The sequence below is a fragment of the Pan troglodytes genome, chromosome 11 (genome assembly GCF_028858775.2).
Source record: "Pan troglodytes isolate AG18354 chromosome 11, NHGRI_mPanTro3-v2.0_pri, whole genome shotgun sequence".
Lineage (NCBI taxonomy): Eukaryota > Metazoa > Chordata > Mammalia > Primates > Hominidae > Pan > Pan troglodytes.
The window spans coordinates 62149777-62293955 of NC_072409.2; the positions used below are offsets into that span (position 1 = coordinate 62149777).

General features: G+C 40.5%; 1 protein-coding gene and 1 pseudogene across 3 annotated transcripts; one reads left to right on the top strand and one right to left on the bottom strand.

Moving 5' to 3' along the window:
* Window positions 1–26364: 26364 nt before the first annotated feature.
* Window positions 26365–112650, bottom strand: CEMIP2 (cell migration inducing hyaluronidase 2). 3 transcript variants are annotated; one of them, XM_009456723.5, is made up of 24 exons: window positions 112549–112650; window positions 93034–93376; window positions 89186–89326; window positions 88002–88563; window positions 83043–83212; window positions 77762–77950; window positions 75287–75456; window positions 73651–73860; window positions 72994–73199; window positions 72791–72860; window positions 68572–68700; window positions 65415–65503; window positions 60949–61080; window positions 59518–59553; window positions 57943–58098; window positions 55087–55264; window positions 52257–52472; window positions 47595–47803; window positions 43637–43819; window positions 40997–41216; window positions 37520–37618; window positions 33106–33260; window positions 28756–28859; window positions 26365–28406 (listed from the first exon to the last, which is right to left on the bottom strand). In XM_009456723.5, exons 2-24 carry the CDS (start codon window positions 93362–93364, stop codon window positions 28210–28212), a joined length of 4152 nt encoding a protein of 1383 aa, XP_009454998.2. In that variant the 5' UTR covers window positions 93365–93376; window positions 112549–112650; the 3' UTR covers window positions 26365–28209. The 3 variants fall into 3 exon arrangements, with proteins under 3 accessions (XP_009454998.2, XP_001141007.2, XP_024201481.2); XM_001141007.7 differs by lacking the exon at window positions 112549–112650 and adding an exon at window positions 111534–112086; XM_024345713.3 differs by lacking the exon at window positions 112549–112650 and adding an exon at window positions 101639–101657.
* Window positions 112651–144068: 31418 nt separating this feature from the next.
* Window positions 144069–144179, top strand: part of LOC112204388 (glucosamine-6-phosphate isomerase 2-like) — a 3943-nt pseudogene continuing 3832 nt past the window's right edge.

Here is a 144179-nt window from a genome sequence, read left to right on the forward strand (position 1 = left end):
TAGAATTCAAAGTTTGCAGTTATTGTCTATCAGCACCTTGAAAATGTTAATCTGTTGTGATGCGGTGTCTGTTGCAGATGAGAAGTCTGTTGATCACCTAATGAGATCTGTTAGCAAGAATTCTGTCTTTCTGTCCTGTGTTTTTTTTTTTTTGTTCTTTTGTTTTGTTTTGTTTCAGACAGAGTCTCACTCTGTCGCCCAGGCTGGAGTGCAGTGGTGCAATCTAGGCTCACTGCAACCTCCATCTCCTGGGTTCAAGCAATTCTGGTGCCTCAGCCTCCCGAGTAGGTATGATATGTTTTGGCTATGTGTCCCCACCCAAATCTCACCTTGAATTGTAATAATCCCCATGTGTCAAGGGCAGGGCCAGGTGGAGATAATTGAATCTTGAAGGCGGTTTCCCCCATACTGTTCTCGTGGTAGTGAGTAAGTCTCATGAGATCTGACGGTTTTATAAATGGGAATTCCCCTGCACATGGTCTCTTGCCTGCTGCCATGTAAGACGTGACTTTGCTCCTCCTTTGCCTTCCACCATTATTCTGAGGCCTCTCCAGGCATGTGAAACTGTAAGTCCATTAAATCTTTTTTTCTTTATAAATTACCCAGTCTCAGGTATTTCTTTATCTGCAGTGTGAGAACAGACTAATGCAAGCTGTGATTACACCACACCCAGCTAATTTTTGTATTTTTAGTAGAGACAGGGTTTCACCATGTTGGCCAGGCTGGTATCAAACTCCTGGCCTCAAGTGATCTGGCTGCTTCAGACTCCCAAAGTGCTGTGATTACAAGTGTGAACCACTGCGCCCAACCTTCTCCTGTGGTTTTTAAAACTTTTGTCTTTACTCTTGTTCTGCAATTTTACCATCTTGTGTCTACATGTGCATTTATTTCTATTTATCCTTTTCATTATTCTTTGTGCATTTTTAATTGTAAGGATTTGTGAATTTCTTTGTGAAAAGTCTTCAGTTCTTTCTTTGAGTATTCTCTCATTATCCTTTTTTCCCTGTATGTATGTATGTATGTATGTTTGTAGAGATGAGGGTCTCACTATGTTGCCCAGACTGGTCCTGAACTTCTCAGCTCAAGTGATCCTCCTGACTTAATCTCCCAAAGTGTTGGGAATACAGGCATAAGCCACTGTGTCTAGCCTGAATTTCTAATACAATTGTTCAGAGCACTTTTTTCTTCAGCTGTGTCAGCCTAGAGTTGATCCAATCTATTGTGTGTGTGTTTTTTTTTTTTTAACTTTCCAGATTTTACATACATGTTATCCAGGTGGTTCTATATCATATGTAACTGTTCTTATGTCCTTTCTGCCTTTTTTTGTTTGGTTAATTCTTTTCCTTTTTTTTTTTTTTACAGTGGAGATGGGGCTCTCACTCTAATGCACAAGTTGGTCTTGAATTCCTGGGCTCAAGCAACCCTCCTTCCTCTGCCTCCCAAAATACTGGGATTACAGGTGTGAGTGACTACACCCGGTCCTTTTCCTTTTATTTACCACTCTGATGATCCTAAACTCGTGTGTTTAAAGCCTTCTTTATCTTATTCTATTATTTTATTATTTTCTTTTTATTTATTTATTTATTTACTTTTTGAGATGGAGTCTCTGTCACCCAGGCTGGAGTGCAGTGGTGCGATCTTGGCTCACTGCAACCTCTGCTTCCTGGGTTCAAGCAATTTTCCTGCCTCAGCCTCCAGAGTAGCTAGGATTACAGGCGCCTGCCACAACGCCCAGCTAATTTTAATATTTTTTTATTAGAGATGGGCTTCGCCATGTTGGCCAGGCTAGTCTTGAACTCCTGGCCACAAGTGATCCACCCACCTCAGCCTCCCAAAGTGCTGGGATTACAGGCATGAGCCACCGCACCCGGCCTTATTCTATTAATTATACGTAAAGTAAATTTGTCACAAATGTTGGCTTTCTCTCTTAGACTAGACTTCTTCATGTTTTGGACTGTGTACTTCAGCTCATCTTAGGTGAAATTTTTTTCTCTTTCATCCTTTCCAGCCAGTCTCCAGGTTTGGGGTTGTTTCTACCTGGCTGTTCAGAGCCCTCAACTTCTACTTCTAGTGGTGGCTCGCAACTACCTCTCTCCCCCACATGCTGTGTGGTATTGCAGGTATTGATGATCTCCCAAGGTGTGGGGCTTGCTTAAGATTTTGGTTGTGTGCTTATACAGTTTCTTTCTTTCCTGGTTACAAAACTTCACAGAAGTGATAGCCCTAAGGAGTTTTCCAGACTTGTTTCTTAACAAGGGGAGCTTCATTCAGTCCCCTAGTTTCAAGAAACTCCTGCTCCCTTTCAGACATAAAGCCCAGCAAGGCCCAGAACCAACCCCCAATTATAACTTTGTGGGTTTGTTGTGTTTCTGATACATGGAAATATTATTTATTATTGGTATACCAAATGCTTCTATTTTCTATTTTTATACTAAAGATGGCATTTCAAAGAATAAATTTATAATGCCTACTGAACTGTATTAGTCAGTTCTTGCACTGCTATAAATAAATACCCGAGACTGGGTAATTAATAAGGACAAGAGGTGTAATTGGCTCACAGTTCCACAGGCTGTACAGAAAGTGCAGTGGCATCTGTTCAGCTTCTTGGGAGGCCTCAGGAAACTTGCAATCATAGCAGAAGGTAAAATGAGAACAGCACTTCACATGGCTAGAAAAGAAGCAAGAGAGAGAAGGGGCACCTGCCACACACTTTTAAACAACCAGATCTCATGAGGACTCACTATGGGAATGACAGCACCAAGGGAGATGGTGTCAGACCATGAGAAACCACCCCCGTGATCCAATCACTTCCCACCAAGCCCCACCTCCAATACAGGGGATTACATTTCAACATGAGATTTGAACAGGGACACAGATCCAAACCATATCATTGACACACAGATTCTGACAAGAAATCTGCTTTGTTATGTTTTTAGGGCCCAGGAAGGTAAACAGAATGATGCAGACTTCCAGTTTCTGGTCTGACATGTAAGAAGCTTGGAAGTCATCCCTCTATCCTAGCAACAAGTAAAAAGCTGAACAAAATGAAAATCAGTAACTTTTCTTAGATCTGTCAGAGAAGTGAGGTCACATCAAACTGGTGCCCTCAAAGCTGGAGACAGACAGGTGGTTACAGAGAATAATAACTTACCAGAGCAGAACTCCATGAGCAGAAACCTCCACAGGAAAGGCTAGGAAAACCTAAGCTGTAACTGAAGAGTTGCTGAAGCCTTGGTGTGGACAGGTCTGAGGGTTAAAAACTCCAGAAGGGCCATTCACAGGGGCAACCTCATGCTTTTGTGAGTTCTCCACGATCTCTACCAGGTTCTCACAATGAAGGCTGGAGAGAAATCCACTGAGACTTCCTGCAGGGGGAGGGGGAAGGGAGCCATTTTAAAATATGCCAGAGCATTCTGTGCATCTTAACAAGGTCTGCTCTCAAGAGTAACTCTTTTAACAGTGCCTACCTTAATGGGTTATTTTAGAGCCTAACCGACAGGGAGTAAGGGAAAAACCCAGCTCCAGCCCCGTTAGCCGTCCTGTCCCACCCAAGGGGAAAAAGAGCACTGAGAAGCACTTATGAGGTTCACAGCCCAGCCCGGGGCACAGACTTCCTCTCTCCCAACACCTTATGCCACATTGCTAAAGGTCTATTTACTGGAATTACTTTCACCCAGTATGTCATGTCTAGCTTTTAAGAAAAGATTATAAGGCATACTAAAATTCAAAAGACACAATTTGAAGACACTGAGCAAACCTCAGAACCAGACTCAGATATGGCAGAGATGTTGGAATTATTAGATGGAGGTTTTTTTGTTTGTTTGTTTGTTTGTTTTAGACAAGGTCTCATTCTGTCTCCCAGGCTGGAGTGCAGTGACACAATCACAGCTCACTGCAGCCTCAATCTCCTGGCCTCAAGCAATCCTCCCACCTGAGCTTCCCAAGCAGCTGGCACTAGAAGTACATGCCACATGGCCAGCTATTTTTTTTATTTTTTGTAGAGACGGGGTCTCACTATGCTGCCCAGACTGGTCTTGAACTCTGGGCCTCAAGCAATCTCCCCGCCTCAGCCTCCTAGAATGCTGGGATTACAGGCATGAGCCACTGTGCCCAGCTCAGATCATGAATCTGAAACAACTATGACTATGTTAAGGACTTTAATTTAAAAAGTAGAAAACATGCAAAGACATATGGGTAAAGTAAGCAGAGAGATCATTACTCTGAGAATCAAAAAGAAGTGCTAGAGATCAAGATTACTGTAACAGAAATGAAGAATGCCTTTCATGGTCTCAATAGTAGACTAGACACGGCTAAGGAAAGAATCTCTGAGCTTGAGAATACCATAGTAGAAACTTCCAAATCTGAAGAGGAAAGAAAGAAAACACTGAAAAAACAGGAAAGAATATCCAAGAACTAAGGAACAACTTCAAAAGGTATAACATATGCATAACAGGAATAGCAGAAGCAGAATGATGTATAATAATCATGTTCACATATATAATCCATTTAATGTCAACTTCTAAGTTCTCCTGGAAGATAAGACAATTATCCTCACTGTAATTGTTTGTGAAATTTCTTCATAACTAGGTTATAAGCCTCACCAGAAAAGCAAGTTTGAAATCACACTTCATATGCAGCAGTGTAGAGACCATGTGGACTCTCATTTTAAAGTACTTTCAGTAAGGTCTAAACAAGTGGTTGCAAACTCTCAGCACACATGCCATGGTTGATCTAGGTAATTGTTTGCTGTATTCTATCCCACCATACTGTGGCAGTACCTCATGATCCTTCTCAATACAACACACTAGGTAGTCATTTCCAATTTTCTGGAGTTAGCCCACAAAATACATTCTGTTTACCAATATTTCCTAAGGTGTTTATGTGGCAACTTCCTTCTACAAAACATTAATTTCTGAAAAACAAAAAAGGATTAATAGGGTCCCATGAGTTTGAAAACGCTGAATCAAAATTACACACATTCTTCTTTTAACTGTGAGACTTCATAATATTCATGATGTGTGTATTTTCTAAACTTTCTAAACCAGGAAGGGGCAGCTTGTGAAACAAGCATGCCCTGGAGCATACTTGGACAATATTATTCTAGAAATATTCATGGATATATTGTTTACGGGAAACTAGAGGAGTTTGGGAAGGGTGCCTAATGTTTTTAGGTTAGTGCTATAGTACAGGGATTTTGCAGATTTTTCTCCACCCAGGCCAGATGCTAAGTATTTTAGACTTTGCAACCCATAAAGTCTCTTTCACAGCTACTCATCTCTGCTGTTGCAGCGCAAAAGCAGCCATAGTCAATCCTGGGTGTGGCTGTATTCCAATAAAATTTTGTTTACAAAAAGAGGAATGTGGGTTGTAGTTTGCCAACCCCTGCTACAAAGAATAATAATGATGCTTTGTTGAAAAACATTTTTATTCAACAAATACCGAGTAGCTACTGTGTGTTTTTTGGTTCCGTAAATATTGTTGGATGCATGAATACAGTAGTCACCTCTTACACATGGGTTATATATCCCAGGGCCCCCAGTGGGTGCCTGAAACCACGGAGAGGACTGGACCCTGTATATGCTGTTTTTTCCATCTAATAACCAAGATGTGACTAGCAGGTGGGTAGCATAGTAGGTGGTGTATATAGCATGAATACATTGCACAAAAGGATAAGTCCCGTCCCAGAGGGACAGCATGAGATTTCTTCACACTACTCAAAATGGCATGCAATTTAAAACTTATAAATTTTTTACTTCTGGAATTTTCCATTTAATATTGTCAGACCAAGGGTGACCATTGGTAACCGAAACCACAGAAAACAAAACAACAGATAGAGGGGGGGCTACTGCAGATGAAATCAGTGTGTCGGGGAGAGACCAAGGTGTTTAAGGCACAGACACTGTACAAAGTCCTAAACCTTTACAGTTGACATTTACTTATGGTTTTTTTGCTTGGCTTTTTGTAAAACTATTATTTTTGCATCACCATTCCACAGAGGAGGGAACTGAGACTCAGACTTCCTTTGGTGGCCATGCCAGAGGTGGCATCAAGGAATACAGGATGCATAGGCACACCACCAGTATAGCTTTTCTAAGTTACTGATGCTTTGTGTGTCAGCTTGACATTGCCCAAACTTATGGTGTGAGTCCTACAAATATTAAAACCACAATAAAAACATCACGAAAAAAACAACTAATTTGCTTTAGGTAATCCAACCCTGCAGTGTTTATGTGTTCCAGGATGGGATCCGTTCTTGAGTTGTTCAAAGAAACCGATTACATCTTTTTCCCACATCCAGTTCTCTAGTCCTCTGCTAAACTTAAAACCTGGCCAGTAGCAAGGAAAGATAAAGGCACCCTCTGTTTTTTTCAGTGTTTTGTTTTGAAACCCTGATGGAAAAGCTTTATTTAGATCTGGCTAGCCTTTATCCTGCAAAACTTCCCAAACAAAGGCTTCATGGCTTGGAGTTTTTCCAGGTCCTGTTGATTCCTGTAAATCAAGTTAACCCAAGGCAAGTTTGGGCTTTGTTCAAATCCCTACCACCCTCCACTTCCATGCCTGTTTCCCATGCCAGCTGTTTAGACTACAGCATTCTGATATCTGCAACCCACCGTTAGGTTAGGCTATGTTCTTGCCCAGCAAAAGAGAATCCCAAGATGACAAGTATTTAGCATCTGACAACTACAGAAGCAGGGAAAGGGAAGCGATTTATAATGAAAAGGAGATGGGTGCCCCCATGTTTACTTTCTCAAGCTCTGTTGCACCATCCCTTCTAATTGTAACCTTTTTGAATAAGTACTAGAAATTAGCCTGTTTCTAACAAAAGAAGCCATTGAAGCCCCCCTTACCCACCCCCCTGCACCCCTATAGCACAATATACTAAATTGCTGATGTGAAACAATTAGCATTGCGGCCAGACATAGGGCTCCAATTTAAAAAAGTGCTGTGTCCCTTGAAATTCCTCAGGCTTGGCTGCCTTGCTGGCCACAGAACCAGCCACCGGAATGTTTAATAGCCCAAATGCTCTCTGCCTAAACCATTTGTTTCTCTTCCTAGAATTCCTATGGAAATTTTCTTATGAAACAGATCTAAGAGTCAGTATGTACAAAGAGCTTCCTTTTGAACAATTGTCTTCCACTGCCCTATTCCCAGCCGGATCGGATGAAAGCAAAAAATGTTCTCAGATTCCACAGCAAAATTGGGCCTCATAAAGGCTTATAAGAGCTAAAAAAAAGTGGGAGCCATTCTTCAATTGGATCAAATGTCTGATCTAAATGAAAGCAAATTCCTAGGATTCCTCTTCAGCTGGCATCATTCAGTATAGCCAGTTCTCAAAGTATTGCTACAACATCCGCCAACAGGGATTGTCACCACTCATAAACATCTGTGGATTTAACTCACCCCAGAGCTCTGAATACTGGGAAATCCAGGCATTTGTTATTTCTGCAGAACAAACTAACCTTGACCCAATAAGGGACAAAAACAAGGCAAAGCAAAATTAAATGACAAGAGCTAGGTGTGACTGATGGAAGGCAGAATATAGAAACGGGGAGAGGATTTGTTCTTGGGAATGTGTAATATCCAGTAAAGAACACCTGACTGGCTTTAACAGCCATGTCTACTAAGCACAATTTTTTTACCTACTAAAAACTCTAGTTTGGTGGCTTATCCTGTGTTTGTTTTTTCCCTCCACATCAAAGAATAACACACTTGACCATGGCTTGTCACATGTGACTTGCATTAACTAGTCGTTCAATCTGTAAACATGACACTCTAGAACTAGGTGTTTTCTGAGATCCTCCGGCACTACAATTCTATCAAAGATTTTTATCTTTAGAGTTTCAGAAAACGGTATGGCATCTTTTCCCTTCCCTAAGATTAAGAAAAAGAATTCATAGAAATTAAAGCAGACACAGTTTCACCTATGAAGGAAAAATACATACCATTTTCTGATGGAGACACATACACCAGTTTGAGTTATTGGGGGCAAAATACACAAGACTTCATTTTTCCCCTTCCCACAGCACTGGCTTCTTGGTCATTTCACACGTCCTTCAGGGGATAACAAAGAATATAAGAAAAGTTAAGATTCAAATCAGTTTTCACACAGTATCTGTTAGGAATGCTAAAAATAAGCTAGGTAGCAAAGAGTAGTCATAATTAAGGTTGAAGTTTAACTGTGAATTTCAATTACTGTATTTCTATAAAATTTAATTTTTATATTTCAGCAATACTAAGACACATTTTTATTTTCACATTTAACATCTCTGAAATTGGAATGCAATTCTACATTCCAGGGAGTTGCATTTTACAATTCCTGTCATCGAGGCACCATCATGATGTAGTTGTCATTGCTGAGGTATGTACAGCATTGGTCACACCTGTTCATAGGAATGTCATCATCTCTATTGAATGATGTACAACCTGGTTGCTATGGTTTGAATGTCCCCTGCAAAACTCATCTTGAAACTTAATGTGGCATATTGAGAGGTGGGGCCTTTAAGAGGTGATTGGACCATGAGCCAGCATGTTAGCACACTCAGTCCCCTCACCATGTGATGCCCTGCACCGCCACACGACTCTTCAGAGTCCTCACCAGCAAGAAGGCCCTCACCAGATACGGCCCCTCAATCTTGGCCTTCCCAGCCTCCATAACCTTAAGAAATAAATTCCTTTTCTTTATAAACTACCCAGTTTCAGATATTCTGTTATAAGCAACAGAAAAGACACTAATATATCAGTACTACAGCATTGAATTTAACTATGATTTGACATTTAGATAAAAGATTTCAAGAAAGTAAAAAGACACAGAAAACAGAGCAGAGGGGTATAAATTTGACATAAGTGGAATAAACATTCTATTGTGTATATACAAAGACATAAAAACTGAGCAGAAAATATTCACTGTAGGAGAAGAATGACTATGCTTCCATATTTTCTTATAAAGGAATAACAAGTGCTTTACAGGAGCTAAAAAAGAAGATGTTCACAAGAATATGATGTTAGGGTTTGTTACTGAGGTGTGTGCAAAATGATTGCCTATCACAAGGCAAGGAAGGCAACTGGGGGCAGGACAAATTGCCACACCCCCTGGAAGAGCTGAGAGACATTTCAAAGCAGTAAGAGGTTGCTGTGATCAATTCATATAAAGTTGTTTTATTTTTTCTTCTCTTTCTTACTAATAGATAAAATAATGGTAAGATTTGCAATTGATGGAATCTTAGGGTTGATGGGCTGTATTTTCAGCATCATAACTAACTGAATATGAAGTAGACCTTGATAAGAGATTGAAATAATATGTGGTGTCGTACTCATGACTCATCTATGGAAAGTCATCCTCTTTGTGACCTCCAGCCCCTCAACCCCTCAGTCAGCAAGACCACTGACTGCTCTTCCCAGCTAACTTCACATCCATGGCCACTCAGCCCAGGCCCCCCTAATTAGTCCTTTCACCATGTTCTTACCAATACCTTGAAGACCGGTTTTTTCCCCCATGATTTTCTATCTTGGTTAATGACTTCTGCATGTATCTCGTTACCCAGTTTCAAAAAGTAAAACCTTCTGGTTCATAGTAGATGCTCAATAAACGCCTGTTTCTTTTATCATATGCCTCCTCCCCAGCTCACAAATCCCCTCTTCTGGGCCTAACCACACTCCGTGATTTCACAGAGCTCATATAACCAGCTTTCTCCAACACTCATTACATTCACACTAAAGGTTCCCTGTTTTCAAAAAACTTTGCTTCCACCCTGACTTTCTAGCAACTTGGTAGCAACTAGAAAAGATCATTTTTAGTTTGCTTTTTGCCACTTTATTCAAACTGCCTTTTCTGTAAATAAATCTCAGGGTAAAAAATATATATATAATGGAATTCTACCTGTTTTTGGTTTTAATTCTGCTGAATGTCTCAGCAACACTTGATACTATTTAAAACTTCCTCCTTCCTGAAATTTTCTCCTTTCTGACTTCTGAAATGCCATTTTTTCTTGGTTTTCTTCCAAAGTTTATGAAAACTTCTTGGGTTACCCTTTCTGGAATCTTTGCCTCTATTCAGCCCTCAAAAGTAAAGTGCTCCATTGCATATACATTTCCGTATTATCTCATTCCAAATCCATATTTCCAATTCCAGCCTGAGCTCCAAACAGCATTTCAAACCATCTCCTGGAAATCCTCATCTAGGTGACTTACAAAGATCTCTGTCAACTGTATCCCAAACTAAAATAAACTCCTCTATATTCTGACTGTTCTTATACACAAATACTCTGTTAAGAACACGATTATCTTCATACACCAAGTGAGAAACCTCAGCATCATCTTACACTCTTTCTTCTTCAACTCCAACGGTAAGTACCACCCAGTCTTGTTAAGTCAAATTCTGTGAGATCTATTGAATCAAATCCTTTTGATTTTTATTCATTTTTACAAATGTTTAGTGAACACCTTCTCTTGGGGATGGCTCTGTAAAGTGCCAGTGATGACCCTCTCCTCCTTCTAAGTTTGATTCTCAGAGATAGATCCATTCTTCAGATAGAAATTAGAGTATGTGCAACCCAAATGAGGCTCCATACACACAAATACACACATGCACATGCACATGGGTGCGCACACACACACACACACACACACACACATGCAAAAGCCCAAATTTGCAATCCATCTAAAAAGAGAGTCTGCAAAGCAAATATGTCCAGTCAACTACATGGGGAATTATGTGCTGTCTTGCAACCCTTGAGCCTAGAGAGCTTCTAGAAAACAGGCTCGGGATCATCAATCAGGTTTGCTTACATAATTAGCAATCAGGCTTGCTTACTTCGTGGAGGAGATCAGTAGAAGAACATATCCACCCCATAGATTAGCCTAAAACACAGCCTAGAAGAAAATTAGCTGCTATGAGCGAATTCCACAATATCACAAATCAGATAAATAATTCTTATTTTGTGAAAAAGGTGGAGTATAAAATGAAGAGAGAGAATGTAATTGGAAATGTTACCGTAATGCTATCTCACCTGATAAGTGGAGTGGAAGTCCTATATTCGTTTTCTGAGGCTGCTATAAAAAATTACAACTAGGCCAGGGCCAGTGGCTCACACTTGTAATCTCAGCACTTTGGGAGGCCAAAGTAAGAGTATACTCAAAGTAAGAGTATCCCTTGAGCCCAGAAGTTTGAGATCAGCCTGGGCAACATAGGGAGGCTCCAACTCTAAAAAAAAAAAAAACAAAAAAACAAAAAAAAACTACCAGCTTGGTGGCTTGATGACTTAAACAATAGAAATTTATTCTCTCATATTCTTAGGGGCCAGAACTTTAAAATCAAGATGTTTAGGGGGTTGGTTCCTTCGGGAGGCTCTAAGGGTGAATCCATTCCTTACCCCTCTCCTGGTTTCTGACGGCTGCTGGCAATTGTTGGTGCCCTTTGGCTTACAGTTGTATAACTCTATTCTCTGACTCTATCTTAACATGTCCCTGGCCCCTGTGTCTCCCTGTATGCTCTATGTCAAATCTCCTTCTCCTTTCTGTTAGAAGAACACTAGTCTTTGGATTTAGAATCTATCCTAAGTGTAGGATACTATCACTTCATGATATTTAAGTAATTATATCTACAAAGACCTTATTTCCAAATAAAATCACATTTATAGGTATCAGAAGTTAAAACTTGGACATATCTTTATCTTTTCGGGGACACTAAACAATCTACTACAAGTCCTTATGAAAGCATGAGCACAAGGATTCTCCCTCTACTTTTCTTTTATTCCAGGAACTGTACCAGGCACCAGAAACACAGAAATGAGTAAAATCAATGCAGTCTGTGTCCTCACACTCACTGTCCATTCTTCACTTTTCCTACTAATAATGCCTGAACAATTTAAATGGTCTCCTAATTTTTCTCCTGGTCTCAAGTCTAATTAGTGACAGATTTTAAAACATGCACATTAGTCAGAACAGGCAAGGTTCTGCTGCAACAAATAACCACTGTATTTCCATGTCTCTTTTTTTTTTTTTTTTTTTTTTTGAGACAGGGTCTTTTTCTGTCACCCAGGCTGGAGTGCAGTGGCACGATCATAGCTCACTGTAACCTCAAACTCCTGGGCTCAAGCAATCCTACCACCTCAGCCTGCCACACTCGGCTCATTTTTAAAATTTTTGATAGAGACAGAGTCTTGCTTTGTTGCCATGCTGGTCTCAAACTTCTGGATTCAGGCAATCCTCTTGCCTTGGCCTCCCAAAGTGCTGGGATTACAAGCATGAGCCACCACACCCAATCTTCTCAGTGTCATAAAGCAAAGAAGGCTTGTGTCTTCTTATTCATATCCCTGAAAGAATAGCTGAGTCTTCTCTATGTTTTTCTCATTCAAGGACCAAGTCTCATGCTTCCATAAAAGCTAAGGCAGAAAAATGAAAAATGACAAATCGAACAATGTCTCTTAAAGTTTCTACCCAGACATGGCACATGTCACTTGCACTCATTTCTCATTAGCATTGGTCCAAGTCATGTGACCTTGACTCACCTCAAAGGTATACAGAGAAGTATGTAGTCCTAATATAGGCTTAGAAGTGTGAAGAACTAGCAATATTCAGTGAATAGCTCTAATAATTACCACAATCATCCTAATGTTTCAATCTGCAATACACATGCCTTGCTTGCAGATTAAAGTATACACTCCTCGGCATGGCATTCCAGGCTTTATATAGAGATCCCAATCTCTATTTTCTGCTTCATTTCTGCCACTAATGCTCCAGCACTTTGACTACTCAAATTCCCTGCCATGCTGTGCCCTCTCTAGCCTCCAGGTGTTTGTTTACACTGTTCCCTCCACCGGGAACAACCTTTGTCCTTACTAATTTTCCAGGTTTCTTCTTAAAGGTCATTTCTTCTATGAAGCCTTTTCCTTAGGTAGAATTAATCCCTCCATCTGTTATCATATTTCATTTTTACATAACTCATTCCTTCACTAATTTATTTCCTCAAGAAGTAAACCACGTGCCAGGCACTGTGCTGCAATAAAGAAAACGGCATAGCCGTAGTCCTCCAAAGCTTTTTGCCTAGTAGGGGAGAAAAGAAATGTAACAGGCAATTAAAATACAGAATTTCACCTGCCACTTGAGGAGAAGGATGAGGTGCTATGGGAGCCCATTAGCCAAGAAAAGGCTTGGGGAGGAGAAAGATCCAGGTGAAGAAAAGCTTGTATAAAGGCCCATAGAGAAGAGAACTCATGATGAGTTTGGAGAACTGAAAATATGTGCTTAAATACAGGGGAAATGTATGGCACACACTGTAAAGTGAATTGAAGATGGCACCATGTCTTGAACTGGAGAACAAGACAGTCTCATTTACTACTTTCACAATTCATCAGAGTAATTGGTTCCTTATTTTGGCCTCTTTGATCTATCAGTTTCTGAGATCTGAGAGGGTATTTCTCTTTGTTGTTGTGTTGGTGGGCTTTGTTTTGTTTTGTTTTTCTGAGACATAGTCTTGCTCTGTCATTCAGGCTGGAGTACAGGGATGTATGATCACGGCTCACTGTAGCCTTGACCTCCCAGGCTCAAATGATCCTCCCACCTACCTCAGCCTTCTGAGCAGCTGGGACTACAGGCACGCGCCAACGCCCAGCTTGCTTTTTGTGTTTTTTCGTAAAGAAGGAGTTTTGCCATGTTGCCCAGGCGGCTCTTGAACTCCTAGGCTCAAGCGATCCTGCTGCCTTGGCTTCTCAAAGTGCTGGAATTATAGGTGTGAGCAACAGCACCCGGCCTTCCTCTTCATTTTGTAATGCTACCGCCTATTATTATGCATTGTCTTGTTTCTTTATACTTTTTTTTGCTGAATATTCTATTCATATTCTACTAATATCAGTATTAATTTTATCAACTTTTAAAAAATTAATAAACCATTTTCTCTTTTCATTTTTAATCATTCCATAACATTTTAAGATGTGTTTATAAACACCACATAATTATATTTTACTTTTTCATCCAGATTGTCCAATTCAATATTAGAAAAGTGAGTTTAACCTGTATCTACTTTGTATAATTATTAATATATTTACACTGGCCAGGTGCAGCAGTTCACTCCTGTAATCCCAGAACTTTGGGAGACCAAGATGGGTAGATCACATGTGACCAGCCTGGCCAACATGCCAAAACCCCATCCCTACTAAAAATACAAAAATCAGCCGGGCATGGTGGTGAGTGCCTGTAATCCCAGCTACTGTGTGTGTATATATATATATATATATATATATATATGTGTGTGTGTGTGTGTGTGTATATATATGTGTGTATATAGATATGTGTATATATATACACACACACACATGCGCTCACACCTTTACATTTTACCACCACTTTGATTTTTGCCACCTTTACATTTTACTTTTTGCCATTCTTTTTTTCTTTTTGCTATTTTATTAAACAGATCAATTTTATAGACTTCTTTCTTTTCACTTTCCAGTGTAGAAGTTATGCATTTTGTGTTTATTTTAGCATACATTCTCACATATATAATATGCTGACAAAGTGAAAGGTAATCAGTATTTCTTTTCTCTACGGAAAAAGACAAGGACCTTAGCAAACAGTAACTTCCTCCAAATTTCCTCTGCTTCAAGATTTCCAAGTTACTGTGGAATATTTTATTTCTAGCTTCTTTTGAAACACAAAACACAAAAACAACTGTTCTTGTTATTTTATGGAAAATACTTTTTGAAATTGTGTTCAACATTTTATTGCTTCCTTTGTTCATCATTGCTTCTTGTACTTTATCACTCCACCCTGCAATCATTTATCTTCTCACTGAACCCCAGGGCTTTAGCCCCAGTCAAATAGATACTTTAACCCTAGGGCTGGTTAAAGAACCACCCTCATATATGGGTATCTGGGGTCCCTGAGTTGTAACCCAGCACTTTGGAGCGTCCCTCTGGCTCTTCATCTACAGTGCCTATCCCCAAGAGCCAAGGAATCCAGGAGCCCAAGAGGACACCCCACCAGAGCAGGTACCTCTGGTCTTCCTCTGAACCATGTTTCAAAGATCCAGGACCCAGGAATTTCCTCTGAATGGCAAATGTTAAGGGCAGGCTTTCAGTGTAGCTTCCTGGTCCACACAGACCTTTACATCCTGCTCATTGATACTAGTTCCTCCCACATTTCCAAAAAGTACAAATTTTGCTTTATGTTGAGCCAGATTTGTGTGAGTTAATATAGAATCTAATAATTCTGTATGTCTCAAGAGGAAGGGTTGTTAGGAGGAGGGGAAAGTAGATTTTATATGTACAAAATCCACTGTCTTAATCTTAATTTTACATATAATTAAATGTATGATTTAAGTGAAATAAAATTAATTGAATTACATTGGTTAATTTTACAATTAAATTGATTGAATTAAAATTATTAAATTATACATCAAGAAAATCCTCTAACTGTGGCCCAAATCGTACTGTGGACCAGATAAGTCTATGATCTGGGGCAAATTACTTTATTTTTCTGAGCTCCAATTTCTCCTTTTAAGAAAGACACTGATGTGGATTGCACATAGTGACTTCCTTCCAAAGAATACAGCATGGAAAAGAGGGAGAGGGCAGAAAAGCAACTCTGCAGCTAAGAAACGTGGCAAATCCTACCTGCACCAGGTGATCAAGGTTAACATCAAAAGGGATAAGTCATGATAATAATATGTGCAGTTGATATAATGTGATGGGAATAGTACTTTATAGTCTTCCTCACTGAAACTCAGTCTAAAAATGAGAAAAATATCAGACAGCCTCTAATGAGGAACATTCTACAAAATAGCTGATCAGTACTCTTCAAAACTGTCAAAGTCATCAAAAAAAGGCAAAGTCTGAGAAATGGCTACAATGTAGAGGAGCCTAAAAAGATATGACCAATAAATTCAATGTAATATCCTTCATGGGACCCTAGAACAGATAAACAACATTTGTTAAAAACAGAAACTCGGAATAAAATATAAACTTTAATTATTATATCAGCATTAGTTAATTAAGTGTAACAAATGTACTATACTAATGTAAGATGTTAGGCTGGGCATGGTGGCTCACACCTGTAATCCCAGCACTTTGGGAGGCTGAGGCAGGTGGATCATGAAGTCAGGAGTTCAAGACCAGCCTGGCCAAGATGGTGAAATCCCCATCTCTGCTAAAAACACAAAAATTAGCCAGGCATGGTGGTGGACACCTGTAATCCCAGCTACCTGGGAGGCTGAGGCAGGAGAATTGCTTGAACCTGGGAGGCGGAGATTGCAGTGAGCAGAGATCACACCACTGCACTTTTGTTTAGACTTTGTCTAAAACAAAAAACAAAAAACTAATGTAAGATGTTAATAGGAGAAACTAGGTATAGGGTATATGGGAACTCCTTGTACTATCTTCATAATTTTTCTATGAATCTAAAGCTATTCTAAAATTAAAAGTCTATTCTTAAAAAATTTAAATGGGGAGATTCGATAAGATAATTTCTAGGAGAGTTTTTAGCCCCAACATTCTGAGATCTAAATGTAAAATAATGAATCTTCAAGTTTAGCAAGGAAAGAAAGAAAATCTCTTCTTAGAGGTAAGAAATTGGATCATGCAACCTCAAAAATAAGTGTATATCTATAAATATAATATTACCATTTCATATGAATTCATTTGTAACTTGTCTACCCAGCACTGTTTTCTGAACGTATCCATATTGATACACAGAGACATAATTCATTCATAGTTAACTGAAGTAGAGTAGTTCACTGTATTCTATAATGTGTTTATGCAGTCCCGCATGATGAACATTAATGTTCTTTCCAATTTTTCACCAATATAAACACAGCAATGAATTTGTCTAAACATGTTTGCTTGTATACATGAGCAAGAATTTCACAAGTGTATATATACAATTAGGGTAGCAAATATACAAAGCTTTTAGATACTGCCAATTTGACCTCCAAAGTATTTGTACCAACATACTTTCCAACCAACAATATATTCCACAGTTTCATTTTCTCTACATATTCACTAACCCTTTGAATGGTATTTCATTTTTTAATTTCATTTTCCCTGAATACTAATAGAGTTGCCATTCAGATTTCTATTCTATGAGTTGGATATGATTAACATTTGTCCATTTTTTTCCTGGCTTGCTTTTATTTTCCTCAGTCATTTATAGAACACATATATATTCTTGATAGTAATCCTTTACTGGTTATACTTGTTACAAATATCTTGTTCAAGTTTTTGGTGAGTCTCTTGACTTTGCTTATGGTATCTTTTGTCACACAAAAAATTCCATTGCACTCTGGTATCAAAGTTTGTGTTTCCCTAAAATTCCTATGTTGAAATCTAGTCACTAATGCCATGCTGTTAGGAGCTGGGGCCTTTGGAAGGTAAGGACAAAGCAACAAGACTCCATCTATGAACCAGGAAATGAGTCCCACCAGACATCAAATCTGCCAGCACCTTAATTTCAGACTTTCCAGTCTCCAGAACTGTGAGAAATAAATTTCTGTTGCTTGTTAGCTACCTAGTATACAGTAATTTTTATAATAGCCTGAATGGACTACAACAAAATTGGTACCAAGAAGTGGGGTGCTTTTATAACAAATACCTAAAAATGTTGAAGTAGCTCTTGGACCTGGCTGATAGAGGCTGGAAGTGAGATTCACGCTAGAAAAAGCCTATGTTGGCATGAATGGACCATAAAGGGTAATTCTGGTGAGGGCTCAGAAGAGCTGTAGAGAAAGGCTGAATCTTCTTAGAGAATACCTACATGATCATGAACAGAATGGTAAAGGCTATTCTGATAAGGTCTCAGATGGAGATGAGGAATATGCTATTGGAAACTGGAAGAAAGGTGATCCTTGTCATAAAGTGGCAAATAACTTGTCTGAATTATATTATTGGCCTAGTGTTTTTGTGGAAGGTAGAACTTATGAGTAATGAAATGGCATATTTGGCTGAATAAACTTCTAAACAAAGTGTTGAAGGTCTGGCTTAGATTCTCTTGAATGTTTATAGTAAAACGTGAGAAAGGGGAAATGAATTAAAGATGGATTTTTAATCAATAAGGAAGCAGGACTTAAAGATTTGGAAAATTCTCAGCCTGTGTATACTGTAAAAAGTGAGAAATGTGTTGGGAGCTAACACCAAGGGTGTGGCCAAATGACCCTTTGATAAGGAAATTAGTATGGATTGGCCAGGTGTTACTCATCAAGACAATAGAAGAATGACCCTGAAGGCATTTCAGATTGGGGCTGCCACTCACAGGCCCAAGTGCAAGGACCTGGGGGAGAGAATGATTTCAAAGGAGGGGTGATTGGCACCCCTGGGACCTTGGCACCCTCTGCCCAGCCCTGCCTCAAGGTTCTGCTTCCTGCACTTTGTCACCATGCTCCTCCACTGCCCCAGGTGTGGCTCTCGTGGCCCTGATTCAATGTGCACTACACCCAGCAGAGCTATAAGGGTCTGGCTCCCTCTACCTAAATTTCAAAGGATGACCTGGAGAGCCTGGAGCCCAGGCAGAAAGCAGCCATGAGGTGGGGCCACTGCAGGGAACCCACACTAGGGTAATTCCCAGTGGAGCCATGGGGGGCATGGCCACATTGAGACCAAAAGTTAGAGCCACTGGCATATGATTACATCTGGGGAGAGCTGCAGGTTCAAGACCCAGGCAAGGAGCCATCATGGAGATGGGGCCTGCTCAAAGCCCCATTAAGAGAACTGCCATGGGAATGGGGCTCCTCAAAGCCATGAGGGCAAGGCCATGTCCCAGTGGGTTCAGAAAGGGGAACTTCAACCCCGCTAGGACTGGCAGGAAGAGCCTCGAGTCAAAGATTATTTTCAAGCTTTAAGGTTTTGAATTGCTCAGGAACCATTACCCTCTTCTGCCCTTAAATAAGCATCCTAACTAGTGGAATGAGTCACAGAACCTGGAAATAGACGTGTGACAAAGATGGCATTACAAATGGAATGGAAATGTCTATCCTGTTCCTGTCCCACCATTGTGTTTGGAAGCACATAACATATTTGATTTCACAGGTTCACAGCTGGAGATAATTTGCCCCATGATGAGTCATACCTTCAGTCTCACCTATATCTGATTTGAATTATATTTAGATGATACTTTGGACTTAGATTTTAAAGTTGATGCTGGAATCAGTTAAAACTTTGGGGGCTATTGGGATGAATATACTTTCCATGTGAGATGGAGTTTATTTTGTTTCACGGTGTGAGGTAGGGATCTAATCACATTTTTTTCCATATGGAAAACCAATTTTTCTCACATTATTTATTGAATAATTTATCATTTACATGCTGATTTTTAATGCCATCTTTGTCACACATCATTTCCAGGTTCTCTGACTCATTCCACTAGTTAGGTTGAAGGGCAGATTTCTAGGTTTCAACCCAAGATTCTAATAAAATCCACCTAGAATGGAGTCCATGAATCTGCAATTTCCATAGTTCTGATACATATTGGCCATAAACCTCACTTTAAGAAACATAGTCCTTGGCTTTGGTAAACAAAAGAGAATGCCAGAGTCCAGGGAAGATGATATTCTTTAATACAGGGTAGCCTCCCCTTTATAACCTGTTCTTTTTCCAAGTGGTACCTGAAACCTTAACATCCACTATTCAACAGCCCATTTCAATGCAACTTGACTCACAGAAGTCTGACCATAGAGAGAAGCTAAGCCCTCATTCCTTCTAAACTTAGAAACTCATACTAAGCAGGTGGGTATATCTAAGTAGCTAACTTCCCCATGGTAATTAACAGATTTAACTTTTCCCTTGAAGCAGGAGTCTACCTACCACACACACCAGTGTAACATTATTTTTGTAGCCCTCAGCAAGATAATTACATTAGTACAACAAATGAACTCTCAGACTATGAGAGCAACACACACACACACATACACACAAAGTAACAAGGAGGGCAGAATTTGTTTAGAAAAATATTCTCTCACTAAGCACACTCAGAAATTCAATGAATAGATAGAGTCCACTGGCTCTGACCTGCTAGTGGAAGAGCAGAGATGGTAGGAAAACTGAAAGAAAACCAAGGTAGAGTCACTGTTCTTCCTCCTCATTCTTTACTTCCAATGTTACCATTCTTTAAGTCTAAAACTGGCTACCTTTATGCTTCATATTAGCCACTTGTCTTCTGTAAACAGATAAAGTTAGCACCAAATAAAAAGAGCCTCTTGTATTAGGTAGCAACAATAAAAATACTAAATTCTTAATTTAGAATCTGACTCTCCAAAATATCCAACACTTACACTTGTTATCGACTTTAAATCCAATTATTTTAGATAATATTACAGTAAATTATGACTGAAATCAACAAATTGACTCATTTCAAGGAATGTGAAACAACAGCCAGAAAATTTAGATTATCAATATAATCTATATAATAAAATATAATCAATAATTATATTGATTATAAAATATATTGATTATAAAATAAAATATAATCAATATAATAAAATCACACCTTCCCCTCACAAAAATAATTTTATGTTTGTAACTGACCCTCTTCCTGGGGTCAGTTCCTGGAAAAAACTGCACAGGAAGCCCCTAATCCTCATGATTCCTAATCCTGTTTATGTATCATCTATCCACTTGCATCTTTCCTTAACTTTTCTGGCATATGTTTTCAATATAGAGCTGCAACAAAGGAAAGCTATAATTAACAAATCTCTTCCTCTTAGCTATTAAAACAGGTGACTTACAGAAATGCAAGACATTACAAAAAGAAAGAATTTTCCAGTGCTCACAGAGCACAGCTTCCAGGAAGATGTTAGGATAAACATGCTTTCTTGTGGCCAGGACCCTGGGCCTGGAATCTGAGTAGATTATATGTTTCAGAGCCAGGTACTGTTTCTCATCAAGTATCTGTGTTCTGAGAACATTGCTTAAGCTGGAGGAAAATCACAGTATAATCCATGACCTTCCGGAAGGTAATCAGAAGGGATTCTACTCAAGTACAAATACTCATATCCTGTAGATGTACTGACTTCACTACCCAGTGACTCGTTCTCCAGGGTGTGAATTTTCCAGATCTGTAATTTCCTCTACACACAGACGAAATCAGTCTCATATGGAGGTCAATATGCTGCTGGAGGGCAAAAGTCCTCTAAAAGCCAACAAATCAGGTATGTCAACAAAAATTCCAGATACACATTACTTTTAGAACTATAAGGTGCTGTGGGCAGATATTTAAAATCACATTTTCTCCCAAGAGATAATTTGTTTTAGACATAAGGACTGACCTGATTTTGAAATACTTTAGCAAGGGCTGAGGATCCTGAGGGTTAGAAGAAAACATGTGAGCAGTAGTGGAGCATGAGTTACGAAAGAGTTCTGTGAATGTGGTCTTCCAGTATAACAAGGGCCACAGGAGTGGAACTTGGGCAGTTGGGAGGGGGCAGAGGTGTGACTAAGCAGAAATGGGGCACAGAAACACGGGAAGGTTTGTTGTCAAAGGCACTCATTTTCCAAGTCCTTCAAGTCAGCTCAGCTTCTTATATGAACCTTAGCTCTAAACCATTTCACTACATGTTAGCATTTTTTCCTACTTGATAGGAAGGAAAAGTGAAATTGTGTGTGGTTAAAAAACTGAGAGATAGTGGGCCGGGTGCAGTGGCTCACGCCTGTAATCCCAGCACTTTGAGAGGCCGAGGTGGGCAGATTACCTAAGGTCAGGAGTTCAAGACCAGCCTGGCCAACTAGAAACCCCGTCTCCAGTAAAAATACAAAAATTAGCCGGGCGTGTAGCACATACCTGTAATCCCAGCTACTCAGGAGGCTGAGGCAGAAGAGTTACTTGAGCCTGAGAGACAGAGGTTGCAGTGAGCCGAGATCGTGCCACTGCACTCCAGCCTAGCCGACAGAGCGAGACTCTGTCTCAAAAAAAAAAAAAAAAACCTGAGAGATAGTTAGAAATGAGATGCTTCTGGTCCCTGTTAGTTTATGGTACAGAGGGGTTAGAATAGACAAATTATTAACTGAACTAAAGTTTCCTCTCACAAGAATGAAGAGCTAAAAACTATACATACTAGCAGCAGAACAGGGTAAAGCCACATGTTTTCCACGTTTGTTTGTTTTCCACATTTCATAGCTCCAGTCTGTACACAGCTGATTTGTTGAGTTATGGTGCTAGGGCAACTAAGAGCATGAATGCAAACCCCATGATGTTCAAACCAAGTCAGTAAATGGGTATTGCCTGGCCTGAGGTCCCATTTTCTAGATACAAGTAACAGCACCAGAGTGTGTCGAAACTAGGGCAGGGTTTGCATCAGGTATCCTCAGTGGTTCCCGAAACTGGCATAATCTTAGAAGTTTGTTTTTTAAAAATCCAGATTCCCTAATCCTTAACCCTCAAGACAACAACAACAAAAACACTACGAAATTAGAATTCACAGGGGTCTAGAAATCTAATTTTTTAGAAAACAAACCATCAGGTGTTTCTGATGACCAGCCATGTTCAGGAGCCACAGCTGTTCTCATTTAATCCCCCCTGTAATTTCACAAAAGTTATGAATGGTTCCACTTTATAGATGAGAAACCTGAGGCTCAGGAGGAAGCTGCTCCTAGGACCACCGCTAAGTAGAGAGCCTTAGCGGAATCAAACCTAGATTGGTCAGCAAAACATCCATACCTACAGCAAGTAACTGTATCACACACTTTACCCTGACTCCACTTCACTTCCTCTAAGAACTATTTTACTTAAAAAACAACTGACTGCATGCACTCTTGAAGGAGGCAACAAGTTTTGTCATCTTTCTCTCCCATCAGAATTCTCTCATTCTCCTACCCATAGTGGGAGCTAAGGATGTTTCTTGCCTCCTAAGACTTGGAAGTCTTGCATTCTCCCACATCAGAAACCTACCTGACCCAGGCCCTTCTCCCTCAGGAACTGGATGTTGACAATCAACATGGGCTGATGGGAGAAGGTGAACCTCCCACACCCACCCTCTTCCCTGGCAAGGGTCAATCTCATTATCCACTACTCAGCCACCTCCTGCAGCCCTCCATAAAGTTCATGCATTAAAAGGTTTTTGCTTACAAAGCAAACTGCTTGTATGAAATGATCCATTCTACCTCACAAAAAATACATCTGAAATTATCAATCAGAGCTTCAATAAATGTAAAATTAGTAAAAAGGGTGGATACAGTTTCATCAAAAAGCAAAGAAACTTATGTTTTTGTTAGTCTGTGCAGCCTAATTGTGGCCAAATGTACATTTTCCTTCAAAATCCTTAAAATAATAAAACAAACTTGCAGAAAATAAAGAATGGCTGGGATTTCAGAGTAGGAATAACTGTAGCCAAAGGAATCATTGTAGTGGTATTTCAGGCATCATGGCGGGAGGACTTAATCACGGGCTCCAAACCTTTGCCCCAGTAACAGCCACATCCTCTGCCCAATATCAAATCTGCCCTAGTCAGAAAATGTTCTAGGGAAGACTGTGTAGATAGAATCATTAAGGTTAAAAAAAAATCAATTTTGTTCAGATGTGTTCTCTGTTGAAGGGAAAGAGGGAAAGGAAGAACAGCCTCACTACATGCTATGAGATGGTCAAACTTTAGTGTTCACAAGAAACATCTGGAGAGCTTGTTATAACATAATATTCCCAGCTTCACAACTCCTGGAAATGCCAGTTCTCCTGTCTGAGCTGGGGCTTGGGATCCTGCATTTTCATCAAGCACATCAGGCGATTCTGATGCAGGTTTTTTCCTTAAGTTGCTATTTAAAAAATTCCGACAATGTGGTAAGGTTCCAAGAACAGGACAATGAACGCCGGTCTACACTACACTGAGATCAAAGGTTGGTAAACTTTTTCAGTAAAGGGCCTAATAGTAAATATTTTTGGACTGACAGTCTCTGTAGCAACTACTCATTTCTACCCCTGCAGCAGGAATTGCCCACAGTTAATAAGTATACGAGAATGAGCTTGGCTGTGTTCCAATAAGATTTGATTTATGGACACTGAAATTTAAATGTCATAGAATTTTTACCACATAAAATATTACTCTTCTTTTTCTTTCTTTTGTTATATTTAAAAACATAAAAACGATTCCTAGCTCAGAATTGCAGGCAGAGGTTTGCCAACTCGGATTTTTCAATTGTGATCATGAAGCCAGCTTTTCTATGGATGAACTTTAAAACTTAATTTTTCATATTTAGACTAATTATTTTGTCCCTCTTAGGAAAATTACAAAAACACACCTATAAAGATGTTTTCTGGTCCACCCTTTGCTGTATTTTCAGATATAACATGTTCACAGCTTGCTATGGCTGATAATTTTGGATGTCCTGTGGGGCACAGTTCCTCATTTAGAAATCACAGTTCAGTCAGTCATTCTCTAAATTTACCACATAAAAATAAAAAGTGTGCGTGCCCTTATCCACAACACCAGGGCCTACTGAAGCATCCTTTTATTAGTTTTTTTCTCAAATTGAAGATAAATAAGGGAAAAACAAAAAAACCTTTTCTCTTCCAAATGACTCAAATGGTCTAGCAAGTCGTGAACAGCATTTTGCCATTTGTGAGCAAGGAACCAGGAATGGAGTTCCTTTATTTTTTTTCCCTCCGTGACCTTTTGTTGAAAACTAGCTTAAATAGTGTCTGCTCACATTTCCAGCCCACTGGGTTATAACCAAGTTAAGACTAACAGTAATGATACAAATCTGCTGCCCTATTAAAGGTCTTTACCTCCAGGGGAATTTCTCAGGTTATTAAACATTGTTTAATAAGTATCTGAAAACCAAATAAGAATTCCAGAAGTAAGCTCCAACTCTGCATGATGAAATTAACAAACATTGTCATCATTGAATCTATGTATTGTGTTTATCTACTAGGAACAACAGAAAAAAACACTTGAACTAACTAAGCTCATTCCTTCTTACTGAAATGCTTCTCAACCAGACACATCCAAACATGACCTCATCTCTTAAGGAATGAAAACGTACTGTAGTTATCTAAAGCACTCAAGCCTCAATCTGTCACTTCATTACCTTCCCCTCCTCAAGACAAAGTAACCCACTTTAATGGCATGAGGATGTGTTGTCTCTTGATGAAGTTAGAGAACAGAGGAGTCATAAATCCTCTCTTCCCATCCCCGAGTCTAAACATCAGCTTAGAGGCTGCTTTGCAGTCATAGTCCATGAGATGGTGCGTCTGCCTTTCATCTTCTTGCCAGCACTCTCTTCCAGCCTCTGAAGATAATATATGGCATGCTGACTCAGGTGGAGAGGCAGGAATCACAGCAAAGACTTAAATCCCAGTCTGTGGATACATGAGAGCCCTCTGTGTTTCTCGTCAGCTGGCTGATTTGTGGACGACCACATTTTTGGAGCTCAACCAACTGCCTCACCTGATGGAAAATGCTTACGAACTTATAAATCACCTTTGAATATATTTTCTTGGTAGAAATAGAACAGATTGCTAGCTGCCAATTCCCTGAAATGTATATATCAGTGTATAGAACCAATTTAATGATTTGAGAGGACTGAGGACTAAAAACTGTATTAAAAGCTTCTATTAAAAAGAGACAATAGAGAAATGCTTTGTTTAGGGCTGGGAGTTTTGTGAGTAACATAGGAAACGCAAATAAAAATAATAGGTAAATGCAATTTTGTTTTAGTCACAAAAAAATTACAGACTGGAGTTAAACAGTGGGCCTATTATATTAGTGCCGTGGTTCCGAAACCTGGCTGCATATTAGAATCATCCGGGGAGCTTTAAAAAAAATTCCAGTGCTCAGGCTGCACCCAACACCAATTAAATCTGAATCTGGGGGGAAGGGAGTAAAGTCCAGGCCTCTATATATTTTTTAAAGCTCCTCAGGTAATTCCAGTGTGCAGCCAAGATGGAGAAACTCTGCCTTGGAGAATACAGTCCCTGCCCTTCTGAAGCTTACTCTTACAATATTTACTTGGTGGATTCTGTCCACCAATTGTCTTCCTCAGTTCCATCAGTAACTTCTTTACAGCTGGAATCTGGAATTTTAAATTTATAGATAGAGATATAAATTCACATACAGGCCAGGCGCAGTGGCTCATGCCTGTAATGCCAGCACTTTGGGAGGCCGAAGCAGGAGTATCACTTGAGGTCAGGAGTTCAAGACCAGCCTGGCCAACACGGTGAAACCCCACTTCTACTAAAAATACAAAAATTAGCAGTGCATGGTGGCGGGTGCCTGTAATCCCAGCTACTTGGGAGGCTGAGGCAGGAGAATCACTTGAACCCGGGAGGTGGAGGTTGCAGCGAGCTGAGACTGCATCACCTCACTCCAGCCTGGGTGACAGAGCGAGACTCCATCTCAAAAAAAATAAAATAACAATAATAATAAAATAAATAATAAATAAATTCACATACACACATATATAAAATACATGCACACATATTTTTATTTAACTTAGGCCCTGATTATTAGTATATGAAACAGAAAAACCAAGTGCCTTGGTAATTTACATATCTTCTCCAAATCTTTAAAGAACCAAGCTCTAAAAAACACACATAAAGATATTTAAGTCATAAAACACACACACACACACACACACACTCACACTCAAACTTTAATGACCTTCAGGAACCATGATCCAATAATATATTTAATAGGTAAGATCTCATTCATCAATATACAAAAAAAAAAAAAAAAAAAAAACCAGAAAACAAAAAACTAACTTTGATTAAGACATGTGCCCTTAGTAAGGGCACTTATAGTTAGAAAGGTTTATCGGTAGCACTTTGAGGTAGCATATTTTGTAAAGTCACAGGGCTGCTCTGCAGTTTCTCCTGGATACAAAGGTAGAGGCCATCAGCCTTTGACCCTGGAAGAGGAAAGTGAAATTATCTGTACTCACTGCCAGTGTCAGCCTGAACACACTTTCTACCACCCACCCTTGGCCATCCCTCCTCTACACTTTATGCGTGGGGGGTTTAGAACAACATAAAGGCATTTTGCTGCTTCTTTCCTCTTGGTACAGCAGCATCCCAGGCTGTGGAGCCAGTTGCCTCTTGCCGCATGTGATTCACCAGCAGGAGATGCATGCACCCTGTGGAAAGGGAAGCTGGGCATCACAGCACGCTTTTTAATTGGCTTTAACATTTCATTAAGTAAGAGTGACTCATTCCTGTAAGGCTTTAAAGAGGTTCATTTCTGAGTATTCTCTCCACGATTCTGACCCTGGAAAGCGCTCCTTTTTTTCCTCCCTGGGTGTAATCATTTTGGGGTATCATTAAGCTTTCTGGGATTTTCCTGGCAGGAGGGTGAACAGAAAAGCTCTAAAAAATCCACACAAAACAGTAACAAAAAACCCAAGTGCAAGAGCAATACCAAGAACAGACTTCCTTTGTGCAAGTTAAAATGATACAAGTTTACGGTTCAGGAAAACAACCTACTTCTTAAAACAAAACAAAACAAAACAAAACAAAAAAGGAAATATTCAGTTGAGCTCTGCATTTTAAACACAAATATACAGTCAAAAGAGGCTAAGGATTAAAGCTGCAAAAATGGTCCCAACAGCCTCAGACTTTTGCTGCAGGAAAATTTTTTGCCCAATGGTCACAGATTAAGGGATATCTAATCCCCAAGAGCCCTTTTGTCCCAATATACTTCCTGTTTGAAAGTTTAACCCTTACAAGTAATTGATATATAAGTGAATAAAAATAGCACATGTCCAGGCAAAAAAGGGCATGAGCTGGGCCTGAGTTGCCACTTAAAACTGTCATTCAATATCATAGAAAATCCTCAAAGGCTGCCCAGAAACAGGGCCCCAGGCACTGCTGAACATGCCAGCCACCAAGTCAACCGCCATCCGACCCAACTGAGCATTAGACTTCAAGTATCCAAGGTGCTACAATAGCTGGTCCTCTAAAGACCTCAGGCTGACTCTCAGAAGCCCCCACTCCACCCCACCCCATTATACAAAAAGTAAAAGCATTGCTCATGGTCATTACAAAATACGGGGGTGGAAAGTGAGGAATAAGAGATCTGCTCTCTGAATACACCAGCCTTACAAATACAAACAACGTCTTTAACATTTTGTACAACTAGAAGGTGCATGAAGCTGGTATCCAAGCAATAATTTCAAACGCTTTCTTTTCTCCCCATTCTGTATCAAACTGGAAAATGGTTCCGTTGGGTTAACAGTGTCATTTTAAAATGCCATAAATTAAATAAGTTAGTTCACATTTTTTTTCCCCCAGCACTTAAGTTACAGTTAGTCTCTAATGTGCTTTTGAAGCTTGCTTTAGCAGTTCCAGGTCTCTTCTGTGGACAGTGGTGGCTCTGGGACAACCATATTCGTCCAGCTGCAAAGGTATGAATTGTTCAAGCACCCCAAGGCCCTGTCCAGCAGGACTGGTAAATAGCTTAGTCCATGATGGTTTAAAGTTTCCACTGAATCCCAAAAATATGGTACTCCCTAAAAAAAAAAAAAAGAAAGAAAAAGAAAAAAAATCAATTTTTATAGCTACATTCCAGCAAGAGAATATAGGAGGTGAGTCGGAGGTGAACAAAACAAAGGCAGCTATTAAAAAACTCTGCACTTCCTTACATCAGCAAATGAACTCTCACCACCCACCTTTTGCCCCAGATAACAAACCACATCCCAACACACTTCCTCTCACATTGTGCCCTTATTTAGAAATCATCTTAATCATACCCACTCCAGCAAACAAGCTCATGAAAATGGTCTGGTAGCTGAATTGCACCATAAAATTACCTATGTTGCTGGCCCTGTAAGAACTTCATGGAATAATACAAATACAAACCTTTGTCATAAAGATGAGCTGGTTTGGCTAATCCCAGAGGTACTAGTAAGTGTGAAATGTTCAACTGCTTTATTTCTCCTCTTGTGCTCAACAGAACAATGGACCTGTATGTGAAATTTAGAAAGTCAGAGCCAATTTCAATCCTTCAGCATGAGTATCTTACTACTGAGTATCTTTCTGAACTGACTGCTGAATAGAAATATTAGATGAAAGCAGAACTCCAAAAAGAAAAAAGCCTAGATGATTTTCCATCCAATTCCCACTCTTCCACCCCACCACCATGGGCTTCACACGTTGCTCTTACAAGGGGTAACGCATACAGAAACCAAATCATTTACGTAAGTTCACCTAGTGCAGGGCTTCCCAACCCCTGGGCCATGGATGGGTACCAGTAGATTAGGAACCAAGTTGCACAGCAGGAGGTGAGCAGGCGAGTGAAGCTTCATCTGTATTTACAGCCACCCCACAACACTTGCATTACAGCCTGAGCTCCGCCTCCTGTCAGGTCAGCTGTGGCATTCAACTCTCATAGGAGCAGAACCCTATTGGGAACTGCACATGTGAGGGATCTAGGTTGTGTGCTCCTGAGAATCTAATGCCTGATGATCTGTTGATCATCATCCCCAGATGGGACCATCTAGTTGCAGGAAAACAAGCTCAGGGCTCCCACTGACTTTACATTATGGTGAGCTGTGTAATTATTTCATTATATATTGCAATGTAATAATAATAGAAAAAAAGTGCACAGTAAATGTAATGTGCTTCAATCATCCTGAAACCATCCCCCTTCACCTCCGGTCCATGGAAAAATTATCTTCCATGAAACCAGTCCCTGATGTCAAAAAGGCTGGGGACTGCTGACCTAGTGGATGGTCTGGGGCACAGCTCTTTTAGGGAATAGTCTATTGTTGTTGTTGTTGTTTATAATTTGTATAAATTTGTGAGGCACAAGTGCAATTTCATTACATACATAGGATTGCATAGTGGTGAAGTCAGGGCACTTAGGGTATCCATCACCCAAATAATGTACACTGTGCCTATTCAGTAATTTCCTGTCATCCACCCCTCACCCTTCCTTCTCCATTGTCCATCAGGGAGTAAGTCTACTGTAACATGGGAGAATGGTTTTGTTTTGTTTCAAATACTCTATTTATTTAAGTTCTATTATCTATTTATTAAATAAATGGATAAACACAATTCTAAAAATAAATAAACGACTAAATGTGTTTTCCATGGTTTGAATTGCCATTTTTGTCACATAGTAAGCCAACATACATACTTGGACCTATCTGTGGATTCTCCGTTCTTCTCTGATCTTGCTCTTCTCTGCCAAAACTATGCTGGCCTATGGCTTCATGGTCCATTTTAATATTTGATAAAAACAAGCCCCTTGTATTACTGTAATTTGTTTATATTTTACTACTTTCTCATTTATTCTTCCAGATGAACTACAGTATCAACTGTCAAGTACAGTAGAAAAGTACCTTTTGGGACACTAATGGAAATGTGTCAAATTTATATTTTAACTAAGTAAATGTAATGCACTTGAATCATCCTGAAACCATCCCCCTCCACCTCCAGTCCACGGAAAAATTATCTTCCATGAAACTGGTCCATGAAATTAACATTTATTAATTTTCCATTCAGAAACAGAGTCTCTCCTTTTATTCAACTTCTGTTGCATATCCTTTAGCAATATATTTAATAATGTATTTATTTTCTCTGTGTGTGTGTGTGTGTGTGTGTGTGTGTGTACATACAAACTCACTCTTTCAAAAACTTTAATCAGAAATGTTCTTGGCCAGCCGGGTGCAGTGGTTCATGCCTTTAATTTCAGCACTTTGGGAGGCTGAGATGAGAGGATCATTTGAGCCCAGGAGTTCAAGACCAGCCTGGGAAACACAGCAAAACTCCATCTCCACAAAAAATTAGAAAAATAATAAAATTAAAAACAGAAACAAAAACAAAAAAAAAAAAACCAGCCAGGCTGGTGGTGTGCACTTGTAGTCCCAGCTACTTGGAAGGCTGAAGTAGGAGGGTCACTTGAGCCTGAGAGGTCAAGACTGCATTGAGCTGTGGACACATCACTGCACTCCAGCCTGGGCATCTATTTTTGTTTTGTTTTGTTTTTTTAGAGATAGGGCCCTTGCTCTGTCACCCCAGCTGGAATGCAGTGATGCAAGTATAGTTTACTGCAGCCTCAAACTCTTGGGCTCAAGGGATCTTCCTGTCCTAGCCTCCTCAGTAGGTGAGACTACAGGTATGTGCCCACATACCCAGATAATTTTTAAATTTTTTATAGAGACAGGGTCTCATTACATTGCCCAGGCTAGTCTTGAACTCCCGGCCTCAAGCAATCGTCCCGCCATGGCCTCCCAAAGTGTTGGGATTATAGGCATGAGCCACTGTGCCTGAACTCTTGGCCAGTATTACTGAAACAAAAATTTTCAAGAACAAATCAGAGTTTAGGGGGCTCTGAGTAGCTCTTATTAATTAAAAGATAACATTAGATTGATTTATTTTCAGAGTCATCAAGGATACCTACAGGAAGTTGAAATTTGTGTGGTATGTCTTAATGTGGGTCTTGATGGTTCTTAAGATTAAGTACCTTAAGTTTCATGCTGGTATGGGTTCTTTATGGTAGTCTTTCTTTCTTTCTTTTTTTTTAGAGACAGAGTCGCGCTCTGTTGCTCAGGCTGGAGTTCAGTGGTACAATCTTGGCTCACTGCAAACTGCCTCCTAGGTTCAAGCAGTTCTCCTGCCTCAGCCTCCCGAGTAGCTGGGATTACAGGTGCCACCAACGTGCCGGCTAGTTTTTGTATTTTTAGTAGAGATGAGGTTTCACCATGTTGGCCAGGCTGGTCTCGAACTCCTGACCTCAGGTGATCCTCCTGCCTCAGACTCCCAAAGTGCTGGGATTACAGGTGTAAGCCACCGTGCCTGGCCTACTGTAGTCTTTCTAAAGCAGTGGTGACACAATCTAAAATTAGTGCAGCAGTCTAAGCACGGCTACCCTGCAGACCTGACCTTCTTCAATAGGTCAGAATTACCCATAAGATCATTTACAGGTCACCCCGCAACCCTATACACATAGACACGTGCTCAGTCTCCCTAGAAGTCACTGCCAGTTGCTCCATACCTTCTTAACACTTTGTTAAAATGCAACATACACACTGAATTTTTGCAAACGAAACCTATCTGCATAACCAGAGGCAGATCAAGAAACAGCATTACCAGTATCTTAAAAGCCTTTCTGTTAATGAGTTGGTTTTACCTCTTAAATCTATGGGGTACCTTGCAGGACTACCATGTTGTCCTAAATATTTGTGGTGAGATTTATGTCCTGGATTGTTTTAGGGGAAGTGAGTGCATGTATTTTCGACATTAGGAAAAATCTTTAAATCCTGCAAGAAAATTGAGGCTGTACAAGTGTCTTAAGCCAGAAGACAGAACTACGTATATACATTTAATGTTACATCCAAATAATCCAGTGACTTCATAGAATTTATTGGCATCCGGTTCTATAAAGCATAAGCTATTGGAAAATGATTCTAAAGCTAGATAGGCCTTTAATTTGGGGAAAGCTTAAGTTCCTTCCTTAATGGTTCCATTAAATGAAAGCGGGTGTATAAATCAACATCTGCGGCAAAGGCAGAAAACACCCTGAGTTCATCTCCTTGCCTCCAGGCAGGGTCTCACCAACCCAGAAAAAGAAAGATTTCTCTCCTGTGCAGCTTTCTTCAGAGACATCAAAGAAAACCAATCAGACTAGTGCTCTGTAAGAGCGATTGCACACTCAACCACTTCAAAAATCAATTTACTCTTTTCCAGTCATTTCCGAGTAACCCAGGTGATGACTTCCTGTATCACAATCATAGTGCAATGCTGTCCGAGACCATCAGTGGGACAGAGGGCTGCAAAGGTAAACTGCCTGGAAAATCACTTCAAAATAGTAATAAGCCTTCTGAGGGAGTTGTGGACAAAGTATATCAACTTAATACTAAAAACTATAATGCTCTGATATTTGTTTTACGAGACTCAAAAATAAAATAAAATAAAAAGTGGGATAGTAATGTTCCAAATAATGAGCTTTTTTCCTCCGAAGAGCCTTCCCACCATTTTGCAAAATGTTGCAACATCCAAGTTCTGCCACAGGTAAGCAATGGCTTGTCAATGATAAGCAGCTTAGACGACATGGGCGTCAATCTGAGGTAGGAGAGGAATGAACACCTTGCATAGTGCCCTGAATGTCCAGAAAGTAAAAAATCGGACTTGACCAGGCATTATCAGTTTGGAACACTCCACATCTTTAAGGTGGCTTTTCCCTGTTACAGCACAAGCTTGACCTACCTTGGAGGGATGCCTGTTTTTAAATACTCTTCAATGCGACTGACATCAGCAAGAGGAAAAACCTTTTTTTCCGTCAAGCGGAATGGAACGCTGCACGGATCCACAACAAGGAGGAGGACGCCTGCACTTCGGAAGGTAAAGTCAGTGCCATTGACCTGAGAATGCAAAAACATCTTCTGCTGTCATCATCATTTTGAGAACATCTGCAGGATGACTCATTTTTCCGGCCCTTTCCCTGTGTCTTCTAAACCCATGATTCAAAGTATATTTCCAAGATTCAAATTGTGTGCTTCACTTGCTTTTTCCTCACCATCTGAAATTGCGCCTGTGTTCCTAGGCACTGCCTATAGATTCTGCCTTGACTGGTGTTTGCTGACTGGAGAAGCTGCTTTGAGCAAGGCATGGTGGCCCCCACTCAGCTAAGCTGGGTGACTTCACTCTGAAGTGTTCAAGGTATTCCTTCTTATACACACTCTCACTGGGGTCAAAGCTTTATAAGTCAATGATAGGTGGCTGCCTCTGTACTTCAGCGTAGATGGCTTATTGTCATATTGGTTCAGAAAAAAATACACATACACACATATAAATATGTACCATGCCTTGATCCACAGAATTCCACGTTAGTTTATATTTGTAGTTTGTTACAAATAATAGCTCTCCTCTGAGATCAAAATGACAAAGCGATAATTTTACCGGAATTTAAGCTACAAAGTACTACTACATTTATTTCACAACTATTGTGAGCTAAATTTTCAAAGTCATCCTCTTTAAATCAGTGGTTTGTGACCTTTTCAAGAAAAAGGAACTCCAGATATTTCCAAATATCATTAATTTCTCAGCCAAAAATGAAGGAGCAAAACAAAACAACTAAGCACTAATTAAACCCAATAGGCACTGTTCCTGTTTATAAGGTGTAAAATTATAAAGTATGCTAAAGGCTAACAAAGGAGAAATGTTCTTACCACTACACCTGTCCATGCCTGGGGAAATTATAATATTTAAATTTTACTTCTAATCACTTTTGATCTCACTGGTATTCAAAATGGCACTTTAAGGCCAGGTGTGGTGGCTTACGCCTGTAATCCAATCCCAGCACTTTGGGAGGTTGAGGTGGGTGAATCACCTGAGGTTAGGAGTTCAAGACCATCCTGACCAACAAGGTGAAACTCCATCTCTACTTAGAGATACACCGGGAGTGGTGGTGCATGCCTGTGATCCCAGCTACTTGGGAGGCTGAGGCAGGAGAATCGTTTGAACCCAGGAGGTGGAGGCTGCAGTGAGCGGAGATGGTGCCACTGCATTCCAGCCTGGGTGACAGAGTGAGACTCTGTCTCAGGGGGAAAAAAAAAAAAAAAAAAGCCCTTTAGCTAATTGCACCAATCCAGTGAAAATAGTTCTGGAAGCGTTTGAAGTAAATTTTATAAGTGGAAAGACTAGACATGATTTCCTTATGTTTTTAAATCTCACTACTTAAAATTGAGGTGCATTTAAGAAAAAAAATACCTAACAGTCCTCAACATACTCAGACTGCCCCCATGAAAAGTATCCCCAAAGCCTGTTGCTTAAAAAACCCACAATACTTTCCATGAAAACTAAAGCAAAGCAAGGTACTGTGGCCCATGCTTGTGATCTCAGCTACTTGGAAGGCTGAGGTAGAAGGGTCACCTGAGTCTAGGAGTTCAAGGTCAACCTGGGCAACATAGCAAGACACTGTCTTAAAAAAAAAAAAACCCCAAACCAGCTGGGTGCAGTGGCTCATGCCTGTAATCCCAACACTCTGGGAGGCCGAGGAGGGTGGATCACCTGAGGTCAGGAGTTCAAGACCAGCCCCCTGGCCAACATGGTGAAACCCCATCTCTACTAAAAATAAAAAAATTAGCTGGGCATGGTGCCTAGCACCTGTAATCCCAGTTACTCGGGAGGCTGAGGCTGGAGAATCTCTTGAACTTGGAAGGCAGAGATTGCAGTGAGCCAAGATCAAGCCACTGCACTTCAGCTTGGATGACAGAGCGAGACTCTGTCTTAAAAAAAAAAAAGAAAAAAAAAAAAACCAACCAAAAAACCCTAATGCAATCCCAGATCTTAGGGAAGAGTTTTCAGATAATGAATGTAAAAAGTATTGGGGATAAATATGACTTTTCTAGAGTCCCAGGCACCCAGTGTGTAACAACGGAGTCAAACAATGTTTTCAGACTCTGGGGCATAGCCTGCCTGAGATTTTTTTTTTTTTTTTTTTTTTTTTTTGTGGCAAAACGCTCTCTCTCTCTCTCTCTCTCTCTCTCTCCTCTCTCTCTCTCTCCCCTCTCTCTCTCTCTCACCTAGTAAACTACTAGAACAGTGAGACTCAGCACCCACCTGCTTCCCTCATGCAACTCCCACCAGTTACCATGCTAACAGGCTGGGATCAGGTTCCTCATGCAGCTGACTGCATTCAGATGCTGAACTAGCAATTTTCATGCCAATAAAATTACATCATGGGTGTATTACAAAATGCAGGACTGCTAAAGGAGGGGAACAAGCATAAACACAGACTTGAAGAATCTTTAACCTGGTGTGGTGGCTCACACCTGTAATCCCAGCACTTGGGAAGGCCAAGGCAGGAAGATCACTTGAGCCCAGGAGTTCAAGACTAGCCTGAGCAACACAGTGGGACTCCATCTCTATAAAAAATATTTTAAAAATTAACCAAGTGGGACTAAAGCATGTGCCTTTAGTCCCAGCTACGTGGGAGGATCAATTTAGCCTGGGAGGTGGAGGGTGCAGTGAGCCGAGATTGCGCCACTGCCCTCTGGCCTGGGTGAAGAGGGAGACCCTGTCTCAAAAACAAACAAACAAACAAACAAACGACAACAACAACAACAACAAAAACCAAGAATCTTTGAGCTACAGTTACATAGGGATAGTCTTAATTCAGAGTTGTGAAGTAGAACTTAAGTTCCGGAGCTGGATGGTAGTGATGGTTGTACAACAATATGAATGGACTTCATGCCACTGAACTGCCCACTTGAGAATGGTTAAGATAGTAAAGTTTATGTGTACTTTATGACAATAAAAAAATTAAGAAAAAAAGTAAAATTTAATTTTCTCCACATATATATGGATTTGTGATTATGTTGCCCACCACTAAAAAAACCAAGCCCCTAAAAAGACCACATGAGATGGCACAGGCCTTGGCTGAGTATTACTTGAAAGGCTGGATACCTGTCACCCAAAGAGTTCTTTGTATGGTGGCACCTAGGTCAACCTGATTTTGGACAGGCCACATGCTGAGACCTGGTTCTCAGTGGCTAACCTTGCTCTATGCGCAAATGCTAATGCTGACACTGCAACTCATGTCTATACTTCCATCAAGCCACTTAGAAAAGACAACTAACACTTTGCATCTTTATTTTCCTCAACTGAAAAAATAGAGAAGAGGCAACCTTAAAATAAAAGGCCGAAGAGATGTTAAAACTTTAATTTCCCATATCTTAAACAATCTTGAAGCTTATTTTAAGTTTCAAAGAATAAGGTTAATGAATAAACACAATCTACTCAGGAAAAAAACATTTCTTAAATGTATTTAAAAACACAAATGTTTAGGAGGTATTTATACCTCTATTGTATTGCTTGCTACCAACAATAGAAAATGTGATGACAAACCAGTGACTACAGCCAGAAGTAATTCATGTCACCAAGATAGAAGATAAAAGCAAGAAGCTGTGACGGTGTACACATCTGCTTTGGTCTGAATGTCTGTGTCCTGCCAAATATTTCTATGCTGAAATCCTAATCTCCAAGGTAACGGTATTAGCAGGTAGAATCTTTGGGAAGTGATCAGGACACAACAGTGTAACCCCCATGAATGGGATCAGTGCTGTTATAAAAGAAGCCTGAGAGAGACCCCTGGACCGTTCTACCCTGTGAGGACGCAGTGAGAAGGCGCCATCTATGAACCAGGCTCACCAGACACTCAATTTGCTGGTGCCTTGCCGTTGGACTTTCCAGCCTCCAGAACTGTGAGAAATAAATTTCTGTTGTTTATTTTTATTTATTTATTTATTTTGGAGACAGAGTCTCACTCTGTTGCACAGGCTGGAGTGCAGTGGCGCGATCTCGGCTCACTGCAGTCTCTGCTTCCTGGGTTCAGGCCATTCTCCTGCCTCAGCCTCCCGAGTAGCTGGGACTACAGGCACCCACCCGCCTCTACACCCGGCTAATTTTTTGTATTTTTAGTAGAGACAGGGTTTCACCATGTTAGCCAGGACGGTCTCGATCTAACCTTACGATCTGCCCACCTTGGCCTCCCAAAGTGCTGGGATCACAGGTGTGAGCCACCGCACCCAGCCAATTTCTGTTGTTTATAAGCTACCTAGTTTATGGCATTTTGTTATACCACCTACAACAGACTAAGACAACACCAGATGGTACTTACAGAAATAACAGACGGGTCTCCACGCTGGGTTTCTGCTTTATCAGGTGACTGGAATTGCACAGGGAGGTAACTTTTATGAGGATCACTAGTAAACACCACCTAGACAGAGAAGTTCCATATTTATGGCAACTCTTACCTTCCTCCAAAAGGTTCCCTCAATATAAAGTTAATTATAATTAAAGCCAGTGGTTGTATTTCTTATTCTGAACTTTTTGTACTTATTTCATGACCTAGAATTCCATCTTGATATTCTTAACACAGTAAGTATATATTTGTTCCTCATTTTCTGGAGCAATCCCAGTTTCAAATAAATATTATTCTTGTTGTTCACTTCAGTTCCATAACTGATTAAATAAATGTGCTTTATATTTATATTTAAATCTTTGTAAACATTTTATGGAAAAACAGGCACAAATATTTTTTAGAGTTTTTTTCAGACCATGGTCCCTCAGTCACTCTAGGAACGAGGAAAGAAGTGTAGATAACAAGGACTACCCTGTTAAGAAACGTTTACTAACTTTGAACATGCGCAGGTCTCAACTCCTCTTTGTGACCTGCAAGGCATTCCATAAACAGAGTTGTGCCTTATAGACAGGCCCCTATTTTTCCCTGTGCTGTTACACTCAGGCAGGGCCTCACTTTCCCACGAGCACTCCACCCTCTTCCTTGCCACTCTGCCTTTGCTGATGCTGTTCCCTTCCCAGGAATGCCCTTCCCTTTTCCCTGTACTCCTCCAAATTACTCCCAGTCTCCAAAACCTGTCTCCTCCCTAAGGGCTCTCTTCTCATTCAAAAACACTTAACTCTCACACAATTTAACACTTAGAGGTACACTGTCCATATAAACCAATGTTAAAAACGTCCCTGCAAGAATAAACAATCAGCCGGGCATGGTAGTTCATGCCTGTAATCCCAGCGCTTTGGGGGGCTGAGATGGGTGGATCACCTTAGGTCCGGAGTTCAAGACCAGCCTGGTCAACATGGCGAACTCCAGTCTCTATTAAAAATACAAAAATCAGCCAGGCAGGTGGTACACATCTGTAGTTCCAGCTACTTGGGAGGCTGAGGCAGGAGAATTGCTTGAGCCTGGGAGATGAAGGTTGCAGTGAGCTGAGATCGTACCACTGCTCTCTAGCCTGGGCGACAGAGTGAGACTCCATCTCAAAAAAAACAAAAAACAAAAAATAAACAGTCAAAATGATCCCAAGTCGGAAGCTGGGTAGTTCTTTGAAGTCTCCAAGTTTGGGGTCAAAAATTCCTGTGAATTTTCCTATTTACTCCTAATATACACGTGTTTGGTTTTGACAGTCAGAACAAAAATTAGGCCGGGCATGGTGGTTCACATCTGTAATCCCAACAATCTGGGAGGCCAAAGTGGGAGGATCGCTTGAGCCCAGGACTTTGAGACCAGCCTAGGCAACATAGTGAGACCCCGCCTCTATATTTAAGAAAAAAAAAATTACCCACAAATTTTCAAGTAAAAGTGATGTTCCCAGCGACTTCAACTACTTTGCAAATGCACAAAGTCAGTAATCAATACATTTTTAAAAAATGAATTCTGATCAATGCTTCATGCGCAAAAGATAAAGAATGCTAAGCATGAGTGCATGGAATCATTTAACAACATAGGCCTAGAATATTTCCAATGTTAATTACATTATTTTTATAAGCTATAATGTTTATTATAGATTATACAAAGTCTCTTCAGTATTGAAGAGTCTTAACAAATCTAGCTTGAGAATTAGGCTGGAAAATTTACTTCCCCACAAAGACTATCTCAAAATGTCACTTTAACAGTCAGATTATTATATCAGCCTGGCAAGGAATCATATAACTTTCATATACAGGGTTGTTTTTGTTGTTGTTGGTTTCTCTGGTTGGTTTATTTTTGATTTTACTTGTATGAGAGAATAGAGGTGGCTCAGAAATATGAGAGACTAAGACTGTGATAGTAGAGTTGCCATTAAAAAAAAAAAAAAATTGGCCAGTGCAGAGGCTTACACCTGTAATCCCAGTACTTTGGGAAGCTGAGACTGACAGATCACTTGAGGTCAGGAGTTAGAGACTGGCCTGGGCGATATGGCAAAACCCCATCTCTAGTAAAAATACAAAAATTAGCCAGGTGTGGTCACATGCACTTGTAGTCCCAGCTACTCAGGAGGCTGAGGGAGGAGAATCCCTTGAACCCGGGAGGCAAAGTTGCAGTGAGTCGAGATCATGCCACTGCACTCCAGCCTGGGCAACAGAGAGAGACTCCATCTCAACAACAACAACAAAAACCAAACCAAAACAAAAAAAGACTTATACATTCTAGTGGGAAACATAAATCCACCTCTTTCTTCCTGGTCTTACTGCCATGAATGGATATAAATAATGAAAAAAAAAAAGAGAGAAATATGGAACTTATTAGTGGAAGTAATTTTGTTTTCTTAAATCACTTAGAATAGTAAGAAATGAAAAGAAAGATTTAGTTTTCTCCATATTCATAGGCAGTATGCATATTTGTGGTAATTATTGCTTTTTAAAAAAAAATTATCAGTGGAACTCAAATGTGAACATGTATCAGAATCAGCTGCAGGGCTGGTTAAAATAGATTGCCAGGCTGCAGCCCCACAGTTGCTGACTCAGTAGGATGAGGGTTGGGCCCAAGAATTCCCATTTTCCACAAGTTTCCAGGGGATCCTGATGCTGCTGGTCTGGGGGTCACACTTTGAGAACCATTTCCCTTAGCCCATATTTGTTTGTGTGAAACATAAATCAGGGCAGCTCCATCCTTTGTTTTTTCACTTGGAACTATCTGATTTCCTTTGGAACCCCTTCTGTATGCCCAATTTTAGTTCGTATTTTGGGTTCACTTTCATTGCAGTGCTTTCTTGAGATCCAGTAGGCAGCCATCTAATCAAGAATGTTAGAAGAAGCATTTTCATTTCGAACCAAAGTCAGTCTGTACTTTTTTTTTTAAATAAAAATGATAAAGTGATGTGATAGTCTGTACTTTAATTACAGATAGATATAATAGCATATGCTTCAAAAATAAGAGCGGATTTCCACCTTATAAAAAGGAAACAATTTTCATATTAGCTGTATTTTTGAAAAGAAATTTCACACTGTGCCAACAAAACGAAGTATCTTTTTTACATCACTGGCATGTAAATCCAACAGTCATATTGCAACAGAATCAAACATCTGAGAAAGAAAAAAAATGAGGACCAACATAGCAACCTCTAATTTTAAACTGTGGAAAATCTGCAGTTGTTCAGGGTAAACTGACGTATCACAGGGGCAAGTATCTCTGTCATAAATTTGAACTAGTTTGCTTCTTACGCGCTTCACATTTTAGCATGGGCCAAAATTCAGGAGATGCCATGCAATGTCCATAAATGGGCAATATAGATGTTTCAAAGAAAAGTGCTCCTATTGCAAAGAAACCCTCTGACTTTTTCTCCTTGGCCACAGACCACTTTTCGTCCTTGTTTACCTGCCGAGTGCCACAGCCTTGACAGAGTCCAGTGAGCATGGCCGGCATCCGCTTGACCACTGACGGCTTTCTGTAGTACTGTGGGTATGCTTTGGCCATGCAGTTACTGATGTCCTTTGAGTCTGTGGCTGCCTGGATCTTGACTCTTTCACATCCCTGAGATGAACAGTAACTGTGGCCATGCCTGTGGCTTTTGGCTTTGAGATACAAAAACAGTAACCTGCGCAAAACAGAAACCAATCCATGTAGTTAGACTTATTCTCAAAAACTTACAAAATTCCTCAAATCAGCTCATGGCCAAAAGGGATATTCCTCCAATTAGTAACTTTTCCTTAAAACATAAATTACAAAATGAATAGTTATTTCTGTTTTCTTTCTATCCTTCAACGGTCCTAAGTCAAATGCAGTAACACTTTAGGAAATATTTCATACCCTGCTTCCATTGTTGTGGAACATATCAAAGCTGATTTCGGGTTTGAATTAGTTCGATAGGTAATTTGGGGGGATGAAATTTGGTTTGGCTCAAAAATTCCTTGGAACACTTTATACATAATGTGTTGAGTTTAGGATTTGGTAAATTAGTGTGGTTCATTCTTTTTGTTGTTCTCATTCATAAATCTTTTTGGTTAAGGCATAAAACTGAAATAATAAAAACAGGAACTGTGACTTCTTTGGCTAAGGCCAAGATAAAGTCTCAAATCAATTCCTGTGATATTTACGAAGAGCAGATGGACCTGGGTTCCTTCGGTCTATATTAGGGTCAAAACCAGGCAAAATGAACAGTCCATCCCACCCATTCTGAATTATCTTCCCACTGCCAAGATGAATGAAAAAGTCTAACTTCCAGGTAGCAGTTCAATCTCTATCAGCAAACCCAGTCCTTCCAAACCAAAGGAAGTCAAGATTCTAAAAAAACTTGATCGAGTGTGATTGATTACTAGAAATGAAGAATTCACACTTTAATGAGGTCAATAAACAGTACAAAGTTGAGATTATGAGGTATAAATCAGCTCAAATGGCACACTGAGTATCTCTAGGACTGAGAGCATTAAAAAAAAAAAAAAAGGCAAAACCCGCAATTCGCAATTACTTTTGCACCAATCTAATAAAAAGAATTAGGACCTCAGGATTCTTGAAATACCCAGATCAGAAAGTATTTTCCATCTTTTTACACTTTTAATCATTAACTTGTCACCAGACTATCCTTCCAAATGTGGATATTCTTTTTATTCTTGTGGAAAATCAAATGGGAATCTGGAAGTTCTATCATCTACAGAATGAAAGTCCAGGTAGTTGTTTAAGTCTAATCAAAAATTGAAAATCAATGCTGGGTGTGGTGGCAGCAGCTACTTGTGAGGCTGAGGTGGGAGTATCACTTGAGCCCAGGAGATCAAGGCTGTAGTGTACCACAACTATGCCTATGAACTGCACTCCAGCCTGGGCAACATAGGGATACACCGTCTCTTAAAAAAAAAAAAAAGAAAGAAAGAAAAATTAAAAATTGGAGACAATTATGACAATAAAACTTTTAAGCTGATAACACTGGCTGGTGGGGGACTGGGAGGGCAAATGAGTTGCATCTTATTTAAAGGCTAACCAGGCACTTAACAACTGAGCCCCGACTTCATTCCCCAAGTCAATCTCGCCACCCTTCTCCCCACTCTGAACTTCTTGCCTTTCCCCAAACATGCAATGCCATGTTCTACCATGCCCCCATGCATTTGTGCACACTGTCTCTTCTGTGTAAGACATCTCACCCACTTCTTTTTCCATCTCCTCCTAAGTGTTTCTCAAGAATTAGCTCCAGGATCACCCTCTCAGGATGTCACTGGTTACTCTAGGCTGAACTTCTGAGGCAATCCAAAAGCCACATTGAATATAGAACCGAGAGCATTCAACCTTTCCTTCTCTAATGACTTGATTTACATGCCCACATTCCTCAATGGACGGTGAGTTTGCAGAAGAAATGCATCTTCTTTCCATTGGTATCTTTATAGTGCATAGACAATGGCATATAGGAGGAATGTCTGCGTGAGGAGAGAGGCTGAAGGAACATGCTACCTGCTGGAAGAGTACAGGAGATGGAGCCTACCATAGCCCACAGGCTGAGAGACTGTAACTGGGTAAAAGCAGTCAAAACCAACAGGACCCCAGAAGAACAGGATTGGAATTAAAAAGTGGAAAGATGCAGCCTAGAGAAAGTTGAAAGCAAATATTCCACATTTACACAGTGATTTTCAAAAACTCAAGGTCAACTTGAAAGATAGCCTAAGTCAGGGAGAGAAAAATGAGCTTTCCCTGAAATATGAACTATATCACATGTAAATAATCACATGAAGAACATTATTATGGGAAAAAAATTATTGTAATTTCCAACTGGGCCTACTGATTCTTCATCGACAAGGGATAATTTCTTTCTCTAAATTGCCTCAATACATATACAGCAAACATCTTCACTCGATCCCTACTGCCAAGTATAATTATGAGCCATTCTAGTTCCCCTCTAAACCTCTAATAGAGATGTGCAGAGAATTACCCACATCAGCTGCTTCACTAAACAGCCGCGATGCTGAAGAACTAGCAATTTCACCATTAAAGAAAAATAGTAATAATTCTCATTCCCTGGTTTCACTGAATTACCCCGTGCTGGAGTCAAAATAGAATTTCCTCTCGGATTGCTTTCTTTGCAGTTCTTCCAGTGAATGCACAGGCTCATATTCTTCGATTTTGGATAATGAGCCATTCTGCCGCTGCAAATAGCCAAAGGTAACTTGAAAACTTGTGTTTGATGGATAGCAAAGGCCAACTCGAATCCAGTCATTCCTTTAAAGGAGAAACATAAAAAAATTAGTTTACACTTCAGCCATTATCTGTTAAGTACTATAGTGTATGCAGATAACTGTCCTTCATGTGCCACTTCTTCCACTTCCTGCCCATAGTTTTCTCCTCCTTAAATTTCTTCTGTGTGTTGGGCCACTGACAGTGGAAGTTCTGAACCATGGCATACTAACAAATCACCCACCTTCATCTGTTGCTCAAATTTCTCATATCAATAGATATACAGCAAAAATATGAGCCTTTAAAATTTTTTTTGTTTTTGTTTTTTGTTGTTGTTGTTGTTTTTGAGATGGAGTCTTGCTCTTTCACTCAGGCTGGAGTGCAGTGGCGCGATCTCAGCTCACTGTGACCTCCACCTCCCAGGTTCAAGCAATTGTCCTGCCTCAGCCTCTTGAGTAGCTGGGATTACAGGGGCACAACACCATGCACAGCTAATTTTTGTACTTTTAGTAGAGACAGGGTTTCACCATGTTGGCCAGGCCGGTCTCGAACTCCTGACCTCAAGTGATCCACCCACCTCAGCCTCCCAGAGTGCTGGGATTACAGGCGTGAGCCACCGTGTCCAGCCCTAAAAATTCTTAGTTTTAACAGGATTTCAAAGAACATTAAAAAGTTGGATAAAACAGACTTAGACACTCTAAAAAGATAAGAAAATTAAGTGAGATGGTTGGGTATAGGTGTACAAGGAAGCACTAATATATGGAGAGTGGAACTGTACACTGGCAAAAACATTCTAAAGAATTTTTTTGTTTATAATTTTACCTTTTATAAATGTATTAGGATGAGTTCCTAGTGGGAAAATTGCTGTATGTAAAGGTATATGCCTTTTTAAAGCTTTTGATGCATATCACTAAATGGCCCTAGGATTTTCTTAGTGTCCTTAAATATAAAATTAATCCTTTTTAAAAATTAAAAACATTTCCACTTTTTATCATTTTCTCTCTTTTTTGACCTTTTTATTATAGTAAATATACCTAGGATAAAATTTACCATTTTAATAATTTTTAGCCATATGGTTCAGTGGCAATAAGTACATTCTCAGTGTTGTTCAATCATCATCACTATTTCCCAAACTTTTTTGTCATTCTAAAAAATGTTTAAATAATATGTAAGAAGGCCTTAAAATTCTTCACATAGCCAGGCGGAGTGGCTCATGCCTATAATCCTAGCACTTTGGGAGGCTGAGGTAGGTGGATTACCTGAGTGCATGAGTTCAAGACCAGCCCGGGCAACATGGCAAAACCACATCTGTATAAAAGGTACAAAAATTAGCTGGGTGTGGTGGCATATGCCTGTAGTCCCAGCTACCTGGGAGGCTTAGGTAGGAGGGTCAACTTAACCCAGGAGGCGGAGGTTGCAGTGAGCCAAGATTGCACCACCGCATTCTAGCCTGGGCAACAGAGCAAGATGTCTCAAGGAAAAAAAAAATATATATATATATATATATTGTTCACCTAGGTTTTCAAGTGAAAAAAATAATCCCACTAAAGAATAATTAGAAAATGCAGACAAAAGATAGAAAAGATGTTCTATGAATTATTGTCTATAATAGCAAAATACAGGGGGGCGGGCAGGAGAAACAACCTAAATGTTCATGGGGTAAGGGGAGTAGTTAAAAAAATTATGGCACATCCATAGACACAAAGCAACTTGAGGTTAGAAAGAGGGGAATATACTATATATGTTTACAATGCCTCCCTTTGGTTAGGAGAACTATAGATTATTTCCATTTTCTTTATGTTTTTCTATATTTTCCTTATTTTGTTTAATGAATAAGTACTGCTTTTATAACTTCTAAAAGTGTTATTTTCAGAAACGGCATTATGACAAAATCTGTGACTTCCCTATAATTATCTTAAATTGAGGGGTAAAAAATTGTCCATCTCTTCCTTTTGCCTCTGACCATCATGTAATTTTTATAAACTTTCAGCTAATTAAACAAGTATGACTGAATTTCATGCCCATGTGGATTTTTGAAACTTCTAGGCTCAGCATTTTTTTTCACTTTAAAATGTCTTTACTTGCTCAGTATCTGATGGAAAGGTATGCACGGTACTTTACAGAACACTGCATATCATTTTATTGTCATACCTCACCTCCAATTCATAATTCTGCCCAATATAACTTGTAGAGTACTGATCACCCTTTGACATTTCTCCATCCTCTCTGACAATTGTTTGTTTCTTTCATTGACTTCTCTGCAACTCACTGATGATATCAGATTGGGCTTTCAGAAATCTCACTCTGGCCACAATGTGGACTAAGGATTGGAGGTGGGGAGACTGAAGTGAGGACTGCTCCACGGAGCCAGACAAGAGATGGTGAGGGCTTGACTTAGCCACAAACACTGTGGGTAGAAAGAAGTGGACAGATTTAGATGACTTTAGGAGCTGGAACCAACAGGGTGCAGTTACGGATAAGATGGAGTGATGAGGGAAAAGGAAGAGACAGGAATGAGTACTGGCCTTGGGGCTTGGTTGACTGTGTGGGTGGGGCACAGAGGGCCGCAGCAAGGATTACAGGAAAACAGTAACAGTAATGGTAACGGTTCAGCTCAGAGCACATGCCAGAGCCCTAACAATCTCAGAACAAGGGCATCTGCCACGATGTTCATCATCCTTGGAAGTGACTTTCTTAAAGCTGAATTCCTATATGCTCTAGTCCTTCTATGTTCATTTCAACTGGATGTTTTAAGAGTGTTCTGACAAATCAGGGCTTGATGACGACTCAGGTGAACAAGCCATTTCAATTTTTCAGATACATATCTCAGCAGTTTCATGGAGTCGCATGGGTTAATAGCCACATGTATCTAGATTGATAAGATACATGTGGTTTACCCCTCCCTTTCTAAATAGTCCCATCCCACCTTCCTTGTTTCACCTTCTGTCATTTCCCCTGATACACTCTATGTCCCCATCACACTGACTCCATCATTTCCCCCAGGAGAACTGGCCCTTTCCCAACACTGTGCTTTTATTAATATAACAAGACAGATTGCTTCATCAGAATCATTCCTCACTGCAGCCTGGCTCAACTCCCTTAGGCAGAATTATTTAATAGTTGCTCTATCATTTGTCCACTAAAAAATAGCTTTGGTTTATCTATTTACTTGAGTTTTTTCTACCTGTCTACTCTGAACTCCTAGAAGGCAAGTACTTCTCTCATTCACCTTTATGTCAACTTACACACAATAAACACTTGAATAAATCAATTATAAAAATAGCCCCTTGGATTGCCTGTGATTAGAACAGACAACTGAGAAATCAAGAAGGGATAAAATAGTGCTTTCAGGCAGGGCTAGCAAATACCTGGCCTTCATGTCCCAACTCTTTCACTTCTTGCCCCTAGCAGGCATTACTAATCCATCCCACTACTTTCTTCTGCCAAGTCTAAACTCAGCCTCAAAAATCTTTTAATTTTTCAGGTAAGCAAATGCTCCACTGGAACAGCATAGAAAACTACTTCCCATCCCAGCTAGAGGGAATTAAAGCATTCAGCAGTATTAAAACCTATCGTTGAATGGCTTTATGTGCATAATAACTTGACCACAGAGAAAAAAAAAATGCTTTTGAAATGACAGGATTCAATTTGTATAATCTCTTTAATTCCATCAACACAAAATATACAGCCTCCCCACAAGAGAAGCAAAGTATGTAAAACTGGCTTTCTTTGCTTGCTGCAAAGGAGACATAAGTTATTCTTTTTCTCCACTAAATTACTACTTGCTCAACTATTTGAAATAACAGTAACAGAAACATACTTGTTGAAGTTGACGAGGTATAGAAATGTAGTCCGTGGTGCCGGCCCATTCCAGTGGATGGTATATCCCTTCTCCAGCATGACGACAGGCTGGTACTGTGGAAAGGCAGCCTTCTGATTAATACCTCGGAGCACCATAGGGTTGGACGGATACTCATCTCGTGTAATGGTCATAGAAAGATTCTGAGTGCTCCATGTCTGTACATAGACCTTGAAAAAATAATCAAGAAGTAAAGGGAAGAGAATGAAAATTTAAACAGCTAAAAAGACATTTTCAGCACAAAGTCAAGTGTCTCAACTTTGAAAAGGGAGATTCTGTGATCTGTGCCAGACTAAGTGAGCAGCAGCCAACTACATCCTCAGCCACTTATAGTGCAGCCTACTTAAACTAGAAATGGTAAAAACAGACCATGTGCTCTGCTAGCCAAGATCTTCATCATCGCTTCCACCACTACAGGCCAGCTTATTCATCAGAATATAAAACTTCTGTGGCTTATACAGCTTGTCAAAGAAATCTCTCAGTCTAAAGAACACACATACAAAAAAAAAATTAGTAAACTAATGTGAAAACTGATATCCTCTACTCAAATCTAAGAGACTTTCTTCCAAACCAAGAGATGAAAAACTTATATATCTTAGAGCTTTGGCTTTCAATTTTCCATGACCTACGTCAGCCCACAAAGCCATTTTTCACCCATTCAAAAAAAAAAAAAAAGTTATAAAGTACTGTGCAACAACTGAAAAAACATTAAACTGAGACAAATTTGAAAGTCCTGAATGTATTCCAGTGGCATTAGAGCTACTTGCCATGCCAAAACAAAGCCATCCCCAAATGTATCCTACAAAGGAAAATTCTTAGAACAAATCTCCTAAAACAAATCAGTATCTGTAACCAAATTCTACAGAATATTAAAGCAGCAGCAGAATATTGACATTTAATCTACAATACTTCTGTATTTTTCCCTGTCATTTCTATAATCCTATCCATACTGACTCCTCAATTTTATGTCCTTTTTAACTACCTCAATTATTTAATACTCTACTGACACCGCTTAAAGATTTAAAATAGACAGGAAACATTTTTAAGACTATTGATTGTCTTCATTTAAATATATACTCAATATATAATATATATTAATTTAAACATACTTATGTTTAACATGTATTTATATATATTTATGTATATGTATATTTACATGTACATTTATATATGTGTATGTGTGTGTGTATATATATATAGGAGGCTGTACATACACTGCATATCTGTCCCCTGCTTTAGTAACCTTAACTCTCCCTATATCACCATCTTTCTCCCTGAGTACCTTTATCCCTCAGGTCATTAAAAAGCACATATTCGGCCAGGCACAGTGGCTCATGCCTGTAATCCCAGCACTTTGGGAGGCCGAGGCAGGCAGATCCCTGGCGGTCAGGAGTTCGACACCAGCCTGACCAATATGGTGAAACCCCGTCTCTATTAAAAATACAAAAATTAGCCAGGTGTGGTGGCGGGTGCCTGTAATCCCAGCTACTTGGGAGGCTGAGGCAGGAGAATTGCTTGAACCTGGGAGGTGGAGGTTGCAGTGAGCCAAGATAACACTATTGCACTCCAGCCTGGGTAACAAAAACAAAACTCCATCTCAAAAAAAAAGGAAAAAAAAAAAAAAAGCACATATTCCACTAAAAAATATTTACAAATAGTTAAATAATGATCATTCTATCTTGAGATCCAATTGCTCCCATTTTTGGCATACTACTCATTTCTAAGTAACAACAAATGGCTGCAGAACTGGGCTTCTGGCCCAAATTTCAAATTCTCAGGAGTAAATTTATGGTCCATAGTCCTACAATTCCCAGTGCCCCCTGAGGAGTATTAGACGACTTATTTCTTTCTTCATCTATAAACAGAATTACTACTCTGATTTGTAATATAGATCAGGTTAATATTCTCAAATACATTAGATATTCAAAGGACTGAATGCTTTACTGAGTGAATGTTGAATAAATGAAAAATATGTCACATTGGTAGTTGCAATGGTAATTTATAAAAGAGCTACCATAACCACATATTTATAGAAACATTTATGATCACTTAAAAAATATAGTTTTCATTAGTGTGTACCTGCCACTTTAAGACAGACAGATAGATATATGCACACATGCATGAATACTCATGGCTCGCAAGAACTTTAGCCAAAACTGTAGCTACAAAAAGGCTAAAAGCTTATTATTTATTTATTATTATTATTATTTTTGAGACAGAGTTTCGCTCTTGTTGCCCAGGCTGGAGTGCAATGGCATGATCTCAGCTCACTGCAACCTCTGCCCCCGGGTTCAAGCGATTCTCCTGCCTCAGTCCCCTCGAGTAGCTGGGATTACACGTGCCCACCACCACGCCTGGCTAATTTTTTCTATTTAGTAGAGATGAAGTTTCACCATGTTGGCCAGGCTGGGCTCGAACTCCAGACCGCAGGTGATCCACGTGCCTCAACCTCCCAAAGTGCTGGGATTACAGGCGTGAGCCACCACGCCCGGCCTTAGTTTTTATTTTCTAGTTTTGTTTCAGTTCTAGAATGTCTATAGTTCCTAGGCATTGATGGGTAAACTTAATTTGGGGAAGGCAATTCTGATTAAGAATAAGATAAATGGAAAAAATGAATCACATTATAACCCATGTTCCTTTCTTCTTTATTCTACTGTAGTTAATTCTCCATCCCTTCTGGGACTTAGGCAAGTATTACTTTTTTTTTAGTATTTTTTATTTTTGCTCATGGAAATGAGAAATCCCATGGCAATAAAGAAGCTAATACCCCCACTAAAATAAACCAGAAAGTCTCTCCCGTCTTTATTCCTCTTAAGCCCTTTGTTTAGTCTATAGATAAGGATCTAAACTTTTTAAGTTTTAAAATTTAAAAATCACTTTCTTTAATTGTCGTAATTCAAAGTCAGAAGAACAAAGAAGAATTCTGATCCAAGAAGCTCCAATTATTGAAAGCTCAGGTGGTGGAAACAACATGTAATTCAGGGGGCTCAGAGAAGTGACAAGCGGGAGCCCGAAAACACACCTTTGACCGGCAAAGTGAGCGGAGCTCAGTAGAGGGGAAATAGCACAGCACAGATCCTCCTCAGGAAGAGCCCATGCTACGAAAAGAACATCTAGCAGCAAATCAAAGAAAGGGGCTTCTTTCCTGTCTTTAGGGCTATCACAGCCCAATTCTATGTGGAAAATCCCTTGCTCTTCCTCTAATTCTCGTCTCCATGTTCTGATCATCTATTTCCTTTATCTCCTCTGACAGTCTATTATTAAATCCTGGCCGGGCGCGGTGGCTCACGCCTGTAATCCCAGCATTTTGGGAGGCCGAGGTGGGCGGATCATGAGGTCAGGAGATCGAGACCATCCTGGCTAACACGGTGAAACCCTGTCTCTATTAAAAATACAAAAAAACTAGCCGGGCATGGTGGCGGGCGCCTGTAGTCCAGCTGCTCAGGAGGCTGAGGCAGGAGAATGGCGTGAACCCAGGAGGCGGAGCTTGCAGTGAGCCAAGATTGCGCCACTGCACTCCAGCCTGCGCGACAGAGCAAGACTCCGTCTCAAAAATATATAAATAAATAAAAATTCCTACCCTTTAATTGTCTGCATGGGGCAGAGGGTGGGGGCAGGATCTGCTCCTTTCAAAATCCTGGGCAACTGGTACCTCCATTCTGCAATCTCTTCCATCCACCAAAATGTCACTATTAAAATCACCTTTGCAACTTACAGCTCTTCTCCTTAAATAATACTAAGAGCAGTGGGCACTGAACTGTGTGCCAGGCCATATGCTAAATGCTTTACATATGTGCATGTACTCTATCTTCACAACAGCCTCCTATGAGAGTAACTACTATTATCCCCATTGTGTACCGACATAGAGTAGTTAATTAACTTTTCCAATGCATACTTTAGAAAATAACAAAGCCAGAATTCAAACCCAGGCAGTCTAGCTCCAGAGTCTGTGCTCTTAACCATATATACTACGTTGCAAATTAGTTCATCCTCTTATACTAGGCATCAAGTTAATACACATTAATGCTTAATGTCTTCAAAGAGGTGTTTCTCAATGTATATCATCTCCTCCATATTTTCATAGACATTATATCATAATAGAATTAGGAAATTTTCCTTGGATTCCTTTCTTGTCCACTCACTCCTAATCTCCAGCTCTGTCCCCGGGAACATCTCACTTTTCATGTGACCTATTGATATTTTGCCTCAAAAGTCAGATTCTTTCATTAAGTAGAGATTACTGACCCCAAAAGCAAAGGATAAAAATCCCTCTTAGAGGGCATAGCTGTAGTGTGGCAAGAAAACCTAAGAGTCAAGAAACATGGATTCTTGCCCCAACTACGTTCCAACCACATTTAACCTAGGGTAAATCAGCTCTCCTCTCTGGGACTCACTCTTTCACCTCTTAAACAGATCTGGAGTTGGGGAGTTTTAAGAAAAATTCCAGGAGTCCATGACTTCTAATGAATCGAAAGAAAGAAAAGAAAGGACAGGACAGGACAGGAAGATCGATCATACTTTGGAAAATGTCAATCACACTGAAAAGCTGAAGAGTACTTCTCACAGAAGCAGTGCTGGCAGGAGCTGGTAGGAACTTGAGCATTATCCATTTGCTAAGCCTACCTGTGCATAGGTCCCACTGCAGATCACTGCATTCCACTTAGACACATTTACACAGCTTGGATGGCGGATCAGGTAGTTGTCCATTCTTCCCACATAAGCATCCTTGTATCCTGTCACAGAGCCATCAATGTCATGGAATATGGAGTTCTTATCACCATCCATCTCACAATCTTCAAACCAGGGACCAGGCTTTCCAAAAAAGACATTCAGAGAGACCTGACCACAGTGAAAAAGAAAGACATCACAAAGTGAGGGCTCCTGCTATCTCAGCATCCCCTGCAGTGACTCAACTGCAGGTCCATTGTGATTGCTTTAAGGTTAGAGCAGTTCTGAGTTACAGTTCATAGTTGTCAGCTATGGCACTCAAGTCAGCCTGAGTTTTCTACTCAATTAATGACATGCTGGGGTTGGGGGGAATTTCCCAAAACCTTATGGTGTTTAATGGGCAAATGTTAAACTTCATCGTTATTTGTATTCTTCTTTTCCCCACTTAAAAACTATTACCTGTTCTCCAGACAAAAGTCATTTGTGGGGGGAGAAAGCAGAAGAGTTGTGGGAAGGGAGACTATGCAGTCACATATATTTGTTAAAAATTATAAACTGTACATGTAAGATCTGTGCATTTCCCTACATGTAAATTATATCTCAATGAAATAAAAAATCTATGATAAGTTATCTTCAGAGCCAGTTAATCATTTTATCTCCAAATGCTTCAGTTACTTGTTCATATGACTCCCCCCCACCAAAAAAATAAACAGATAAGTACAGGTCAAAACAGAAACACAATTTAAGTGTTGACTTAGTATGGCTGAGTTATTGATAAACTCACTAGAATCTGCTAAAAAGCTTATATTACTATCTCGCTCCTCAATACTGACCAAACTCAGCTCAACAATTTTCACATCCAGTAGAGTTTACTTAAAGCCTTTATCAAACACATAATGTACAGCTGCAAAATGGGCTGCAGGTGACATGTTTTACAGTCTTTAGCTGCTTCTTATTAGCAGTAAATTATATAATACCAATGCTATTGAAGTCAGGCAGATACCTCTCTTAAATGCTTTTATGCACTTTTTGCCCTGGTGTGTTTTTAAATCAACAGAACATCTAAATGATAAGCAACTCAATGGAAAACTGTGACGTCTAGGACAAGTAGCGGCAAGTTCTTGGTTCCACACTTCTCTTTTCCTACGTGGTTAAATCTGAGAAAAGCTTAGAGCATATTTTCCACCCTTTTAAGTAAAGCAAATTTTGCAAACCGCTCCTTTTATAAGCTTCAGAGCATCCCCACCATAGAAAACTCCAGACTGGATGAACTGCTGGACTTAAACAATATGGATTGTATTATGCTGTTATAACTTTAGGACAACAAATGCAGTATCTAACAAACTGCTTTTCAGTATGCCTATGCCAGTGATCACTAAACACGTTACATGGAGAACTACGGGGAGGTCCACGTGGGCAGTAAGGAAACAGCAAGTCTCCGTACTGGACAGGGGATCCAAGACTCATCCTGCTGATTTATGTGGGTGCCATCTACCAGCCTAGTCCTACCCATCCCCTGGAGTCACATGGCCTAAAAAAGAACCAGCCAACCAAGCTGACACTCCAATTTGTACTTGTGCCTCTGATCCACGCCCAAGCTGTTGTAGAAAACCAGACATAGACTTTGATAAACCTATCAAGCTCTATTTTAAATTGGGCAACTATTAAGTTTGTGGGTGGATGTGAATGAAAGAATGATGACTTATTTCCCAGGTGTGGCTGCCTGTGGGAACAGGCAGCTAGATGTCCTGAGACTTCTCTGTCTTGTGCCATTGCCATCATGGAACTGGCAAGATGATGAAAGCCTGGGGGCATGTAATCAGATCATCCTGTGAGTTATGGGTACAGGTAATACTGGTGAAATTGGTAAGAAAACGATTCCTGTGGGCTACTGTACTGTAAATGGTAATTTTTACAGTCTATCTGCAGTCTTCATAAAAACCTTCCAACAGTTTATATCAGAAATAACCCAATTTCAGCCAGGTGCAGTGGCTCACACCTATACTCCCAATACTTTGGGAGGCCAAGCTGAGAGGACCATTTGAGGCCAGGAGTTAAAGACCAGCCCAGGCTAATGAGGCCCTTTCTCTATTAAAAAAAAAAAAAAAAAAAAAATTTTTAAGTAGCCAGATGTGGTGGCATATGCTTGTATACCCAGCTACTTAGGGGGCTGAGGTGGGAGGATGGCTTGAGCCATCCATCCAATTGAGGTTGAAGCTGCAGTGAGCCATGACTTTGCCACCGTTCACATCAGTGCACTGCAGCCTGGGTGACAGGCTGAGACCCTACCTCAAAGAAAAAAAAAAAAGAAAAGAAAAAAGAAATAACCTAATTTGTATCACACTGCCACAGTATTCTGCTTTATTCACAACCTCTTATTCTCTAGTCCCCCAGAAGAATAGCCGTCAGACAAGTAAAATAGCAGGAAGGATCCAAATCTCTTAGTGGAAATGGGCTACCCAACCAGCGTATTTCACTGAATTTTCCAAAATCATATGTCCTCTTGTTCCTGTGAAACTCTACAACCTCTGTATCATCACTTGAAGTCATTTTCCCTATCAAGGTATGACTTGAATGTCAAACATACCCAGAGTCACACGGGACTTCTGTTCTCCCCTTGAACTCAATGGGAGAGAGTGCATGGAATTAGGAGCTGACTCTGTGTGTATGTCTCCTCCCACTCGTACAGACTTGGTGCAAATCCTTTGCGTTTTTGTCTTTGGGAATGTGCTATCCCTCCTTTTTTCACCATAGTCACTACGTAAGAACTACAGAACATACTTACATGTGGACCAAACTTCACGAGGGAGATATTATTCCTGGGGGTTATCTGCCAGGAATTCTTCATGAGGAAGCCAATTGCACTGCTGTACCTATCTGGAGTTGGCACATATTTTTTGAAAGTGCTCCTTGTGAGATGAATGGGCCCATCATAAATCTGAAAGCCTCTAATTGGGAATGTCCTGTGGAAATACAAGATTTTGTTTAATGCATATGGGCTGTCCCCTTAGCAGCACTTCACTTACTTGTTTTATGAAGACAGCTAAATATCCGGTATGAACTAAGCAAAATTCTAGGATACAGTAGGAACCAAAACAAGATACCTGATTGAATGAAACATATGCTGTAGTGGGAAAGACAAACAGAAAAACAAAGGATCATTTCAGAAAATAAGTGCTATAGAGACCATAAGACACAACATTATAATAGATTGGGTGGGGAGAAAGATGCTATTTTAGACAGAATGGAGGCCTCTCTGAAGAGGTGACTTTGTCTTCCTAGAATCAACTCAGTTAAGATCTTTTATTCGGAACCTCAGGTACTTTGGTCTTCGTTTCCAAATCTCCAGCCATGAGAACAAAAGACAAGTCTGTGCTTAGGCAGAGAACCATCTCTCAAGCCACTAAATGATGGTACAAAGGTGAAATGATACATTTAAAAGTGTGAAAACATGAGCCCTCGAGGCTTACCATGTCAACAGGGTTAGCTAGACTGAGAATTTTGTTTTATTCATTTTCCCCCTTTCTGTTCAAACACAAACTCCTTAGCCTACTAATCATAAATCAATAACTGTAATTAATGTATAGGAACTGGTAATATTCTGAATTCCTTAAGTTCCTCTCCTATTAATTCTTTAATTGCATGGCAGAGGATCTCTATAGCAACTAATTATTCTACAACTAGGCAACGTTTTACAGCAAAAGCATATATGCGAGCAAGAAAACCAAATAGCCTAGTTTGAAAACCTTCACATCATGATGTATTTAATATTTCTAAGTATACATCTCAACATGGTTCTCCCCTGTAGAAAAAGTTGTGATATGGTCTGGCTCTGTGTCCCCACCCAAATCACATCTTGTAGCTCCCATAATTCCCACGTGTTGTGGGAGGGACCCAGTGGGAGATGACTGAATCGGGGGCGGGTCTTCTCCGTGCTGTTCTCATGACAGTGAATGGGTCTCATGAGATCCGATGGTTTTAAAAACAGGAGTTTCCCTGTTTTAAAAAGAGAGCACAAGCTCTCTTTTTGCCTGCTGCCATCCAGCTAAGATGTGACTTGTTCTCATTGCCTTCTGCCATGATTGTGAGGCCTCCCCAGCCATGTAGAACTGCAAGTCCAATAAACCTCTTTCTTTTGATTTTAAATTGCCCAGTCTCAGGTATGTCTTTATCAGCAGTGTGAAAACGGACTAATACAAGTTGTAAAGATATGATCATATTAAAGCTGTTTCCATTAATCAATGAGAAAGTTTGATTTTGGAAAATCCTCCTTACCAAACAGCAAAAAGCATTTTGAAATAAAACTGGAGGTCAATATAAAATACAGAGTGAAATTGATTTGGCGACCATCACATTGCAGCCCATATGCCAACCAATACAGCTTTTTAAAAAATCTACACCTTAGAAACAGCAGCAAGAGCCTAATTGTGAAGAGCACAGCACTGAAGACAACCTAACTGGGTTTGAATTCCACCTTCTCTACCTTTAGTAAGATACTCATTTGTAAAACAGGATGCTGGCAGAACCTATCTCATTGAGCTTTGTGAGTATTAAATAAATATATTTACAACAGGGCCTGACATATCATAAGCATTTAATACATGTTAGCAATTAAAAAATCCATGAAGTTCTTTTCCCAATGGCATCTATGGGCTAACATGAGTTCCACACAGAGTGTAGCACATAGCAGTGCTCGATATTCCACAACGACAAGCACAAGGGGTGAGAAGCCAAGCATGGTGACCTTTTTCCAGAAAATAGTACAGCTCTCCCCCGAGTCCTCACTCTGCGCCACCACTCCCCAAAGCTACAGTCTGTATGTCCCATTCCTCTGCCTTGTTCTAGCCCAACATTCTGCGACAGCACTCCTCTAGGGGAGTTGATTCTTGAAGAATTATGACATGGGCTCAGAAGTGAGGCCTAAAAACACTGTTGAATATTTTTCTACCTGGTTTTCTCACAAGTAAAATGAGAAGTCCAAACTGTGCCTCAGAACTGAGATATGAATTATTAGTTAATAGTTTCCTTAAATCTTTGAAGACGTGCTAAGTACAATTTTAATGACTCTGTGATGATGATGATGATGACAGAAAACATGCCAAGAGCCTACCCCATTCCCTTCAACATCTAAACCACCATTAATTAGACAGCTGTGGTGGGGTTTTGAGTTAACTTTGGCATCAATCAACTCTCATTTCCTAGGACTCTTTTCAGTAGGTAATTTCCTTTTTCCAGTAGCTATTTCTGAAAACCAACAACACACATTGAGGAAAAACTGACCTAATGTCATAGTTTAGGGTTTGGCAACTTTCTATGGCTCAAGAAGGAATTAAAAAACAGTTTATATAAGGTCTTATATAAGGAATGAGAAACAAGACAGGTTTCTTTGTTATAAAATTGATAATTAAATCTATGAAATGTTTAATAACTAATGCTCCAAAATTTCAGGAGGATAATACACATAATAATTATAATAGTAGTAGCAGTAGCAGCTGTAGCAGTAGTAGTAATAAATGATAAAATAGGAAAAGAGTCTCATGGTAGGAACCAATCCATCCAGGATTATCACAGAAACTTCCCTGAGGGTTAGGTTTTCCTTTATTGCTTAAATTTAACACTCCACAGCTAAAGCAATGCTTACCTGTTCCTGGGTAATGTCCGAGGCTTCTGGTCTATTCCTCCAGTGCCTACATACTTGTTCTGACCACCCTGAAAGCCGTAATTCCTGCTCTCCCCAACAAAGAGAGATTCAGATACCTCTTGGCTGGAACCTTCATCACTTGGGAAGCTTCCATCACTGTTAAAATGTGAACAATCATTAGCTACATTTCTCCAGAAAATTTAAATGTATTCCCAAATGTAGGCATGCTATAACTGAAAAGCTAAAAGTTTTAAAAGAAGTCAATAGCTTTTCTAAAACACATTCACAAGTCTTCAGAAACTGCTTTTTTTTTTTTTTTTTTTTTTTTTTGAGACAGGTTCTTGCTCTGTCACCCAATGCTCGAGTACAATGGCAAGAACATGGTTCACTGCAGCCTTGACCTGCTGGGCTCAAACAATCCTCCCACCTCAGCCTTCCAAGTAGCTGGGACCACACACGCGTGCCACCATGCCCAGATAATTTTTTAAAATTTTTGTGGAGATGGGGTCTTGCTATGTAGCCCATGCTGGTCTTAAACTCGTGGCCTCAAGTGATCATCCTGTTTTAGCCTCCCAAAATGCTGGGATTATAGTTATGAGCCATCACACTCAGCCTTGAAATTGCTTTTAAACTATAAAAATACCTATACCTACTTATAGCTTAATATATATACATACATATATCCCTCTTAAGATATATATATATATACTTTTTTTTTTTTTTAAAGAGACAGGGTCTCATTCTGTCAGCCAGGCTGGAGCAGCAACCTTGAACTCGAGCTCACAGGATACTGCCATCTCAGCCTCCAGAGTAGCTAAGATTACAGGCATGCCACTATGCCTGGTTAAGGTTAATTTTTTTATTTTTGGTAGAGACAGGGTCTTGCTATGTTGCTCAGGCTGGTCTCAAACTCCTGGCTTTGAGCGATCCTCCCGTCTTGGACTCCCAAACTGCTGGGATTACAGGTGTGAGCCGGTATGTCCAGCCCTCATATGAATTAATAAATGATTTACAAATTATATACAAACAAACTTTAATTTAGCAGCAATAATTGATTGCTCTAGTCTCAAGCAACAACACTGAGAATGAGGAGAACAAACTTGTCCTGAATATAAGAATTAAATGACAAGCATATTTAACATGACAACTAGAATGACTATTATCTGTAGAAAAACATACAGAACAAAAAGTTTAGTTCTTAAAGAACTAAACTTGCTAAATTAGAGCAGCTTCTAAGAAAGCAAATATTAGTTTTTTAATTTTCTCCCTACTTTTACTCCCTTCCTCTTTTTTCCCCTACTTTTTAAGAACTTTAGTCTAAATCGAAAGTGTTTTCTTCTAAGCAGAAATTATCCTTCTGTGAAATTCCAGCTATATTAACCTAGTACTTTGCTATGAATTCAATTAATCCAGAAAAAAAATGTATTTTTGGCCCTCTAGTGGCATCAGGAAGAGGTTGCTAATTTTTTTTATGTTAAAAAAATAATAAAACATTCCTGTGTATTATCAGAAAAAAAAAATCAAGGGTTATTTTAAAGCTTTAAAATAAGTAAGTATTTTTAAGCAATTACAAACCTGGCAAAGGTCAGTCCTATTCCATTATCTGCAAATCTGTAAAAGAAGAGAGAATGAAGAACATTTTAATTTACCATATTATGTAAAAAGAGGTAATTCTCTCAATATTTAATTATCATGAAATCCAAAAGGTCCCAATATTTACTCTCTACATGACCACACAAAAATTTGATTTCACAATAACTAGGAGCACAGAATCTGCAGTGAGGGCACCCAGTTCAAATCCGGGCTTTGTCAATTATTAGCTGTGTGACTTTTGGCAACCTACTCAACCTCTATCTCTCACTTTTCCCATCTATAAGTTGAAATGAAAATATAATCTTCCTCATAGGATTCTTGAGAGTATTAAACATACTAAATAATTTCTAGTGTTGGCAAGGTACGGTGGCTCATGCCTGTAATCCCAACACTTTGGGAGGCTGAGGCAGGAGAATCGCTTGAGCCCAGGAAGTCAAGACCAGCATGGGCAACACAGGGACACTCTGTCTCCACAAAAAATTTAAAAGTTAGCAGGGCGTTGTGGCACATGCCTGTGGTCCCAGCTACTCGGGAGGCTAAGGTGAGAGGTTTGCTTGAGCACAGAAAGTTGAGGCTGCAGTGAGCTATGATTGCACCACTGCACTCTAGCCTGGGTGACAGGGCAAGACCCTGTCTCAAAAAATTATAATTTCTAATGTTAGGAACAGTGCCTGGCAAACAGTAAGCAGTGTATCAAAGTATTAGCTATAATTATTATTTTTATAACTATGTTTTAAAAACAACTAGACTGTGGTATATGATTCTGAAGCCATTTCTACAGATTCAACACAATATCAGTTTTTTGGATGAAAAAACTCAGAAATGATGTGAAATGCCAAGAAGCTAATTTCAGTGCCAGAAAAAAAAATACACACACACATTTTTCTAGACTGTTGAACACTAAATCTTAGCTCAACATGCATGAGACCACTCCTAAAATTATACAAATGGGAAAAAAAGTGAGATACTTACTGCCTCAAGTCACGTTAAGATATAAGTCAACAGATTTACTGAGTTGGAATTATAAAGCTTTTATTTTGAATGGCAATAGAAGAGCATCAGAAAAACTAAGGAGTTTTCAAGAGGAAGGGAAAAGATCCAGGTAGTTTTATTTAGCACTCTGACATAGACCATGCTTGTTATATAAAGTTAAATTCCCGGTTTCTGTTCAATTTCATCAAAAACTCTCATGTCACCGGATAAGTTCTGTTCCAATAAAAGCACCAGAATGAGACAACTTCAAACATTTGTGGTCTTTTAACTCTAGCATACTTCCTCAGAGCTTGTCCTGTCTTAATAATAATAATATGATTCCAAGAATCATCACTGTGCTTTCATGCTACTGGCTTTAAAAAAAATCTGAAAAATAATACATCAGTGTCATCATATAATAACTTGGTAGAGAATACCCACGCTGAATTTTGAACGATAATATCTCCTCCTCTGACCCAAGCTCCATTATCGTTATTTTTAAAAGCAATGAGCCTGTCAATTAGAGCAGCAACACGTGGTTTTTCGGGGTTTGCATCCTGATGAGGTCGAAATCTAGGGGTTAAAAAAAGAATTTTTAAAAATATAACATAAAAGCCATAGGAATTAGCTAGTTATAAGTTTAAGTGTCAAGAAGCAGAATTTAAATTTGACCAAAACAAATGAAAAATTCTTAAGATACAACTTACTTACATTTTAAACATTCAAAGAAGAAATTACATTTATTTACACACAAGTTTCCAGAGAACCAACTGCTTTTACATCTTCTTAGTTTGTTTTTGAAAAATCAATTAAAATGGACACTGCAGAATATTATTGCATAAAAATCATTTCCAAAAAAACCCAGATCAGGAAGTCTGGCATGTGTGTTTACAAATCCTTAAGGTACATGTTACCAATATAAACTTATTTAATAAATTAATAATATATTTCAACATACATATATGTGAACTAGAGTATAATTTGAGTTGTATGCTGGTTAAATGTTTAGATATAGACAAAACTGGGTTCAATATCATTAAAATGCCTAAATTTAAAATAGACTGTATTTTTTAATATTTTCTTTTTTTGAGACAGAGTCTCACTCTGTCACCCAGGCTGGAGTGCAGTGGTGCAATCTTGGCTCACTGCAACCTCTGCTTCCCGGGTTCAAGCATTTCTCCTGCTTCAGCCTTCCGAGTAGCTGGGATTACAGGCACCCATCACCACACCCACCTAAGTTTTGTATTTTTACTAGAGACAAGGCCTCCCCATGTTGGCCAGGCTGGTCTCGAACTCCTGACCTCAGGTGATCCACCCACCTCAGCCTCCCAAAGTGCTGAGATTGTAAGTGTGAGCCACCGCACCCAGCCAGACTGTATTTAATTAACATATTTATTATAAAGACTGAACTTCACCTTTTCTTTCTTCTCTCTAAAACAGTTATAAGGACCTTAGTGAAAAGGTAAAAACAGTTGGTGTCAAAAACTGTCCACTATAACAACTCAAATAGTCAAACGGCCCCATGATGCTCAAATACTCAAATACATGATATTCAAATACTCAAATGGCCCCATAAGGCCACCTATGTTTTTTTTAATCATTTCTATCTTAATCTTACAAAACGAACGGAAGAAAGAAAGAAATCACAGCTTTTCAGAAACCAATTCAACAGGTAGAGATTTTCAACCAGTGAGGAAATATCATTTGCCTAATGCTAATACCACAGCTGTTGGCACACAGTAGGTGCTCACTAAATGGATATGATGGCAGAAGCAGCTATCGAGAGAAAATAGCAAGTGCAAATGTCCTTAGGCATGAGTGAGCTTAGCATGTTCCGGAACAGCAAGGAAGTTTGCTGGAGAGAAAGAAGCAAGGGAGACAGAACAGAGAGGAGGGCAAGGGCTAGGTAAAGATCTGGGTCTCCATTGGAAATGCAATGGGAAGTCAATGGAAGCATGGAATCAAGGAAGGGATGTGATCAAATTTCTTTTTTGTTCTTTTAAGAGATCACTGATTGCTATTTGGAGAATGGATTATAGAGAATGGACTCTAAGGAGACCAGTCAGAAGGATCTTCATGTGTTTCAGACAGATGCACGTGTGGTATAAACTGGGGCAGTAGCTGCGAAGATAAAGAGTGTCATATCCATCTTCAGATTATATGGCCCAAGTCCCTTTACCCTAACTAGCTCTGACTTAAGAGGTAAAAAGTTTGACTCTAAGCCAACATCTACTCTCTGGCATTGTAGTTCCTGCCAAACAGCTTTGTAGTCATTACATAATAGTAAGCAGATGGAAGAGTTCCGGAACGGAGACATACTGTTCTAAACCAAAGCAAAAAAAAAAAAAAAAAAAAGAGTACTATAAGGCAGCATCTGATTCTCTGCTGTAACCATCTCAACTTCTCTGAACTTCCTGTCAATATAAATCAATCACGACACCCCCACAGTGCCCAGGCATGTACAGGGAGAAAAAAAATTATCAGTAACTGACCACTTGCTTTGATACCCTTTATTTCCATCTTCTTTCCCACTTGGCATATAGACAATAGTTACTTTTTCCCAATTTTCTTATTATCATCATTGAGTTTTCAGCACACTTCTCAACTGTCTCTTAATTGTCCTCTGCTTTAAATGTACTAGGTGGTTCTAATGCCCTTTCACTCTTGTAGATTAAATTTCCTAATTTCAAACCAAGAGCTTTCTTCAGTTAAAATTTTCCATCTTTGGATTCCTATATTTTCACGTCTTGAAGACACAAGGAAAGGCTTATGTGATTAACAGGTTTTTTTTGTTTGTTTTTTTGAGATGGAGTCTTGTCTTTTTGCTCAGGCTAGAGCGCAGTGGCATGTTCTCAGCTCACTGCAACCTCCGCCTCCAGGGTTCAAGTGATTCTCCTGCCTCAGGCTCCTGAGTAGCTCAGATTACAGATGTCTGCCATCATGCCCAGCTAATTTTTTGTATTTTTAGTAGAGATGGGGCTTCACCGTGTTGGCCAGGCTGGTCTTGAACTCCTGATCTCAGGTGATCCACCCGCCTTGGCCTCCCAAAGTGCTGGGATTACAAGCCTGAGCCATCACGCCCGGCCCTGATTAACTGTTCAGTCAGCTTCCTCTTTGATGAACAGATTAAATATCTTCTGGATCTTCTAAGCCTGGTGTTTAATATATGAGCTGGTTTATTACTCATTTATGCTAGTTTTTATCATTTTTACCATGTCTAAATTGCATGAATATATACATGAGCATATTCTAAACACTAGTTCAGTATATGCACAAGCTCTTGTTACTTTTCTGCTATAATCAGTTCTTTTCAATAACAACTTCCAAATGGAGCCCAATTCCTTATCAATATGTATGTAGTTATAAACTAGTAAGAGAAATAAATAATGGAGAGAAGAAAGATAACCATTTTCATAATATCACATACACACACCTAGTAAGGAACTACTTAAGCCATTATGAGTAAATTGTTTTATTGTCAAGTCTAATTAAAACATCAATGAACTCAAATATATTTACTCTATTCATATATATACACACATATATTCACATATATACACATACACATTACTATAAATATACATAAATAAGTTTTTAAGGCAGGGAAGAGAACCAATTGTGTTTATGGATTTTTTGGCAATGCTAAGCAAAGAACACATTACTTTCTACCAATTATAATAAATTATATTAGTTCTACCAATTATAATAAACTCTTCAAAGCTAAAAAAGCAGTAGTAACCTTCTAGATAGAATTCTTTATTTGCCAGCTAATATTCTCCTCCTAGTTCATAATTTATTGTCATCTATATACTCTTTTTTCTTCTTAAGTTTATCTCTTCTATTTTTTCACTTCATTTGTTGATCAGCTTTTAGGTATCCAGTTCTTAGTGTTTTATTTTTTAAAACGCCCACAGTTTCTGGGTTTCTCAAATGCTATCTGATCATTGCATCAACATATTTCAGGCTCAACTTGATGTTTGAGGAATCCTCAAGACAAACTAGACTTTCCCCAGTTTTCTTCTGACCTCATGTCTTATTAAAGTGTTGTAAGAATCTGCCTCACCCTGAAGTCAGGCTCACCAACCTATGGTGTGCTTCCTACTTGATTCTTTGAAGAACAATCAGGCCTGGTATTCTTTTCCTAAGTGTCTGTCAACAAAGCCTATTAAATCTAGCACTCTATCAACTCCATAAACTGGTCAATCAACTTGAAGTATGGAAAATAATAATATGTACACAGGTTCTACTGAATATGACTTTAAGTCACCATCTTTTCCAGAAAAGTTTATTTTCATCTGGGACATTTTCTTTATTTTGGCTCATATATAGCATGTAAGAGAACTCTGCTGAAATGCTGATCCATACCTAATGCGTTTTGTGATTACAAAAGAAAGTAACCTAGAGCCTGGCTATGATGTAAATCTGAGGCTACAAAGGGCTGAACCAGAACCAGGTTGCTCATCAAATGTGGGATCATTCCTTTTGAAATATTAAATGCAGTATTCATTTTGACCACGAAGAATAAATTCTATATGGTTTGGTTTTTCAAGGATTAGACTAAACATCTTAGTTTAACTTATTTTTCAATGAATCATACTGCACACCAAATTTGGAAACTTTCTCAACATATCTCCTCTTTTTTCTTTCTCTTTCTGCAACTCTCTCTAGCATCTATTTATAGCAATGAAAAAGGAGAAAAACATCAATCTCTTTGGTATTTCAATAAGATAAAAGACCAGTCACAGGACCTGGGACAACAGAATAAGTGGTTTTCCAAAAACCCTTTTACGAACTTCTAAAACTTTATTTTAAATGTATTACCACAGAAAGAGCACAATAAACTCCAGTTAGAAAGTTTTGCTTTGGCAAAGTATAGCTTGAGTGTGACTTAAAAGAGCCAGCTTTACCTTGCACTATTGTCCAAACAGAGGTATTCCCTTGGGTCAGCAGCACTAGAGTTGGTTGTTTTGACACCTTTGTCAATAAATAAGCCAGCCTGAAAAATATAAATAATGGACTGGAATGAATATGAATCCCAACTTACAACAACATATACAATGATTCATGAAAATAGATTTTAGCTTATCACTTCTACCAAAAAAAGTGGGGCAGGGAATCAACAGCAAAGGTACTGTAAAAAAAAAAAAAAACAGCTACTTTCCTGGATATTTTCTACTCATTTAACTCATTTCACTCATTTAGTCATTCAACAAATACTTACTGGTAGGCACCCAGTGTTATACATTAGTTAACAAGAAAAATATGATCCTTGTTGTTGCTAACACAAAAACTAGCAGAAAGACATGCAATTAAATAAATAATTACAATCCAAAACGATAAGCATATGATAAAGGAAGCAGATGAGGTTTGAGCAGAAAAGAAGGGCATCTGGAGAGGCCTTTTTTGTGGGTGGAGGTGAGAGGATTCAGGGAATGTCTCCTAAAAGAAGTGACCTCTTAAAGCTGAAACCTGAAGGATGGAGAGAAATTAAGCAAAAGAATGGATTGGTGGTGCAGGGGAGGGGGTGGGAGGAAGGAGCTGAAGAGCCAGAGAAAGTAACTCAAGGGAATAGTTTGTACAAAAGTCTAGAGATGGCAGAGAGCATGGAACAGCCAAAGAAAAAAAAAAAAACAAAACAAAACCTTGATGGACAAACAAAAATGTATGAAGGAAGGAAATATAATGGAGAAGGCTAAAGAGGAGCAAACATCAGATCACATGGAATTGATGTGCTACAGAAGTCAGGACAATAGGAATTTAATAAACGCATTGTAACCAACTGCAAGTTAAGGAAAAAACACTGTAGCTATAAAATGGATAATGGATTGAAAGAGAATTTGAAAAAAAAAAAAGGAGGCAAATAAGGTAGAAGATGATTTCAGTAATCCAGAAGAGAAATAAAGATGATCTAGAATCATGGCCATACTAACAGTGGAAAACAGATAAAACGAAAATTATTTACTAAGTAGAATTGATATCATTTTGTAATTGATAAAATTCTGTGGGTGAGGGAATGAAAGCAATAAAAGCTCGTATATTTTTGGTTCAGGCCACAGCTGAGTAGTAGTTTCGTTCACTGAGACAGACATACGAGAATAGGTCTGGGCCTAAAAATAAGAATTTTAGTTTGCAACATGTTTTATTTATGTCCATAAGACATTCAAAGGGTACTCAATAGGCAGTAGGATAAGCCTGACCAACCTAGACTAGTACAGATTCGGGAGGCATCAGCAGTTGAAGCCATAAGGACCAGTGTGTGTGTGTGCACACATGTGGGTGTGTGCCTGTGTGTGCATGTATGTGTTTATGAGTTATTCCAAAATGACATGTTTCTTTTTGAGTACTCCAAGAATTCAATCTCCTTTGGCTATAAAGTATTATCCTGGACAGTCATTTCCAAATTTAACAAATTAACACCTAATCATCCACTCATGTCATTTAAATTTAATATTCTTATTAATTGAGTAAATTACTGCACGTTAAAAATCAATTAGAATGAGGCCAGGCATAGTGGCTCACACATGTAATCCCAACACCTTGGGAGGCCAAGGCAGTCAGTTCACAAGGTCAGGAGTTCAGACCAGCCTGGCCAAAATGGTGAAACCCTGTCTCTACTAAAAATACAAAAATTAGCTGGGCATGGTGGCAGATGCCTGTAATCCAAGCTACTCAGGAGGCTGAGGCAGAGAATTGCCTGAACCCAGGAGGCAGAGGTGGCAGTGAGCTGAGATCGCACCACTGCACTCTAGCCTGGGCGACAGAGCAAGACTCTGTCTCAAAAAAAGAAAAAAAAAATTCCATTAGAATGAGGTGCTTTTTATAACATTTACAATTAAGAAAATTTGAGGATTTCTACTATGAAATGCTACTTTCAATAAACATTAACTTAATCAACTATTCAGCTCACAAAAATCAGTTTTGTATAGTTTTTTCCTCAACTCTTCATCAAGTGATTCTAAGCTCTTCAAACTGTAACACACTTAGGTTTTTAAAGGATCCTCTGAGTATCATAAATGCAAAGTATTCCTTGAACTCTGGTGTGGGTCACATCAGGGTAAAGGATCTGGGCATCACACACGTAACAAAACATTAAAGTGCCTGTGAGCACAAAATAAACCAAATGTATTTATCACCAGGGGGTGAAGGGTTAGAGCCAAATTTCATGAAAAAATGGAAACTCCTAATGGCCCTTAGGTTACTTGATCTGTATCATTTTAAATTAGGTCAACTATTCTTAAGCAATATTTCACTATTTATATAATTAGTATAATGCCTAATAGGACACTCTACCAGCCACTGTGAATCAAAAAGAAGAGACGAATTATGCTTATCAACCCCTAGAAGCATATTATTTAATGTGTACCTCCCTAGAAACAGGTAACGACATTAAAGATTGGAAAGAAGTTGAGAGGGAGGAAGAGGTGAGAAGAAACAAGGGAGAGGATGAGGACACATGAATCAAATCCATTATGTAATTATTCAGGTTACACGTGCATGTATGTGTTGCACATACCTGTATGCGCAATAGGTATGTATAAATGGAATGCTCTCTATATATCCTGAACAGGGAGGGGTTAGGTGTCTGTTTTTAATTACAAATTACTTTCTCTGATGACAAGTTCTACCAAAAATTGACATTTCTCAGCTATAATCTACTACAGTTTGAATGCATCCCCCAAAAAGCATGTGTTAGAAAGTGCAAAAGTATTGGGAGGTAGAGCCTAATGGGAGGTGTTTAGGTCATAACGGATTCGCCCTCTTGAATGGATTAATGCTGATTATAAAAGAGCTTGAGGCAGCAAATTTGTTCTATAGCTCTCTCGCCTTCTCCTTGCCCTTCTACCGTGGATGACACAGCAAGAAGAACCTTACCAAATGCTGTCCCCTTGATCTTGGACTTCCCAGCCTTCAGAACTGTGAGCCAAATAAATTGCTGTTCATTATAAGTTAACTAGTCTGTGATATTCTACTGCAGCAGCACAAAGTGGACTAAAATATAATCACAATAGTTCATCCTTTACACTGTCTAGCATATGTACTAATTGTTAAAACTTAGAAACCTACCTTAAAATTTGAATGGACCCTGTTGTTATAAAATATACCCAATGGAGTGAGTTCTGGTTTTGCCAAGAGCTGCAATCCACTGGATTCCCCAGTTGGTTCCTTGTGGAATAAATACCATATTCCAGCATCCTACAAATGAAAGGACAAGCCCATTAAAAGCCTGATTTATACAGATATCTATGAAACACTCTCATAAACTAACTGCTTCATCAGCAAGTTTAATCTTTTTCACCCAAATTTTTCATTATTGCAGGTTCAGAATTGACAATAAAAAGTTGTACACACATCTCAAAGTGGTTATATCATGTATTTTTTTTAAAAAAGCAAATTTAATTTTGCTTGCAGGATTGGACAAAAGAGAAATAATTGGCTGGTATAAAAATTCACTTTCAAAACTTTTCCATCATTATCTACATTAAAAGTTATGCAGAATTAAAACCAAATCGGCTTTCCATGTAACCAAGACAGCACAGACGTTAAGCAATATGGTTTTTATCTGTTTACCTCCAAACCTGTTCAATAGATGAGTCATGCCTATTAAACAACTGTCCACCAGCACGCAGAGATCACTGACTTCTTTCAAACAAGTCTAATGCCCTTCCTGTCCTGAGGCAAATTTTTGCCAAAGAAAAAAAAACCACCACACGTATGAATCAGGATGCTGTCTCAGGCTGGGCCCTGTCTGTTCAATTTCAGTATTACTGACCTTAATAGGAACATAACAGTTTAAAATTTTTTGACACTCAAAAATTAGACATAAAAATGGAAATAAATGTTAATTCCCATGACAAATCTTTATTTTACAACTCAATTAAAAATCAGCCCAATGTGAAGGACAACTTCACTTTATGGAACTTCGATTACATAGTTTGTTAAAACTTAATCATACAGTGTAAAAGGACAGCATTAATTCAAATTCAGCACACATTTATTTAGTGCCCACTATATGCCAGGTATACAGTAAGACTATTCTCAAATAATTCATAGTCTAATAAGAAAGATAGATAATTAAAATATAATATACCTAATAAGTACTTACTAGCTGTAACAAATAGAGTCCATTGGGAGGAGAGATGAGAGAGGAATTATGGAAAACATATATTTATACCTACACACCAAAATGAATGCCATGTGTAACATTTTCCATGATAAAAGTCTACAAATGGGTCTTAATAAAACAAACTACTCTGAAAAATGTTTGCTACCTCAACTCTTCTGGGCACAAAACAGACAAGTTGACGGGATAAGACCTGGAGGGTCAGAAGAAAACTCCATACCATAACCCATAAGCTGAGGGCAGAGTGGACCATCCTAGGATGCAATGGAGATGGAGATGGGAGTGGGACGGGGATAAGGGGAGTAGCAGCTGTTTCCTGTTAAAACACAGTGGTGTCAACACAGGTAAAAGGAGCTTTGTAAAAGGCAGTGGAAAGGTACAATGAAAAAATGGTTTGATTTACTTTGGGAGGAAAAACCCTGCCCAAATTAGCTTTTACTGGAACAGTTTTTCTAGAAAGAAAATAAACAGCTCACAGAATAAAAAGGAAGAACATACATGCAACGCTTTCTTCTTTTCTCACATGAGCCACAGTAAGGGTATCTGGCAGCCTCACCTTCTATTTTTCATGAACTCTCGGCAATTTGCTTTAATCTTCAAGCCCTGACTTCTAAAAAGAGCTAAAAGAAATCTTTGTTCTGACTGTTGACACATAATGTTACATAGATCAGAAGATGGCTGTGCATCAACTTCTTGGTCATCTTTACTCAAAAACTCACTTTCCAGTTAGAAACTCTAGCACAAACCTCATACAGGCTCAACAATATTTGATGAAAAATGAATGAATGAAAACCTAAAATGATCAAATGTCTGGGTTTCTGCCCTGTCAAATAGAATCTTCAATTGACAGGGACCTTCAGATTATGTGTTATGTTTTTAAAGAAAATAACAGATATGAGTTCAAACCATCACCCACTGATGCCTTTTTTCCTGTTATCTCAAATAAATACTCCCTTCAACTAATCTTTTGCTTCATCTTAGCAAACAATGCTAGGTATTTATTTCCTTTCAAAAACTTTAAATAGCCATGATGTATAAATATGAATATTTAGGTATCACTGCAAATTTCATTTTTTTAATTGCAGTCTTCAACACAGTTACAATCTCAATAGCATACTATCTTAAAAGATTCATTTAGTGGCTGGGTACGGTGGCTCACGCCTGGAATCCCAGCACTTTGGGAGGCCAAGGCGGGCGGATCACCTGAGGTCAGGAGTTCGAGACCAGCCTGGCCAATATGGTGAAACCCAGTCTCTACTAAAAATACAAAAATTAGCCAGGCGTGGTGGCAGGGGCCTGTAATTCCAGCTACTCGGGAGGCTGAGGCAGGAGAATCGCTTGAACCCAGGAGGCGGAGGTTGCAGTGAGCCAACATTGCGCCACTGCACTCCAGCCTGGGGGACAGAGCGAGACTTCATCTCAAAAAAACAAAAAGATCCATTTAGCCTGAGTATGGTGGCTCATGACTGTAATCCTAAAACTTTGGGAGGCTAAGGCAGGTGGATAGCTTGAGCCCAGGAGTTCGAGAGCTGTCTGGTCAACACAGCGAAACCTTCTCTCTCTCTCTATCTCTCTCTCTCTCTCTCTCTCTCTCTCTCTCTCTCTATATATATATATATATATATATATATATATATATAAAATCAGCAGGAATGATGGCATGTGCCTGTAGTATCAGCTACTCAGAAGGCTGAGGTGGGAAGATGGCTTGAGCCCAGGAGGCAGAGGGTGCAGTAAGCCAAGGTCACACCACTACACTTCAACCTGGGTGACAGAGCAAGACCCTGTCTCAGGGAAGAAAAAAAAAGATTCATTTAGGTTTTAAATGAGCAGTTTTAATAACACTAACATTCTCAATAATAAATACAAATTTCTCCAAACTTATCCAGGGGACATTTCTACTACCCAAAAATATCATTTAGTCTCTTAAAAATTATTCTCATGTGTGTTTTAATTCATCATAACGAGTTTTGCTGCTTTCCCAAGGAAATGAAATTCCCACGTGTATATAAAGCCTTACATTCAACAAAAGGGTGTGCCCCCTGACCAGAGTGACAACTGTCATGGTATTCTCCAAAATAATCCATTCTCATAAAGAAAAGCTAAGGCTTTTTTTGTGGGGTTTGTGTGTGTGTGTGTGTGTGTGTGTGTGTTTATTGACACGGGGTCTCACTCTGTTACCCGGGCTGGAGTACAGTGGCGCAATCTTGGCTCACAGCAGCCTCCACCTCCTGGGCTCAAGTATCCTCCCACCCCAGCCTCCCAAGTCGCTGGGACAATAGGCACGCACCAGTAGGCCTGGCTTTTTTTTTTGGAGGGTGTAGGGGGAGGTGATGATTGGGTTTCGCCATGTTGCCCAGGCTGGTCTCGAACTCCTGAGCTCAAGCGATCCAACAGCCTCGGCCTCTCAAAGTGCTGGGATTACAGGCTTGAGCCACTGTGCCTGACCTAAGCCTATTTTTATCAACACGCTGAAATTGAAATTATCAGTTACTTGGCCACATATGACTTAAATATGAGAAGCCAGAAAGGTTGTACCTAATACACCAAAAATACACTCTGGAAATAACATAGCCCTAGTGATTAGCCCACTTAGCCCACTTCTTTTCCCCCTTTGGCATCTCTGTTATTAAACTCATAGATACTAATGGGCACAGGCTAGGCGTGGTGGCTCACGCCTGTAATCCCAGCACTTTGGGAGGCCAAGGCAGGCAGATCACAAGGTCAGGAGATTGAGACCACCCTGGCTAAAAAGGTGAAACCCCATCTCTACTAAAAATACAGAAAATTAGCCGGGTGTGGTAGCAGGCGCCTGTGGTCCCAGCTACTCAGGAGGCTGAGGCAGGAGAATGGCGTGAACCCGGGGGGCGGAGCTTACAGTGACCAAGATCGCGCCACTGCACTCCAGCCTGGGCAACAGACCGGGACTCTGTCTCGAGAAAAAAAAAAAAATTACAAAAAAGATACTAACGGGCACAAAGAATTTAGGAGAAATAGAATAATCATCTCTACCATATTCTGCTCTCAGCTAAACAAGTAGTACCAGAAAACAATGTCATGCTTGGGTTACACTGGCACACATGACATTAAATCCAAATAAACCAGACTATTTATAAACAAGAAAAACATTAAAACATCTGAGGTCACTTTAACGTTATTTACCTGTGAGCCTGCAGCTGCATTATTAATCAGATTATTGTTGGGATGAGCAATCCAGAAAGTCGAAACAGCCCTGCAAGGCATTTTTCAAGGTGATTTAAACATTCTTCATAAAAACTCCTGCCCACTAAAAACTTCCCCCAAAACCTCTTCCCCAAAAGTCAAAGGCCCTGACTCATGGGTTTTTCCCTCTGCCAATTACTCACATACAGTCAGTAGCAGGCACAGGAATGTAATTTCCAAACACTTTATCTCGCATGGTGGTACACATGGAGTTGTTCCTATCGGTGGGCAGGAGAGTACCCGGCTTGGTGAGGAGTCCCAGATTGTGGAACAAAGTATTCCTGTGTTCAATACCATCTTCCAAAAAGAAACAGTGACCTAGTGTGTCAAATCCAATGGTGTCTTTTATCTGCAGAAATAAAAGTATATTAATGTCATTGGTAACAAGAATGATTGTGATTTAAGTGACAAGCACTATCCAGTGTAGCATGTTCAGTACAAGTGGAAAAACAGGTTTGAACCTTAGCAGAATGGGCAAAGTGAAATGTCAGGCTTAATTTATCTCTGAAGGGGATAATCTGCTTGGGTCCCACAGGGGAAAAAAATAAAAATAAATTGTAAATAAATAAATAAAAATAAAATACAAGACATAAAATTGAATTAAATTTAAAAGAGGATACTCTGGGTGGTTGGAAAGGTAAGCTTCCTTCAGACAGAAAGATCGTGGAATGCTCAGAAAAGGCAGGATAGAGCAAGGCATGTGGCTAAACAGTTTACATATATAAAGTTGAGAAGACATGAGAATTAAAGAGAGTTAGCTATTTCAATAATATGGGTTGACCTAATGCGAGGCTACTTACTAGCAAGCCATTTGTCCCATGCACAGTGATGCACCTTGAGAAGCTGTGATGAATAGACAGGCCGTCCACAAATGTTGCATGTCTGTATCCTCCTTTATAATCCACGTCACCGCACAGGTGAAAATGAACAGGGTATCGCCCCATCTGCTGCTGACCCAAGTGTTTCAATTCCACATAAGAAAGATGGACTGAAGTAAAATTTTTCATTATCTGTAAGTCAAGGTACTAAAATCAAACTCATACTTTTCAGAATAGGGAAGTAGCAAAAAATATTGTTCTAGTAGAAAACATCCAAAGGAGAATACTTATTAAAACATTTGATTTTCTTTTGCATCCTGTTTTCCCAGATTGCCAGTTAATAATTTAGGAAATGCTTCTTTACAAAAGCAAATACTTTAAAGAGCCACAAAAATAGCCTCCAATTAGGAATAAAGGCAAATGTAATCAGGAAAGCTGCAATAATGATCTCTGCTAAGTGTTTTGATTTGTTCAAATATTTTGGTCATTCCCAGTCTCGTCTTGTTCTTTCACTTCTATAACCTCCATCAGAGTCTGATAAATAGTTATTTATTTCTAGATCCTCCCCAGTGTTTTAGTTAGCACATAATATTGTTGGCTTAAGTTACTTTTAAAAGTTCTTCTGTGATCCAAAGTTTGAGCACTCTCAATATATTTAAACACTAGATTTTCAATCGTATTACTAACAACAAGGGAATAGTACTGATCGACATTTCAGAAATCCTTGTAACAGGCGGGGTACAGTGGCTCACACCTAGCACTTTGGGAGGCCAAGGTGGGCAAATTGCTTGAGCCCAGGAGTTCAATACCAGCCTGGGCAACATGGCAAAACCTTGTCTCAAAAAAACAAACGCAAAAATTAGCCAGGCGCTGTGGTGTACACCTGTAGTCCCAGCTATTTGGCGGGGCTGAGGTGGGAGGATCACTTGATCCCAGGATATTGAGCCCACAGTCAGTTGTGATCATGCCACTGTACTCCATCCTGGGTGACAGAATGAGACTGTATCTCAAAAAAAAAAAAAAAATTCCTTGTAACAGAAATACTACTTACAACCACAGCCTACTCAATGCACAAAAAGTGATTTAAAAACACATGTAGCCAAAATGCAGCCCAGAAGTCCAACAGATTAGTATTATTAATAGAATACTGCCTAGCATATAGTAAGTGCTCAAAATTTTTCCAGAACAAAAATTTGCATACAAAAAATATTTTTATAGGAACATATTTTGCATGTGCTTGCTAGTATTGCTAACCCTTTGGTAATACTATGCTTTTTAAAAAAACTAATTGATTCTTTCAGAAATCGCATGCATGGATACCAACCAAGAGCCTTCGGTTTTTTTTTTTTTTTTTGGTCTCTGTAATTGGTTCTTCCCAATATATTGATTTGACTCTTCATGGAACAATTCTTAAATGGTTTAACTAGAGGTCCAGGTCAACTAACTGAAGTCATAACATTCTATTTTAATCATCTAAAACCTCCTCATTGTCATTTGAGAAACAAAACATGATTTGCTTTTAATATCCATTTATATCTTGTTCCAAAACTTGACAGTTTCTTCAAACATATATTTAGCAACCAGGATTTCAAAGAAATAATCAAATCCTTTTGCCTACCATAATGTGTCCCCCAAAGGTATCATAATCAAAAAATTGGCACTGATTTTCTGCGTAGCACGAGTCCTCCACTTCTCCTTGGATCACAATATTCCGGGTAAGAATTCCAACCTCAGCTCTCATGTCTACACCGTCTATGATCTCACCCATGTGCAGGAACTGAGGGGTTTCTGGTTGATATGAGCAAGGAAAAAAAAGAATATTAGAACAAAGAAAACATGAAACTCACTTCAAAAAGACATTCTCTTCATTCCATAACCCCAAGATGATCCTGACAACTTATCATCTGCTCCCATTCTCTGACACTTCAGAATCAGAATCCCAGGACACGGGGAATTTTTTTTTTTTTTTTTTTTTTTTTTTGTGAGACGGAGTCTCACTCTGTTCCCCAGGCTGGAGTGCAGTGGCATGATCTTGGCTCACTGCAAGCTCCGCCTCCCGGGTTCATGCCATTCTCCTGCCTCAGCCTCCCAACACAGGGAATTTAAAGATCATCTAGTCCAGCCCCCACCCACTGCCTGAACCCTCACTACTAACTGTTCTGCCAATTCTCAAACCCACACACTGACAGAAAGCTTGTTCCTTCCTGAAGCAGCTCAATCCTCCCTTCAACAGCACTAATAATCTGGAATCTAATGATCTATAATCTTTCTCTCCAGTTTCTGTCCATACGCTCTTGGTCTCCTCCCCTAGGGCATATGAAGAACCAAATGCATAGTGAGTCCATAAAACAAATGGTGTGTAGATATTAATATCAGGGTGTCAACTTGTTTATGCTTTTACCTGAAAGCTAAAGTAATCTGCAACTGGACATTAACAATAGATAAATTACCATCTTTTCTTTCTCATTTCTTATTTTATGTTATTATGCATTCTTTTAAATTCCCACATTTACTGGAAGTGTAGAAGCACTTTAATAATGAGCTTTTCACTGATGATCTTATTACATAAACTCAGGAAGGAAAAATACACATAAATCTTGGGAGGACAATTCATGAAGACTCATCATGCAGACTTGTTAACAAGAGTTGGAATTTCCAAAAAAAATTAATGCCAGATGGTATCATAGTTTTGGGGTTTTTTTTGTTGGGGCAGTGTTCTTGTTTTGTTTATGCCCTGTATTATCAAGAAGGAAAAGTACAATGTTGACGGAAGCACAGGGAAAAAAGGCCAGGTGAGCCAATCACTATTTTTTTCTAAAGCAGAAAATTTTTCCTTAAATGTTGAAGCTCTACCTATTACTCTAAATTACTGAAAAACTAAAGAAGCACTTACTGAACAGTTACTGTAAACTCTTTTGTTTTATACCATAAATGTATAATGTTGAGTTCAAAAGAAAAGCAATAGAATGAGTGAAATGCACAATGAATCCCATAAATGAAGCAATGTACAAAGGGGCTGTGCCTAGTACCAGGCTCAAAATGAGTGCCCGGTAAGTGTCAGGCATTCTTTCAATATGCAACTTACAGTAAGAATTTCTTTGTGTAGTCTTTTTTTTTTTTGAGACGCAGTCTTGCTCTGTCGCCCAGGCTGCAGTGCAGTGACATGATCTCAGCTCACTGCGACCTTCGCCTCCTGGGTTCAAGCGATTCTCCTGCCTCAGCCTCCCTAGCAGCTGGGATTTCAAGCCTTGTGCCACCATGCCTGGCTAATGTTTTTTGTATATTTAGTAGAGACAGGGTTTCACCGTGTTGGCCGGGCCGGTCTCAAATGCCTAACCACAAGTGATCCACCTGCCTCAGCCTCCCAAAGTGCTGGGATTATAGGCGGGAGCCACTGCTCCCAGCAAGGAAATGTAGTCTTAAGAAAATACCTATCTGATTCCATTTTAAATATCAGTGAGTTGTTTTTTTTTTTTTTTTTTTTTGTTTTGTTTTTTTTTTTTTTTTTTTTTTGCTAATCAAATAGGCACTCGAAAACCATAGGATTTCTTTTATTTAAGAAATACTTCTATTAATAAATGGATCTAATTCATCATTGGGTTTACTATTATCTGATAGTAGAAAATTAATACAAAAGAAAATGGAGGGGAGGCAGCGGGAGGGAAAGCATCAGGAAAAATAGCTAATGCATGCTGGGATTAATACTTAGGTGAAGGGTTGGTAGGTGCAGCAAACCACCATGGCACACGTTTACCTATGTAATGAACCTACACATCCTGCACATGTAACCCAGAACTTAAAATAATACAAAAGACCTTGGAAAATCAATTTCTCTAGTTGACATCTTTTTTTTATACAAAGAAACTGAAGCAATATGTATCATTAGCAGCAAGAATATTGCTCAATAGCTATTTTTATCTAATATTCCCTGGAATCTAGTGTTTGATGCACTCCACTGCTATGACTTTCAATACTGATGATGGTGATGGTGGTGGTGGTAGTGATGGTAGTGACTGAGAGGAAAAAGGATTTCAGGAATCAAATCCCAAGAAAATAGTGTGTTTCCCAAGAAGTACTCTAAGCAGTTTAATACCTTTGACTTTGACCTGAAAATGGCTGCATTCAGAACAGGGAAGAAGAGTGAACTCCTCTGCTTGGTACATGGAATAGTCTGTGCTTGCGACCACAATCTGGTCTCCAGGTTTCCAACTACTAACATCATCTAGCAAATTTAGCTTCACTCCATCTACAACCTCTACCCGGAAACCTGAAAGAGAAACGCCTAAACCAAAAAAAAAAAGAAAAAGAAAGTGATACATTAACAGTATTTTTTTCTCTCTAAAATCAACCCTCACACTGATTCACAAATCAAAAGTTAAGATAACCACGATTCAGCAAATTTTTACGCATGCTACCATGTATTAGTCACTCTACAGATATAAGTAATAAAAATATGAAAACAGAGAGATCCCTGCCTTCAAGGGGTGAGTGCCCCATGTACCTCTAGCCATGAAGGAACACAAGATGTCACCTTAGTAAACCATTATTTTATACTTTTGAAGAAGGCTCTAGATCCCCAAATCTCTTGCTATATTTAACTCAGTGCAACAACTGTTATACTGACCCCAAACCATCCTAATATGTGACAAGTACATATATTCCAGCAGAAGTTGTCAAGCAGGGGATAGGTCGGTAATAAATACCCAGTGCTTCAAGTTGATCCAAGCACAGAAAAATGGATAGAACATTAGCACACTAACAATCTTAATATTAAGAATAAGAATTTGTGGGCCAGGCGTGGTGGTTCACACCTGTAATCCCAGCACTTCAGGAGGCCAAGGCAGGGGGATCACTTGAGCTCAGCAGTTCAAGACCAGCCTAGGCAACATAGTGAGACCCCTGTCCCTACAAAAAAGCATTGGCCAGGTATGGTGGTGTGTGCCTACATCCCCAGCTCCTTGGGCAGCTGAGGTGGGAGGACTGCTTGAGCCAGGAAGGTTAAGGCTGCGGTGAGCTATGATCAGGCCACCACATTCCAGCCTATGAGACACAGTAAGACCCTGTCTCAAAAATAAGTAAATACATAAAATAACAATTTGTGGCTGGGCACAGTGGCTCACGCCTATAATCTCAACACTTTGGGAGGCCGATGCCAGAGGATCACTTGAGCCCAGGAGTTCAAGACTAGCTTGAGCAACAGAGCGAGGCCCCATCTCTACAAAATATTTTTAGAAGTAGCTGGGCATGGTGGCACACGCTTGTGGTCCCAGCTACTTGGGAGTCTGAGGTGGGAGGATCACTTGAGCACAGGAGTTTGAGGCTGCAGTGAGCCACGACTGTGCCACTGCACTCCATCCTAGGCAACAAAGCAAGATCCTCTCTCAAAAAAATAACACAAAAATCTGTCTCAGAAAACCCTTCATCTCTGTGCCTTTGATCGTGATTTATTCTTCCCCTAAAATGTCCTTCCATTCTTCTTGACCAACCAACATACTGTCCTTTTTATGAAGTTCAGGCAATTCTTTAAGGACTTCCCAAACATCCTTGTTGGAAGCAACCTCTCTCTCTCCGGTATTCTCTCGGTATACTGCCTGGTATTGTTCATACCTTCCCAGTGGGAGGACTGCTCACATCCTTGGAAGCTGCATCAGTGAAGGTAGCAGGGTACATTATTTACGTATGCACTACTCTGTCTTGTTTGTGGTATGTATCCACGGATGTCTACTGAATGGATGAGTATGACCAGTATGATCTGCAATGTAACCTGAGGTCACATGATGGTGCCCCTGTCCAACTCAGCTCCTTTCCTGGGATGATGTAAATTATGTAATCTAATGACTACTAATTACTGATCTTTCCTAATATCTTCTTTGAAAGTCAAAGTTAGTTCCCAATTAAGCTGCAGGAACTGAAAATCTGATCCAACTTCATAACTTGGCTTCTTTTACATGCTATCCAGTATAGAAATGTTTTCTGCTTCTTAACATTCATGACATAATCTGTCATAAATCAAAAACTGATTTAATGGAAATGTCCATGAAATAGACGAGAACTACTTCATAACACTGACAGAGAAGGAAAACATGACATTTCAAAAGATAGCTGTTTAATAACTATCTGTTCTTCTCTGTCGTCTAATTAACAGCATACTACCCTGTGGCTACTTTAAGATGCTGACTCCAGGATGGGCGTGGTGGCTTATTCCTGTAATCCCAACATTTTAGGCAGCTAGGGCGGGAGGATCACTGAGTCCAGGAGACCAGCCTGGGCAACATAGTGGGACTTCATCTCTACAAAAAAATCAAAAACTTAGCCAGGTGTGGTGGTGCATGCCTGTACTCCCAGATACTGGGAAGATTGCTTAAGCCCAGGAGGTCAAGGCTACAGTGAGTTGTGATTGGACTACTGCACTCCAGCCTGGGAGACAAGAGTAAGACCTTTCTCAAAAAAAAAAAAAAAAGAAAGAAAGAAAGAAAGAAAGAAAGAAAGAAAACTCTGTAATCCCAGCACTTTGGGCAGATCACCTGAGGCCGGGAGTTCAAGACCAGCCTGGCCAACATGGTGAAACCCCGTCTCTACTAAAAATACAAAATTAGCCAGGTGTGGTGGCACGTGCCTGTAGTTCCAGCTACTCAGGAGGCTGAGGCAGGAGAATCGCTTGAACCCCAGCCTGGGTGACAGAGCGAGACTCCGTCTCAAAAAAAAAAAAAAAGAAAAAAGAAAAAAAAAATATGCTAACTCTAAGGGATGACAATATGAGTGAAAGAAGAACACATTCACTTTGGAGAATCAAAAGTGGGGAAATTCAAGCAAGGAACAACCAATAATATGTATTCTTACAGTCTTTAAAAAAAATTATAGACATGGTCCCACTATGTTGCCCAGACCTAACCTTAAGTGATCCTCCCACTTCAAGCTCCCAAAGCTCTAAGACTATAAGCATGAGTCACCGTACCCGGCTCTGCCAACTATCCAGATAAAACTTAACCTGGGCAAGTCTTGGATTCTGTTTTTGTACTCTTGATCTACCCTGCTTTTCTATCTCTATAAAGCACAGAAATAAAGTACCTAACAAATCTAAAATGTTTTCTGAATATGTGTCTTGCCAGATACTAAAGCCTGTAAGATTTTATACAAATAATAATATTAATAATAGTAATTCTAACAACAATAATGATAGCTAATAGTTGTTGAGATCCCACATGCATAATAACCATTCATCAAAACAACCGTGAGAGACAGGAGCTATTATATTTATTAGAGATGAAGAAACTAAAGATCAGGGAGTTTGAGTAACAGCTAAATATGGTAGAGCCTCCAATTTAAAGCTAATCTAATTCCAGAGCCCAATTTCTTCCAAAGCCTCTATATTATACTCTCCAAGAATCAAAACAAGCAGGTTAAGAACAAATAAAGAAAACCTCATGGAGGCAAAAACAACCCCTACCCCAAATTTCACATTTTTGCCAACAAAATAAATTCCCCTAAGAGCAATTAAGAAACATTCTTTTTTTCATATAAAATTTCAGTAATGCAACCACGCCTGTCATCCCAGCACTTTGGGAGGCTGAGATCGACAGATCGCTTGAGGTCAGGAGTTGGAGACCAGCCTGACCAACATGGTGAAACTCTGTCTCTAATAGAAATACAAAAAAATTAGCCAGGCGTGGTGGCACGCACCTGTAATCCCAGCTACTTGGGAGCCTGAGGCAGGAGAATTGCTTGAAACCAGGAGGTAGAGTCTGCAGTGAGCAGAAATCGCACCACTGCACTCCAGCCTGGGTGACAGAACAAGACTCCATCTCAAAAAAAACACAAAAATTCAGTAATGCTTTAGAAAAAGATGACTAACCGGGTATGGTGGCTCACGCCTGTAATCCCAGTACCTTGGGAGGCTGAGGCGGGTGGATCACAATGTCAGGAGTTCAAGACCAGCCTGGCCAAGATGGTGAAACCCCATCTCTACTAAAAATACAAAAATTAGCCAGGCGTGGTGGTGGGTACCTGTAACACCAGCTATTTGGGAGGCTGAGGCAGATAATTGCTTGAACCTGGGAGGCAGAGGTTGCAGTGAGCCGAGATCAGGCCACTGCACTCCAGCCTGGGCAACAGAGTGAGACTTCGTCTCAAAAAAAAAAAAAAAAAGATGACTACTAGACAAATAAATTTTGATTTGAAAGATCACTAGAATTTGTTTCTTTCTGTTAAATTTTTTTAAAGCCAGAAGGTTAGATGGGGAAGATTTGTATTAGTCACTAACACATTTTTTCTTGGCTTTAAAAGAAAATCCTGTCTCGGATTATCTCCTACTAGCACTACTGAATGGGAAACATAAAAAAAGTTCAGTCTCTGATTCCTGAAGAAAATTTTCTACCTCTTCCAGAAAGTAAGTCACTGAGAACATGAGACATGAACAATATCTTACAATAGATAGCTAGAACATACCATGTTTCAGAAATGAGTATTTATCACTAATGTGGAAATGTAAATAACATTTCCTACAAAGGAAATGTTGACTAGAGGTCTGTCAGTAATTATCCCCTGTCTAGAATACCAGCTATTTGGGAGGCTGAGGCAGAGAATTGCTTGAACCTGGGAGGCGGAGGTTGCAGTGAGCCGAGATCATGCCACTGCACTCCAGCCTGGGTGACAGAGTAAGACTCTGCCTCAAAAAAAAAAAAAAAAAGAAAGAAAAAAAAGATGACTACTTTTTTTTTAGTGGTACTGGAGGCAGGACCACTAAACTCCACTTACAGGACAAAATTCCTGCTAAGAAACGCTTCTTATCTACCACCTATGCTTTTTGGCAGAGGCAAAGAAACAGCAGTCATCTTGGAGGCAGAAAGCTGGGGCTTGATTCCAGCTTCCTCATCCCTAATAGATCATCTCTTCACGCCAAGCCCAGAAGATTGTTTCTAGACTAGAGAATGGTCTATTCTAGTTTCAGCACCCCCAACTCAGCTTTGTTCTAAAACAAGCTAGTCCAACTCACAGCCCGTGGGCCACATGTGGCCCAGGACAGCTTTGAATGCAGCCCAACACAAATTCATAAACTTTCTTAAAACATTATGAGATTTTTTTTTTAGCCCATCAGCTATTATTAGTGTTACTGTATTTTTTGCGTGGCCCAAGACAATTATTCTTCCAATGTGGTCTAGGGAAGCCAAAAGATTGGAGACCCCTGTTCTAAAAGATTACTGGATTTTGTTCTAAAAGATTAAGCACAGTAGGAAAACTGTAAGTTTCAACTTCAACTAGTTGAGAAATCTAACCAGGTGGACTGTCATTTGAACATAATACTATTCTTAGAAAAAGAAAAAATCTGTCATAATACTTATCAGTGTCTTACAAGAGTATAAACTCTACTTGCCTACCTTCGATCCATTCACTATAAGCTGTCACAGAGAACTTCTGGCCATCCACGGTATAAAATTCTCTTTGGGCAAGAGCCTTCCCGCCACTGCTATGGTTTTCATAGTTTCTCACGGATTCATTGCAAGAAGTGCTTCCACCATCAATGACACCAACTAAAGCCCAAGCTTGCCTAGAAGGAAAAAGAGTATGTGCATTTGATTACTTGTCATGGTATTCACAAAATCCCTGACAAAGATGTTATTACAGAGTGCCGTTTAATTCTCATATTTCATTTTCGTCAATCCCTAACGTTTTTTCTATATGAGGCTGCAGTTCCAAACCTTGACTGCACCTAGTTTTCCTAGAAGGAAATGCAGCTACTTTTTAAATACTTGTTTGTCCAGCTCTGTAATAGGTGAAAGACCGATGACTACAATTTCAATTAATCATTGACTTACTTCCTCAATACACATCCATATCACACATAACATTCTGGCCAAAATCCATTTACTTTCTTTTACAATGATTATCACCTGCTCTCTTTTAAACTTTCTATTAATACAATGTTCTCAAAAATCTAATTGCATAATAGAATTATCCAGGGAGTTTGAAAAATATATCAATGCACAGACCCCATCCCAGATAAAGGGAATCATGTTAATAATTGCAAAAGGTTGGGTACAGCATTTGTAGTTTGTAATAATTTATTTTTATTTTTTGGAGACAGGGTCTTACTATGTTTTTAAAGTTCCCCGGTGACTGGAACGTGCAGTTAGGCTTAAAAACCACTGATTTGGGCAGTGGTTCTCAAACTTCAGTATGCATCAGGATCAACAGAAGAAAGGAAGGGCATGCTGAATTAGATTGCAGGCCCCACTCTCTCAGTTTCTGAGATGGGACCAGAGAATTTGTATTTCTAGCAGGTTACCACATTATGTTAATGCTGCTGGTCAGGGCACCATACTTTGAAAACCCCTAAATTAGAGACTAGAGGTTAGAGTAGTGATCATCAACCTTCAGTAGCCTGGGAGTCTTATCCTTCTTTTATCCTTCTTCCTGACATAATTGATCTAAGGTGCACCCTAGGTGTCAAGATTTTTTAAAGTCTCCAGGTGTGCAGGCAAGGTTGAGAACTGAGTTAGATTTTTTTTTTTTTTTTTTTTTGAGATGGAGTTTCGCTCTTGTTACCCAGGCTGGAGTACAATGGCGCAATCTCGGCTCACCGCAACCTCCTGCCTCCCAGGTTCAAGCAATTCTCCCACCTCAGCCTCCCGAGTAGCTGGGATTATAGGCATGTGCCACCACGCCCGGCCAATTTTGTACTTTTAGTAGAGATGGGGTTTCTCCATGTTGGTCAGGCTGGTCTTAAACTCCCCACCTCAGGTGATCAGCCTGCCTCGGCCTCCCAAAGTGCTGGGATTACAGGTGTGAGCCACCGCAGCCAGCAGAGATTTCTTAACGTTCCTAAATTAAATCAAAGCTGTAGAATCACTATCCAACAGATTTTAAATTTTATATACTGTATGTCTATTCGTTGACAGCAACGTGTTTGAAAACACCATTATTTCTTTTTCTTTTCTTTTCTGTTTTTTTTTGTTTTTTTTTGTTTTTTTTTTTTTTTGAGACAGAGTCTCACTCTTGTCGCCTAGGCTAGAGTGCAATGGCGTGATCTCGGCTCACCACAACCTCCACCTCTGGGGTTCAAGCGATTCTCCTGCCTCAGCCTCCCAAGTAGCTGGGATTACGGGTGCCCACCACCACACCCAGCTAATTTTTGTATTTTTAATTTTTAGTAGAGACAGGGTTTCACCATGTTGGCCAAGCTGGTCTCGCACTCCTGCCCTCAGGTGATCTGACCTCCTTGGCCTCCTAAAGTGCTTGGATTACAGGCATGAGCCACCGCACCCGGCCTAAAAACATTTCTGATACTAAATATCTGAGAGACATGCTCAAACTTGTGACCAAAAGCAATCAACGCAAAGGGACAATTTTTAAAAACCAGAAAATCTGCTTTAAGACTCCTGGTTTAAAACACAAAAAGAAAAATGTCAACTTCCTACTCTAGAAAAGAAATAACAAATGTAATCTGTGTCTGACAGATGGCTAGATATTCACAGATAAAAGTTAACCGAAGCATGCCTACACCCTTACAAATTCCACAGCCGCCCCTGTATGGATTAGCTACTCTTTGGACGACAATGCTTTGTAGCTTTTTTTATACCACTTGATAAAGCAGAAAGAATCAAATAAAGAATGTCTCAATATATTATCTCCTATTTGGAGAAGAAAAGAGAGGAAGAATTATCACAGGCTTCCTTTCTTTACCATAACTGCCTCAGCAACTATAAAACAATGTTCTTTCTCTTCTATCGACATTATCTCCAAAACACTCCTACTTCCCTCCTCCACTTGAGGGAAAATTTCAGCACACCAGAGCATTATCTTCAAAGGCCTATGTGTTTATGTACATTGGAGATAACGTCAATGCAATGGAACGCTGGCAAAAGATCACAACTCTAAGTTCTCTATGAAATCAAGAGCAATATTTTAAAAGGAATTTAGAAACCAGTAGGGAGAGGAACCTAAGAAAGTCAAAATGGTCACAGCTAATGATCATGCAAAACTAGAAACAATAGTAGCATGAAGAAATAGAAGTTGTAATCCCTGGCATTACTGGATAATGAAACAAAGTAGGTATCTAACTTAGAAAAGATCATGCTTCCACTCCTAGGTTTATATATTTTAGAAATACATGCACATGTACATTAAGAGATGGATCAAGGAACATTTAGGGAAGCAATTTTATAACAGGTCCAAACTGGAAAGCCACTCAGATGGCCACCAATAAATAAACTGTGGTATATTCATATGACAGAAAATAAACAGCAAAGAAAATGAGCCTCGGCCGGGCACATGGCTTATGCCTATAATCGCAGCAATTTGGGAGGCTGAGATGGGAGGATCACTTGAGGCCAGGAGTTTGAGACCAGCCTGGTCAATAGAGTGAGACCCCCATCTCTATTTAAAATTAAAAAAGAAAAGAAAAGAAAATGAGCCAGCACTACATGCAACAATATGAATAGCATTCAATAACATAACACTGTGCAAAGAAGCCGGACACAAAATATAACATATTGTCGGCTTCCATTTATATAAAGTTGAAAAACAGGCAAACCTAAACTTTAGTAGATCCCACAAATTCAGGAGCATGGCTCCCTTCGGTGGGGAAGAGAGTGATTAATGCGTAGCAGAGGGGAGGAAGGGAACTTCTGGGCTGCTGGCAGTGTCCTATTTCTTGACCTGGGTGGTGGCTACACAGGCATCACATTGCGGCAACTTATTAAGCTCTACATTGTTATTTTTGGCGCTTTTTTGCATGTGTATCATATTTCAAAAACAAAAACCAGAAAGAAAAAAAAACCCTTTGAGGTTTTGCACATGGAATTCCCTTGGTCTGAAAAAGCTTCCTTCTCCACTGTCTACACAGCACACTCCCGAACTTCTTTCAGGTCTCTTGCCTTTGGGGAGCCTGTACTGATTCACTAGGCCAATTGAGAGGCTCCTTCTGTTAATACTTACGCTCCCATTGCACCCTGTAACAGCAGCATGTCTCACTGTATGATCATCATCTATTTAGGTCTCTGTTTATCCACTAGATTAACCATGGGCTCTGAGACAGTGTCCTTTCGTCTAAGCATCCATGGGTATCCAGCACTTAGCATCTCCTAAATATCCCCTACATGAATAAAAGCCATTTCTAAAATGTTACAGACTGTTTTTCTTCACTATTTTTTGTCTTTCTAGCCTGCTCTAGAATTGCTGTAGGTAATACCCCATTCCAACAATCTACCATCAAAGGAAAAAATAGTAACTAGATCATTACGGCATGTCGGTTTTGAGGTCCTCTTACTTTTTCCACCACAGATATTCCCTGACTTTACTAAAAGCATTCAGCAGAATTAAAAGCTTCTGTCTTTTAAATGAAATGTTAGGTCGGCTACTTCCCCTAGACTCAGAACTGCGTTAGGAAATCACAGTTAATTAGAATATGGCACAAGAAGGCTGGGTGTGGTGGTTCATGCCTATAAAGCCGATGTTTTGGGAGGGTGAGGCGGGAGGATCACTTGAGCACAGAAGTTTAGACCAGCCTGGGCAACAAAGTGAGACCCCCTCAACTACAAAAAGTTTAAAAATTAGACAGGTGTGGTAGCAACTGTTTGTAGTCTCAGCTACTTGGGAGGCTGAGGTGGAAGTATCACTGGAGCCTGGGAGGTTGAGGCTGCAGTGAGATACGACTGTACCACTACACTCCAGCTCGGGCAACGGAGCAAGACCCTGTCACTAAAAATAAAAATAAAAGGAATCGGATACAAGAACCATAAATAGCAGAAATGAATTCTACTATCTGGATGAATTTCCTAGCCCTTTAACTTTTTCCTTCCTCATATATGCCAGGGGTCCATAGACCTGTGCCAATCAAACATGCAGATTCCAATCAGCCTGCAAAGGAGTCCAAAAAAAGAAAAAGAAAAACTGCATATTCTACCCCCTCAGCCTTTTAAGACAGGTTTAGAACTTAGCATGAAATTCTGCCCTAACCTTTAAACTCATTAAGTTGCCTCAATTAGCCTGAGTTTCATATGATCTTCAGAAGGTAATGAAAGGAAGAAGTATCTTCAGAGGCAAATTGTCCTTAAACTGCCTGACTGTTTTTCAGTACCACACTTCTGCTCTTAACTTTTCACAAGCCTGGCACTCCAGTTCACAAAGGGCTTTGTAAACCAAAGCCAAGGAAAACAGTTTTTGTATGCGGTGTCCTATCCTCCAGCCCCATGTCTCAAAGCTACCAGACATGCAAATGGTAGAGTGGCCCTTCTGATGCCTGAGTCATGCTGTGGCTGTGGCTCCTTTCCCCACCCTCACTCTCCTCTCACACAGACACGGACTCTGATAGGGATCTGGGAAGAAGGTATGCCTACCTGTAGCCCAGTCCTTGGATCAGTTCACTTCCCAACCGTTCCTGGATCATCTGGATGGTTCCTTGTAAGAGACTTTTAGCGGCTGAATCCCCGACAGCTATGGCAACAATCCGACCTGGATCCTGGAATCTCAGAAACTCCTGAAGCCGCCTGCTCTCATTGTGGTATTCATGGGTATCAAATCTCTCACTTTCCAAAATTTTGGCCGTGTCTTGGTCAATGACCCTCACATTGAGGCCCCGGGAAAAGTCCTTTTCAAATGTATAGGACCCAAAGGGCAAGCCTGAGGAATTCAGGGTCCTTGCCAACAACGTCCACGATGCCTTCCGTGCCCCATGTAACTCCAGTGTCCCGCCAGCTTCCACACCAATAAACTTTTTGCCAAATGTTGGCATACTTTCACCTTCATCTGACTTGCCATACAAGGTAATTGTCGCTTTGGATTTATAGCGGCATTTTTCTGCTCCAATATGAAGCGCCCCACCATCCTGGATCAGGATGTAATGAGTCCTCAAAGTAATATTTCTGGATCCATCTTTATTGTCCCCAAATACAAGCAGTCCTGCAGGGAACACCACCCTGTAAGCCACCTTCTAAATCATCTTTCTGAGATACAAGGAAATAGATTTCACCTTAAGGTAAAATACACTTCCACAATTAGGTCGGAAAAAAGAATTCGCTAAGAATCTGCTTAGAAAACTAAAGGGAAAAATGAAGAGTTCATATCTTAATATACTCTCAATGCCCATGACTGTGAATTTCAACCTACTCACTTTGGAGGTTAAATCATTTCTCTTAAAAATATCTAAGAGTCTACAAATCTGAATCTTATTTTTGTGTATGTTTACTCATGTTAACTCTCAGAATTATGACAAAATCACTCTCAGAATTGTGACAAAAATTTAGCTCTGAGAGATCACCTCTCTGGAACTGTTTCCTTGTCTATAAATCAGGGGTCTTGATTTGAGTGATACCTAAGGTCTAAGCTCTTAAATTCTATGTTTTTTATCTCTGGATAAATTCTCTGGTTTTATCTCATGATCTTTCCAAATCTCCATGGTTAGAGTGACACCACAGACTAAAGGCTATTCTGCCTAAAAATAGTTTTCTACATAAGGAACATCAAATATCCCCCACATTAAAGAGCAACCTTGCAGTTACCATAGGCAGGAACCATTACCTACCTCCATCCTGAATGACTATAGAATGCACGGTGGCATCTGAGGTCAGACGAAGCATATCTCCCTCCTTGATAACAACTTGCTTTGCAGAATCTTGTCCTGGATCCCAATTCCTGAGACGAGGATTTTGATCTGGGCAATTTTCTATAAACACATTGATATTCCATCCAACCCATTAAAATGCAAGAATAATATAGCCGAATCTAAGCACTACCATTATTTACTGCAGATCTGCAAAAAATGTGCTAACATATGTTGATTTCCTGCCATTAGAATGGAAATCCCACGCCTTCCCACCAGCAGAGAACCATCTTACCCTTTAATTTCTCATCACATTTCCATTTTAAAGTTTTACCACAAAACTAAATTGCTAGCATCTAGTTCAGGACAAACTTCACCAAAAAAAAAAAAAAAAAAAAAAAAAAAGTTTCCCTGAATCATCTACTCTGGAAATAAACCAATAGTAAGAGGCAAAATTATACACTCTCTTGGGATTCACACTAGAAAGCTGTTTTAGAAAAGAAATATGTTCACAACATCCTGGTAAATCAAAAATGAAAATTGCTAAATAATACATTGATCAGGTCTTCACAAGTTCCTTCTTGCACACAGTGAATAATGAAGTAGGTACTGATAGCACCTCTCTCCAAGACTGAGAAACATCACTATCTTCAGCCATGTGCACTCTCCCAACAAAATGAAAGAGGCAAGTGGCTAAAGACATAACTTCTCATTTTCAGAGATGAGGAAATTACAGGTTAGAGAAACCAAAGATTACTTAGCAAGCTGAGTGATACGCAAGTTTCCCCTTTTAGAAAATGAGATTATTGACGTGTAGTGTTCCTTTATTGGAATTAGAACTTGCCTCTTGAATAGGTATTATAATAACAAAAATATAACAGTATTTAATTAAAATAGCCATAGCTATTTAATGTATGAAAACTTTAAGGTCCGCCATAATTTTGAAGAGGGGAGAAAAAAAATCACGCCTTCAATTTTGATCAACCTATGGCCAAGTATTTGTGGAGCATCAATTTATCCACCCTGTACCAGATATTTTAAAATTTATAAAGCATAGAATCAGCTCACATTTCCTCAGAGTTTATATGCAAGCTTTGGAGGGAAAAAACACCAAGTATGAAATAATGAAACACTGAACAATATGGTAGTCAGTCGAGGTTCAAAAGACCTCAGGCAAAGGAGGCATGGGGCTGGAGTAACTGAGGCAGCTTCATGAACAGGTGACTCGAGAGCTGGACACCAAAGGATGAGCAGTATTTAAATAAGAGGATTATGAGAACACTAGTAATGCAATTATCCCTTGAGATCCAAGTAGTCCGTTTGGTTGTTCAGAATTCCAAGGTGGCTTTATTTAAACTCAGCTAAGGTAAGAATAAGCAAGATATGCTTGAAAAACCATAGGAAGAAATTCCTTTCATTAAGGTGGCAGGTACATGTTTAGGAATAACATGAGAAAAAGTAGAGAGGTAGGGTGCTACACAAACATATTGTTCTATACAGAAAAAAAAAATGATTCCTCATTTTGAACTTGCGTAACACTAATGCAAACATCTTCCTGTTTCTGAGCTCTCACAATGCCCTAGGTTTATGCTTTCTCTTATTAACCACAGCTACAATTAGCCTCACCAGTTATATCCTTGGCAATTACTTCATGGAATTAGTTTTTCTCACAGCAGTATCATAACTGTTGATATTTAATGCTTCTGATAAGTCAATGAGTATCACTATTATACTAAAAACAATCTTTAAGCTTTTCTTCCCATCAAAGAAACAAAAAAACTCTTAAATTTGTTTTGCCTTAATAATGAGGATTCCTTAACTTTTCTACCTCCCTCTTCCCATACAACATCTAGCTGAAATTCTCCATAGTTTTATAACAAGCACTGTACCCAGCTATAAAGAAGGAAATCCAGTCTTTTGAGATCTGGAGCCTACTTCAATGATTATATAATTTCTCTTAATTGTTTTTAATTATTTCCCAGGAGAGCATGGTTCATTAGAACCATCACCAAAAATTCCAGTCTGTTTCCTTCCAGTAAAATGCACTTAATGAGAAAATGTGTGGTCCATACAAAGCATTGAAAAATAGCTCAGCCAACCCCACCTTCCCAGCTACCCACTTGAAGAGCAGTGAGTGTATTATCAAAGTTATGTAACAGCAATAACCACAGTCAAGCTGACCCTGAAATATTTCAGCATACCAGATCTTTCCACTGATGATCTGCACTTTACACTGCCAAAATGTGAAACTAAAGAATGTTGGTTCAAGGAACCATATCAGCAATGCCCTGTTTTAGATGGAATATGAAAACACCAATCAAAGCCATAGACTTCAGCTCTGATTTCCCACTGGTCTAGCATCCCTTTACTGCAGAATAGTTGGGAAGTATGAATCAGCACAGTGAACTTGGTTATTATGAATCAGCACAGAGAACTTGGTTATTCTGCTGGGAAAAGGAGAGAGGAAGTCATACCGCATGCAATGGAAATCAATGTTACAAGTTCATAATGTGGTCTACTTGTTTGGTCCATAAGGATATTAATGTGCATGTCTCTCTCATTTGAGGTTTATTTTCTTAGAAGTACTAGCACTACCTCTCCCAGAACCTTAAAATTTTAAAAATCCCTTGAAAGCACCCAAGAAAACTAAATAATAAAGTATTTGTAAGTCTTATAAGTAGTAAAATGCCTCTGAACTGTTACAGCCACTTAAGGAAGCATTTAACTTGACAAAAATCTGTTGTAGACAAATATGGTACCCAGTCCAGGCTGTTAGAGTCTTCTCTCTTCACAGCCCCGAGCCCTTTGATTTTAGACAGATGGATGGTATTCTTTTATGAGGCAATTCTTTGTTGGTATTCTAATAAGGCTGACTTGCAACCATCTTCTTCAAAACTTTTCAAAATATTGATATATCATTAACTTGAAAAGAAAATACCATTTAAGAAATTAAAATCTCCCTGCATAATATTTAACTATGAAGTAATGACTGATTTTTAGATAAAGGTGTCAGAACTTATATATCCTAAAGGATGCTTCCCTTCCAGGATATATATTGTTACTCAAAAATATTTGAAACTTTTCCTTTGGAACTGCTTCCCAAGCCCATTTCAAGCCACAAACACAAATATTATTATTTTTAGTCACTTACTTAAACAAAAAAATCTAATATAGTTCACTATACGTATGACTAAAAAAAAAAAAACTTGCAGCCGGGCATGGTGGCTCACACCTGTAATCCCAGCACTTTGGGAGGCCAAGACAGGCAGATCACCTGAGGTCAGGAGTTCGAGACCAGCCTGGCCAACATGGTGAAACCCTGTCTCTACTAAAAATACAAAAATTAGCCGGATGTGGTGGCACTTGCCTGTAGTCCCAGCTACTCAGGAGGCTGAGGCATGAGAATCATTTGAACCCAGGGGGTGGAGGTTACAGTGAGCCAAGAATACACCACTGCACTCCAGCCAGGACAACAGAGCAAGACTGCCTCAAAAAAAGAAAAAAAGAAAAAAAAAAATTGCAACAGTCCAAAAATCATACCTACCATAAGAATTTAGTGAAGGCCCTCAAAGCATTTCCAAAAGAGGTGCTCCAAGACCTCCCTGAGCACTGCAACAAAGTGGCACAATGGACAGAAAGAGCAACCATTTAATCATTTCCAACAGATTATTGAACAATTGCTCTCATTCATAAGAAGTGACACCTCGTATTACCTAACTGCATATTAGTTAGCTAGGGCCAAGTTAAGATAAATTTTTTTTTAAGTATTCTACTATTTCCTCCTCTTTTGTCTTCTAGAATATGTTCTATGTGCATACACACACACTTACCATCTGGAGCATATTTTGAGGATATTCCTAAAATGATTGCAAGTGCAATAAAAAATGAGAAACTAGTAATAGCAAAACAAATGAAAGTATTTTTGTGTCTCTTTTGCTTTTGACTTTCTCTCTGGGCTTGCTGTTCTTCAGGTGAGAATGCGAAGGTTGCCCGGTCTTCTCGTCTGATGGAGGTAAATTTGGCTGAAGCTTGACTCTTTGGAGGAGGAGGGGGACGCAATGGGACAACCTTCCCTGGAACATAGCCAGATGGGTGACGACTGTTTCCATTCTGAGGTTGGAGGAAAGCAGGGGAGTGTCCCCTGGAATCAGTGGCATACATGATACACTGTTACTGTGAAAAGAAAAAAAAATTAAGCTTCAGTATGTGTAAATTCTTTTTTAATTTCTTTTATTTATTTATTTATGAGATGGAGTTTCACTCTTGTTGCCCACACTGGAGTGCAATGGCATGATCTCGGCTCACCGCCACCTCTGCCTCCCAGGTTCAAGTGATTCTCCTGCCTCAGCCTCCCGAGTAGCTGGGATTAGAGGCATGCACCACCACGCCCAGCTAATTTTTTTTTTTTTAAGTAGAGACAATGTTTCTCCATGTAGGTTAGGCTGGTCTCAAACTCCCAACCTCAGGTGATCCACCCACCTCAGCCTCCCAAAGTGCTGGGATTACAGGTGTGAGCCACCGCAACTCGCCTTTAATTTCTATTTTTTAGAGACAGGGTCTCACTGTGTTGCCCAGACTGAAGTGCAGTGGCATGATCATAGATCACTACAGTCTCGCACTCCTGGGCTCAAGCAATCCTCCTGCCTGAGCCTCCCGGGTAGCCAGGACTACAGGTACATCCCACGATGATTGGCTAATTTTTAAATTTTTTGTAGAGATGGGATCCTGCTATATTGCCTAGGCTGGTCTCAAACTCCGGAGCTCAAGTGATTCTTCCACCTCAGCCTCGGAAAGTGCAGGGATTACAGGCGTGAGCCCCAGTATCCAGCTGGAATGTATGAATCGTAAATGGTTTTTTTAAAGTACTTTTTAAATTGTGTTAAATATACCACAAACTTACATTTTAACTATTTTAAGCGTACAATTCAATGGCATTACGTACATTCACAAAGTTGTGTGACCATCACCACTCTCCATTTTCAGAACTTTTTCATCATCCCAAACAAAAACTCTATATCCATTAAGTAACTCTCCATTTTTCCCAGCCCCTGGTAACCATCATAATGACTTCTTGAAAATATCAAGTCAGCTTACATCCCTGATCTAATAAACCATGTTGACAATCACCTTCATTACTTGTGTTCTAATGTCACTCCTTCTCAACCCTGGCTGCATAGTGTAATCACCTGCTAAGGTGAATGCTCAGGGCACCACTGCTAAACAATTCAATCTGGATTGCTGTCCCTGGGATCTAAGTATTTGTAGCTTTTAAATGCTCCCCAAGTGATTCTCATGAACATCTAGGTGAGAGCTGCTGTTGTATGCCAACTGTTCTCAATTTTCAGTGTGCCTAAGAATCATCAGAGAAGCTTGCTAAAAACCTAGATTCCTGGCCTCTTTGCCCTATAATTCTGGCTCAGCTGGTGCAAACAGGGCCCTGGATTTTACATTTTTAAAAAATATATCTTGGTGACCCTGAAGCAGGTCACACTTTGAGTATCATTATTCTAAGCTCTTCAAATTGAAGCTAAAAGTCCATGTGTCATGAGGACCCAAAGTTGCCCTAAAAGTTCCAATAGCTAGGCACTCATGTTTGGGTGTTTTAATTTCTCCACTAGACTTATCTAGTGATTAAGCAATTTAAGTATTACTATCTGTGTTATCACTTAACGATATAGATTGTGAATTCATTTAGTGAGAAAGTCTAAAGTCTATCTTATCTCTTTAAATCCTTAAATTTTGTTTGAAAAAACAGACATTTAAATATTATGGTTAAGATTATAAAAATAGCTAACACAATTAGTGCCTTATGTGTATTAATTCATTTAACATATTTAATACAACAAATCTATCAGGTAGATGCTATTACCTCCATTTTACACATGAGAGAAACTGAGGCCCAGGGAGGTTAATTAACTTCCCCAAAGATTACACAGTTAATATAGAGGAGAACCAGGACTTAAACCTAGGTATTTTTACTCTAAAGTTCAGGCTCTTAACTTACACCACTGTGTCTTTCCAAACAATCGAGAGGCAAAGAATGAGCTTTGCAAGGGTGCTAAGTCTGAAAGGCCTATTAATCTTCTCAGGAATTCTTCATAAGGAAGTTTAAACTATACATGCTTCATTTTTAACAGAAGCTTACACACAAAAACAAGGAAGTCCTTTTTAATTTTTTACGTTCTCTATAAAGAGCAATTATAAGTTTTTGAATTAAAGAATAAGTTTTGAATGAAACCTTACTTTGTTAATTTGCCAAGAGGAAGGAAGGAAGGAGGGAAGGAAGGAAGGAAGGAAGGAAGGAAGGAAGGAAGGAAGGAAGGAAGGAAGGGGGAGGATAGGGGGAGGAGAGGGGGAGGGGAGGGAGGGACGGGAGGGGAGGGAGGGAGAGAAGGAAGGAAGGAAGGAGGGAAGGGAGGAAGGAAGGAGGGAAGGGAGGAAGGAGGGAGGGAAGGAAGCAAGGTAGGGAGGGAGGGAGGGAGAAGGGGAAAGGGAAGGGGAAGTGGAAGGGTTCTTATTGCAATGACTGGGTATAAATGTATGGTGTGCCCTATGGCTTCAGAAACATGGTGTTTAACCTCTTACATCCCTTCCTTAACAACTGGAGCATCTCAGAGTCACCTGACTTCATTCAATACCCTTACAATTAATCCCCTTCATCTTCTGCCAAACAGTGAATAAGATTCTAGTCATAAAGGTACTTCCAAATTGCTCTAAACTATCAGCAAACCCATTAAACACAAAATGGTCATTAGAGAAGCCACAAACAAGCAATTCCCAGGACCCAAACGACCTGGAAATTAATGGGGGCAGAAAGAGAATCTAATCAGGAATTGATGCTGATTTTACACGGGGCAAAGAACATTCTCAGAGTCAGTGTGTCTGTCAAAAACACTTGGTTTGTGGGGTTTGATTTCTGAACAAAAGTAATTATTTAGATGAAGCTCAAGCTTCATGACAAAAGAAAAACACCACCATTCAAGGTGCTATTGAAGAACTGCTGCATGTGCCAAGCAGCAGACCAAAAATAATGGAGACATCCTGCTGGAACAAATGAAAGAGTACAATAAAGACCCCGTTATGATCCTCTCTGAACAAAGAAAGGGCTAACGTAGGTATTCTTGAGTGTCAGCTCACCAGGGTGGGAGGGGAATCACAGCCCTAATCTGCTCTGAAAGGGAGTGGGAATCTTTTGTTTCTGAGGCTGCAATCATCTGATACCTTATTGTTTCAGGGTGAGAGATATTACTAACAGGCTGGTGGGGGCGGGGGTCTTTGGTGGGAGATAATGGGTCTCCAGATGTGCCCACAATAAAATAAAAGGCATGAGAGGCTAAATGAAGTCACCAGCCTACTGGGAATAATTTGTGTCTTCATGGTCAAAAAATGGATCCCAACACGAAAATTCAGATGGCATCTGTCACAAACTAAAGGGGTCAATAAATCAAAAATAAGCATGGTCGTGTTTTTCCTATAAAGTTCCTGCAAAACATGTATGTAAATGTGTATACACATGTTCTGAATCCATTACCTCTACTTTATTGAAAAATATGTAAATGTATAAGCAGCAAATACAAGATTCTTTTCATAAGAGGTAATATAGTGTTGCACCATATATTAGAATAAAATAACCAAAAAAATCATATTTTAAACAGATAGCTTCCTCAATTTATTCAATTTTTTTAAAATATAAGATACAAATACATTGCTTCAGGATTTCACTTTATGTTTGTGGATTTACTTCAGGCACAATATTATGTATTAATTACTTAAAAATATATTTTATTGATAATTATAGATCTAAATTATTCGTGAAAAAATCGACATTTCATTCATTCAGTAAGCTAATTGTGAGCTCTTGCTATCATTAGAGGATTGTGGTAGGAACTATGAGGTATACAGAAAAAAGATTTACAGCATCCCCAAGAAATGCAATTCCTAAATTCAATTTTAAAACACTTGTTTGGACCACATGTTCTCACTCATAGGTGGGAATTGAACAATGAGATCACTTGGACACAGGGCAGGGAACATCACACACTGGGCCTGTTGAGGGGTGGAGGGCTGGGAGAGGGATAGCATTAGGAGAAATACCTAAAGTAAATGACGAGTTGATGGGTGCAGCAAACTAACATAGCACACGTATACCTATGTAACAAACCTGCACGTTGTACACATGTACCCTAGAACTTAAAGTATAATAATAAAAAAAAGATTTTTTAAAGAAAATAAAATAAATCACTTGTTTGGAAGGCAAGTGAAATTGACCAAGTTTCCCAGGCAATCTCAACAATGGCTGTTTAATCCCTAAAGTTGTTAGTACTTGTGTTTGGGGTCCTGAGAACAAAAGAGGAGTCTACTAGGGAAAAGACAATGTAGTCCTCTCTGGCTTTCAAGGCAAACTTAAGCACCATTTTAATAATTTCGCTACAGACCAGTATTTCACTTTAATACTCAGTTTGTATCACATGTTATTTTTTTTTAATGGTCGTATTTCTAGTGGAAAACACATGCTATGAAGAAGGAGCACATGAGTATTTTATGACACATTTTTAGACAAACTACAGACTGTGACAACACCTAAAATAAGACAGATAATCCAAAATGGGGATAATCTAAGTCATTCATATTAAAATTGGCAATGTACTCTACAAAGCTTTTAAAACATAATTTTTGGTATTTAGATATTCCTTGAGAGAGTCATTTTGTGAGTATTTATTTACTGGATTATAAAAAGTAGTAGCCCAAAAGGCTTGGTTATGAATCAAGCAAGCAAGTAAGCAAAGCAATTAGAAAATTGCACAGGCAATTTAGGCAGTATTAAATTAAATAATAAAGAAGTGACTCAGACTATGAAAACATATCAACTTAAAATATACAAATGCTGTTAAAAAAAAAAAAATACAAATGCTGGAAAAACATAAGCATTCCAAAAAGTAGCTAGTGCTTTTGTCTAATTCTCAGTTGCCCCCACAAAAAGATACCTTAAAAACTCACTGTTATTTTAAATTAAATTCTTCTCTTGGGAAAAAAAACTGGTGTATTACCTCAAAAGCAGTTCAAAGTGAGAGAGACTTGTATAATTGGTAAGAGCATCCACTTTATTTGGTAATAAATTACAGTAACTAAACATAGAAAGCAATTATTTTGAGATTTCAATAACATTAAAGGAAATCATGCTTTTTTTTTTTTTTTTTTTTTTTTACCTATAAAAAGAGGCATGATTTTGGCCAAGCAAGGTGGCTCACACCTGTAATCTCAGTGCTTTGGGGGGTCAATATGGGAGGATTGCTTGAGGCCAGGAATTCAAGACCAGCCTGGGAACCTAGTGAGACACCCTGTCTCTACACACACACACACACACACACACACACACACACACACACACAATTAAATCAGCTGGTTGTGGTGGTTCCATGCCTGTAGCCCTAGCTACTCCAGAGGCGGAGGCAGTGAGGCAGGAGGATTGCATGAGACCAGTAGTTCAAGGTTGCAGTGAGCCATGAATGAACCACTGCAGCCCAGCCTGGGTGACAGAGTAAGACTCTCTAAAAAAATAAAATAAAATAAATAAAGGAGAGGCATGATTTTAATAAAATTGAGCTATTCTCATTTAATGCTTTCAAATACCACACTATCTCATCCATGAACCCTTCTCAAGTTTCCATAAATTAGCAGGGCACAATGGCTCACACTTGTAATCCCAGCACTTTGAGAGGCTGAGGCAGGAGGATCGCTTGAGCTCAGGAGTTCGAGACTAGCCTGGGCAACATAGTGAGTGAGACCTTATCTCTACTAAAAACCAAAAAAATTAACTGGGCATGGTGGCATGTGCCTTTAGTCCTAGCTACTCACGAGACTGAGGCATGAGGATCACTTGAGCCTGGGAGGTGAAGGCTGCAACAAACTGACTGCACCACTGTATTCCAACCTGGGCGACAGAGCATGACTCTGTCTCAAAAAAAAAAAAAAAAACAACAAAAAATCTCTTACAGGATCATCTTACTTTTTGCCTTATGTTTCAGTTAATTTATGTACTTGTCCAACTGCAGCAGACCACAAGCCTCTTGAGACCAGGAGTGATTGGTATTCTCGCAAAAGCTTACATACAACATACAGTAGATACTCAACAAATGATTGTTGAATTTAGATCACAAATTTCTGCCAAGGAATTAAGCAAAAATGCTAGATAGATAGATAGATAGATAGACTATATATATATGTATATAGGTGTATATATATATATATATAGGTATATATACACACGTATATGTATATACCTATATATATATACCTAGCATATATATATGTGTGTGTGTATGTGTGTGTGTATATATATATGTATATACATACATGTAGTTATTGAGGAGGAAACAAATGGTTGAAAAAATTAAGTCCACTTTCATTCAGAAATCAATTTGATTTTGTCTAAGCATACTCCCAAAGAATCTCTTCAACTACAGATTCCTCTCTCTCTCTCTCTCTCACACACACACACACACACACACAAAAACACACACACGAGAGAAAGAGAGACAGAGAGAGAGAAATTTCCTATTTAATCCTTCTTTGACATCCTTGAGGCTCTGGGCAATTTGACTAATTTCTATATCAGTTTCTCTGATTCAGGAGAAAATTGAGAACAATACTACTTAAAGCAAAAAAAGTCTATGTGTTAATTCTTATAAAATGCAATTCTAGTATGAAAACTAATAGGTGACTAAAAGGTATTATTAACAACTGCAGGAAGGAATTCTAAAGATAAAGAGCAGCAAACTACCTAGATAAATTCAACCTTTCACAATATTTTGTAATAGTTTTAACTACACATTATGAAATGCAGTAGGCACACAGAAAAAAAGAAACATTCCACTCCACTTTATATTGTTATGTTGACAGCCATTCAATGCTGTGATCAAAGAGAAAGGCTTCTCAACACAGAGAAAGCGGCAGCAGTTCAAAACTAGTAGGAGCTCTTTAAAAGGGCTTTTAGTGTTCTTTCAGCTGCTGAGATGTTAATATGCAAGACAAAGGTACTTATCACTTACATGGTGGTTGAGGACACTTGCCCCCTAGGCTATATCATCAGTCCCCCAAATAATCTAGCCCTTCCAACCCAATGCAGAGAAGGTGCCACAGCCACACAGTCCAAGAAATGCATATTGGCCCCATCATCCCCTCATATTGAACAACTAATGAAAATACAATACTTTTGATTCATTTAAGCTCTTTCAAATCACGCCTAGGCTTTTTAAGAAAACTAATTTTTGAATGGCAGATTCAGGCTTGTGGGAAGAGCCAAGAAGTTGGCACGATCTAATCAGGTCAGTTCTTTTTTGATCAAGGACATAATTTTTTAAACAATATTCAACCTAAGGGTCAAGTTACAATTTTTGCTTTCGGAGAGTTTCAGTACAACTGGCCAAAATTTGGCTAAGAACATTTTTTCTTTTATTACGATCTTAGAAGATCTAACACATTCACTAGTATGCCCAAAAAGTAAAAACATGCAGCAAAAAGTAAAAAGAGGAGTGAGCATGAATTATCATGAAAACAGATGCTACTATAATTATTTGTACTTTTGACCTAATAAAATATTTAACCAGATTCTAACTGCCTTGAATTTTCAATTAATAATTCCACATTCCCAACCTCCTACTTTCAGGAGAAGAACACAACAAAGAATAACCATCAGGGATCACCATTTAGATCTTCTGGTTTGGTTTGGTTTGGTTTGGTTTGGTTCGGTTTGAGGGGAAGCAGGGTTAGGGCGTTTCATTTAGTTTTGTTTTAGATTCAGATTATGTCCATTGACAAACAGTGAACTCAACAAATACCCTGTACATAAAAAAGTGTTCAATTAGAAAATAACCTTAGCAAAGCAGACTTTTTAGGTCCTCTAATTCCACAAGTTTCGAATAAATAATTAAGTGTGACCAATACTCTCAAGAAGATTATGTACTTAAATAACTATTATAAAGGTTTTCAAAGAGTTTGGGTAGGGAGGAATCTTTTTATATGTAGTTTAGCAGAATATAATGTATCACCTATTCTATTCCCAGAGCACACAGGATAATATACATTTTTTAAAAAAACAACCACTGCAAAGAATTCAACATAAATGCTAGGTCTATACATACAGCTATTTATGAGAAAACGGACATATGGTTGAAACAATTAAGTCAACTTTCATTCAGAGATCTGCTCGATTGTGTATTAGCATACTCTCAAAGAATTGAAAACCCTTAGACCTCTAAACAGGTGTGGGGCCAAGGACCTTGGCCACCTGAAGGTTCACTAAAAAATCAACTCACAAAAGCCAGATCAACAGGGGAAAAGACACACAACTTTATCTAATGTGTTATACACAGGAGACTTCAGAATGAAAACCCACCCCACCCCCCCCCCCGGTGGGGTACAGAAGTGTGTAAATACCTTCTAGAAATTGGAGAAAGAATGCAGGCTCAGAGCATGGCCGAAAACAGGTTACAGTAGTAAATCAGGTTTTAGCTGTAAGACAGGTTATGTAAGGAGGCTTGGCAAGCAAAGGTGGTCTTGTTATGTAGATGAACCGAACCTCACAGGTAGCACCCCTGAGAGAAGAGATGGCAAATGTCTCTTTCAGATCTGTAAGGAGTCAGACTTAATTAATCCTTCCTAGAACCGGACAAGAGAAAGCCTGGCTGCATTAATGCATATTTTCTATAGATGCAAATTTCCCCATAAGAGACTGCTTTGCAGGGCGACTTCTGTTTGCTGCTGTTTGCTGACATCTCAAAATATGTCAAAGAAATATATTTGGGGGTAAAATATTTTGATTCCCTAAAATAGAAGATTTTCCACAGGACATGCCTTCACACTGTCCCACAAGGCGCATTCTCCATTATTTCTTTGCCCTTGTCACAGCGCTTTTGTCTTTTTCCTTCAACTCTCAAAAATCAGTATGAGTCACAATCACCTGCAACTGTTTGGCATGTTTCCAAGAAATAAGACACTCTGCACAGTTAGTTTACTTACACAGATCTTTGTTTACTTTTATTAAGCAGATTATAGCCAGGTCAATGTACAGAGGTAGAAGGGAAATGCACCAACTCTTAATTATAAACCTCTGCCTATGAAGGGAAAGGACAAGGGACTGAGAACCCCTAATTGTTTATATGTCCCTACCTGCTTTATCTATTTGATCGATTTAGACACATATAAGTGATATTCCCAAGTTAAGCTATTGTTATAATAAACATCTGTATGCATCAGACTTCTAGATTCACACCATGTATCACTCAGATTATCTCCTTCCTTAAAGAAAAAAAAAATCTTGCCTGCCCCAAAAACCTATTAAAATATAATACAGCGAAAGCATAAGAAACTATGGGGGTCATAGGCTTTTGACTCCCTGAAAGTTCACTAAAATCCCTGCCATGAGGCAGTTTGATTCACGGAGAAAAGACGTATTTAATGTGTAAGCATGGGAGCCTTCAGAAGGAAAACCCAACTTCCCAATGAGGCACAGAAGTTACATGACATCCTGAGGTTCCAGGGAGAATGAGGGCTTGGATCCTGGTAAAAAAGGTTATGGGAAGGAGAAGAGGAGGAATTCTATTGAGGGAATAAATGATTACTAGGGAGAATGATTGGATGGGGAAACAGAAATTGACTTCTAAATAGTTCTTTTTGGAATTTAAATGATCCGTGGAGGTAGTCTTTATCTTGAATAGGGCTGTTCGGATGTGGTTAGATTTTTGGTCCTTCCTGCAACGGATAATGAAATAAAAGGGAAAGAAGCAGGGATAATTGTTCTCCTTGTTGGGGGGTACGGGGGGGTGGGGGGGATGGCAGGGGGTCAGTCCTATCTTTGTAGATAGGGGAAAAGTCTCTCCAGGAACTTTTTGATCTCTAAAGGCTTTTAATTTAAAATACTCATTTTACCAGGGAAGCCATATATTGCAGTGAAGTATTTTTATTTTCTTCAGAATATTTCAAACCTATAGTCCTAAAAAGACTAAATTTACTAAAAAAAAAAAAAAAAAAAAAAAAAAAGATACTAAGCTTTGGATTAGAATAAGTATTATTTAAAGTTGAAAGATTTATTTTCCTGCTTAAAAATTTACTTTTGTATTAAGCTATAGTCTTTTTGCTAGAAAACTACTAAAAAACTATAGTTAGGAAATAAATCTCTGGAAAAACAAAAATTAACTATAAATACTAAGAGTTTGCTTAACCTGATAATAACAAAATAAGAAATGCCTATGGTCTGTATTTAAGGAATTCAGATGAGCAACAGCCATAGTTTCACTAAAGTGGCCACATCTTCGGCAAATCACATTGGACTCTCCTGTTAAAGTATGAATCCCTCAAAACAAAGAGCTGCTATTTATAATGTTTAATGCCAAAAGTGAACCAAGTGAAAACTTCTTAATTTTAAAGTGAAATAAATGACTTTAAAGAAATATTTAAAATTCATTCCTATATTTCAGTCATTTATGCAAGGTAAAGGAGGCAGCTGTCCAATTTTTCTGATCCCAAATATACTAATTAATCCTATCTTTTTCCAACGATGTTAAACAAGTCTATGAGAAGTAATGCTTGACCCTAAAGCCAATGAGGCTGATACGGCCAAAAGGTTAAAATGCATTATCATGCCCCAAAAAAGAAAAACATAAAAGGAAAAAACTGCAGACCTACTACAGACCAAGCGGGGAGGAAGGGTAGCAATTAAGAACAGCTAACACTCTCTGAGCAACCAAAAATAAAAATAAAAAGAGAGCAAAGTACATAGGCCTCTAGGTGGAAGTAAAGAACTAGAAGATAAACTGCAGAAAGATAGATTGTTCTTCAACCCAGAAAATTAGAAAAAAGGGGAAAAGGTCGTTGTACCTACCAGTCATTCTCTATTCCCTTCGGTTTCCTTTTTTCCTATTAATATTTCTCATATTTCTTTTTCTCCTTAATTTTTTTTATTGAAAGGCTGTTCTCTTTTCTCCCTTCCCAGTGATCCTAGACCATCCCCCTTCGCCCTTGTTCTCAACTGGCTGGGAAGATTCAAGAGAGGCTTCCAACCTGCTGGCAGTGACGGATGGCAGTGCAGAGGCACACAATGGCAAGTGCAGGCACGTCACCAGCCTTGCAGCTGGCCTTCCAAAGAAAGAACCAAAGCCGAAGTCTGTCCTGACAGAGGCTGATTTAATTAAGGTTATAGCAAAGGGCAGAACTGCCTGTGGGCTGCATTCTCTGCAGAGGGCCAAAGACAATGCATTAAAATACTTCTCAGGAAGAAAAAACCAAGAAAGTTATGTTGGCAAAATGTTGAAAGGTGGGAAAAATGAAAAGACAACAGGGATGTGTTTGAAAAACAAGCAAAGACCTGCCAAAGTTCATGATCTAGTGATGTACAGATACCAAAATGCAATGACAATAGGAAACAGAAGGGGTATGTTTTGATGTGCCTTTCACACTAGAAATATTTCAGATGAATAATGAGATGCCCAGACTGAAATAATCCAAGGCTGTTCAATCCAGCGTCATAGTAAAGTTTCTATCAATGGCAGGGCCAGGACCAGAACCCAAGTTGACTATTTCTTTCAACTGTAACACATAGCCTATTTTTAATATAACTTAAACCACTTGGAATAAAGCCTTTTCAAACAGGGCACAAGGTCAGTTTTGAGCATCTCTTATGAGAAAAGGGTTCTGCTAGACACTGGAGACCCAATAGTACAAAAAATAAACATGGTTCCTACTTTCAAGAAGCTCACAGCCCAGCATTTGGGGGTAGAAAGAGTAGGGAGACAACACAAGTAAACAAGTAATTAAATTGAATGTTGAGGCAAAGAAGGTGGGCTGAGGAGGTGATTGCTTGAGTTTAATTTTCTAAAAGCCCTGGCAAATTTACTCACCCAAATGTGCACCACCAGACGATTACTAATATCTTTCTTATTTTGCATGTGTAAACTAAAGTCTACCACTGAACTCCGCCATTTAAATGACGACACGTTGCCCAATAGTGACTAAAAAGTATGGGAAGGAGGGGAGGGTGACACACTACAGAAGTCTTTCATATTCTTTGAAAGGGTGTCACCTGCAGGTGAGTTCCAGGCCAAAATATAAAACAGTCATAGTCCCTCTCCTCCTAGGCCACGTGAAACCTAAGCCAAACAAAAGGGCCATCTTACACATTCTCAACAGTTTCCTCTATGTTCCTCAAGACTCAAGGGTGCTACAGAGTCAAAAGGCAGAACTTCTAATGAACAAGTAATTACTCGGCACTAGAGTGGCAGCTGGACTTCACTTAGCCGAATAGGGATACACTGTGGCTAGGAAGAGGTGAACAATGATGTGCACCTGTAGTCCCATCCACTTAGAGGCTGAGGCAGTTGGATGGCTTGAGCCCAGTTCAAGACTGTAGTGTGCTAGGACTACTATAGAGCCACTGCACTCCAGCCTGGGTAACCTAACAAGACCCCATGCCAGCCCCATCACCAAAAAAAAAAAAAAAAATACTGGCTAGCAGCAGCACAACAGGCAAACGGGGGCTATGTGACAAGCCCAAGTGCTGCAAGCACTAACAGGAGGCAAGAAAAAACACTTGAAGATTAAAGCCAACCTCAGACTCAGCCAAGCCCTGCTCAAGCATAATATTTTTCAAATCCTCATATAAAGTTGATTTTATAGTGGTGGCACTGGTGGCATTAAAAAGCAATGTTAGTACGGGTGCAGTGGCTCACGCCTGTAATCACAACACTTTGGGAGACTGAGGTGGGAGGATCACTTGAGGCCAGGAGTTCAAGACCACCCTGGGCAACACGGTGAAACCCTATCTCTACAAAAAAATATAAAGATTAGCTGGGCATGGTGGTGCATGCCTGTACTCCCAGCTACTCAGGAGGCTGAGATGTGGAAAGATAGCTTGAGCCCAGGAGGTGGAGGCTGCAGTGAGCTGTGATCATACCAATGCACTCCATCCTGGGTGACAGAGTGAGACTCCTGTCTCAAAAAAATATTTTTTTTTATTGTTATGTTTTTTCAAACCACAACTTAAAAAAAAAAAAAAGAAAACCTCAAGAACTCTTTTTCTAATTCCTCCTGAAACAGGAATCAGGCATATGTCCCTGTGTTAAGCTAAATCTTTCCCATTCCTAAAATGTTAATAATTAACTTTCCAAACTTCATTGTATGCGAAAAAATGACTCATTCTTCAGGGAAGTGAATCACCATTACAGAGACCATTAAGACAACAGAAGGCTTGCTGTCTCCAAAGTGCACACCAATAATTAAGTAAGAGCCCCCAAATCGATAACAATTTCACACTGGAGGGGGACTTAATCTGACCTGACCACGATATCACATTTATAGTGGATATTCATATGTTTTAAGATACTTACATGAAACTCAGTCAGAGGTCAATTCTTTTCTCATGGGCTCAATGTGGATTGTCTTAAATTTCAACTCTTTCAGGCAACAACGTCCTAATGACACTTCTAACCAGTGGTAAAGCCTTATTAAAAAATATTAGGATTAAGAATGCCACAATCTCTACCAGGCAAACTTTTCATAACATAAAATTCTTATCAAATATTGAACTTTTACTTATTGTTCAAACTACAATGGACCCTTGATACAACAAATGTAAAAAGGTTTATCACTTTTCACCGTGTAAAGAAAATAAATGTCTTGTTACAAATCTGGTTACTAGGTTAGCCTAATAATAACAATTTCAAAGCAGATTTGCCTTATAGATCAAAGGACTGATTTGTTGGGAGATAGCAATTCTGTGTTTTAAGACATACAGTTTATGAGTCTGTTTCACCTTTTTTAAAGACATTTTAATAAAAACCCTATGCTTAATTTATCTCTGTATTGCTCACAGCAACCAGTACAGTGCCTTGCACATCCTAGGAATGCAATAAAATAGTTGCTGAACATAGTTCCTGACAACCAATATTAAAGGCTTCCCAAAGCAAGTACCAGGAAAACAAAAGAACAAGCAAACATGACCTACAGCCATAAGTTTTGAAGACGAAAAAAAAGAACATGCAAACATATTCTGGTATGCTTTTATTCTAGGATTCACAACCCAAATCTGAACAGGGTTTCCAGGAACTTGCTTCTTCTAAAAAATGTGCACATCTACAGTACTTTAAATTTTCATCCTGTTTATAGAAAATACAAGTAAAGCTAATGCTATTTTTACACTTAGTTCCTTATTTCACAGAAATTTGTTACAAGTAACATCATCCCACCATCATGTGTAAGTAGTAGGCAATGAAAAAATATACATAGTGTCTGCCTTAAACCTGAAAGCAGTGACTTTCAAAGCCCAAATGCAAATTATCTGATCATTAAACTAATTAAATTGCTAACAAAGCCAAACAGGAATAAAATAAGAATATATCTAAGAAAAAAAAAAGTGCTGACTGGAAACAGGGACAAAGGAGTTCTTGTCCCTGCTTGGTTATTAATTTACTATATGACCTTACCTAATTATTTAGCCTCTCTGGGTCCCAACTTCCTTGTTTTAATACTATCTTTGAGGTCCCTTCAAGCGACATGCTAAGATTCAGCATACGTAGCAGTGTCTAGAAAACTGATTTACATTCATTATCCCCCTCCCCACCACACCCCTGGCAAAAGGGCACAGTTCACTTGATAGTTTCAAATATCTGAGTTTGGATTTCTATCAAAGGCAATTTATTAAAATGTCAGATGGGCTTAAGTCCATTTCAAGTGGAGAACTAAAGTGAGTATTGCTTACAGATTCGCCTAGACAGCAGCTGCTGCTATTGAGAGAATAGACTTTAACAATCTAGATGAAAATTATACCTCTTTACAAATGGAGAAAACTAGTAATGGGGATTTTCATACTCTCAAAAAGGCAGATGCATAGCTTTTCTTTTTTTTTTTTTCCTTTTCCATATTCATCATATTGAGAGAGAGGAAAGCAGAAGGGCTAGCTTGGCTTGGGAGGCAGAGAGGAGAATGGATGTTACCGTACAAAACCAGACAAGACCCTTTCAATTGATGTACTGTACTAGACAGCCCATTCTTCTCACTAATGCTCACAATCCAAGTGAAATGAAAAGATTTCCTGTGGCTGGGATGGAAAGAAGCCTGGACAAGAGAGCAATACCATATGACAGTAGCTAGCTTAAAAGTCTAAAGACTTGCTCTCAAGATGGGATTCAGATCATTCTGGAAAGGGCCAATAAAATGAAAATCTGTAGCTGAGACCTGATTGATTAAGCTATGATTTATATCTATTTATAGCTTTAAAAAACTTTTGAAAGTACCTTTTTATACCAGACAGCATTAGCCTGTATAGTACTTTATCATATATTAATACATAGCAAACTTACTCAAATTTAATCCCCAAAACATTCCCATAAAGCATTTTAAAACTCCTTTTTCAGGTGAAGAAACAACGTGAGAAGGATTAGGGGATTTGCCCACAGCAAATGTTTAGCAAGTGTCAGAGCCTTGTTTTAAATCCAAGTCTGACTTCAAGTCCTCCAATCTTCACCATTTTAAGATAGTACTTCTGACACTAGTTTTCAGTCCCTACTATTTTGTCTGATTTAACAAATTTTATTTCTCACAAAATTGCTCCCCCACCCCCAACTGTTCCTTCTCTGGCTTCTTAGAGCGTTCTATGCGTAATTCTCCCAGACATGCACTTATTGGACCTTCTAATTGTTCATTTCCTTATGTCCGGGGCTAGGCTCATGTCTTCAATAGCAGAGATTGTCATCTCTCTAGTTGCAAGTGACACAGGTATCTTCAATCCCTGTGGCCTCCCTGGTTGCAACCACTTTAACTCCTTCTCTTTACCAACATGAATGCTCCACAAAGCAGGTGTTGCAATTGCTTCCAGAGGGTCTGGACCACAATAGGTGATTAATAAGTGCTAGCTGAATGGATGGTGGGTGGGTGAATGATGCAATGCTCATACATATTTTAGAGCACACATTACAATGCACACATTTACATACAGCACTCCATGTGAATCTAAGACCATGAATTTGGTAGTGATTATTGTTTCTTCTTTTTTTTCTTTTTTTTTTTTTTCAGATGGAGTCTCGTTCCCATCGCCTAGGTTGGAGCGCAGTGGCACGATCTCGGCTCACTGCAACCTCCACCTCCCAGGTGCAAGCGATTCTCCTTCCTCAGCCTCCCGAGTAGCTGGGATTACAGGCGTGCACCACCACACCTGGCTAATTTTTTTTTTCTATTTTTAGTAGAGATAGGGTTTCACCATGTTGGCCAGGCTGGTCTCAAACTCCCGACCTCAGGTGATCCACCCGCCTCAGCCTCCCAAAGTACTGGGATTACAGGCGTGAGCCAATTGTGCCTGGCCTAAGTTTCCTCTTTCTAAAATGTGGCTTGTCTTTCTCAATTTCAGAAACTTGCCCAAAGTATGTAGCTCTAAGTAGTACCCTGTCAACTTCAAGATAATGGCACACAAGACTACATTACCCTCCAGTTTGTCTTTTCTTGATAGCTGTTTGAGGACAGCATTGATTAGGCCTATTAGAACATGACTGAGGTGTTGCCCCATTCTGGTTTCCTGTTATGAATCTGACATTTCTGAAAAGTCACTGGTTACAGACTAGATCAAGGAAGGAGACTACTCAGATAATTAACTGTGACACAGAATATCCAGATAAACACCATGTAAGAATTTACAGATTCTATTCCCCTGTCCACACACAGGAGAGTCCTCAGCTCACTATCTCATTCACAGGTTAATAAGAACAGGTGATGACTCAGAATTCGCTTCTAATCTTAGTTTTCTGAGCCTTTAAGCACACATACATCAGAAAAAAACAGCGTCAGGAGGACTGAACAGAAAGCCAGAAGACAGATTTCCAGTTCCGCCCAAACTGATCCTCTAATGCAGGTACACAGAAGCTGGGGGGAGTCATTTCAGTGTGAAGAGAAAAGCACTCTAAAGTGCTACCCAATGTTTACTAAGCAGAGGACGTGCCTACTGCACATTCTTCTGCTTTGCCCAGAAATGCAAACTAAAAAGAACCCTTTGTATAGGTAATCAGACCCACAACCATAGTATGATACCCAGACCAATTCTGAAAAGAACAAGCGTCCTTCAAGGGTCAAATAAGCATTAGTAGCTCCATTCTAGCCAACCAAAGAAAGATAAGGCTAACCATTTTAAATGTGTTTTTTTAACACTGAGCCATTTCCAACAGATTTGCCTGGCTGCTCTGGGGGGTCAGGCCTCCCTCAGCTCAGGTGAAGCCTCTACCCTTTCCCCTCTCTCTAAATTCTTCTCACTTTTTACCGGGAAGAGCAGCACATCTCAATACATGCAACCGTGCAGCAGCGCATCACTCTGTCACACTGAATCAAGGGGAGTGAACTCAAGGCAGTGAGTAGCTCATGTGCACAATGAAAGTTTTAAAAATTATTAGGCAGTCTATCCTTAATCCCAACTGCTGATAAAAGGAGATATATATCAAAGTCTGTTTTCCTAACCTGCGGAGAATTTAAGTGAGCTGTTTCCGCTCCAGGTCGAGGTCTGGTGACACTCATCAACCCTCAGCAGAGAGCATCCAGGGAATTCAGGACCTTGGTTTTATCGCTAAGGGTGTAGCCACTAGTGCTATTAACAGCAGCACTCTGGGTCCTCACAGAGAGGGCCCCCCTCCTTTACCAGGATCTCCCAACTCTGCAGAGAAAAGCTGGGAATAGGGTCCAGGGCTAAGGCTATTCCCCAGATTTAAAGGAAGCTGTACACGATTTTAAAGCCTCACCTTACCTCAGCTAACAGAGAGGCAGGGGGCGGAGGGCGGAGGACCCACCAACCCAGGGGAATTGTAAGGAGACAAAGATTACCCCAAACGCACAAGCGCGCGCGCACTGAAGCCCGGACTGCAAAGCACATTCCATCAACCTTTCACTGTAATCGGCTTACTGTGGGGTTTATCCCCTCACCCCATCCCTCTCCAGAAAGTTTAAGGCTGTTCGCACCGACTTTGAAAGGTCCATTGTTCCCTTCCCCGTAAACGTAATGAAAAGAGAGAGTGGAGAGAAAGAAATCAAGACACCGTTCCCGAGGACCCTTTCTTAAGAAGAGAGGACTGACTCCTGGGGAGTCGGGTCAGTCCCAATCCAGAGATGAAACCGGGAAAGGAGGCGCACGGGGGAAGGGCGGGAGGACGTTTTCCTTTTCGGCAGAAATGCCCAACGCCGGAGCCGGCCAGGCCGCCGGGAGCAGAAAAGGTGGGCGAGACCCGGGTCTGCGTCCCCGCAGTGGCCCCCGAGGGCAGCAAACGAGGTGGAGCCGGGTGGGGGGGCGGGTGACCGAGTCGCTTCTTACCTTCCCCTACCCCGCTTAGCGTCCGTTAACTCAGGTGCCTACACAGCGGTCCAGGGAGACGGAGAGGAGTCCCTGGCGTCCTCGGGTCCAGATCTCCTCTCCATGGCCAGGAAGCCACTCGATTGCCGGCGCCCGCAGCTGCCGCTCGTACTCAACTGGCAGCCGCAGCCTCTGCCTGGAGGTGAAATACTCTCCTCCCGAGAGTGACGCGCACTTCCCTCCGCCTCCGCCTCCTCCTCCTCCTCCTCCTCCTCCTCCTCCTCCTGCCCCGAGCCTCGGGGGCAGGGGCCTCGGCTCGCTCTCTCCCGGAGCCGCCGCTCGGCTTTCTCCGTTCCTTCCCCTCCGGGAGAAAGAGGAGGAGAATCGTGGCCCGGGCGGCGCGGGCCTGAGCGTCCCCGCGACAACAGGGGAGGAGGCGGCGGCGCGGGGCAGAGTGAGGTCCCAGGAGTCGCTCTTGTCCCTGGTCGGCGGGCGCCGCGGCTTGCTAGGGTCGCGCTCAGCCTCCGCCGGCCAGACAAGCAGCCCGGCTCGGCTGGGCCGGGAACTGTAGATTGGGCGGGCGGTGGAGAGCGAGGGAGGCGGAGGGAGAGGAGGAGCCTGCCATCAGAGGAGGCGGTGGCCCCGCCGGGCCCCTCCCGCCGGCCCCGCTCCCCGCGAGCTGCGAAAGCGGAGGCTCAGCGCCACTAGCTGCCGCGCGCTGGAACAGCGCCCGAGCGCACTGCCGGCGGGGCAGAGCCCCAGCCAGCGCCCCCCGCTGCGGCTGCAGGCTCCTACCCTTCCTGGGCGCGCACACCCGCCTGGCCGAACCGGAGCCTGTGCCTCCAGCACCCCCAGATAAGGCTGGTACTGCGCCTCTCACTCCCTGGCTGAGCCTGACACTGCGCCCCCAAAGTCCCCTGGCTGAGCGTGACTGCACCCCATCAACCCTCGGCTGCGTCAGACTTTGAGCCCCATCACCCGTAAAGAGATTTCCACACTCCCACAAATGTTCTGAGCGTCCAGTCATAGCCCCCACCTGGCCAGGCGCGAGCTCCAGGTTCTCAGCGCTGTCAGAAGAACCAGCCTGCTCTGGGACACAGGGCAGCTCTTCTGGTCCCTTGGAGCAACCCCAGCATCCCGCTCGCAGGCCGGAATAAATATACTTAGGTCTTCCCACGCCCCCTACCTGCGCCACTCTGGAGTGGCGGCCGCTTGCAGAGGTGGCGCCGAAAGCCACGCCCCGGCCCACCCCAGTGCCAAAACGCCGCTCTGAGGACACCGGCACCGGCCCTGAAGCAGCCCTGCCGCCGCCACCCTGCCCCCTCGCTGGAGCTGCTCTCACAGCCTTGGCTCTGGGTGAGGGCGCGGCCCGGGCTGGATCACTCAGACCCACGAGGTCCCAAGCTAGTGACAGCGGCAGGACTGCCAAATCCGGGCCGTCGTCATCCTCGATTTAATTGGAATTGGAAGTTTTCCCTCCAGGAAACTCTTTCAGTGAATAATATACAGGTAGGATAGTTTAGTTTTCAGGGTTGTTCATTCCTCCTCCCTCAACAAACTCAGTCATGTAACCGCGACACACCCGGCAGTGAAGGGGAATCCCCTATTTCAAGGGTATTAGTTCAGGGCTTTGTATAAGAAATTACTGTTTCCAAATCTTGGCTGATGATAAGAATCCCCTGGGGCACTTAGAAAAAATTGGATTGCCAGACATCGCCCAATCTACTGAATCAGAGGTATCTGGAATATGTAAGTTTGGGAAACAGGGCTAGAATGCATCCTCTAATTAAAGCCTTGGAAAGATGCCTCCAAAACAGCAGCGCGATCTAGTGCTGAGATCTTACAGAAACTTCACCCAGCTGCCTTTGGGAGCCGCTGTCCCTTCTGGGAGAGGCAGGGAGGAAAGGCTTTTAAAATAAGGAAGATAGTTTTGAATAACAAGATGGAAGGGACAAAAGACTGTTTTCATGGTCCAAAGGTGTTTTGGATTGTGCTTAATAAAGATAGAAACTGTGTTATCCCGTGTGCTAGGCTGAAAAATGTTCCCTCCCCAGAAATAACAGGTTCTAAGTCCTGGAACTTGTGCATATTACCTTACATAGACAGAAGCAGAGCCTTCACATGTGTGATTCAATTAAGGGTCTTCTTGAGTTGGGGAGATTATTCTGGATGATCAAGATGGGTCCTAACTGCAGTCACATGTACTTTCATAAGGGGAAAGGGGGTGGTTAGCACACACAGAGGAGGGCTGGCCACTGTGGAGGCAGAGATTGAAGTGATGCCTCCACAAGTCAAGGAATGCCAGCACAGAGGCAAGGATTCTCCCCTAGAACCTCTGAAGTGAGCAAGATCCTGCTGACACCTTGATTTTGGCCCAGTGAACCTGAGCACGGTCTTCTGCTTCCAGAAGTGTGAAAGAATAAACTTCAGTTGTAAGCTACACCGAGTTTGGGTGATATGTTGCAGCATAGGAGGCCTGTGCTGGGCCAACTTTATATTACAAATATCCATTTTTTGAATCCTTATTAAGTGCCAGGCACTTTGCTTGGAGTTAGGATATGTTATGGGATATGTTGTCTAATTAAATCCTCCCACTAATTATTATTTCCGTTTTAAAGATGGGACAGTAGGACTTGAAAATTTAAAGGGTCTTCCCAAGGCCACACAGTAAGAACCTCTTGGAATCAAGTCTGCAAACCACTCAAATGTTAAAAATAGCAATTAGGCCAGGCGCGGTGGCTCACGCCTGTAATCCCAGCACTTTGGGAGGCTAAGGAAGGTGGATCACAAGATCAGAAGATAGAGACCATCCTGGCTAACATGGTGAAACCCCATCTCTACTAAAAAAACACAAAAAAAATTAGCCAGGTGTGGTGGCAGGCGCCTGTAGTCCCAGCTACTCGGGGGGCTGAGGCAGGAGAATGCCGTAAACCCAGGAGGTGGAGCTTGCAGTGAGCCAAGATTGAGCCACTGCACTCCAGCCTGGGCTACAGAGCAAGACTTCATCTCAAAAAAACAAAACAAAGCAAAACAAGCAATTAAAAATTTATATACATTAGTCTAATAAAATTTTTGGTTTTAAAAAGGACTTATTTATTTATTTCCACAATCTATATTTATTGCCCAAACCAAGGGAAATGGATGTTGATTGATAGTGGAGTGGGCTAGTGGGGAACAGGGGTGGAGGGGATCTCTTTACACTTGCGCTCAATTTTGTTGTGAACCTAAAATTGCTCTAAAATATAGTCTATTAACTAAAAAAAAAGAGTAGGGGGATTGAATCTGTGTGTGGCCTATCTTTGAGAATTGTATAAACTTTTGTTTTTAGATATTTATCTGGAACATAAAAAATCAAAGGAAAGGCCGGGCACGGTGGCTCAAGCCTGTAATCCCAGCACTTTGGGAGGCCAAGGCAGGCAGATCACCTGAGGTCAGGAGTTCAAGACCAGCCTGGCCAGCATGGTGAAACCCCACCTCTACTAAAAATACAAAAATTAGCCAGGCATGGTGGCACGCACCTGTAGTCCCAGCTACTCGGGAGGCTGAGGCGAGAGAATTGCTTGAACCTGGGAGGCAGACGTTGAAGTGAGCCGAGACCTCATCATTGCACTCCAGACTGGGCAAAAGAGGGAGACTCCGTCTCAAAAAAAAAAAAAAAAAAATCAAAGGAAACTGATGTGAAAGGAAGCTATGAAGGAAACCAACAAAGTAAGAGGACACAGACTTCTCTGATCAATGGGACTGATGTCACAGATTGAGTTCTCAGGGAAGCAGGCTCTGAGACACTGACAAGATGTTTCACCTGTGGGGGACAGGCAGGAAGCAGCATGGGCAAAGGGAGTAGCTGGGGTATACCCAACAGCCTTCATTGATCCCACTGGGGGATCTGAGACATGGCCCGTTGGAATTATTGAGCCTAAATGACTGGACCATTAGATACCCTCCTGAATCAGTCATTGGATGTCGTTCATCCTGGGACGTGACATGACCTTGGTCAAGGCGACCCTGCAGCTGAGGCAGTCTCGAAAAGGGCCAGTTGCTGACAGCACCCAGAGCTGGGCAGCAAGTCCTTCTTTGCAAGCAAATCTGGGCAGTGCATCTCCATGTCACTCACTGATATGGTGTGGATCTGTGTCCCCACCCAAATTTCATGCTGAATTGTAACCCCCAGCGTTGGAGGTGAGGTCTGATGGGAGGTGACTGGGTTATGAGGGCAGATTACTCATGAATGGTTTAGTACCATCCTCTTGGTACTGTCCATGGGATAGTGAGTGAGTTCTCGAGAGTTCTGATCGTTTAAATGTGTGTGGCACCTCCTCCCTCGCTATCTTGCTCCTGCTCTGGCCATGTAACGTGCCTGCTCCCACTTTGCCCCCACCCTCCCTCCCCTGCATGATTTTAAGTTTCCTGAGGCCTCCTTAGAAGCTGAGCAGATGCCAGAATCATGCTTTCTGTACAGCCTGCAGAATCGAGGTCAATTAAACCTCTTTTGTCAATGCAAGAACAGACTAACACACCCACTTACATGTATGTGACATCCTCACCATTGTGCTATTTCTTCCAAATAAGGAGAGAAAGCCCCACAGTGAGTGGGATGCCCACATTTTGCATTTTTTCCTGATTGTAACTGTGCATTCACACAGGGTAATACACTGGCTAAGACCTGAGACTCTTTAGTCAGATCACGTGCCATAGCTCACTAGCACAACCAGATGCTCAGCCTCTCTGAGGCGCCTCCATTTTTCATTTTAAAAGGGAATAATAGTAGTACCTAGACCATGCAGTTATTATAAGAATTAAGTATGGCAATGCTGTAAGGGGCTTCACTGCACTTCTCATTAATGCTCAGCACATTGTGTTATTGGTGCCTCCTGTCATCTCTCCTTTACCCTCCATGATTGGCTAAATTGTAAATCTTTGGGGACAAGGGGAGATAGCGTGTCACTATGTTGCCCAGGGTGGGCTCAAACTCTTCAGTTCAAGTGATACTCCCACCTCAGCCTCCTAAGTAGCAAGGATAAATTGGAATGTTATATTAGGTTACACTTGCGAAGACTTTGAGGTGGAGATAGGAAATGGAGTGCTCTTGGGGTCCAGGTCATAGGTGAAGGCCATGAGATAAATACAATAAGCACTACCTAAAGGAAGCTGGAACTTTCTTTTTAATGATGAGAAACAGCAGCCACACTCCAAACAAATGCCAGGCCTCTCCTTCCTGTACCCTGGTGGCCCTAACCCCTCACCACACATGTCGTTGCATCTCCGAAGGACTATATTAAATGTCTGTGGATGCTTAAACAACACGAGGGTTAAGGGCACTGACCCCCACATCTATCCATGGAAGCTGGCTGGGTATGGGAGGGTCAATGTCCCTAACGTGTATATATGTATATATATTTATATATACATGCACACACACACATACACACACACATTCACCTTCTCTGTGAAACATTCCAAGGCCAGTCATCATGGCCTCCCCTTAGCTCCGATGGCTCCATACGCACACCTGCCGCAACCCTGACCACACTGCATTGCAGTTATTTAGCGGGTTTTATTCACAGCCCTTCCCATCCTGCCTACTTCCCTACAGCTGGTAGACTGGGCACCTGAAGATTTAGAGATTGAAGATACAGCCTTATTCAACTTCAAATCCTCAGGGCCTAGCACAGTGTTTGATGAGTGATACTGCCCCTTGAGTGGGCAACAAAGGAGTCAGCAGAGGCTTTAGGAGAGAGGAGGGGACCAAACACCGTGATATGGAAAGAGTCTGTGCACCTCTGTGTTCTGCACCTCCAGGTTTCTGCTTGTTTTGCACTCTCCTGCTCCAAACTAAGACAGAACCTCACTTCACCATCACCCACTCTTCCCCTTTCTGTTTTCCCCCAGGCTGTTAGAAATTAATTCCTTCAAACTGTGCTTTATTCTATAAGGGTCTGAATAGATAGCGTTTTGTATTGTCTTGTTTTGTTTTGTTTTTGAGACAGGTTCTTGCTCTGTCACCCAGGCTGGAGTGCAGTGGCACAATCACAGCTCACTGCAGCTTCAGTCTCCCAGGCTCAAGTGGTCCTCCCACCTCAGCCTCCCTAGTAGCTGGGACTACAGCTTGATCCTCCTACCGCAGCCTCCCGAGTAGCTGGGGCTACAAGTGTGCACCACCACACCTGGCTAATTTTTTTTTTTTTTTTTGAGATGGAGTTTCGCTCTTGTTGCCCAGGCTGGAGTTCAATGGCATGCTCTCAGCTCACTGCAACCTCTGCCTCCCGGGTTCAAGTGATTCTCATGCCTCAGCCTCCCGAGTAGCTGAGATTACAGGTGCCTGCCACCATGCCCAGCTAATTTTTTGTATTTTTAGTAGAGACGGGGTTTCACCATGTTGGCCAGGCTGGTCTCAAACTCCTAACCTCAGGTGATCCACCACCTCAGCCTCCCAAAGTGCTGGGATTACAGCCGTGAGCCACCACACCCGGCCAATGTTTGTATTTTTTGTAGAGACGGGTTTTCACCGTGTTGCCCAGGCTGGTCTCCAATGCCTGATCTCAAGCGATCCACCTGCCTCGGCCTCTCAAAGGATTAGGATTACAGGGGTGAGCCACCACACCCTGCCTAGGTCATCTTTAAATCATGTTTTTCTGTTCATATTTGCTCCTTTTGCACTCAGTGTACATGTGTAGACTGATGTGCAGGTGACTAATGCCTCACTAGTAAGGTGTTGATACACTGTTTGCCATCCACACCTTAATTAGAAGTCTTAGAAGAATTTTCCTCCCATTGACCCCTTGCAATAACATTACAGAATGTTAGTGTGACCTTTCTTTGCTGCGGTAACAGCTGTGTGTCTACAAAACCATCTGTGCTTTCTTTATTTCCTTCCATCCAACCAGCCTCATTCTCACACTTCATAGGCTCGCAATGAAGGCTGCATGTTTCCTGTCAAACTCTCTGGACACTTGCTTTAAATTATGATGTAAGCAATTCTGTTCCAGTATAGCCAAATTTCTGATGCAGTCTTGTCAGAGAAGGGAAAAACATTTAATTATTTTATTTTAAATTCTATTAAATCGGTGGGAATTAAATTTTTCTTTTTCTCATTCAAAAACATAACTTTCACTTTCTGGAAAAAAGTGATATCCCATCCTGATTCCCATCTAACATCTTCAAAATTGGCATAAATTTCACTGTTGCATAGTAAGTTATATAAACTTGGTATTTTTTGGGGGGGGGGCTCTGTAGCCATCTTTATATAAGTGGTTGTGCTTTGCTGCTGGCACCCAGACCCAAAAACATTCCCCTAATTCTCATGTCACAGTTGAGGACACTGTCTCTGAAAAGAGAAATGAGTTGCCTGAAGTCACTTAGCTAGAATGAAGTTGCTTCTGTAACTTATTGTGGATTAAGATTTCCTGTGCTGAGGCCAGGTGCGGTGGCTCATGCCTATAATCCCAGCACTTTGGGAGGCCAAGGCCGGTGGATCACCTGAGGTCAGGAGTTCGAGATCAGCCTGGCCAGCATGGTAAAACCCCGTCTCTACTAAAAATACAAAAATAAGCTGGGCGTGGTGGCACACGCCTGTAACCCAGCTACTCGGGAGGCTGAGGCAGGAGAATCACTTGAACCTGGGAGGCGGAGGTTGCAGTGAGCCAAAATCAAGCCGTTGCACTTCAGCCTGGGCAACAAGAGAGAAACTCTGTCTCCAAAAAAAAAAGAAAAGAAAAAAGAAAAAAGATTTTCTGGGTCAAATTTGGTGGTGTGTGCCTGTGGTCCCACGTACTCAGGAGGCTGATGTGGGAGAACTGCTTGAGCCCAGAGGTCAAGGCTTCAGTGTGCCGTGATGGTGCCACTGCCCTCCAGCCTGGGTGACAGAGCAAGACTCTCTAAAAAAAAGAAAAAAAGAAGATTTGCTCATAGCATGTCTACAATATATGCAGTATTACCACTAATATCTTATAAATTTGCTGGATGGGGATTACATGATCTGTGTAAACTGAAGAAATACACACAAGAAATGTAGTGTATTTTCATTATATTCACATATGGATATGTACCAGAAGAGTTGATATAGTGAATTTGCGTAAGAATTGAGAAACCTGGTTATGAATATAGACTTTAATTTGAAATAATACCAACATCCTGAAATCATGCATTATCTCCAAGGTTTTATCTCTTCCTTCCTGTTCCTTCCAGGCAACCAGCAAAGAAGTATTAACCTGTTCTGCCTAGAAAGACAGGATCCTGTGTAATCTTCAAAGGCACATAATCAGAAAGGAAAAGCAAGATTAGGAGTACCTTACGTGCATAAATACATAGCTGTCAAAATTCCCCCAAAGTATATTATATCAAAGCTCTCTAAATTTTCCATAGTTATTATTACAAACTTACTAAAGTACAAGAAAAAATAAATAAATCCCTGCGAAGCCTCTGGGCCACCTGGATGACAAAGGAGCTCTTTAGGAAACTTGAGCTCACCATGGATTTGAAAATACACAATTAACAACATGTCAAAAGTTATCATCAATCCAGCTCAATTCCACAAATCTTTTTTTGGACAATTTCTATACTTCTCTCTAAAGAAATGAACATGAGCTGGGCACAGTGGCTCACACCTGTAATCCCAGCACTTTGGGAGGCCAACACGGAAGGATCACTTGAGGCCAGGAGTTGAAGACCAGCCTGGGCAATAAAGCGAGAACCTGACTCTATAAAAAATTAGCTAGGTTTGGTGGTGCACACCTGTAGTCCTAGCTACTTGAGATGCTGAGCCCAGGAATTCAAAGTTGCAGTGAGCTGTGATAGCACCATGGCACTCCAGCCTGGGCAACAAAGCAAGACCCCGTGTCTAAAATTTTTAAAAAGTAAGGGATGAACATGAGACTATTTTGAAAGATAAACAGGATTACTGGATTATGACATATATGATAGATATGTTGATTAATTTCATTGTGGTAATCATTTCAAAATGTATACATATATCAAATCATCACATTGTATCCTTGTATACATTGTCCTTGTATACATTGTATCCTTGTATACATGATATAAGATACATCACATTGTATCTTATATCCAAATGTAGTCCATTTGGATATAAGAATTTTCTACATGATTAAATTGAGACATTGTTTTCAGAAAACTATTGTGAAAATACACACGGTGCTTTAAAAAGAAGGGAAGGAATGTCAACCCTTTCCATGATTGTCTTAACACAGGGTCTTTTGTAGATGAGCTGAACACAGCTTAGAAAACTCAGAGCTCAATTATTTATTCTACAGATATTTATTGTTGTCTTATGTAGCAAACACTGATAGATTCTGGAAGCTGAATAAGACAGCAAAGCCCCTACACTTTAGTAGGGGTTTGGACCCCTAATAAAAGGAAACTGACAAATAAACCAATAACGCAATAACACGGCCGGGTGCGGTGGCTCATGCCTGTAATCCAAGCACTTTGGAAGGCCAAGGTGGGCAGATCACCTGAGGTCAGGAGTTCGAGACGAGCCTGGCCAACATGGTGAAACCCCAACTCTACTAAAAATAAAAAATTAGCCGGGTGTGGTGGCACGCGCCTGCAGTCCCAGCTACTCGGAAGGTTGAGGCAGGAGAATCATTTGAACTCAGGAGGCAGAGGTTGCAGTGAGCCAAGGGGAAAAAATAATAATAACACATGATTATACAGACAGTAATAAGGGAAATAAGCAAAATTATGAGTAATAAGTGGGATAAAAGTTACATTGATGGCCTTCCATAAGCCACATTTCCCAATATTTACATTCTACTAAGGTCCTCTCCTACATTGACTCTGAACTTGGCCATGTGACTTGCTTTGGCCACTGTAACAACAGAAGAGTGATGTAAGCACAGGCTTCAAAAGCACTTGCACACGAGTTGGAGCAGGATTGTGAAAAAGCTTATTTAAGGTGATGTGGTCAGGAAAGACATGTCCAAGAAAGTGATAGTTAAGCTAACATCTAAAGAATGTTGACCCTGAGGACAGGAATTTAAAAAGTGAGAGAAGTTATGATGATGAGAAAAGAGAGACTGGGCAAGGTGCAGGCTCATCCCTGTAATCCTAGCATTCTGGTAGGCAGAGGCGGGTAGATGGCTTGAGCCCAGGAGTTTGAAACCAGCCTGGGCAACATGGCGAGATTTCTACAAAAAATACAAAAAATTGGCCAGGCGTGGGGTTACATGCCTGTAATCCCTGCTACTCAAGAGGCTGAGGTAGGAGGATCACCTGATCCTCAAGAGGTTGAGGCTGCAATGAGGCCATGATTGTACCACCACACTCTAGCCTGGGTGACAGAGCAAGACCCTGTCTAAAGAAAAAAGAAAAGGAAGGATCAGGGCAGGTTAAGGCTTGAGGACCAGAGAATCAAGGCTTGAAACATTGTGGACCCAGCAGATGCCAATGGCAAACTTTTTGCATAATTTCTGCTTGAGCTACCGTTATCCAGATACCACAATAAAACAAAAGAAGTTATAAAGGTCCAATAATTTTCCAGACAGACTCTCCACTTTATACAAAAACACAGAAAAATCACTTAGTTAAAAATCAGCAACAATTTTAAGAGGGCCAGACAGCTTTCATTGTTGTGTCCTTGGAAGTCCTGGATTGTCATGTTAAAGCCAGCTAACCTGCTGAAGAGACCACATGGAGACAGTGTTGTGCCTTCAGTTTTTACTATACCGAGAGGCCATGTGTGGGAAAAGAGGACCAGACACACCAGACAGAGAAGAGCCAGCCATCTCAATATCCCAGCTGAGTTTAGCCCCACCTGCCCCACCAATAAATGCAGCCATTTGACCCATCACTGGCAAGAACAGCAGAGGATATGCTCAGCTGAGCCCTGTGCAGATTTCAGAATATAAGCAAATAAAAGAGTGGTTATTTTAAACCACCAAGTTTGGGGTGATTGGTATGCAGCAGTAAAAAATCTCGACCCAGCTTCTTTTTTTTTTTTTTTTTTTTTTTTTTTTTTTTGAGACAGAGACTCGCTCTGTCACTCAGGCTAGAGTGTAGTGCGCGCAATCTTGGCTCACTGAAACCTCTGCCCCTGAGGTTCAAGCGATTCTCGTGCCTCAGCCTCCCGAGTAGCTGGGATTACAGGCACATGCCACCACGCCCAGCTAATTTTTGTATTTTTAGTGGAGACAGGGTTTCACCATGCTGGCCACACTGGTCTCGAACTCCTGGCCTCAAATGATTTGCCCACCTCGGCCTCCCAAAGTGCTGGGAGTGAGTCACTGTGTGAGTCACAGGTGTGAGTCACTGTGCCCGGCCCCAGCCCGTCTTCTTAAATGGAGGTGATTTTGTCCTCCAGAGTATATTTAGCAATGTCTAGAGTCAGTTTTAATTTCACACTCTGGGGGAGGGATGCTGGCATCTAGTGAGTAGAGGCAAAGCATGCTGCTAAACATCCTTCAATGCACAGGATAAAGGACCATCTAGTCCAAAATGTCAAGAACCAAGGTCGAGAGACTCTGATCTAAACAAAGGATTTTGATAGGTGATTGTCAGTCTTCCACAGAGGTTATGCCAATGTGTTTTCCCAAGAGCAATATACGACAGTATCTATTTTCCTTGCCTCACCTGAGTGAATATAATCAGATATATACATCTATAGAAATAAATATAGACAAATATCTATCTTTGTCATAGGAAAAAGTGATATAAGAACTTCAACATGTGTTTCTCCAGTAATAATTGAGGGAATCTCTTCACATTTACAAGAGTCATTTGTAGTTCCTTATCTATGACCTATCTGTTCATATTCTTTGCTCATTTTTCTGTATGGCTGTTGTTCTTTTTCTCATTGATTTGTAAAAGCTCTATATGTATTGAGAAAATTATCAGTTGGGCATGGTGGCTCACACCTGTAATCCCAGTACTTTGGGAGACCGAGGTGAGTGGATCACTTGAGGTCAGGAGTTCGAGACCAGCCTAGATAACATGGTGAAACCTCATCTCTACTAAAAATACAAAAATTAGCCAGGTGTGGTGGTGTGTGCCTGTAATCCCAGCAACTCAGGAGGCTGGGGCAGGAGAATCACTTGAACCCGGGAGGCAGAGGCTGCAGTGAGCCAAGATCGCGCCACTGCACTCCAGCCTGGGCAACAGAGCGAGACTCTGTCTCAAAAAAAAAAAGAAAAAAAAGAAAGAAAGAAAATTATCCCTTTGTTTATGATTTAAGTTGAAACTATGCTTTCCCTGTTTAGCAGACAAATTTAGAGTGGTAAATAGCTAAAAACCAAACTATATCAAGAAAACCACACAAGTGAAAAGATATGTTTGTAAGCTGTGACTTGAAGCAGTGAAAGAAACATACAAATGATGTGTCGAGAAAAAATACTAACTAATATTTGCTGCCAATAACTGTACATTGGGATATAAAGAGAGCCAGAACATGTGAGGCCGGAGCTAAATGGACTGGGTGCTGCAAACAGGGAACAAGGAAGCCCCATTTAAGGCCAGATATCCAGACTGTGAATCTGAGAGACTGAATTTCAAACTGTAGGTAATTATTTAAAATAGTAGCTGATACATACCACTGGTGAAAGATGAGACTCCAAGTTTGGACTTTAATTTACCTTTTACCTTTTGAACACTTGACTCTTCTCCCTCATTCAGCCCCTTCTAGTATAAAAATGACTTTCAACCAGTGTTCTCAAGCCATGCTGTCTCCGATCCAGTTTTAGCTGTATTACTTACTAGCTGTGTGACCTTGGACAAGTCACTTAACCTCTCTGTGCTTTCATTGTCTTCTCTGTAAAATAAGAATATTCATTACGTACCCCCACAGAGTGGTTACGCAGTAAATTAGTCGATCTGACCCATTTATAAGAATACATAGTACACGTTTGCATAAAGTTATTTAATGTTGTTAATGCACACTAATGCACAGACATGTTTACTCTGTTTCAGACAAGTAACACAATATCATCTGTTGGGTATAATTATCCTCATTTCACAGATAAGAAAACAGAGTCTCAGAAAAAGTAAATAAGACCTATTTTCTTTCATCACCTTTGGATCATCTGCAGTATTAAAGAAAATACTACTGTTACAAGGAAAGCCTGGAGAAAAAAAATCTTAGTCACACAGGAAACTGAAAAACCATCTTCAAATATATGAAGAGCTATTGTGGGGAGCACAAATTAACCTTTTGTTTCTGTTGCTTCAGAGGGCTGAAGTGATAGCAGTAGGTGGAAGATCAATCTATGCAAACTATGTTTCACTCTTTTGAAGAATTTGCTGTTTTCATTTCCCATTGTATCCCCAGTGTATAGCTCAGTGCTTGACATACTGAGATCTCAGCTCTCATTAGATATTCATTGAATAAATAAATGAATAAAGGCAATTATAAGAGCTATCCAAAATGAAACAGGCTGCTTCAGGAGCACTCCATCCTGGCCATGTCCAAGAAGAGGCTAAGCCAAGCATCTGATGGAGGGTTCGAATAAATGCATATTGTATGCAGGAAGGGATGGTTCAAAAGGGCCTTGACAACATACAAAGTATTATAGAAACTAACAGTCATGGCCAGGCATGATGGCTCACACCTGTAATCCTAACACTTTGGAAGGCCGAGGCAGGTCGCCCGAAGTTCAAAACCAGCATGCCTGTGCAACATGGTGAAACCCCATCTCTACAAAAAATACGAAAATTTGCTTCACGTGTTGGCACATGCCTGTGGTCCCAGTTACTCAGGAGGCTGAAGTGGGAGGATCCCTTGACCCTGGGAAGTTGAGGCTACAGTAAGCCATGATAGTGCCACCGCACTCCAGCCTGGGTGACAGAGCAAGACCCTGTCTCAAAAAACAAAACAAACAAATAGATCACAATATCTATCATTTGATAACTTATTATGTGCCAACCACTGTGAAAAACTAAAGTCTCATTGGAAAATGACTACTATCTTCCAATATTTGAAGATGCTAGAGTCTAAAAAGCCCAAGTTCAAATCCTGACTCAACCATCTACTCATTGTTTGACTCTGGACAAATTTCCCAAATCCTCTGTGCTTCAGTTTTGCCACATGCAAATTGATAAAATGGGAATAAATAATTCCACAAGGTGAAAAGAATGTAGCCAAAAATCTTCCACAAGGCCCAGTATATTTTTGACAACACATTTCCTTCTTTCCCTATAATAATCACACACTATAAGGGGCTATATCTGATTGCTGGAATTCACCAAAGATTAAATGTCTTGTTTTATGAGCTTGCTTCCTTGTAAAGGTAGCTTCATGAGCTTCACATCCCTGGATGTGTTTATGAAGAGATTGGACAGGTATATGCAAATAGCAACACTTATAGAATGCTTGCTATGAGCTAGGCACTGCTGTGTGTGTTTTACAGATAGATATTCATCCTGCCAATCCACACATTTTACAGATGAGGAAACTAAAAGCGACTAAGTAATTTGTGTAAGATTATATAGCCAGTAGGTGCCAGGAATGTGAACCAAGGGTGTCTTAGCTCTTAACCACTTCACCAACTGCATATAAGCAATAGTGACAAGGACATTCCACTATTTGTTGGGTGGGTGCTGGTGCCAATAACATCCCTTCCAGCACAGAGATCCATGGGCCCATAATCTCAGTACAGTGTGAACAGCTAAAGGGATTCAACTGTGACAGACTGAAAAACCAGTGTAAAACAGGAGGCAAGAGATGCCCACACCTGGAGTGGCCAAAGGAGCAGAATCTTCCAAGCCTGGACAGCATATCACTGAGAGATGGAGCTGCTCAGGCTGGGCAAAGCACTGGCGTGAGGAGGCAGGGCAGCCAGCCAGACATGTTTCCTACAGCAAGGCCCTAGGTGTCACCAGTGTGACAGGGCCACCAGTCATCCCTCCATTCTTTTGTACTTTCATTTACACATTTCATTTCGTGACAGGAAATAACACTGTCAGCAGCACAGTTGCTCACGGCATGTGCTGCAGGGGCGCTGACGCACGGAAGGTGGAAAGGGCGGAGGTGGGACAACGGGTGTTTGTGCCAGCATGTCACATACCGTCCTGACCTGCTGCATGCTCTTCCTTGCCCCGGGGCAGGTCTGGCAGCTGCTTACACAAGGCTCAAGTTGTTTGGAGTGGGGGAGGGAGAGGGGACCCACATCACCTATTTGCAGCTTTGCTTTTAAAAGTTGGTATCACCGATTTAGATTTGGGGTTTGGATTTTGAGGGGAACAAGAGGATTATTAGGTCCTAATAGGACTTTTCTTCTCTTGCTCCCCTCTGCCTTCGGAAGTATCTAGATGTAATATCTCGTGCTAACCACAAGTTGAGAGTGGTAAAGTCATTCTGCTGGAGAAAATAGTAAAAATAATACTGACTTCCATGTTCATATTCAGTTTGTTTCTAGGAAAGACAAACATCAGTGGCTTTTAAATAAAACATTTTTGAGCTGGGTGCAGTGGCACATGCCTGTAATCCCAGCTACTCGGGAGGCTAAGGCACAAGAATCACTAGAACCTGGCAGGTGGAGGTTGCAGTGAGCCAAGATCGCACCACTGCACTGCAGCCTGGGTGACAGAGCGAGACTCTGTCTCAAAAATAAATAAATAAATAAGTAAAATATTTTTGTATGATTAGCCCATGTTATATATAAAGACTCAACGTTAGTCAAACTTTGTATTGACACCCTCTCCACCCTGCCACCACAGATTATTTGCTGGTCAAAAGAGGAAAATAGTTACAGGCCAGAGCAAGGAAGGGAACTGTTTCAGACCACGAGAGACTTAAAATGCACAATAATCAAGTACAACACGTAGTCTTTGACTGGATCTTTATTTGAGTGGATCAATGGAAGACACATTTGGGATCAAATGAAGACATTTCAATATGGACAAGGAATCAGGTGCTTTAAGGAATTATTGTTAATCTTGTTAGCTATTGTCTTAGTTCATTTTGGGTTGCTATAAAAGAATACCCGAGGCTGGGTAATTTATTAAGAAAAGAGGTTTATTTGGCTCATGTTTCTAGAGGCTGTACAAGAAGCATGGCATTGAGCATCTGCTTCTGGTGGGGACCTCAGGCAGTTTTCATTCATGGTGGAAGGTGACAGGGAGCAAGAGAGAGGGAAGGAAGGTGCCAGGCTCTTTTTAGAAATCATATCTCAGAGGAACTAATAGAGGGAAAAGTCACTCATTGCCACCGTGAGGGCGGCAGAAAGCCCTTCATGAGAGATCTACCCCCATGATCCAAAATTGAGGATCAAATTTCAACATGAGATTTGGAGGGGACAAGTATCCAAACTATATTAGGAATGTTAATGATGTTATATAAAGAAAAAAATTTTAATCCACATAATTGTTTAGGAAAAAAAAAGAGAAAATATTTTTTAAAAAATATGTGTTTTCATATGTTTATCTCAGCACTATTTACAATAACAAAGACTTGGAACCAACCCAAATGCCCATCAATGATAGCCTGGATAAAGAAAATGTGTCACATATACACCATGGAATACTATGCAGCCATAAAAAAGAATTGGTTCATGTCCTTTGCAGGGGCATAGATGAAGCTGGAAGCCATCATTCTCAGCAAACTAACACAGGAACAGAAAACCAAACACCTCATGCTCTCACTCATAAGTGGGAGTTGAACAATGAGGATACATGGACACGGGGAAGGAAACTTCACACACCAGGGCCAGTCGGGGGTGGGGGGCAAGGGGAGGGAGAGCATTAGGACAAATACCTAATGTATGCGGGGCTTAAAACCTAGATGACGGGTTGATAGGTGCAGCAAACCATCACGGCACATGTATACCTATGTAACAAGTCTGCACATTCTGCACGTCTCCCAGAACTTAAAAGTAAAATAAATTTTAAAAAAGAAGAAAAAAATGTGTTTTTAGATGTTCCCACTGAAGTATTAGGGGCAAAAGATCATGACATCTGTTTTCGTTTTTGAGATGAGGTCTCATTCTGTCACCCACACTGGAGTGCACTGGTGCAATCATGGCTCATTGCGGCTTCAACCCCCCAAGCTCAAGCAATCCTTCCACCTCAGCCTCCCAAGTAGCTGGGACCACAGGCATGAGTCACTATGCTCAGCTAATTTTTTTTTTGTGTGTGTAATTTTTGTAGAGACAGGGGTCTCATTATGTTGCCCAGGCTGGTCTCAATCTCCTAGGCTCAAACAATCCTCCTGCCTCGGCCTCCCAAAGTGCTGAGATTACAGGCCTGAGCCACCACACCTGGCAACATCTTTACTTTAAAATACATTAGCAAAAAATAATACATGAATAATAAATAATAAATATGGTAATATGTTGGCAATTGTTAACTCTAGGTTATGGATAAGTGGGTGTTCATTATACTATTCTTTTTTTTTTTTTTTTTTTTTTTTTTTTTGAGACAGCCTCACTCTGTCACCAGGCTGGAGTGCAGTGGCATGATCCCGGCTCACTGCAACCTCCACCTCCCAGGTTCAAGAGATTCTTGTCCCTCAGCCTCCTGAGTAGCTGAGACTATATAGGCATGCGCCAGCTAATTTTTGTATTTTTAGTAGAAATGGAGTTTTGTCATGTTGGCCAGGCTGGTCTCAAACTCCTGACTTCAAGTGACCCAGCCGTCTAGGCTTCCCAGAGTGCTAGGATTACAGGCATGAGATGCCGCACCCGGTGTCTACTATTCTATTTTTTATTAGTTAAATTTTTCATAGTACGGAGTTAATCTGTTAGAAGACAGTCACTAATTCTTTATTTTTCACTTGAATGCCTTTGTCTATTTTATTTTTGCATTTTTATCTTTTCCTTCATTCATTCCCTTTCACTGAACAGATAATGTGGTATATGAGAGACATAAATTGTGGAAAGGGTCTCATCTCACATTTGACTGAAATTTAACAGCTAAAATTGTCTTTGATCATATCCCACTCCACACCACTTGGAAAGAAAAGTTAAATGTGCTCTAAAAGAGACTTTAAAATTTTTTTCTTTTCATTTTTTTGAAATTATTGCAAACTTACAAAAGTTGCAAGGATAGTTAGAAAACTCTTGTGTACCCTTCACTCAGATTCATCAGTTGTTAACGCTTTGCTACATTTACTTTTGTTGTTTGTTTTTTCTTGAGACAGGATCTCACTCTGTTGCCCACGCTGGAGTGCAGTGGCACGATCACAGCTCACTTCAACTTCTGCCTCCTGGGCTCAAGCCATCCTCCTGCCTCAGCCTCTTGAGTAACTGGGACTACAGGCACATGCCAAAATTCCCAGCTAATTTTTGTATTTTTTGTAGACACAGAGTTTTACCATGTTGCCCAAGCTGGTCTCGAACTCCTGGACTCAAGCAATCCACCTGCCTCGGGTTCCCAAAGTGCTGGGATTACAGGCATGAGCCATGGTGCCCAGCCTACATTTACTTTTCTAAATTGATCTCTTTCTGTCTGTCTTCACAGTTATACGTTGTTGTTGTTTTTTTCTGAACTATTTGAAAATAAATGGCAGACGTCACGCCCTTTAACACTTAAATACTTCAGCGTGTAACTCTTGGAAACAGAATTTTTTAAACATAACCACAACGTAATCATCAAATTCAGAAAATTTAGCACACAGTCCATATTTCAAACTCAGTTGGCTCAACAATAGCCTTTATAGAATTTTCCCAAAATCCAGAATTCAAGACCCAAGCGGAATTCAGGAATTGCATTTAGTTGTAATGTCTCTTTAGTTCCTGTTAATCTGGAGCAGTTCCTCAGCCTTTCTGTCTTTTGTGACATGAATGTTGAACAGGACAGGACAGTCATTTTGTACAATGTCCCTTAATTTAGGCAGAAAAACTCATAACTCTATCTTATAATTCCAAGGTTTTGTCAATTCAACCTTTCTCTTTTCCAAGAATAACTAAAATTGTTTTTATAGCAATAGAGAAAAATTGAACTGTTAAGCCGTGAAAGTATACATAAAGTATATTCTCCAGGAGGAGTTTCAGACATGCTCTGCTAGTAAGTGAAATTTGTTAAATAAATTTACATGACAATATCAGGTTTAAGCTTGGCAAAAGGTAACTGATAGCTATAATTTGATATTAAAACATATTACCAGCCTGGGCAACATAGACCTCATCTCTACAAATAATAATTTTTTAAAAAACTAGCCAGGCATGGTGGTGTGCCTGTGGTCCCAGTTATTTGGGAGGCTGAGGTGGGAGGATTGCTTGAGTCCAGGTGATTAAGGCTGCAGTGAGCTGTGATCGTGCCACTGCACTGCAGCCGGGGTGACAGAGTGAGGCCCCATCTCAAAAACAAAACAAAACTATTATCAAGAGAATCTCTAGTGATCTCTAAAAGTCTGGGTTTTCTTTTGTTTAATTAATTAATTAATCTTTTTTTTTTTTTTTGAGACAGAGTTTCGCTCTTGTCACCCAGGCTGGAATGCAATCAATGACGTGATCTCGGCTCACCGCAACCTCCACCTCCCAGGTGCAAGTGATTCTCCTGCCTCAGCCTCCTGAGTAGCTGGGATTACAGGTGCGTGCCACCAAGCCCAGATAATTTTTGTATTTTTAGCAAAGACAGGGTTTCATCAAGTTGGCCAGGCTGGTCTCAGACTCCTGACCTCAGGTGATCCACCCGTCTCGGCCTCCCAAAGTGCTGGGATTATAGGCATGAGCCACAGCCCTGGGTCTGTTTATCTTTTTTTTTTTTTTTTTTAAAGTGGGTCTCATTCTGTTGCCCAGGCTGGAGTGCAGTAGCAAAATCTCAGCTCACTGCACCCTCTGCCTCCTTGGTTCAAGCAATTTCCCTGCCTCAGCCTCCCAAGTAACTGGAATTACAGGCACATGCCACCACAGCTGGCTAATTTTTTGTGTTTTTAGTACAGACAAGGTTTTACCATGTTAGCCAGGCTGGTCTCGAACTCCTGACCTCAAGTGATCCACCTGCCTTAGCCTCCCAAAGTGCTGGGATTACAGGCATGAGCCACCGCACCCGACTGTTTATTTTTAATTTTTAGAATAGCATAAATATTTTATCTAGGATGTGCAAGGTATGTATATACAAAAGCAAGAGAACCAAATTTAACTTAAGATATCTTCCAGAATTGAATTAGTACATCGAAGAAACCTTAGAGATCATCCAATTCAACTCCTTATTTTATAGAAAATGAGAACAAGACCCAGACTATATCCAAAGGAAATATTTGAAGAAGTCAACATGGATGTTTTGCACTAGGATGTTCACCCAACAATGTTTATAATAATAGGGGAAGGGGAATTATCTCAATATCCCGTCATGGAAAGTTGTTTTAAAAATTATTTTGTTGGCCAGGCGCGGTAGCTCACGCCTGTAATCCCAACACTTTGGGAGTCCAAGGAGGGTGAATCACGAAGTCAGGAGTTCGAGACCAGCCTGGCCAACATGGTAAAACCCCATCTCTACTAAAAATACAAAAATTTAGCTGGGCGTGGTGGCAGGTGCCTGTAGTCCCAGCTACTCGGGAAGCTGAGGCAGGAGAATCGCTTGAACCTGGGAGATGGAGGTTGCAGTGAGCCAAGATCATGCCACTGTACTCCAGCCCAGGTGACAGTTCGAGACTCTGTCCCAAACAAAAAAAAAAAAAAAAAAGAGAAGTAAAGAAAATTATTTTGTCAATACAATAGATTATCTGTAGCCATTAAATAATGATGTAAATATATGTTTAATGAAACTTACTAATCATATATGAAATAGAAAAGCAAATTCTAAAATAGCATGTATAATATAATCCCATTTTTCTAAAAGTAAATGTGTATGGGTGTGTGTGACTGCAGAAAAATGTCTAGAGAGAAATTACTAAAATATCACTAGTGATGCCATCTAGGCAAAACTAGAATTGGTTTTAACTGACTTTTAAAAAAATCTTAGTAAAGTGTGAATTTTTACATCAATTCTTAAACAGGAAAAATAAAGTTATTTTCATTTCAAGAAGCAAAAATATTTTTATTTTGACTCTCACTGATAAATATTAACCACCATCAAAAGTGTGTTGGGGCTGGCCATGGTGGTTCACACCTGTAATTCCTGCAGGTGGCAGGAATGCCCACCTTTGGGAGGCAGAGGTGGGCAAATTGCTTGAGTCCAAGAGTTCAAGATCAGCCAAGGCAATATGGCAAAACCTCATGTCTACAAAAAATACAAAAATTAGCCAGATGTGGTGGCATATGCCTTTAGTCCCTGCTACTCAGGAGGCTGAGGTGGGAGGATCACTTGAGCCCAGAAAGAGGAGGTTGCAGTTAACCAAGATCATACCACTGCACTCCAGCCTGGATTGCAGGGTGAGACCCTGTCTCAAAAAAGGAAACAAAGTGTGTTGGACAGTATTTTGAAATTGTTACTAGAGGCATTATTCTTTTCTTTTTCTTTTTCTTTTTCTCTTCTTTTCACTTTTAAGACAAGGTCTCACTTCATTGCCCAGGCCAGAGTACAGTGGTGTGATCGTGGCTCACTACAACCTCTCGGTCTCAAGTGATCCTCCCACCTCAGCTTCTGGAGGGTAGCTGGTACTACAGGGGCGCCACCCTGCCCAGCTAATGTTTTTTAAAAAAAACATAAGTTGTAGAAACCAGGTCCCACTATGTTGCCCAGTCTGGTCTCAAACTCCTAGCCTCAAGTGATCCACCTGCCTTGGTCTCCCAAACTGTGGAAGCATTATTCTTAATTTCCAAGATCAGAACTCCATTAATGATAACATGGAAGGTCAGGTGAGGTGGCTTACACCTGTAATCCCAGCACTTTGGGAGGCCGAGGCGGGTGGATCACTCGAGGCCAGGAGTTCGAGACCAGCCTGACCAACATGGTGAAACCTCATCTCTACAAAAAAATACAAAAATTAGCCAGGCATGGTGGTACATGGCTGTAACCCCAGCTACTCGGCAGGCTGAGGCATGAGAATCACTTAAACCTGGGAGGCGGAGGTTACAGTGAGTGACAGAGTAAGGCTATCTCAATCAATCAATCAATCAATCAATAAAACACAAGAGAACAACAGTGGACTTGGCAATGGAATTATACCACTGGGATTCAAATCTGAAAAGAAAGCAGAATGTGTCTGATTTATTCGAGAAATACTTGCAATAGGGAGTTTTTTTGTATGGATGTAGGAATGTAGGAATGGATGGATGGATGTAGAGATGAATGGACAGATGACTGGATGAATGGATGGATAGATATGCTTAAATATTTATGAACATATATCATATGTTATTCTCTAAGTGACTAGAGATGGCTGGAAGGAGAGATGGATTGCTAGAATGACCCTAGGTTTTCGTCCTTTAGTATTCATAGCCAACTTTGACAGTAATCATATTTCTTTGTGTTGTAACACCCTCTTAGAGAAAGAAAGGAGAACTTTAGGGCTTTGCTCCTCTGAACCTCTGTCCAATCAATATGCTTTTTTCTTTCTTTCTTTCTTTTTTTTTTTTTTTTTTTTTTTTTGAGATGGAGTCTAGCTCTGTCACCCAGGCTGGAGTACAGTGGCACTATCTCGGCTCACTGCAAGCTCCACATTCCAGGTTCAAGCTATTCTCCTGCCTTAGTCTTCCAAGTAGCTGGGACTACAGGCACTGTGCCAGGCTAATTTTTGTATTTTTAGTAGAGATAGGGTTTCACCATGTTGGCCAGGCTGGTCTGGAACTCCTGACCTTAGGTGATCCACCCACCTCAGCTTCCCAAAGTGCTGGGATTACAGATGTGAGCCACCGTGCCCGGCAAGTCAATACTCTTCTATCATAAAATGCTCTCACCCAGCTTTGTGGCTTCAAAGAATGGATGGAGGTGTGGTAAATGGTGACAATTACAACTATTTGAGGAGTTCTTAGCCTCTATAGAAGGCACAGGGCCTCTTTAAAATCTGAAGAAAGCTAGGGCCCATCCCTCTAGGAAAAATGAGCACTATATTCTGGCATATTCAGAAGACTCATGAGACCCCAGAGTCCGTCCTTTGATTTCACTGAGGCTCATGAACTCTATGTTAAGGATTCCTAAGATAAGTTGCAGTAAGAGATGACCGGAGCTGGTAATGACAGGCAGAACTGGCCATGGATGTTTTGGAGGTCAAGCCCATGTATTCTTCTTTGACACAGAGGATCCTGACTACCTTGAATGGAGCTGAAGTAACTGGATACTTCCAATTAGAAGGAAGAGGCTGGAAGTTAATTTTTTTTTGGTAAATACTTTGAGTTATAACAATACCTTTCAGAATAAATAATTCACCACAATCCCAAGAGTTGAATTAAGGACAAGAGTCCATGATTCCTCACAAAGAAATGGAAGAAATAAAACTAAAGATGTATTCATTTATTCAACAAATCTATATTGAAATCTCACTATGTGCCAGGCCCCATTCCAGGAGCTGAAGACATAACAAAGAACAAAATAGACACAGTGTCTGCCATGTGGAGCTCACTTTATTGTTGAGGTAGGGGGAGGAAGACAATAAACAAATAATTACGTTACATAATGTCATAGTGTAATAAGTGCCCAAAAGAAAAATACAACAGGGTAAAGAGAAAGAGAGCAACCAGGAGGCTACATGACAGGGAGCAGTGAGGGAAGGCCTCACTGAGAAAGACATTTGAACAGATGCCAGAATGGAGTGAAGGAATGAGCCGTGCAAGCATCTGGGGAAAGGATTTTCCAGGAAAAGAAAAAAAAAAAAGGAATTGCAAATGCTCTGGAAAAGGAATGTATCCCATGTGTTTGAGAAACAGCTAGGAGTCTGCTGTGGTTGGAGGTAGGTGAGCAACGGAGTAGGGAGATAGCTGGGGGGTATCCTGGGGTCAAACCATGTAAAGGTTTGCAGGCCACAGGAAGGGCTTAAAATTGTCTTCAGCCATGTGTGGTGACTCACGCCTGTAATTCCAGCACTTTGGGAGGCTGAGGTGGGTGGATCACTTAACGTTGGGAGTTCAAGACCAGACTGGCCATATGGCAAAACCCCCTCTCTACTAAAAATACAAAAATTAGCCAGGAGTGGTGGCAGGCACCTGTAGTCCCAGCTACTCCGGAGGTTGAGGCAGGAGAATTGCTTGAACTTGGGAGGTGGAGGTTGCATTGAGCCAAAATCGCGATGCTGCACTCCAACCTGGTAGACAGAGTGAGACTCTGTCTCAAAAAAAAAAAAGCATAAATGTTATATTTTGTCACAAGAAATAAAGGTAGATCCATGTGGGACAAAAAAAAAAAAAGAAAAGAGAAAAAGAAAAAAAGTTGTCTTTTAGGAGTTGTGGGAAGCCATCAGAAGGCTTTCAGCAAGGGAGTATCATGATCTGACTTATGTTTTATGAAGAGTCACTCTGGTGCTATGTGAAGAGAAGACCGTCAGAGGAGGACAGTGAAGGCTGAGGGACAGGAAAGAATGCTTATTTTCCATTTCCAGATAGTAACCAGTGATTTTTGGTGGCCCTAGGAAAAGGACATAGATACAAAAATTATTTGGATAAAACCGCGTTCTTTAGTCCAGTTCTTTCCATTCAGTATGTTACGAACATCCAGCTGGTAGGTCCTGGAAACCAGTCAGCAATCACCCCACTCAACATTAGCTTTTTTTTTTTTTTTTTGAGACAGAGTTTTGCTCTTGTCACCCAGGCTGGAGTACAATGGCGCAATCTTGGCTCACTGCAACCTCTGCCTCCTGGGTTCAAGTGATTCTCCTGCCTCAGCCTCCCAAGTAGCTGGGATTACAGGCGCCCACCACCACGCCCAGCTAATTTTTGTATTTTTAGTAGAGATGGGGTTTCACCATGTTGGTCAGGCTGGTCTCGAACTCCTGACCTCAGGTGACCCACCCGTCTCGGCCTCCCAAAGTGCTGAGATTATAGGCGTGAGCCACCACACCAGCCTAGCTCTTATCTTTTTTGTGCAAGTAATTTCTTGTCTTTTCCTCAATCTTCCCACTGCAAGGTAGGGATAGTAGCTAAGATATAGCCAACAAAGCCCTGGACTTGGATTTAGAAGACCTGGTCTGACAACAAAAACCTGTATAGATTGGGTAAGTCATTTAACCTCTCTGGACCTCAGATTCTTCATAAGATGAAAAATAATGCTAAACTTTTCACAGAGAAGTTATGAGAAGTAAAATTCAAAACTGTATTTGAAAGAACTTTGAGAACTGCAAAGGGCTATGCAAACGGAAAGAATGATTACTGAAGCCTGACTCAGCTCCTGTTAAATCTTAACCCAGCTCAGACCTGGCAATCACTAAAGGAAAGAAGATGGGGAAAAAAATATTCCTCCCATTACTCTCTTGCACTTAGCTCTGGAGATGGTCGGCCGGAGGGCAGGCTAAGATTTTTCAGGAAAGAGAAAAAGGAATGGGAGAGAGAGTGGGAACCTGAGTACTGGAGGGAAATGGGAGAGAAAACACAAGAAAAAAGCTGATTCTGGATAGTAGACAGTGGTGCCACTGCCCAGATTGCCTTTTAAGGCTTGCAGTCAATAGATAGTCTCTAACTACCAGCTATGTCAGGGTCTGACAGTGAAGAATGCATTGGCCAGGGAAGAATGCATTGGCCAAGGAAGAGTGCACTGGCCTGGGAAGAATGCACTGGCCAGGGAAGAATGCACTGGCCTGGGAAGAATGCAGTGAACTGGGAAGAATGCACTGGCCTGAGAAGAATGCACTGAACTGGGAAGAATGCACTGGCCAGGGAAGAATGCACTGAACTGGGAAGAATGCACTGGCCTGGGAAGAATGCATTGGCCAGGAAAGAATGCAGTGAACAAGGAAGAATGCATTGGCCTGGGAGCCCTGTCCTGAGATACAGACCACAGCGGTTCTGCCTGAGGCCCAGAATTCAGGAAAAGGCAAATCCAGACACAGAAAATGTTTCTATTCTTGAGAATGAACTGCTGGCCCTTCCAGAATGAAAGGGGCCCAATGTAGTCAACTTCTTCCCTAGTCTCTGTTGCTGGCAGCTGCACGTTTTGTAGTGGCAGTCTTGGTAAATGGGAATCCACAATGCTTGTTCCATGAGTGACCTCAATCTCTGCTACCACGGTCACTTGATTCGTGTGTCTATCATGCCAACACTGGGGTGGCCAATGACAGAGATGTCTGTCAGTCAACTGGCTAGGACATTTTGGCTACTTGGTTTTTAGTGCCTCTTTTGAGGGTGCTCTCTGGTGGATGTTCACATTTTATGCACTTTATGCTCATTCCCGTATGTCTATCCACATCCCTCTCCCCGAGACCTCCAATCTTTTTCCCTCCAAGTCCCAAATCAGCTGACCAGACCATTTGCCATTGCTCATGAGTTTGTATATATCCTAACCTCAAGCTACTTCTCTTTCCACACAAAGTGGTTAGCCAAGTGCCCTCCTCAAAGCACTGCCTATTGGGAGGATTTCCCCCTGCCACTGTCTCTCAAGACCACCTTTGAGCAGACTGTGGAGAAGCTACCATCCATTTCCAGCTTGCACTCATACATAGGGCAGAGCAATCTACAAAGCAAGCTCAAATTTCTCTTTTTTCAACTTGCAATGAAGAATCCCCCATTCAGCTATGAGGGCGCAGCACTGGGAAAACAGTGGTAGGTACATTGGCAGTCTGGGCTGCTGCTCATGCAGCTTACTTCTGCCCTCTGGTCCTGCTTCTCTTCAGTCCGGCAGCACCTTCATTTTAGGATGAATTCCTGCTGGTGTCCCCTTATCTTATAACTTGGTTGATTTGCCCCAGATCACAATGAGAAGTTTCACTGCCTGGTCACTTGGCAACCATTGGCAGGCTTTCTGTCTCTACCAGAGCCTTGTAGCATGGTAGGAGTAGTTTTTCCAAAGGCATGTGATTCTCCACCAGAGATGGCATAACCTTGCTCCAAATTCCCAAGGCCTTGAGTTGTGATTCTTCCACTGGCACTTGCCACAAAACCCATATAGCATCTTTCTTTCTTTTTAATCTACCTATCTACACACTGAACACATAGCATCTTTTCTCATAACTGATACCTCCAATGCAAGTGTATCTGCAGGATCATATGGCCCAAGTGACAGGGCCCAGACCTACTGCGGAGCCTTTTCTTGCGCTAGGTCCTATGTAAACTTGGCAGTCTTTCATGTCACTGAGTATATGAGCGGGAGCAGTAATCAAAATATGCACATGGTTTCAAATTTTCATCTATTTTTGCTAAACATAATGTGAAGGTGGTTGAAAGCTGGATGCCCCAGGAAGAAGTGCATCAATTTACATGTAAGATCTCGGCTCTGGGGGAAGGAAACACTAGAGAACACTCCTCTCAAAACCACCTATGATCGCTTTTTCCTGAGGCATGCAAAAATCAGACTTTCTAGTTGATTAGCCAGGCATGAAGTTCTATCTTGACAAGAAGAAAGTACATCCTGTTGTCTTCTTGTCTCGATCTCAAATGTGCTCTTGCCAGATATTAATACATTGCCTTTCTTTAAACACAGGAAGTGGGTAAGGCAAATTTTCTCAAAGGCTCAGAACGGCACAATATTTCTCCCCTTTGCTTACATGCAGAAGATATCTGAGAATATATCTAGCCAATATGTGTAAAGTTTTCATTGACTCACGCAAGCAGAAGAGTTCAGACAATAATACGGCATCCTAATTGTTCTAGTGTAAAAAAAAAGCTCTGCACTTATTTGTGGTTATTTTTTAAAAATCCACTTTGGAAAATGTGCAGAAAATTTCAGGCTTGGCTAATGCTCTTTTTCCATCTCATGTCCTTTAGCATACAACTCAAGTTTTCCATGTTATCATAAGGTAATTTTGCTATCTCTCATTTATTAGTGTTTATTATTAATTACTTATTATTATAATATAATGCCAATATAATCACACTTAATACTTAGAAAAATCTAGTGAAGGAGGCTGTGTCAGGGATCTACAGGACCACTCCCAGGTTCAGTGATTTGCTAGAAATCTAAATATAATGACATTCATGGCTAAAATTTATTACAGTAAATAGATGCAAAGAAAAATTAGCAAAGGGAAAAGGCACATGGGCGAGGTCCAGAAGTAACCAGGCACAAGCTTCCAAGAGCCATCTCCCACTACGGTCCCCTCCCAGTACAGTCCCCTCCCAGTAGAGTCCCAAAGGACATGCTTGATTCCTCCAGCAATGAGTTGTGACAACACATGTGAAATGTTGTCTACAAGGTGAGATAGGAGGTGGGACTCTGGAGGTGATGCTCAGAAACTGGACCAGATTGAGGACTAGCTAAAACAGGGAAGAGATAAAAATACCTCTCTGTAAGACATGCCCACAAGAGTGCCATGTCAGTTTACCATTGCCATGGCAACACCCAGAGGTTTCTGCCCCTTTCCATGGCAATGACCCAATGACTCAGAAGTTACCACTCTTTTTCTAGAAATTTCTGCATAATCCACCCCTTGATTTGCATGTAATTTAAAGTGGGTATAACTATGACTGCAGAACTGCCTCTGAGCTGCCACTCTGGGCACACTGCCTGTGGGGTGGCCTTCTCCACAGAACCAGTACCTCTGCTGCTGCTGTACACTGCTGCTTCAATAAAAGTTGCTGTCTAGGCCAGGCGCAGTGGCTCACGCCTGTAATCCCAGCAATTTGAGAGGTTGACGTGGGCAGATCACTTGAGCCCAGGAGTTTGAGACCAGCCTGGGTAACATGGCAAAATACTGTCCCAACTAAAAATATAAAAATTAGCCAGCCATGGTGGCATGCACCTGTGGTCCCAGCTACTCAGGAGGCTGAGGTAGGAGGATCACTTGAGCCTGGGAGGTTGAGGCTGTAGTGAGCTGTGACCATGCCACTGCACCCAAGCCTTTGAGACTCTGTCTCAAAAAAAAAAAAAAAGTGCTGTCTAACACAACCAGCTGGCTCTTGAATTCTTTCCTGGGCAAAGGCAAGGCAAGAACTCTCCCTGGCTAAGCCCCAACTTTGGGGCTTACCTGCCCTGCATCAAAGGGAAGCCCATTAGGGCCTCAGTGCTGAGAATTTTTACTGGGGATGGTGGTTTATAATCTCAGTATTTTTCATTTCTAAAAGATTTATAAAGGAAAAGTAAGGATGTTCATCTATGTAGTTGTCTCTGTTAGTTTCTTTGTGTGATTGTTGGTTTTGACTTTGACCTGATGTGAAAAAATGTCCCAAGGACAGACACCAAGGAAAGCACGAGATGAGTAATCCATCAAAGCTTCTGTATGAGATGCAAGCCTTCCTCTTTCCATCTCTTCATAGGAGGAAATGGGAAGATTCTTCCCCTGAATCACAGCCCTCCAAGTGTCTACAGGATATACAGCTATTTTCACTTCAGTAGCTTCACATGGGAAAAAATCCCTGACATGGCTATCAGGTCAAAATGAATCAAGAGATAAGATATGTGTATCTGTGAGACTTTTAGACCTAAAACCAGGCTACCCATGACAACTATTTATTGGCTCTCTTAACTGTATTAAAGCACAAATACAAAAAGATAAACATGTTGTCTAAAAATAAATCAATAAATTGGTCTACTCCTACCCACTTCAGCATTGCGAAGGAACTACTGTGCAACTCGGTCTACACTGTGCTGTTTCTTCTGGCATGTTTCTTGAATTTGATTTGCACAGCAGAAAAGAATCCTCTCATAGGGCATTATTTATGTATCAGCACAGCAAATACTTTGGTCAGCTACCCAATACTAATAAAACTAACGCCTGTTTATGGTTCATCTTAGTCTCACTTGTTTTCTCTTTTCAAATTGTGTTGTTGTTGTTATTGTTGCCGTTGTTGTTGTTGAGGCAGGGTCTTGCTTTGTCACCCAGGGTGGAATGCAGTGGTACAATCAACAGCTCACTGCAGCCTCAACCTCCCGGGCTCAAATGATCCTCCCACCTCAGCCTCCTGAGTAGCTGAGAGTACAGGTATGTGCCACCATGCCCAAAGAGTTTTATTTATTTTTGTAGAGATGAGGTCTCACTATGTTGCCCAAGCTGTCCAGCTGTCCTTAACTGGACTCAAACAATCTTCCCTCCTTGGCCTCCCAGAGTGCCGGGACTATAGGCATGAGCCACTGTGCCCAGCCTTTTAAATGTTTTAATTGGCAAATAATAAATTTATTTATGGGGTGTAATGTGTGATATTTTGATATATGTATACAATGAAATAAATAAATCAAGTCGATTAACATATTGATCACCTCACTTATTATTTCAGTCTCTCTTGTTTATTTTCAAACCTTAGAAGCTTTGTATAAATAAAAGCATGTTTAGCCTTAAGGAATGAAGTCAGTGGTTATTTCAACCACCTCTTGGCCCATATGCCCTTCCGTTTTTCTCCCCAAACCATGCTTTTATGATCAATATGCCTCTCTAAGCTTAGGTGAAAATTTCAGCCCCATAATTTATAAGTGAAGTGAGCTTGAACCAGCTACTTAAACTTTCTGGCTTCAGTTTCTTCATCTGTAAAATGAGAATGATAATAATACTCATCTCTTGAAGTAGCTGAAAGAATTAATTATACAATGCATGCAAAGCCCTTAGCATACTGCCTGATACTTAATAAATGCTTAAAATTTATTTATTTATTTTTCTTTATTATCATAAAGGCCACTCGGTGATCATTGATAATCCATTTTGAAAAGTCTGTACAATCTATTAGAACAGAAATTCCTTTGGCCAGGCATGGCATCGCACACCTGTAATCCCAACACTTTGGAAGGCCAAGGTGGTGAATTGCTTGAGCCTTAGGAGTTTGAGGCCAACCTGGGCAACATAGCAAGACCCCATCTCAACAACAACAAAAAAGAAATTATTTTATTTCCTTCTTTTTTGACCTGAAGCATTTATGTAATGTTGGTATTGTTCTTATCTATGAAGACTGGGTATTGGGAAAGTCATGCAAAAACCCAGGAGAACCCTTTGGTGCCAAATGTTGAGAGTATAGGGGTCCATCAGGGACTAAATGTGAGCTAAAAGTCACAAGGTTCCAGGCAACAGGAAGATAGAGCACCAGCTGAAACCCTGAGATAACTTTGGAACTAGGAATGGAGGCCACCTTTACTGACACTTTCTTGTAAACTTTCCCAATCAATTTTGCTTATTTGGTATGTGGGTTGCTATGGTGATGGGATAATGGGAAGAAACTGTACAACAGATGGTCCTAATCTATTTAAACTTTACTAAAGTTTATTCCTTTGAGGTAAAACTGTGACAGCACATACCTAGTTGCTAAGATGCCAGTAAGCATCATGACTTTAGTCTGGCCTCTGTCTTCCCTATACGTCCTTGTAACCCAGGGATGCCACCATTTATGCCAAGTAATATGATTTGGTGAGGGTTAAAGACTGCTATTTGGTAGCAGTTAAGCATATGCTTATGTAAGGATCTAAAGGCTGAGCACGGTGACTCACACCTGTGCTTCCAGCACTTTGGGAGGCCAAGCCGGGAGAATCACTGGAGGCCAGGAATTCAGGTCCAACCTGGGTGACATAGTGAAGCCCCATCTCTATAAAAACTAGAAAAAATTTGCCAGTGTGGTGGTGCACACCTGTACTCCCAGTACTTGGGAGGTTGAGGTGGGAGGAGCACTTGAGCCCAGGAGGTTGAAGCTACAGTGAACTTTGATCATGCCATTGCACTCCAGCCTGGCATACAGAGATACAGAGTTAGACCTCATCTAAACACACAACACACACACACACACACACGGACACACACACACACAAGAATCTAAAAGATTTTACTATAAAGTTGTAAAAAGAACTTGAGATTTGGAGTCACAAAAATTTAGCTTTCAAAGCTTCCCTCCACCACTTAATAGCTCTGTGTTCTTGGATGTTTGTTTACCTCTAGAACCTTATACAACAGGACAATAGTGTCTGTTCTCACTGCTTAATAGTTGTTATGATAATCAAATGGATTAACAAACTTGGAAACTGTTTATGAACTGTCACACATCATAAAGGTATTTTGGTACTATCCAAATGACTGCCTTAGAGTGAGGCTCCATGCAACCTTTTCAGAGAAGTTGCTGCCTGTCTCCCAGAATAAGGTTAATGAGCTGAATTAGAAGGTGACACTTCCCAACAAACCACCAACCTAATGAGCACCCCGAATAAGGCTTTGGAAAAGCACTGCATTGAACAAAATGTCTTTTAAACCTGTTTACCTTCTCCCAAAAATTTCTTAGTAGAAAACAAAATTAAAGACCATCTCTCTCTCTCTCTCTTTTTTTTTTTTTTTTTAAGAGACAGGGCTCGCTCTGTCACCCAGGCTGGAGTTCAGTGGCACAGTCACAGCTCACTGCAGCCTCGAACTCCTGGGCTCAAGCAATCCTCCTGCCTCAGCCTCCTGAGTAACTACAAATACAGGCATGTGCCACTGCACCTGGCTGCAAGATCGTGTCTCTAAAAAAAAGAAAAAACAAAATTAAAACTGTAAAATTAAAAGTTTACCAAATGCTTACAATAACTCATGCCTGGCCATTTTTTAAAAATAAAATACAGGTTGAAATTAGTACAAATCCACTCAGACCTTACCTAAACAGAAAGAACCAAGCTGTAACATTTGATGACAGTTTGAAAATATCTATTGGAATAATGGTACGATCTATAAGATAATGAGGCTTAACTCTATAAAAGATATCATCAGCAAGTATGGGTAAGATTGCTAAATATTTTTCAAGCTGATTTTTTTTTTTTTTTTTGAGGCGGAGTCTCGCTCTGTCGCCCAGACTGGAGTCCAGTGGCGTGATCTCGGCTCACTGC

What these genes read in the sequence shown, in the direction of transcription:
- CEMIP2 (XM_009456723.5), bottom strand. Translation starts at nt 93,364, where the DNA reads ATGTATGCCACTGATTCCAGGGGACACTCCCCTGCTTTCCTCCAACCT. An exon ending in ATGGGACAAATGGCTTGCTA is followed by an intron (nt 73,200 to 73,650) that starts GTAAGTAGCCTC and finishes TTATTTCTGCAG; the next exon opens with ATAAAAGACACCATTGGATT. An exon ending in CGGACATTACCCAGGAACAG is followed by an intron (nt 55,265 to 57,942) that starts GTAAGCATTGCT and finishes GTATTTCCACAG; the next exon opens with GACATTCCCAATTAGAGGCT.